This window comes from Hibiscus syriacus, unplaced genomic scaffold (assembly GCF_006381635.1).
Source record: "Hibiscus syriacus cultivar Baekdansim isolate YM2019G1 unplaced genomic scaffold, ASM638163v2 tig00110783_pilon, whole genome shotgun sequence".
In the NCBI taxonomy this organism is placed as follows: Eukaryota; Viridiplantae; Streptophyta; class Magnoliopsida; order Malvales; family Malvaceae; genus Hibiscus; species Hibiscus syriacus.
The window spans coordinates 1,059,251-1,203,429 of record NW_024062861.1 but is presented as its reverse complement, the minus strand read 5'-3'; the positions used below and the strand labels follow the sequence as shown (position 1 = coordinate 1,203,429).

Genomic DNA, 144,179 nt, shown 5'->3' with positions numbered 1-144,179 from the left:
AATAATTACATATAACGCGATGCTGGTACCGCGCCTTATATGTTTATAAATACTACATCTCTCCTCACATCTCCTGCATCTCTCCTCTCTTATAAATTAATACAACAATTCTGTCAACGAGTAATAATTCTGGCAATATTCTCATATTTGATTTAGAAGTTCGTGCGATTTTTTGTTATAAGGTAATTTTGTTATAATTTTTAATTATACTTATTGTTTATTATCATTATTTGAAAAAATAGTATACTAATTATTTTCAATTAATTTTTATGTTTGTAAAATTGAAAAGCGGAGCATACGTCGAAATAGTTTTGCGGTGCAGGTAATAATATAAAATTATATTATTTAAATTATTTACGTTGATGTGTAAAAAAAATTTTGTGTTATATTTTCGTTATATATAATTTATTTAATCAGGTTTGTTTAAGTTATTTTTTTGCAGATATAATATTGCCGCACTTTTAAACTCAAAGAAAGGCTCGACTTTCAGCTATTGTTTATTATGATGGTGAAATTCGAGAAGATGAAACCGACGTTATTTTCGTATCAAATGAGCGTTTTAAAATATCATTCAAGAGAAACATAGCTCTTGAGGAGCTGATAACGAAGATTTCGAGGAAGATTCATGTTGGAAGTAATAAAAGAATGTCGTCGTTGCAGTACAGATTTCCAACATCATTGTTGCCATTAACTTATAGCGTTCGAACTTTGGAACAATTTGGAACAATGATGATGTTCAAATGATGGTTGAAGCTCAAAGTAATTATTCAGACGCCGCTATTGAGATGTATGCACATTTTGTTCAAGTGCATGCTGTTCGGGGTCAATCTTTAAGCTCACACTATGGGCTGGCTGAACAAGTTGATCAAGTTGACAGCCCGACTACAGTAATGTGTAATGATTTTAATGCCATAATGGGGAGACATTCATCCGCAACTCCTTACGATATGTACCGAGGTGGGTCTACGAACAATTGTATGGCAACACCGCGTCCAGTTCAAGGGGAAGGCATTCATCTACAAATTTCTTTGACCATATGGAGATGCCATCGACGCAACCATCTGTGCAGTTTCCATTTGACACGATGGCTTCAAGCTCCAGGGGAGGCATTCGACTGCGAGCTTTTTCGATCTCAATGTCGATATGCCTTCCAGTTCAAGGGGAAGGCGTGCAAGTAGTAGGTTCTTCGACCTAAATGTGGAGAGCATGGAGGAACTATCATCTCCACCAGAAGAACCGCTTCGTGAGCCTGGTGCAGATGGTGCTGAGACTGGACTATTCATTCACCCATAATCACCGTAATTCAACTCCGATGATGATGAAGTTCCAGGAAATGTGGCACAAATGACCCTCCTGCACACATGTATGAAGCTGATTATGGTGCAATGTACGGGCCAGAATTTGCGGATATGCCTCATCTCGGTGACTATGGATATTACTCATCAATAAATAATGGTGATTATCTTTAGGCATGGAGTTTTCAAGCAAATAAGAAGCGATGATGGCTATCAAAAATTACAATATCCGTAATTCTGTTCAGTCCAGAGTAACCGATCGACGATCGAAAAATATGTATGCTACTGTGCCCGACGCGAAAACAGATTCAATTGGATGGTTCGCGTATCGAAAATGAAGAGGAAAAACAACATATGGGAACTAACAGTATACAACGGTCCTCACACATGTTGTGCTTGAGGGGTCAATAAGATCATCCTAACTTGGACTTTGAAGTGATATGCCAAGCCATCATGCCTATGGTAAAATCAAGCTCTCATATAGTTGTTGCAGTGTTGATTTTAGCTATACAATCGCAGTATGGGTACACTGTCTCCTATAAAAAAGCTTGGTTGGCAAAACAAAATGCCATTGTCAAACTTCATGGCGAATGCAATGCATCTTACAACGAACTTCCAGGTTGGTTTAGGCTGGTGCGGACGTTGAATCCTGGGATAATTGTGGACTTCGAAACCTCCTATGCATACCATAATGATCAAGTTCTTCGCGATTGATGCAAATTCTATCGGGTTTTTTAGAGTTACCCACAGTGGGTTAATACTGCCAAATACTGCAAGCCTGTGGTCCAGATCGACGGGACTTTCTTGTATGAAAATACAAGCAAGTTTTATTATTGGCAGTTGTCCAAGATGGCAATCGCAACATTCTTCCAGTTGCTTTTGCTCTTGTCGAAGGAGAATATATAGATTATTGGGCTTTTTTCCTCCGAAATTTACGTGCACATGTTATCACGAGGGAAAAAATTTGTGTCATTTCAGATCGCGGAGCTGGGATCAAAGCAGCAATGGAGTCTTTGGGTCCAATGTGGCAACCACCCTTTGTCCAACATAGGTATTGTCTCCGACACATTTCTGCGAACTATCATGGAAGGTACAAGAAGAATGAAGAGCGTCAATTAATTGTGCGCATGGGTAAGTGAAAGCAAGTTAGTAAGTTATACATTTTTTGATCATTTTAATTTTGCAAAGAAAGCAAGTTAGTAAGTTATACATTTTTTGATCAGGTTACGAACTACTTCCTCGAACATTTGAATCAATGCTTCAAGATTTGCGGGCGAAGAACGAGGAAGGATACGATTACATCAGCCTCATCGATAAAGAAATGTAGACGAACGCATATGATGTGGATATCGATATGGACACATGACGACCAACTTGGCTGAGGCAATCAATTCAACCTTAAAGGGTGCACGTCACTTACCTATAGCGGCTTTGGTAAAAACTATATATTTTCGTTTGGGGGCACTTTTTGCGAAGCTCGGGGGACAAGCTCAAACCTGGATGCAAGGTGGTCATGTCTATCACCCTAGATTAGTTGCAGATCTACAAAAAAAATTGTTGCATCAAATGGAATGTCTGTAACAAGCTTCTCTAGAAAGCATGAAATGTTTCGTGTCACAGAGTTATCGCGACCTCTTCAAGGGATTGAAGCTGTGTCGTTAAGAGTAAATCTAAGGGACAGAACGTGTGACTGTGGGTTTTTTCAAGCTCTGAAGTATCCATGTTCTCATGTGATAGCAGCTTGCTCGCATATACGTCAAGACTATAACCATTTTGTGGATCCCGTATACCTACTATCTGAAGTTTTTAAGGTATAGGAATTTGAGTTTCCCCCCATAGGTAATGACAAAGAACCCTGATGAGGTTCAAGATTGGCTTCCGATTGTACCAAATCTGAGTTTATTGAGGGAGCGTGGTCGTCCAAAATCCAATCGAATTCATTGCGATATGGATATTCGAGAAAGATCTAGACAAGACAGAAGATGTGGCCATTGTAGAAACCCATGACACACTAGAAAAACATGTCCACTTCTGTTGTCATCAAGTAACAATTGATGAGGAAATGATGTTTTTGTTTATCAAATAATAATTCTTGTATTTTAATTTGCATTTACTTCAAGTTAATGTCATTCGATAATCGCTAATGAAGATTAAAAAAATAACACAATCATTAAATTTTATCAAACTAATAACAATTTGGTATTTAAATACAACAAACTTACAATAGAATTAAATGGTAAATGATAACCAAATTACAATACCCGATATTAAATGGTAATAAACAAAATTAACTGAAATATATTAAAAAAAGTCCAACAAATTTAACAAAATAAAGTAAGTATTAAATGAGAAATAATAAAAAATTACAATTAAAAAATAAAATAAATACAAATATAATAAAAAATATATATTGATGCCTGCGTCGAGAATGTGTTCCGCAGGGCGGTGGCTGTCGGTCTTGAGGAAGATTTCTTCGTATCACTGGTTCTGACTCCTCGCTGTCATCATCGTCGTCGTCGTCGTCGTCGTCACCATCGTCATCATCGTCGTCGTCGTCCTAAGCAGGTACATTAGGTTGATGAGGAGCTGATGACGATGAAGCACCTCCATAGAATAAGGACCTAGAGGTGTATGATTGACTATCCCACCGGCCTGCGAAAACTGGGAAAACCCAGACATCGCTGAGTGTGAAAATTGTACAGGAGGTGTCTGTGCTGCGGCCATGGGTGATGAGGTTGAAACCGTCAAATATCTAGCATATGAACCCTAAGTCGGATCTACAAATATAGACCCATAATAGCCTCCAGGATGGGTCATCTGTGACGGTGGCGGGGTCATAAAACCAGGTGAAAGCGGCGGCGACGACATCTGGTAATTGAAAGGTGACGGCGGCATCTGGTAATGGAAAGGCGATGGCGGCATCATATATGGCTGCGGTGGTTGCTGGGAAGGTCCTGCTGGTGCAGCTGAGGATGAACCTGTCAACACACCTTTTCGTCCTACTAGGATTCAAACTCCTAAAAATAGGATAGAATTTTGCTAGGATTCAAACTCCTAAAAGTAGGATAGAGTTCTACTATGATTTAAACTCCTAAAGATATGATCCACAAGCACTATAAATAGCCATTGTAACTCACTATTGTAACACACGATTTACAGACAAAATACAGAGGAAAACACGGAAAATACAAAGGCAAAGCTATTGTAAACGATTCGAAAAGGAAATAAAAGGTAGCATTTTTTTTGATTCGTTCATTTCTCGCATGTGCACGTTATTTTTTTGAGATTTGGTTCGAATAACCCAAAACGTGGGTTGCGCCGATAACCAAAAATGGGTGGGGTTTCGAAGTTTCAAACCTAGATCTACCCCAAGGCGTGTTCATTTTTTTATCCCCCTAATGTAATATCAACGTTAATTGTCTTTCAAATTTGGCCTCAATCTTTATTTTTCTTTATATTAGTCCTTTTATTTATTGTATAGATATTTTTATTTATTTATTATTTACAATAATGTCATTATATAAATATATATACGTATGTTTTTTTAAATGATTTTCAATTGATTTTTTTACACTATATATTATTATTATATATACATATATTTTTTATTTATTTATATTCATTTGGTTATTTTTTAATACTATATTTATTATATATATATATATATACACTTTTTTTTAAAAATATTTTACTTATAAGCGTATTATTATATATATATATATATATTGTAATTATCTTTATTTAGTTTTTTTACTTTATCATTATACGTATATATGTATGTTTTTAATAGTTTATTTATAAGCCAATTATCATTATATGTATACTTTTATATTTGGTTTATATATTTATTTATTTTTGTTTTGGGTTTTTTTTATTTATATTATATTATATTTTCATATTACTATTATTATTGTTATGATTATTATTTTTCTATTTTACTCATATATATATATATATATTAATATTTTATTTATTTATTTATTTATTTTTCCTTTTATTTTTTTTACTTATTTTTATTCTTCATTTTTTCCCTCTAACACATCTTATGACTTTTTAAGGGTATTTTCGTCAATTAATTAGAGGTAAGTAATTCATGATCAAATTTTACCTTTTAATTTAAAATTACAATTTTCTTAATTAAGACAACTGGAAATTACGTAGTACCGAAAAGGCGGTTCAAGGGTGCTAATCTTTCCTTGACCGTAACCGACTCCCGAGCCTGATATATTTCTAGTAAGACGCAGATCAGGTAAGAAATAGGGTATCCGATCAACCCATTTATTTTTAAATAAATGATCGGTGGCGACTCTCAATCCACATTTTTCAAGTCGAAGCCCAATCCCGGGGCCCAACCGAAATACGGTTACGACAGCTTGGCGACTCCACTGGGGACACATATAAAGTGAGTCAGGCTAAGGTAATTTCCAATTGTCTTTTTAACGAAAATGGTAAGTTTGAATTTTAAGGTAACTTCTCGATCCTCATTACTTACTTTTGGTATATTTTCGAGTAAATAGTTGTACTAACTATTTTCTAATGATTTCAGCTTTTCAAACTTTTTTCATCTAAAGGCTCTATACCCGAGCTCCGAACCCGTTCTAAGTGGGGGTGAAAGCGACGCATTTGTGTGAATTTATTCACCGCATATGCCTAGCAAGTAGCCTTCGGGATTCATATACCTTATGTCTTCGTGTGAATTTATTCTCCGCATAGACATAAGGGAATGTGTCCTCTCGAGTTTAACTTAGTCCGCACAAGCCTGTGATGGTTTAGGACTAAGGGTTTGGTAAGACCAAGGGGGCACCGACAAGGAGAACTCGGGTACCATTTTTAGAACCTAAACTGGGAGACTTTGAAAATTAGAGCCTACCCCAAAACCACATTTCAAAACCTATGATATTTTTACCCTAACTATGTTATTTTTTTTATCTTTTTACTTTTCTTTCTTTCGTCATTTGTTGTTTATTTATTTTCCTATTTTACTAACCTTTTCTACCTTTGTGTTTGTTTTTTAGCATTTGCATCATAACAAGAGTCATTGATCCCTAAAAATGTGTTCGTTACACAAAATAATCTGAATTAATGGATAAAAGTGTTGTAATACAAGAGATTAAAAACCCTGAGGTACGATTATGGTCTGAAAAGACTCATAAGGAAAAGGGAGACAGTCTTCAAGGAAGCTATGTGTCAGAACTGGTTAGCTACGCCTCTATTAGGCTAAAACAGAACGACGTGCAAGAGCTTCGGCACATCTGGGGCAGTTAGAAGATTGATCAGAAACAGAAGTTCAGCCAACGGTATGGTGACATTGCATTATTGCTTCATATCAAGACTGATGAGCCCTTGATCAGAGCCTTGGTTCAGTTCTGGAACCCGGGATACAATTGCTTCACTTTTAATCATGAGGACATGGTGCCCACCATTGAAGAGTACACTACACTGTTCCAATGTGAAAATATCAGACAGAAGCGAGCTTATATTAAACACATCAAAAGTCAGCCTTTCAAGAGTGCACTAGCCAAGGTTGCCGGGGTTGACGAAAGATGGGTAACAGACCTAGCTCGATGTAAAGGCAGTGGGGAAGGAATTGCCTGGCTTCATATCAAGCAACTGATGAAGGACCATTCCAATGAGTGGAAGGCAATAGACCTGTTTGCACTGGGTTTGTATGGTCTGATTATATTCCCAAAGACTTTGGGATACATTGATGCTGCTGTGGTAGAGCTATTTGAGCAACTTCCGAAGTGAGTAAACCCAGCACCTGCAATCTTAGCCGAAACCTTTCGATCTCTCAGCCATTGCAGAAGAGCTGGTGGAGGAAGATTCATTGGGTGTGTTCAGCTCCTTCAATTCTGGATTCACAGCCACTTCTGGAAGACTAATGGGGTTACCTACCGCCGATTTAGCACTACGTATTCACCTTTGAGAGAGTTCATCACCATGAAATGGCATGAAGGCGCTTCAAAAGAGAAGTGGATGAAAGTCTTCACTCATCTCCAAGATCGAGATATTGCTTGGAGAACCCCCTGGTTGTTCCTTAGTGACGTTATTTTCCGATGTGGGGACTCTGACACTATGACCTTACTTGGACTTTGGGGTGCAGTTGGGTATGCTCCATTGTTAGCACTTAGACAGTACGGGGCACGTCAGTTTGTCCCAGCAACATGCGAACTAGCCAGATCAGAGTTTGAGTATCACGGTGACAACTATAAGAAGATGATCAAGGAAGCAGTCGATTCATGGAAGAAAGTATTCCAGATGGATGTTGTAGCTTCCAGAAACATGCTTACTCCGGACTATATGGAGTGGCGAAGATTGAGAAAAATGACAATGTTCGGTGCCAGATTGTGAAGACACCCGGACCATAGAGGAACATATCAGACCCGTCTTTTCTGAACTTGAGATAGCCAAGACAGAGTTTAAAGCTGTGAATAACGAGCTGAAGTAGAGGACAAAGGAGCTTGAAGCTGAGCTCTATCAGTGGAAGCTAGATGCCGACTCTCAGAAAGATCGAGCAGACAAACTTGAAAAAGAACATAAAAAAGTCTGTTTTGAGATCGAAGACTTGAGAAATTGATATCAAGATAAAGTAAAGGATAACTCCAAGTTGAAAGTGGCTTCTGATTACTGGAAAGACGAAGCTCACAGCTTGAAAAGAAAGTTCGAGGGACCTGATGAGAGAGCCTGAAGTAACAGATGAAGACTGCCCAGAGACGCTTAGCAGACAGTCAGCATCAAAACCAATGTTTAAGAATCTGGATGACTGATCTGGAGAAACAACATGAGAGAGATGGAAAAACAATAGCTGAGTTAGAAGCTATTGTAGATGGTTCAAGAAGCAAGCGAGCGAGCTTCAGATAGTGCCCTTTGACGGAGTTTTTGTTAACTTCCTAAAAAGGCTACTTTTAAAGCCTTTTTCACTTAAGTTATTGTTTGTTTAAAAGCTCATTTTAGGATCATGTAGTTGCATATAGTTGCATTTGTGGTGGTTGTGCTATTTTATTTCTTAATGGTGTTGTTTGAGGGAAAGGTGCAGTTTGTCTATGGTGTGCAGGGAATAGCAAGAAAAAGGATCTTTGGGAAGTAATGCCGCGGCATCACACGTTGCTAAAGCATATTGAAATGCCTTGGCATTTCCGGCGCAGAAAAAGACAAAAAAGATATTTCTGCATCAGGACAGTTGGCACTGGACAGCTGTCTCTGCACGTGAGGGACTGTTGTAACCGCCTGCCAGAGCTGCCAAAGGACCACTGTCACTTGGAGGATAAGGTTCATGCACAACATGTGATTCTAGGGGTATGAGGGGTATTTTGCACCTAACAAACTCATCATTACCCCCTAGATATTTTTTATTATATATGACACCTCATGGGAGAGAGAGATACACGGACAGAGAGCACACGCATAGAGCAGAAAAATCACATTTTTATTTTCTCTTTTCATTTCTTCTTCCTTGGGATATTCCTCCATTGATAAAGCTCAAAGGAGTGGCAAGCTAGGCGCCGAAAGGAGCTAGCGAGCTAGGTGGTTCGTGGTGGCCGAGAGGAGACCTCTGGTGGCACGTCGAAGGCTTCTTCTCACTTCCCTTTTTGCTGCTATTTTTATATTATTTTGTGGGTTATTGGAACGAATATTTTCATGACTTTGTGTTTGGATATTTCGAACCCCACCATGAACTAACTTATTTGGTGGTGGTTGATTTAATGGTTGTTTAAACTTTATTTTTAATGGTATATTTAAGTTTATTTTGGTTCTTTATTTGCTTTGCTTATGAATGCTTCACTATCTAAGCTTGTAAGAGGCATGGAAATGTCCATCTCTTAGATGAAGGTTAGGTATTCGGAAGAATCCTAAACTAAAAATACTTGTAAGTATTCAGAAGAAACGCAAGATAAGATCCTCATAAGCAATGGGTTATGGTATTTTCAAGGGGCTTTGAACCGGCCTAGGAATATTATAACTTAATCCCTTAGATCTCGGAAGAGACTAGGTTAGGATTTCAACGACTAAAAAGGGTGTCTTTATCAATAGGGTAGGCTGTCCAACATCGTTGAGTGAGAGCAGATGCCTTGGCATCCTATTCTGTTAGGTTCTTTTGAACACCTTAGGAAAGCCCTATCGAGTAAGTAAAGACAAGATAGCTTAAATATACTTGAGAAATAAGTTTAGCAACCTTAGACCAATCCTTACCATTCATTTCATTGGAAGCTTGTCACGTGAGGATTATTTTCTTATTATTTTATTTATCTTTTTATTTACTGTTTTTACCATTTTTCATTACCTTGACATTTCACCATACTCAATATTAAACATCCATCATTGCCATTTGCATTTCCATTTGCTACACTATCACACCATCAATCCGCATCCACTAGCATACACATATCCATTGCCGTGACATTTGTATATATCAAGACTAACTATACTTAGATAATTTAGTGCGTTGCTTTGGTTAGACTTTCATAATTTCACCAAATCCCTGTGGAGACGATACTCACTCATCATTATATTACTTGAGCGATTGTGTATACTTGCACATTATTTGCGTATATTTTATAGTACTCACAACACGCGAACAAGTTTTTGGCGCCGTTGCCGGGGATTGGCAGCCTGAAGTTATTTAGTTTTGCCAGAGCATTTTATTTTGTTTTGCATTTTTATTTTTTGTATAGTTTACTTGATATTTTTGTTTTATTTTTTAGGTTTATTTAGTGTATGCCTAGAAGAAATTTTGAAGAGCCTTTGGAACCAATAGAACCTGAGATTGAAAGACTCTTTAGAAGAAGAAGACGTGCTCAAGGAAATATGTATCAGATTGGAAACCAAGGCATTGGTCAAGATGACGGAAATCAGAATGCCGCGGCATTAAACAATGTTGAACCTGCTATCAGGCCTCGTGTTATTCGAGATCATTTAAATCCGATGCTGGATGATCTGAATCCTGGGATTGTGGCACCCAAAATTCAAGCTGCACATTTCGAGCTGAAACCAGTCATGTTCAACATGTTGAATTCCATTGGGCAGTTTGGGGGTATGCCAACTGAAGATGCTTGGCAGCACATCCGCAATTTTTTGGAAGTTTGTGATTCTTTCCGCCGAGAAGGAGTGCATGAGGATTTTTTTGAAATTAAAGATTTTTCCGTATTCATTGCGTGACCGAGCAAGAGCTTGGTTGAGTGGTGTACCAGCCGGTTCGATGGAATCATGGGACGATCTTTGCAAAAGTTTCTTATTGAGGTACAACCCACCAAAAATGAATACGCAGCTAAGGAATGAAATATCATCTTTTCGCCAGGGCGACGACGAATCCATGTATGAGTGTTGGGATCGTTACAAGAGTTTGCTTCGAAAGTATTCAAATCATGGTTTTCATGATTGGACTCAAGTAGTCATGTTCTATAATGGAGTCAATGCACCCACGAGGATGTTACTGGATGCCTCGGCAAATGGGACATTGCTGGACAAATCACCTACGAAGGCGTTTGCTATCTTAGACAGAATTGCTAACAATGATTATCAATTTCCTTCCTCAAGACTTGGGAGTGGGAGGAGAGCACCTAGAGCATTCGAGTTAGAAGCCAAAGATTCGGTGTCCGCTCAACTCTCCGCTATTACTAATATGTTGAAGAACTTACAATGTTCCACTGATGTGAAGGAAGTGAAAACAACTAATCTGGCATGTCTGTTATGCCAAGGCAATCATCACGAGAGCGAATGCCCAACCAACCATGAGTCCATCAACTTTGTTGGTAATTACAATCGAGGCAACAACAATCCTTACTCAAACACTTATAATACTGGATGGCGTCAGCATCCCAATTTCTCATGGGGAAATCAAGGAGCCCACAATGCTAATCAACCTACTAGGCAGCAGAATCACAATGAGCCTCAAAGTTACCAAAATGCTATGCCATGGCATAATGCTAACAAAGGAGCTTCATCTTCAGTGAGCATAAGTTCCTTAGAAGCTACAATTCAAGAATTCATATCTATTACGAAGAAAATGATGCAAGACCATTCTACTTCAATTAAGAATCAAGGAGCTTTACTTCATAGTCAAGGCGCCTTACTTCAAAGCCATAGCTCGTCTCTGAGAGCTTTGGAATGTCAAGTTGGTCAGATTGCTACGGCATTGCAAGAGCGTCAACAAGGACGTTTTCCAAGTGATACTGAAGTCACTAAAGGGCCTGGAAAAGAGCACTGGAATGTGTTAACTCTTAGGAGTGGAACACAAATCAATCGACAAGTCAAGGATAGTGGGCCACAGCATGATGATTCTAATCCCACTACTGAAGCTGAATTACAAGATGATAGAGTTTCTGAGAAGGACAAGGAGGAGGATTCTGTCAAGGTACCAGATTCTGATGCCAAGGCAAAAGAAAATTCTATTCCTACAGCTAAGGAAGCTAGACCTCCCCCACCATTCTCGCAAAGATTGAAGAAGAACAATGATGAAGTTAAGTTCAAGAAGTTAGTAGACATTCTTGATCAGCTCCATATCAATATACCTCTCTTGGAAGCTGTTGAACAGATGACGATATATGCCAAATTTCTGAAGGACATCTGTACCAAGAAGAGGAAAGTAGAGACTATTGCCACGGCAACAGAATTTTGTTCTTTATTGAGTAAGTTGCCGCCAAAGAGAAATGATCCGGGCAGCTTCATTATTCCTTGTTCAATTGGAGCTAATTTCGTTGGAAAGGCTTTATGTGATCTTGGTTCAAGTGTCAACTTAATGACTAAATCGATATTCGTGAAGCTTGGCATAGGAGATGCAAGACCCACCTCAGTTATTTTACAACTTGCCGACAAATCCCATGTTAAACCTGAAGGGAGAGTCAGGATGTCATAGTAAGGGTGGACAAGTTTGTGTTTCCAGTCGACTTCTTAATTCTGGACTGTGAAGTTGATGCCAAGGCACCAATCATTCTGGGAAGACCTTTCTTAGCCACTGGACGTATCTTGATAGACTGTGAAAAAGGTGAACTCACCATGAGAGTGGTTGATCAGTGTGTGACTGTCAATGTTTTTAGAACGCTCAAATATGTTGATGACACTGAAGAATGCAAAGGCATTTCTGAATTGAACTCAGTGATTGAAGAAGAGACTGAACATCTTTGCCAGAACAACTTCATTCAGCTAGCAGAAAATGAATATTGGGTGGATAATGAAAGCTTAGTGGAGTCCGACGACTTTCCAATTTTGGAGGAGCAATCTAGCTTAGTACAAGTTAGATCAGGTATGAATTTTGAACCTCTGAATTTTGATGAATTCATTTCTCCTAAGCCTTCATTATTGCATGCACCCAATCTAGAGCTTAAGACTTTGCCAAGGCATCTTAAATATGTTTACTTAGGTAGCGATGAGACTTTACCGGTGATTATTTCCGCTAACCTTACTGCTAACCAAGAGCAAAGTTTGTTAAGTGTTTTGATGCAGCATAAGAAAGCAATTGGTTGGACTATGGTCAATTTGAAAGGCATTAGTCCCACGATATGCATGCACAAGATTCTGCTAGAAGATTACCACGGCAATTCAATTGAACCACAAAGAAGACTCAACCCTGTTATGAAGCAAGTGGTGATGGAAAAAATTCTGAAATGGCTTGATGCTGGAGTGATCTACCCTATCTCCAATAGCTCATGGGTGAGCCCTGTCCAATGTGTTCCGAAGAAAAGAGGCACGACGGTGGTTACGAATGAGGATAATGAGCTATTACCCACTCGCACTGTAACCGGATGGAGGATATGTATGGACTATAGAAAACTCAACAAAGCTACGAAGAAGAACCACTTTCCTCTACCTTTCATCGACCAAATGTTGGATCGATTGGCCGGCAAAGCATTCTATTGCTTTTTGGATGGGTACTCGGGGTACAATCAAATTGCCATCGCACCAGAGGACCAGGAGAAGACTACATTTACTTGTCCCTATGGCACTTTTGCCTTTAGGAGGATGCCTTTTGGACTCTGTAATGCCCCGTAACGTTTCACGCTGTATGCAAGCTATATTTTCAGATATGGTTGAGGATTTTCTGGAGATCTTCATGGACGACTTTTCTATTTGTGGGGACGACTTTGAACGATGCCTCGGAAATTTAGCAAAAGTTCTCAAGAGATGCGAGGAGGCTGAGTTGGTCTTAAACTGGGAAAAATGTCACTTCATGGTGACTGAAGGCATTGTATTAGGCCACAAAATTTCACACAAGGGTATTGAGGTGGACAAGGCAAAGATTGAAGTGATTGAAAAATTGCCACCACCAACTTCGGTCAAGCAAATAAGAAGTTTTCTTGGACATGCTGGATTCTATAGAAGGTTTATCAAAGACTTCTCCAAGATTTCTAAACCCTTGTGCACATTGCTTCAACAAAACCAACCCTTTGTGTTTGACGAATTATGCCTCGGCGCGTTTACTGAGCTAAAGCGACAACTGATCTCGGCACCCATTGCAGTCCCTCCCGACTGGACATCACCATTTGAGCTGATGTGTGATGCAAGCGATTATGCCGTAGGAGCTGTTTTGGGGCAACGCCGAGGTAAAATCTTTCATGTTATTTATTACTCTAGCCGCACTTTAAATGAAGCACAATTGAACTACACCACCACTGAGAAAGAATTACTTGCCGTAGTATTTGCTTTTGATAAATTTAGACCTTACCTAATAGGCACTAAAGTTATTGTTCACACTGATCATTCGGCTATAAAATACTTAATGAACAAAAAGGATGCCAAGCCTAGACTTATTAGGTGGATCTTACTTTTGCAAGAATTTAACTTAGAGGTGGTATATAGAAAAGGAACTGAAAATCAAGTTGATGATCACTTATCTAGGCTAGAGAACAATTCTGAATGCCATGACACTGTAGATATCCAAGAGGCATTTCCTGATGAGAAAATTTTATATGCCGCGGCAATCCCGTGGTACGCTGACCTTGTTAATTTTCTTGTTAGTGGAATTGTGCCTTTTGATTTGAATAGTCAGGCTAAAAAGAAGTTCAAGCACGATGCAAGGCACTATTTTTGGGATGAGCCATATCTGTTCAAACACTGTGCCGATCAGCTCATTAGACGATGTGTACCTAAAGAGGAGCAAAGTGATATTTTGTACCATTGTCATTCGGCCCCAAGTGGAGGCCATTTTGGTGGAGCAAGGACTGCTGCTAAGGTCATGCAATCAGGCTTTTACTGGCCAACTTTGTTTAGAGATGCCCAAGTATTTTACAAAGGATGTGATCGATGCCAACGGACTGAAAACATCTCCAGACAACATGAGATGCCGCTGCAAAATATTTTGGAGATAGAGCTGTTTGATGTGTGGGGCATCGACTTCATGGGACCATTCCCATCTTCTGAAGGAAAATTATATATATTGCTTGCTGTGGATTATGTGTCAAAGTGGGTGGAAGCAATAACAACATCAAGGAATGACTCCAAGACCGTACTCAAGTTTTTACACAAGTATATTTTCACTCGGTTTGGAGTACCTCGTGCTATCATCAGTGATGAAGAAACCCATTTTGATAACAAGTTGATTGCCAAGGCATTGCTGAGGTATGGAGTTCGACACAATATTGCCACGGAATATCATCCGCAGACAAATGGCCAAGCTGAGATATCTAATCGAGAGATCAAGCAGATTTTAGAGAAAGTGGTGAACCCAAAGCGAAAGGATTGGTCACCAAAGTTGGATGAAACACTTTGGGCGTACAGAACAACATTCAAAACTCCTTTGGGGATGTCACCCTTCAAGTTAGTGTATGGTAAATCTTGTCATCTCCCGGTTGAGCTTGAACATAAAGCTTATTGGGCTATCAAGCGATTGAATTTCGATGCTCAACTAGCTGGGGAGCAGAGATTATTAGAACTTAATGAAATGGAAGAGTTTAGAGCACAAGCATATGAGAATGCTCGGATATACAAGGAGAAAACCAAGAAGTGGCATGACCAAAAATTGATGCCACGACACTTTCATGTGGGGCACCAAGTCTTGCTTTACAACTCCAGACTTAAACTCTTTCCTGGGAAGCTAAACTCTCGATGGTCAGGGCCATTTGAGGTGCATTATGTCTATCCCCATGGAGTTGTTGACATCAAGAGAATAGACAATGGGAAGATCTTCAAGGTCAATGGCCAGCGTCTGAAAGCCTACAATGGAATTCCACCACCGCACAACAAGGACGTGTTACGGCTGCACGATACTGAAGCGTGCCCAGAGGAGAACCAAAATTCGATGCCTCGGCATGGAATTTGTGTCTGTGCATAAATAAAATTTAACATTCAAGTTTTTTTTCTTTAGTTTTATTTTATTTTATTTTGTAATTAATTTTTGATCTGATTTGTAGGGACCACATTACTGCAAACCGTACAAGGAGCGGTTACCAAAGGGAAGAAAGGACAAAGCATTAATTGGAGAGATATTCTTTTGATTTGTTTCTTTTTATTTAATTTAATTTCTGACATTTACTTTTCTCTTTGCACAGTTTTTGTCCCATCATCTTCATTGCTTTTTGGCAGTTTTTCCTTCCCCATACACGCACAACCCCCATCCACTAATTTATCTCTTAACCGTCCTATCACCCCCTTTTCCCTCCCAAATTTTTAACTTTTTTTTTTCTCTTTCTTTATTCATTTTTTTTCTCTTTCATGTTAACTTTTACTTTTTCTCTCTCTCTTACTCATCTTCTTCCCTTATTCTCTCCATAGCCGAAATACATCAAAGTTTTTAAAGCTTTCAAAAGCTTCTTCCTTTTTCATTTTTCTTACTTCAAAAACACTGAAAATGGTACGCTCAAGACCATCTCCAACCGACACGACCGCTTGGCAACAGTTTGAGAACGATGAGGCCAAAGCTCGGTTCCAAAACTTCAAGAACCGAAAACTCTTTTTTGAGTTGGGATTTATTTTTACCGAGGAAACCGATGGTGGTTTTGGACCCGAAGTTATGGACATCGTGACACCACTCAAGTGGCAGAAGTTTGCCCGTCATCCTGGTTCGGTGAACTCCTCATTAGTTAAGGAGTTCTATGCGAATATTTCTAAGCCCAATCAACACTCCATCTTCATTCGAGGTAAGCAAATCCGTTTTACATCCACTGCTATTAATCGTTATTTTCATTTGCAGGATGTTGTGGATAACCATGCCACGTTCGAAGAGGAAGCCGATAGCAACACATACGATGGGGTCTTGGAAGACCTTTGTTTCGAAAACACTGAGTGGAATGGTCGCCAGACGAGCTGATACTCGGTCAACCGGGAACGTCTTCAGCCGCGTGCCAAATTATGGAATCACTTCCTCAAGCATAAACTCATACCCACCTCCACAACACTACGGTATCACTTTCACGCTTATTGCTTTTACATTCTATAATGGTATCCCGTCCGATCGATGTGGGTCGTATCATTGTTCAGCAAGTTCATGACTGTTTGGGTAAAAAGGCAAGTGCTTTGGTGTTTCCTAATTTAATTACCGCTTTATGTCGTAAGAAAAAGGTTGAGGAAAATGCTTTTGATGAAATTTTACCTGGATTATCAGGCATCACTAGGGCTAGACTTCCACTATTTTTGGGACTTGAAAATCCCAAGTCTAAAGACCCTGTTCATGAGCAATCTGCAGGTACTACAGAATCGAATGCCGAGGCAAGGTTCCTTGCTCTCGAGGAAGCTGTGACGCAGACTCAAGCTCAACTGCATGCTTTACACGGTGACATCCGTAATTTCTTTGGATACGTGAAACATAGAGATGCTATGGTGGAATCGTTGTTTCAAGAAATTATTCCCCACGGTCAATGGAATTTCCCTGGTTTCCCAGCCAAATTTCTGTCGACATTCAATGCCGAGGCATCTCCAGAGCCTGAGCACGATGCACCTGATCCTCCTGCTGATGACCCTACTCCTGATATACACCGTTCCGAAACTCTTGAATATCCATCCACTATCCCTGTCGAAGAAACACCCAGCCCCGTCCCAACACCCAATCCTTCTCATGCACAACGTAGTGGTCGCCGCACCAAGACCACGGCTGGACGCATTGCGCACTATTACTCCACTTCTTCTGAGTCCAGCCCAGCACCTATCCGAAAGCGCACCCGACGAGGAGCTGCTAGCACCTCCAAGGCCCCACCACCACGTAAACATTGAGGTACCTCTCTTGCATCCATTTTCATTTAGTTGCATTTCATTGCATAACATATAGTTTCTAGTTAGTTTAGTTCTCTTTAAGTCATTGAGGACAATGCTTCCCTTAAGTTTGGGGGAGGTATTGTTCTTGGTAGGTCATATGCATGATAGCATTAGCATAGTATTATGCCATGGCATCAGTAAATGGTAGAACAGTTAGATGAAATGTTTTGAGGATACCCGATGATGATAATTTTGTTAGGCTAGAATCTGAATGTAAATGACTGTTGAGAATGATAGAACTCACTCTATGGCTTGATGCTTTGTGAAAAATATTTACACGATTTGTATGTTTTCTATACTTAGAAAATTTAGGAAATTTTTATGAAGGAACTTTAGTTAGTCTTGGCATTGAAATATAGTATGGTGTTTAAAAGAAAAATCAAAAACAAACTCCCTTAGAAATGAAACTGTGAATAAATGCTTAAGCATAGCTGTAGAGGGACACTCCTCTTTGCCGTGGCATTTCCTGGAACTTTCTTTAATAAATGGAAGCCTTGTGCATATGAGTGAATGAAAGAAGTCACGGGATGACTCTACTTAACTAGCTCGGGGATGGAAGGTATGCTCCCTTTCATCTAGAGTGTGGGAGACTAGGTGTGATGAGCTGACTCCCTTCGTAACAGTTTAAAAAAAATCAAAGAAAAGGGAGTAAAAATGTGCTTAATGATAAGTAAATGCCTTGACAAAAACTAGGGGACTTGATTAGAAATTGTCTAAATTCGCTAAGTATAGATTGGATACAATCACGCACACACACTACCACAAAGGATTTTGACCTAGGGAAAAGTACTTGAATTCTTGATAAGTCTAGCATGTTGAAGCCTATCGTTCTGAGGGTTGAAATTCAATTTTTTCCTACTGTCTTACTATCGAACTTTGCCATGACATTATGCTTATGTAACTGCTATCCATTGCTTGAGGACAAGCAATAGCTTAAGTTTGGGGGTGTGTTAACTTCCTAAAAAGGCTACTTTTAAAGCCTTTTTCACTTAAGTTATTGTTTGTTTAAAAGCTCATTTTAGTTATTTTAGGATCATGTAGTTGCATATAGTTGCATTTGTGGTGGTTTTGCTATTTTATTTCTTAATGGTGTTGTTTGAGGGAAAGGTGCAGTTTGTCTATGGTGTGCAGGGAATAGCAAGAAAAAGGATTCTTTGGGAAGTAATGCCGCGGCATCACACGTTGCTAAAGCAGATTGAAATGCCTTGGCATTTTCGGCGCAGAAAAAGACAAAAAAAATATATTTCTACATCAGGACAGCTGGCACTGGACAGCTGTCTCTGCACGTGAAGGACTGCTGTAACCGCCTGCCAGAGCTGCCAAAGGACCACTGCCACTTGGAGGATAAGGTTCATGCACAACATGTGATTCTAGGGGTATGAGGGGTATTTTGCACCCAACAAACTCATCATTACCCCTAGATATTTTTTATTATATATGACACCTCATGGGAGAGAGAGATACACGGACAGAGAGCACACGCATAGAGCAGAAAAATAACATTTTTATTTTCTCTTTTCCTTTCTTCTTCATTGGGATATTCCTCCATTGATAAAGCTCCAAGGAGTGGCAAGCTAGGCGCCGAAAGGAGCTAGCAAGCTAGGTGGTTTGTGGTGGCCGAGAGGAGACCTCCGGTGGCACGTCGAAGGCTTCTTCTCACTTCCCTTTTTGCTGCTATTTTTATATTATTTTGTGGGTTGTTGGAACGAATATTTTCATAACTTTGTGTTTGGATATTTCAAACCCCACCATGAACTAACTTATTTGGTGGTGGTTGATTTAATGGTTGTTTAAACTTTATTTTTAATGGTATATTTAAGTTTGTTTTGGTTATTTATTTGCTTTGCTTATGAATGCTTCACCATCTAGCCTTGTAAGAGGCATGGAAATGTCCATCTCTTAGATGAAGGTTAGGTATTCGGAAGAATCCTAAACTAAAAATACTTGTAAGTATTCGGAAGAAACGCAAGTTAAGATCCTCATAAGCAATGGGTTATGGTATTTTCAAGGGGCTTTGAACTGGCCTAGGAATATTATAACTTAATCCCTTAGATCTCGGAAGAGACTAGGTTAGGATTTCAACGACTAAAAAGGGTGTCTTTATCAATAGGGTAGGCTGTCCAACATCGTTGAGTGAGAGTAGATGCCTTGGCATCCTATTTTGTTAGGTTCTTTTGAACACCTTAGGAAAGCCCTGTCGAGTAAGTAAAGACAAGATAGCTTAAATATACTTGAGAAATAAGTTTAGCAACCTTAGACCAATCCTTACCATTCATTTCATTGGAAGCTTGTCACGTGAGGATTATTTTCTTCTTATTTTATTTATCTTTTTATTTACTGTTTTACCATTTTTCATTACATTGACATTTCACCATACTCAATATTAAACATCCATCATTGCCATTGCATTTCCATTTGCTACACTATCACACCATCAATCCGCATCCACTAGCATACACATATCCATTGCCGTGACATTTGTATATATCAAGACTAACTATACTTAGATAATTTAGTGCGTTGCTTTGGTTAGACTTTCATAATTTCACCAAATCCCTGTGGAGACGATACTCACTCATCATTATATTACTTGAGCGATTGTGTATACTTGCACATTATTTGCGTATATTTTATAGTACTCACAACACGCGAACAGTTTTACAATGGTGTTTTCGCGTTGGGAGCAAGCACAACAAAGGGTGAAGGCTAGAGACGCAATCATCCGAGATTTCTTGGATCAAGTACAGAAGGTAGCTCGTCATCTACATGGCCTGGAAAGGGAAGCTGGAATGGTTCGACAAGGCATACAATCAGTGACAGATGAAGACAGAAGACTTGTCAACCTATTAAAAGCTGTTCGGGGTCTAGAGGATTTAGTCCGAATGTACCTTTGATTATTTTTACGTCTCTTACAAGATAAAACATTTTTGTCTAAGTAAAGATTATTTATAATAATAGACACTTTTCTGGATCAATGCCTCGAACATTTCATGCATTCTTGCATTTTGCATCTTCATCTACATTTTTAAGCATTTTCACAAACATGAAATTAAGTCATGGAGGATTCGATGAAATGGTCTTAACCACATGACACCACATTGAAGCAAGATTTTAACAATTAAAGAAAAAGCTGAAATCAATACAGTGGGAACCTGATCAGCTGATTGTAGGACAAAGCCTGCCAGGATGATCTGAAAAAAGAGTCCACATATCCTAAGCACTACGATGTTGAAGTTGTTTGCAGTTGCCACATAAGAAGCCCCAAACATTCATCTAAAAATTGTAAGACGCTTGCCGAAAAAGGGGGCATGACATATATCATTTGCACTTAGAGGATTTCTTTGTTTGAACACGTCTTTGATCTTTCATGTTTGCTTAATCTTTTAAAGGATTGAATTTATGCTGCTTTCTAAAGTGGAGCAATTGAACAAATTTTAATCTTTAGTTCTTCGAATATTAAATGAATTAAGGATTCTTTTAATTCTTCAAGAATTACAGATTTTTGACATATGATAAGATTAGACCTTTCTTATCCTGTCTCAAACCCCAAAATAAAATACCTCGATTCTTTACCCAAAATAACTCATGTTCATTACCAAAAAGACCAAATTCTTGAACATTGCCTTTATCTTTTCGATACACCCATACCTTTCTTTGAGTCAATAAAATCACACCACTGTCTTTTTAGACTCAAAATTGACATTTTAATATCATTAAAACCCAAGGCATTGAGTTGTTCATCTGAACGTTATTCTAAAGAGCGTTATTCTAAAGACACAACTTGGGGCATCTCGCGGGAGCTTGAACATTGAGACATCTGGGGGAAAAGAAGAAGAATTCATCCGAAATAATTCTATCATGCATTAACTACATTGTTTTCATGTGAATAGAACTAATCCTGAAAATCTATCCCCCTGGGGATACCTCTTCTGTGAAGACTTACATGTATGAAATGAAGAATGGTTTTCTTTATTTATCCCTTCACAACAGGAGAAAATATATATCCCTTGTGTCCCCTTTTAAGCCTATAGTATTTTTTCTTCTGATTCAACCCTAACCAAGGACCACCCTCCACATTGGGGGGCAAGGTGGAAGAAATCTGGTCACATGAGTGAAGACATCGATCCAAAGGTGAACCAAATGGCAAGTGCGAAGATCCAATCAAGAACAAAAAAGAAAAGAAGCAAAAAAACAAAGAAAAAAGAAAAACAAAAGAAAAACAAGAAAGAACAAAAATCAAAAAGAAAAAGGGACAAAAAGCACATGCAAAGATTCCCTAAAGACAAATGGCACATCAAGCTTCAAACTGTGAGATTGATCAAGCACAATCATTCCCGAATCACTTCACTCGAAGATCATAGGGCATCAAGAGAAAGAGACATTTTGAGCAAGACAAGATTGAAGGCATCAGAATGAATTTATCCTTGGTTCAAAACCCTGTAACACTTGTTTAGACCTATTTATCCTTTTCTTTCATAACCATGAGCCCTGACCTACATTACATGCCTTAAAAGTCCCTTCTAATCATACATGGATTTCTAAACAGAAGAGACTATCTTCAGATTTATCCCTCCCATCAGGATTAATCTTTGTTTGCAAAAAATAATGTAATTAATGCATGGTATAGAAAAATAACAAAGGGGGTTCAAGACGTAAATCCTGAATAACATCTTGAAACCAAAGGAGGGTTTGAGTTGAAAACCTGAAAAGGCGGCTCGAATATAAAAATTGTGTAATTGAGGCGATCACACAAGTTCCTTGATACAGCATCGCACAATCCAAGTGTGACCACGAAGGTTGGGAGTCAGAGAACACTTCTAGTAGAGGAGCATGTAAGATATCCCATCAAACCTTTGAGCATCAAATGCCAAACCTTAGACCAAACATAATAACCTGAGACTTTTTTATCCTTTCCTTACTCAACCATTTCCCAAAGATAGCTTTGATCTTGGCACTTGTCAAATAGCTATAATTTATTGAAGTATTAACATTGTAATTAATTCTTTAATATCCAATGAACTCTAGTTTTATGATTTGTCTCAATTGTAAAACCGTGAAAGGGGCAATATTTTCAAAACTTTTGATATTTTCATAACTTTGAAAATAAAGGAAAAACATTTTTTTCCAAACAAGACAGTCTCTCTAGAATGGATCTTGGTAAAAGACATGTGACTCTTAGACACAAAAATCATGCTCAGAATCAATGCTGAAGCAAGAAATGAGGAACATTTGGGGCATCTTTGAAGATTCAACATCAAATATTAGGGTATTTTTGGATATTGGGGCATCTTTGGGGATTCAACATCCTAATGCGGATTATCAGACCTTTTTCAGGAGATAAAATATAACCAATTCATGTTACATGCATCTTATGCATACATTTTAGAGCATCATATCTATCATTTTTTTCCACATACATAATTTTTACAGCTTTTAGAGTCAAGTTTCGACTTCAAGACGAAGGATACTCGATTCAAAAGCACCTTTAAAGATTGATGTCGGTTGCTTAGCTCAGCAACAAGAATCTACACTTCAACCAACTCGACAGATGGAAAGATCGACATTCCTCTTCAGATTCAACATTTCGCATATAAATTTTGTCTCTCTTGAGACAGTCTCATTTAATTTATCTCACTTGAGATTGTTTTTTTAAACAGGCTTTATCTCACTTGAGACTGTTTTACTCGAAAGAAGATTTATTTCCCTCAAGATTATTTTTCTTAAAACAAGATTTTATCTCGCTTGAGATAGTTTCCCTTGAAACAAATTTTGTCTCCCTTGAGACAATTTATTTCTCTTGAAACAAATTTTGTCTCTCTTGAGACAGTCTTCCTTGAAACGAATTTTGTCTCCCTTGAGACAGTTTCTCTCGAAACAACACAATTTGCTCGAGAGTAGATTTCAACTTCATGACGGAGGATATCTAACTCGAAGCCAAACTTCACAATAAAGGGGTCTCAACGGTTTCAACTTCATGGTGAAGGGAATCGTGTCCACCCGCAACATACAATACTTGGATTTCAACTTCACGATGAGGGATATTCAAGTCAAGGCTCAACTTCACGACAAAGGGGCCATTCACGATTTCAACTCCACGACAGAGGATATCGTGCCACTTGAGACAACACAAGTTCAACTTCACAGCGAAGGGACGACTGGTTGTCAATAAACAATTTCCCAGTTCCATAACCAATTTCAACTTCACGGCGGAGGATATTGGACTCGAAGCAATACTACTTACTTGGATTTCAACTTCACGACGAAGGATATCCAATTACCAGGCTCAACACTTAAGACAACACAAGTTCAACTTCACAACGAAGGGACGGCTGGTTGTCAACAAACAATTTCCCAATTTCAGAGCCAATTTCAACTTCACAGCGAAGGATATTGGACTCGAGACAACACAAGTTCAACTTCACAACGAAGGGACGGCTGATTGTCAACAAACAATTTCCTAGTTCCAGAACCAATTTCAACTTCACGACGGAGGATATTGGACTCGGAACAATACAACTTACTTGGATTTCAACTTCACAACGAAGGATATCCAATTTCAGGCTCAACTTCACGACGAAGGGGCTACCCGCGGTTTTAATTTCACGACGAAGGGAATCGAGCATACAAGCAGCACCTATCTTTAGAGTGGATTTCAACTTCACGATGAAGGATATTCAACTCAAAGAATGAGTGACTATCAACAAACTTTCCAGTTTCAGAGTCAATTTCAACTTCACGACGAAGGATATTAGCCTCGAAACAAAGCAACCTACATTGGATTTCAATTTCACAACGAAGAATATCCAGTTCCCATACACAACTTCACAACGAGGGGTATCATACCCTAACAGATGGACCCAACTTCACGACGAAGGAGTCATCTGTAACACCACAACACCAAAGTCTTCAGGTCAAGTTCCACCTTCACAACGAAGTATCTTGAGCCAGAAGATGATTCAGAGGCCACTTGTCAAAAGCTTTGAGCTCATTTTCAACTTCACAACGAAGGATTTCGTGCTCAGAATTTTCCAATTTTGACTCAACCTCACAATGATGGAGTCATTTTGTGATTGACAAATCAGTTTCAATATCAGATTTCAACTCTACGATAAAGGATATTCGATATAGAAAAATTTGTGTCTTGTAATCTTTGCTCCATTTTTGTTACATGATAATGAGCAAAGAGGGGCAGCTGAAGACACCAGATTTTGTCCTGCCAACCGAGGAGTCTTCATGTAACCAACAAAGAAGAGTTGGATTAGGACTCAAATACTAGTCTAAAATAGAGTTAGATTAGGGCTCAAATACTAGTCTAAAATAGGGTTTTTTAGTACTATAAATAGGCATTGTAATTACCACACCAGAACACACGAGTTACACAAAAGGAACGCCAGAAAAATACGAGCAAAGAAAAAAGTGATTTCGAGGCTATTGTAAACGATTCGAAGTAATAAAGGTGAAAGTTTTTTACCTTTCGTTTGTTTCTCTTTACTATTCACTTGCATGTGTTGTTAATCGCATTTTCTTTGCTTACCCTAAAGACAAATGTTTTAGCCGATGACCCGGAGGGAGTTTTTCGAAACTTTGATTTCAGATCTACGCTCCCTAGAGGCTATTTTGCAAAAACAAATTACATTTTTGGAATGAGGGTGCGAAAATCTATTTAAAAATGAAAACTTTTTTTATTTTTGCCGGTTTTAATCTTCAATGTTCTTTGACATTTTCCCACTGACTTGGCTTTTATTTCAATTTAATCCCCTACTAATATCATATATGTTTACTTATATTTTCATTATTATTATCATTTATTTCATTTATACTTTATATATATATATATATATTTTACTTTGATTTTCATATTCTTTATAATTTCTTTATTTCTTTTTTATTACTATTATTATTATTTTTATTTAAATACTTATTATTACTATTATTTTTATACATTGTTTATAAGTTATTATATATATATATATATATATATATATATATATTCATATAACTAGTATTATTACTATTTATTTTTGCTATTAACGTATATATTTATATTTATATTTATATAATTATCATTATAATTTCTATTACTATTTTACTTTTAACTTACATTTTATTTTATGCGATTGTATTTTTTTCATTTATTTTCTATTTTCTTTGTATTTTTCCTCATTATTTTTATTGTTGTTTTATTATTATTAGATTCGTTACTTCATTCTTTTTCTTGTTTATTTTTTCTTTTACTTCTTTTATTTTCTTTTTTTATCTCATTTTGTTTATTCGTGTTATTTATGTGTTTTCTTTGTTTTATTTATTTACTTTCATTGTCTTTTTCCTCTAACGTGTTTCTCGCTTTTTTTTAAAATGGGATATTTTCAAATCGAATTAGGGTAAGTAATTTTGGATCGTAATTTTACCTTTTGAGTTAAACTTTCAATTTTCTTACTTAATGACAACTGGAAATTACGTAGTACCGAAAGGGTAGTTCAAGGGTGCTAACCCTTCCTTGACTGTAACCGACTCCCGAATCCGACATATCTCTGGTGAGACACAGATCAGATAAGAAATAAGGTATCTGATATACCCACTTTTCGTAAAGTAAATGATCGGTGGCGACTCCCAATTCATTTAATCCACGTCGAAGCCCAATTCCGGGGCCCAACCGAAAGACGGTTACGACAGAACCGGAAGCACATGCTCTCCGTCCACGAGTCGGGGGACGATGATGCTGTGTCAGTGAACGTCTCTGTCGATGTCGTGGAAAGGTCTGCCCTCGTGCATCATCGGGAAGTAGAAACGGTTTTCCGTTACTGTTGAACCACTCATAATAATCTTCAGCATTCATCAAGAAGTCAGTAAAAATGGGCTCTCTACGTGGAAGGCGCCGATGTCGATCATCCCACAACACGACCCACTCATGATGCCACACCAGCCAATCTGTATCTATCTTGCTGCGTCTATCTAAGCTATACAACTCGTCCATATTGCGAGGTGCTTCCGGAATTGGTTGAAAACAACCAAACTGCCGGAGCACGCGATCAGTGGAGTGCCACTCGACGGTCGCTTAACAGATCAAAGGGACCATCGCCATCCAAACATCTGATGGACCCCTCAACTCAGGTGGGATCACCGCCCTCACATCATCAGAAGAATATGGCACCCATTCAAACTAAAACAAATAATATATAATTTTTATCAAAATAATACTCTAATTATATAACTCTAATCTAAAATCGATTTTTAAACATTAAAATTCATACATGTGTGCCAGCCTTCTGATCGATTAGCACCCTAATTTTTTCTAAATCATCAGGTAGCTCCTGATGATTTTTCTTATCAGTACACCACCTATTCAAGGAAAAAAATTTGTTATACTTTGTATAAAATTATTAATATACAAAATCAGATTTATAATTACCTAAGAAGTAGTGGAAATATGAATGTGTTCTTCACAACGGGACATAAAAAGGGCAATCGATACCATGCCCAAGACTGCACCAGCAGGAGACATCCGCCGATAGCATTACGTCTGTAGTCAGTGGCTCCACACATCTCCCTGTACAACAAAGCCAAAACTGTCGAGCCCCAACTGAATGATCCGGCGAGACGAAAGTCGCTAAGATGTCGTAACCACATGCAGTGAACTAGGTTGCACGATTTGTCCGGCATCAGCAACTCTCCTATCACCTGCAGTATGCATGCTCGTGCATACATATTAACCTCATCCTCAGAGGCGTCTGCGCTCAACTCCCGAAAATTGGCATCTAACCAATTTAACGGTATCCTACCTCCGATAAAATTTTCCGGGACACGTCCTAGACTATCCCAACACAAAGTAGTCCAAGAACCGGAAGCTATCCCTGATATCACATTTTCATCCACTGGAAGCCCCATGTGCATAGAAACATCCTCAAGCGTGATCGTGCACTCTCCGCACGGAAGATGGAATGTGTGGGTCTCCGGCCTCCACCACTCTACTAAGGCAAAATCAGGTCTGACTCTATCATACAGTGACCCTGATATCTACCTATGTAACCGAATCCAGCCTCTACTAAATACGGCAAGACACGGCTGGGTATCACTAACTTAAGATTCCTAATAAAAGGATATAATACACGGTCCTTCTCCTAAAAATAAATAATTACAAAAATTAATTCTTAATCTAATAATCATACATTAAATAAATCAACTAATTATTATTAATAATTTAAATTAAATTAAAACGTTAAAATGTTACCGTATCAGCAAAGTGTCGAGATATTTAATTCTTAATCTAATAATCATGCATTAAATAAATCAACTAATTATTACTAATAATTTAAATTAAATTAAAACGTTAAAATGTTACCGTATCAGCAAAATGTCGAGATATTTAATTCTTAATCTAATAATCATGCATTAAATAAATCAATTAAATATTACTAATAATTTAAATTAAATTAAAGCGTTAAAATGTTACCGTATCAGCAAAGTGTAGAGATATATGGTTTCCATCCGAGCGAAGTAGACTGCCTTCCATTATATATCTGCAAAAGAATTATATTAGTAAAATATTAAATAAAGTAAATACATAATAGTAAAAATATTATAAAATATACCTTAAAAAGAGAGAGTATTTGAGAGAAATTTAGAGAATTTGAGAGAATTTGGTGTGATAAAAGTGATTGAGGATGGGGTATTTATAGGGAGGATTGGGATGTGAGGGGCTGGGTATTTAGGGGTATAGCGCCCCCCCTGCACCGCGCTATACCCCACTTGTCAGATACGCAGGTATAGCGCGGATCAGGGGGCGCGCTATACCTACGTGGCACAAAATAACTGTATGTCGGGGGCAGGGGGAGCGCTATACCCACGTGGTGCCAAATCAGCGTATAACGCGGTTCAGAGGGCGCGCTTTACTGCTACGGGTGTTAGATCGGAAAATATAATCTGGCCGGTGTTAGATCGGTAAATATACCGATCACCGGTGATTTATTGGGAAAATTGCCTTTTTGACACATCACATATATTTTTTTGAAACTTTTCTTTTTAGAAAAAAATTAAAATTATTATTATTTAAAACCCCTATTTAAAAAAAATCAAAAAACCCTAAATTTATGAAATCCCTAATTCTAATCCCCTTTACTCCCACCGTCGACTATCTCTGACCACCAATTCGTCGCTGCCCACCTACTGATCGATCATCACCCTTGTCGTAATCAAAATCCCTACAATTTCAATTTTCTAAACTCAATTCTCTAAAATCTTATATATCTAATCCTTAAACCCTAATTAATAATTTTTATCCATCAAAGAACCTTTAGATATAAACAACATCCACATTACCTCCACTGTAATACCCTTTACTCGACCACGATGGATTACTTGAGAATTTTAAGTTCACATTAGATTATAAAGAAAAATCAGACAAAGCATACCCTAAACATGTGTACTAAGCAAAAACGATTTAAATTAAACAACCATAATGCATATTACAGTAGTAGAAAAAATTAACAAATATCATATTTCAAGTAAACAACAACCATACTTCGAAAATTTATCGAATTAGCCAAAAGGGTGATTAAATTCATTAAAGGTTTCATTAAGGATCTTGATGTTATTCAACCAGGTGGAGGAGACTTTTCAATCTTTGGTAGTGCACTGCGGTGGGTGCAGAGGCATCTCAACGTGTTCCTTACACAAGTAAAAGTGAGACATCTTTGTCAAAATAGTTTAAAGGCATCTTGACGTCAAAGTAGAGGCTTTCAAATCTATCAGACAGTTTCAGGAAGTCAGTTCATATGTCTAAGGTGAATGTAAAATGTATCAACGCTACTAGGCCAAGTGAAAGAGGCTTCTCAGTATGTGGTAGTGCATTGCGTAGGTGTGGAGGCATCTCAACACATTTCTTATACTGAAGGTAAAATTGAGGCATCTTTTCCAAAATAAGGTAAAGACATCTTGATGCCAAAGCGGAGGTTCTCAAATCTTTTAGAAATTTTAGGATGTGATTCTTTCTATCCAGGGATAGCGTGATGTATTTCAATTCTAATTGGCCAAGTAGAAGAGGCTTCTCAGTCTGCAGTAATGAACTATAGTGGGTTCAGAGCCATCTTGACAAATACCATACACTAGATATAAGACTAAGTCATCTTTTCTGAAATAAGGTAATGGCATATCAACCCTTTGGGCTATTTTGTGGCCATAAGTTAGGGGTAAAGGCAACTCAACACCATACGGAAGTAACTCAGAGTAACCAAGTATGAAGGCAACTTAACATTTTCCTAATTAGTGAGTTAATGCTTCTCTCACGGTCAGATGTGTATTGTTTCTTCTTGTGAGTGGAGGCATGTTAATGCTCTTGAAAATGCTATAGCAATCACTCAAGAATACTGATAACTCCGTAAAATGGCTACTTTTAAGGCCTTTTTCACATAAGTTATTGTTTGTTTAAGGGTTCATTTAGGTCATTTTACATGCATGTAGTTGTATCATCTACTCTAGTGATGTAGCATCTACACCTTTTTCAGTAGAAAAATCCAGAAATTAGCCCAAGTAAACCAAACTTTTAACAATGCAAAAATATAAGAAAATAAGACTAAACTAGGTATAAATTGCTAAAATTATAACTCTTTTGGATAGTTATAACATCTCAACACTTAAAGCGAAGGTAGCCCGATGCTCTTTTAACCGTAGATTAGAGGCATGTCCACTATGACAACATAATGGGGGCATCTTCATTATGACAACACAACAGAGGATGATAAAACATACTAGGAGATTAGGAACTTACACAGAGATATCAAAATGTTTGTATGTATTGTGAGAAATGAGGCATAGACCAGAAGATGAACAAAAGGTAACTCTGTTTACTAAATGTGAAAGAATGAATTACAAAGTGTTTGAATCTTTAACCCATTACAAACAGTACTTATATAGCACCACTAAACCAAGTTTAACAACTTGATCTAACAAACTAACCAAACTTTAACAAACTCAGTTAATTTAACTAAACCAATACCAACTAATTACATTCTATTATATTATATTTCTGTTGAGTTAATCGATTGACGAATATGGCCAAGAGGGGGTGAATTGGCAATTAAAATTTTGGTGGAAGCTTTTGCAGAAAATTGAAAGAAATTTGCACAACGATTTAGAGTGGTTCGACTTTCTCAACCAAAGTCTACGTCCACTACCTTAGCTATCCACACTAAGGATTTTCCAAAAATTCACTAATTTGTCTTTCTTTTAAGGACAAAGAGTAACCTTACAAACCCTCAAGAATTATACCCCAAATTCTTGAGAACACTCTCTCCCAAAGAGAACAATACAAATTTGCAAACTTACAAGGAAATCCTCACAAGGTAGATTGTTTGCTCAATTCTAGAACAAAGAAAAGAACACTCAATAATGAATACAATTGAGCACAATAAGTGTTCTTGAAAGCAAAATGAATATTGAATGAAAGATAGGCTTGAATTGCTCAAACTTGAGGTTTGATGCTTTCGCTTTGATTCTCTTTTGATTCTAGTTGCTTGATGTTTCTTATTTTTTATCAATGGCTTCTAAGCTTATTTAAATACACCTTGAATCACTTCTGAATGTTGGGGATCATTAATGAAGTTATTGTAGCCATTTAAGTGTGAAAACAATTAATATTTCTGCTTGGAGCGTGGGGGAAATCGGTACCCCTCATGGGGAATCGGTTCCCTAAGTGTAAAATTCAAATATTTCGACCGTTGAACAGTGGGGGAATCGGTACCCCTGGGGGGGAATCGGTTCCCTCCGAGCATACTAGAATTATCGGAGCCAAACCATTCAGGGGGAATCGGTAGGGGGGAATCGGTTCCCTCTGAGCAATCTGGAATTTTTGGCTTAAAAATTGTTTAAAATATTTTGTAAAATCGTTTTGAAATTATTTTAAGATTAAAACTTAATTTTACACTTGAGTAAGGATTTAAAATGAACTTTGAAATACTTTGAGTAATATTTTGATATTCGATTTAATATATCGAATATGCTTAGAAAAATCATTTTCAAAATTAAAATTCTTTTAATTTAATTTGTTATATCGAAACAACAAAATGTTTTCAACAATTTCTAACATTCTCAGTGTTGTTTGTAATGGATTAAAGATTCAAGCACTTTGTAATTCATTCTTTCACATTTAGTAAACAGAGTTACCTTCTGTTCATCTTCTGGTCTCTGTCTCCTTTCTCACATGGTATCATTCGCCAAAAAGATCCTAATTTTGGTTCATTTTCCTTCCGCTGAAGCTGTTATGGCTTGATGATTTGTTTCGTCATTGTTCATTCAATTAGTTTGTCTTCTGTTTGGAGCTTGTTTGTTTGTTGCTTCTCTCAAAGGCACTTCAATATCTATAGATGAAGATCAAGCAGGTGACTCATAAACCAAATCGTAAATGTTCAACCTATTCTCATTTTCGTTACTCGATTAATTATGGTACTATCTTTGTTTTTTGATCGTGTGCATCAGTTCTTCGATCTATGTTTTTGTTGTAAGAGTTTCCTGTTGAACCGGAAGAAAATATACTCGTTCTGACTCGTTGTTAGAAGAGCAGAAGAGTGGTTGTTGGGAATTCTTTATATCCAAAGTGTGTTTCGTTAATTTGTTCTTAGTCTTTGAAACTCTATAAGTTCTTGAAGGTTTTTGGCTGAGATTGCTTCTGTTTGGAGGGTGATTGTTTAAAGAGAGTATGGTTCTGGGGTGTTTTTTCAAGTTTGTACTCATATCTGTTTGTCATATTGCCTAAGAGGATATGGTTTTCTTTGGTGTTAACAAAGAATCCAGTTGCTCGTCGTGTTACTGTTGCAAGTTCTGTAATTTCAGTTAATTGGAATCAATTTGTTTTTATCATTGATGGTTTGGAGAGGAATTGTTAAATAACACATCTTACGTTTTTGGGTTGATCTTTAGTATTGCTTTGGATATTATAGTTACTTCAATGTTTGGCATCTACTGATAGTTTTGGTTGTTCTTGGCACTAGTTTTGTTGGTTGATCTTCATGTTTCTGGAAAATTCTATGGAATTATAGTTCACTCATTGTTAGTGGCTTATTTCTGGAAGCTGTGATATGAGTGGGTTGTAAACTGGTGTTAAATGCTGGAAATGAATACTATGACATTGCATTGCTCGATCAATTGTTGATAATTTGTATTCTTCGTTATATGCTGCTTCTTCTCCAAGGTAGTTGGAACTTGAAGCTTAACAACCAAGTGTCCATAGTAGAAAATATTTAGGGAGAGTCAAGAGTTTAAAAGCCTTGTTCTCCTTAACCAGACAAAATAGGGTGTTTTTTTCCCAAGAGAGGCTTCAGATTACACTCGGGAGTTCGCAGCTTAACCGCCTTGCTTCCAAGAAAAAGATTGTCCGAATAAGTGAAGAAGAATGACATTAAAGATGGAGAACAAGAGAGAAAAAACTCTTGAAGAAAAGAAAACTGAAGAAAGCTTCTTTCAATAGAAAAAAAAAATTGTTCAATGTACATGTTTTCTAGCTCACAGTTATAACTTACTAGGCTTGCAACATTGTTCGATCAACTCTCAAATCACAAGGTGAATTTCAAGAAGGGTAAAGAAGCAAGGTTAATAAAGGAAAATTAAGAAGAAGATAATATTTTCTTACATTTTTTTCTCAAGAAGAAGCAGGAAGAATGTTAGAAATATATATATATATATAATGTAATTAGTTGATATTGGTTTAGTCAAATTAACTGAGTTCGTTAAAGGTTGGTTAGTTTGTTAGATCAAGTTGTTAAACTTGGTTTAGTGGTGCTATATAAGTATTGTTTGTAATGGGTTAAAGATTCAAGCACTTTGTAATTCATTCTTTCACATTTAGTAAACAGAGTTACCTTCTGTTCATCTTCTGGTCTATGTCTCCTTTCACACATGTATTAGTTGTTCAATTTTTACATGTTATTCCTAAAGGAGGTTTATTGAGTACCTGAGCTAGGAGTCTCGCGAAACGTGTTCTTATCATAACCGAGTTAGTCCATAACCTTTTTTACCTATTTGCAGACGATGCTCGTGAGCTACTGGGGGCGTTGCAGTAGTTGCACGTTCTTTTACATGTCGTTCTTGAAGATGACATCATCCAAGGTGTGACTCCTTGTATCTCAATGGATGCTTCTTTGCGCATGCTACTCAGCCTTTTATCCTTTCTATGGTTATGGGTGAGGCGTTAGCATCTAGTGCTCCTTGATCGGTGCACCTTTTTGCAGCTCAAACCTTTCATTCTTATTCTTGGACCCCAAATCAAGGAGAAACATATGAGATCCAAGTAAAAAAGTCAACGGAAAGTCAACCTTAGGGAAAGGGAATGTCAGCATGGTTTGTATTGTTCCCTTTCAACTTTCTTCTCCCATTCATAGTAATCTCTGGCATGTTTCAATGGACTGGCCAAAGATGAGGATGGTTTTTTTGGGGAGAGGGAGAGTGAGGATAATTGTTTTGATTTTTGGGTGAGATCTTGATATATTCTGTTAATCATGAGGTTTCTCCATGCTCATTGCACCAATTGTTGATGAGAAGAACTTTATCTCGTCAGTTATTGGTGGTTCACCACTTTTAGTTTGGTCAAGAGCTACGGTCGACAAGTGAACGACTGTCGGTATGTGCTTTTTTATGAAAGGGGATTGATCATAATGGAGAAGATGAAAATGGGGTGTAGATTGTGGAAGGTTCAATCCCTATTCCCGTTGGGGGTATTTATGGTGACCTTTAGTGCATTTATTAGTCGTAGGGTCATCATGACTAGTTGTACACTAACGAGCTAGATAGATATGGTTGTCAGACCTTGAATTATGTTTTGGTAAGTCATGTGAACCTATTAAAGGTCTTTTTTTATGTAATGTAGTTGATTAGGAAGCCCGTGTCCAAAGGATATAGGCTTGTTGGAGGCTCTAGTGGGCTGAGGGGCATGATTGGAGACATTGGTTGACGGTGTGTTCAATTTCAACAAGTTTGGTCTGATAGAGGCTTGGAAATTTTCAAAGGCCATCCTCAAAGGTATAACAATATAGAATTATAAAATTTCAAGACTATTAAATTAGATTATCAATATAAAATATAAAAATATACCTAAACTATAAATTATATAAATTATATGAGAATTTAAAATTTCTAAGCATACGAATACCTATTCGGGCCATCTTTGGTTTTATGAGATATAATTTAATAGCAATGCTAGTTTTTTTCATCGAGACAAGATTTCAAAGTTTTTCTCTTATTCTCAAACAAACCAGGACATATCCATAAGTTAAAAAATGAAGAATCTAAGCCCCACTGGCACTCACAAGTTGTTTAGGTGCTACGAACGACTTTTCAATCAAGTAAAAATAGAATATATGTGTATCTTATCCACACATGTACGTCCAAAAACATGGAAACTTTTGTTTCACTGTTCAGTCCATGTCTGCATAAAGCAAAAATCCCAATGGTCGTTGCGGTATTCTTACTAAACCGTCGCTTACCCTATCGCGCAAAAAGCAGAGATTTATATTGCATGATTTAAAGAAGATGAATATATATACATACATCCAGGCTCGTCTTCTTTGAAGATACATATTCGCTTATCCAAATATGAAAAAGCGATGAAACGGGAAAAGCAAAACCAAAAGAATAAAGCTGTGTATAAGCTTTTCCTGTACTATCAGTGGTAGGCGAGTAGTTAATTGTCCATTTCATGTAAAAATGAGAATATGATGATGAAGCCATTCACCATGGCGATCATTGAGTGATGCAACAGTACCCTACTCACCTCAACCAGGATGCGGCCGTGTGGTGCCTCAACCAGGATTCAAAACTCTCTAAAAGGTAATAACATGAGCAAATCAGAGGGAAGGAATATTTTCTACTTGCTGGGATCCACCAGCTTTTTCCCATTTGGTGCTGATTCCCCCTAATAATTATAGATATTTTGCAAAGGAGCCAAAATAAATTAATATCTGTTCGTATAACGTGTGAAATTAGTTCTTTATATAATTATCTCAGAAAGCATAATAAGAGGTAATAATTATATAGCCTCCCTAGTATTGTGCTGCGATAGTACGCATCATTTGTTCTATTGATCTGAAATCAAATAGCAATAATAAGAGGTAATAAGATGGAGTCCAACTGGAAGCGCCGAGGTTTCATCAAGTCCAAGCTGGCACCGTTCTACCGAGCAGCCAAACCAGCAGTACCAGCGATGCAGTACACCAAGAGTGTGAAGCCGAACCAGGATTCCGCTACCACAGCTTCATTCAGCTTTCGAGTTCACCAGGACTACAAAGTCTCGCAACCGAAGCAGGTTTCATTTTTCATACCTTCTGATAAGAAGCAAGAAAATTTAGGCCAGATTGACACCTTCTTCGGCTTTGCTGGTGATGAAGCTGTTGATATTAAAGCTGCAACTTACATCTCTTCGGTTCAAGAACGTTTCAAGCTTGAACGAAACGACTCTGAACTAGTTAAGCTTCAAGAGACTCATTAGACAGCAGTGGAGAAGCATTGATAATTACTCTCTTAATTAGTAGTAGTGATCAATGGATGAATGCTAATGTGAGTTGTGAGTCATAGTCAGAATTAGTTGTTTATTAATTAGTAATTGTGATCAATGGATGAATGTCAATGTGAGTTGTGAGTCATAGTCAGAGTTAATTGTTTATTAATTAGTAACAGTGATCAATGGATGAATGTTAATGTTAATGTGAGTTGTGAGCCATAGTCAGAGTTAGTTGTTTATTAATGGGTTTGTTGTAATTTTGTGGAGAGAAGTAGATTCTAATATAAATAACTGAGCTGTAGCCTTAGTTGACTTTAGATTTCATACTCAATAAACTTTTCTCTCTTCCTCATTTTGTTTCTCTATATGTTTCTTCTCACAACCGACGCTCAACCGCTGTATTTCGGCGGTGACTGGGACACAGTTGGCAGCGGCTGAAGTCCTCTCTATTAGGGTTAGGGTTTCTCCTAAATTTGTTTAGGTTGTGGGCTGATTGGCTAATGGGCTTGTATTTGTATTAGACTTAAGTTGTATATATTTAATAATGAATTTAATCATTGATAGTGCTTATTTAAAATCGGTTTGTAAATATAATAATAATAATAAAACGGGTAGGATAAAAAAAATAGTGGTTACACTCACTGCTACTTTTGATAATAAAGGTTTGTTCAATTCAATTTCCACACAGATTGATTGTTTAAAGAACGTAATATTAATATAAGGTTAAACAATAGTACAACCGGAAATCTAAAAATAACCTTAACAAAATCGGTTTAGCGTAACTGAAAATGTTGACTTATACCTAATGTATTAATTACAATAGTGTAATCGGTAAACTTATATAATTAGTAAGTATCGATATTTTTCTAAGAGTATAGATATTTTTCAATTTTAAAAAAATGAAAAATGAGAAGGCTGCAAAGTATTAATATTTTTCCACAAATATCGATACTTTTAAATTTTTAAAAAAAACATGGAAAATGAGAAGGATGCAAAGTTTAAAAAAATCACAAATATCAATACTTTCGAATTAAAAAAAGAGAAAATAACCTCAGTGACCGAAAATGCCTTATAATATACGATTTTAACCAACTTTTTTTGGATTTGCCAAAATGACCAACAAATTCGCAATGCAAACTCTAATTTCGCAACCCAGTTTCCAATTTCGCAATGCGAATATGTAAATCGCATTGCGATTTTCCAAATTCGCAACACGAATATGTAAATCGCAACACATAAGTCAAATTCGCAAAGCGATAGTCAAATCCGCAACACAAAAGTTAAATTCGCAACACAAAAGTCAAATTCGCAAAGCGATTGTCAAATTCGCAACACGATAGTCAAATTCGCAACACGATAGTCAAATTCGCAACGCGATAGTCAAATTCGCAACACAAAAGTCAAATTCGCAACTGAATTTCAAATCGCAACTAGATTTTCGAATTCGCAACACGAATTTAATTTCGCAACAGGTTTTAGATTCGCAACACAAATGTTTTGGGTATATAACAACGCAGCAGCAACAACTCATAATCTAAATCCCTAAATCGCAACTCATTCCATCTTCATCTATCACTCTCTCCGGCGACATTCGTTCCTATATCCAACGACATCCTTCCCCATCTCTAATATATTTTTTACATAATTTTATTTCTATATAGTTTTTCAATGTTTTCTCTCCCAAATTATCAACTATCAACTTAATAAAGGTATGTTTTTCTCTAAGTTAGTGATGATATCTAGTTTATAGCTCGTTTGTTTAGTAAATTAATTTACAATTTGTAGAATGAAATCATCTAATGTTGATCATGTTTGGATAGATTTGTGTTTTGGAGGGTCATAGGAGAATGTTCATGGTGTTTTATAATATGTGCCTTTACCCATGAATCTTCAACTAAAACTGTCATTAAAAAAGTTAACTTATGAAACTCTAATGTTACGTGTTGCAAAGAAATTGAATTTAGAGCCTCTAAGTGGATTTAGGCTATCTTATCAGAGAAAAGGTAAAGTTTATTTGTTAACCGACAATGAAGATGTTGAACGATTCATTGCTTACATTAGTGTTTCGCAAGAAGATGATGTTACATTGTTGTTGAACCTAGAAGTAGTGAAGTTGGGTCAGTAGTGGGTAGTAATCAACTAAGTTCTTCAACCCCAGTTTATGGTGCTCATAATGTACAACGTTGTTATCAACCTCAAAATTTAATGGTTCCACCACAATTTCATCACCAAGAAAATTTTGTTTCACCACATTTCCAATATCAAACACAATATCAAAACCCACAACCTTTTCCTAATCCAAATCTCAATCAACTTTCAGCACCAAATTCTGGTTTTCGTATTGACCAGTTAGACGATTATGAGTCAACAGAAAAAATTATGAGTACTAGTCAGTATTCGAAATTTAATCTTGGTCAATACTCGGACTTTGATCTTGGTCAATACCCGGACTTTGATCTTGGTCAATACTCGGATTTTGATGATGTGATGGAAGAAGAAACAGACCCTGCATGTAATGAATTTGATATTAGTCAATACCCGAATTTTGATGATAAAACAGCCGCTGCCGAGGAAGATGTTATTGATGATAACGAGGAGGAAGTTACGACTGTGAATGAACATGTTGAACATCTATTCTGTAATTCATATAACCCTAAAGAAGAAGAAGAAGAAGTCCCCGAAGAAAAGAAAAAGAAGAAAATGTCACGGGAGTATAATTGGAATATGCCAGAATTACTTCAGATACCGGAATAAGAGTTGGTAAAGATAGCAGTTGATTGTTACACAAAAGTTATTCATATCAAGAAAGATGATTGTTTTGATACAAAGGAAGACTTGAAGATAGCTTTGTATACGAAATGTGTGGAAGATGGCTATCAACTAAAAGTTAACAAATCAAGCAAAGATCGTTTCGAAATAAAGTGTATGATTGACAAAAATTGTACGTGGCGTATGATTGCAAAGAGGATAAAAGATTGCGAAATGTTTCAAGTTAGGACTTTTATTGAAAAACATACATGTTCAAGAACCCAAGTTTTTCCTCACCATAGACAGGCAAACAAAAAGGTGTTGGGTGGTTTTCTGGCTGAGTTAATGTTTTTGAATGGAAGGGTATATCGGGGACATGAAATTATGATTGACATGAATGCTCGGTTCAAGATTAGTATCTCATGTTCTCAAGCTTGGAGAGCCAAATGTGATGCCTTGGAATTATTGAGAGGGTAAGCATCGTTTGCCCAACTGCCGGCTTATTATCACAATTTAAAGCTGAAAAATCATGGGTCGGTAACTCATATCAAAACATATAGAGATGGACGCTTTGAGTTGCTGTTTATCGCCATTGGTGCTGCAGTTAGTAAATAATTATAATTTTGTTGACTCATTTTTGTTAGTTGCATGCATTTCACATTTAAATGATTATATTTCTTGTGTATATGATTTTGTAGATTCGTTCGTTTATTACTTGCATGCGCCCAGTTATTATAGTTGACGGAGCACATTTGAAAGGTCGATACCTTGGAGTAAACTTATTAGCAGTAGCCATGGATGCTAACAATGGGATACTGCCAATAACTTACGAGGTTGGCAAATCTGAAACATCTTATTCATGGACATGGTTTATGGGGCATCTTAGGGATTACATAGGTCCTATTAGTAATCTGACAATCATATCCGATAGGGCAAACTCAATTGACAACGTTGCTAGAAGGTGTTTCCCAGATGCTTTTCATGGACTTTGTGGTGTTTATTTGTACAGAAATCTAAAATCAAGGTCTGTTGGTATAAAAAATCACAAATGGACATACTGGAAGGCTGTAAAAGCTTATAGGGAAGTGGATTTTAATAAGCATATAAATTGTTTAAGACGTGTTTTGCCTCAATTTGCTCAAACACTAGAAGATGACGGGTTTGAAAGATGGTCAAGAGTATATCAACTTGGAGCAAGATATGGTTTCATGACGTCTAATAGTGTAGAATCAATCAACGCTCTAAGTTGTCATTCCGGAAATTACCCATTACTATGTTAAAGGAGTTTTTTCGAGCCTCTATTCAACAGTGGTACTACAAGAAAATAAACCATGCAGGTATTATTTCTTTAAATTCGTAACTTATCATATATTTTACTAAGTATTATTTATTTAAATTTACAGGAACATTGGAACGTCGTGTTACACCATGGACTGAAAAAAAGATAACGAAACGTGTTGTGAAGTCAACGTCATGGAGAGTTAAACCATGTTCAAACACTTTGTTTGAAGTATTAGATAATAACTTAAATGGGCTTGTCGATCTAAATGCAAAGACGTGTAGTTGTTAGAAATGACAAACATCTGGTTATCCGTGTGCCCATGTTATAAAAGTTGCTCTTCATCTAAACCAAGATGATTCAAGCGCATACGCTATGGATTGCTACACTACAGAAGTATATCGACAGAATTATGTCGAGATTGTCTACCCATGTCCACATCCATCTAAGTGAGACATAACAGATGACTTACAAACAGTTTTTCCACCAGTCATAGACAGCAGGCTACCTGGCCGACCAAAAAATCACGATCGTATACCGTCTAAGGGTGAAGAGAAGAGGATATCGACATGTAGTCGGTGCAAGGAAAGTGGTCATACAAGGTTGACATGTGGATCACCAGTGCCATCACAATCATCTTTTCCTCTACCAAAAATGGATCCTCATCAAAATCCAAAGCTCATATGGTGCCAAGCAAAAGGAAATCAAAATCCCAATCAAAATCAAAATCCCAATCACAACCGGCTTCTCCTTTTGGGACTTATTAACTTAGGTGATTTTTAAATGCAAACGCTGTATTATGTGTATTTTATGTGTAAATGCATACATTTTCAGTTAGACATTCAGTAGTAACTTGAGTTTGAACATTGTTATGATTTGTTCAGTTGTTATCATGTTGGGATTTTCTCTTGTGTTTGATTGCTTGGATAGTTGTTCTCTTGCTTCTTCAAGTGTCCTTAGCTTGTATTTATAGCTTGGAATATGTTTGAAACTTGATGTTGTATGTTGCGATCAACGTGAAAGTCAAATTCGCAATGCGAAATAAGCATTGCGATAGTCAAATTCGCAACGCGAAATCACAAACTGAAAATCGCAATGCAAATTTGACTTTCGCGTTGTGAATTGACTTTCGCGTTGCGAATTGTACCTTCAACAGGTCTTTTTTGCCTTCAACATAATGCAGATTGAATTTAAAACAACAAATCAACTTTTACAAATCAATTAAACAAGCAAAAAAATAATTCTTATTTACACATCAAATTAAACAAATCAACTTTTACAAATCAATTAAACAAGCAAAAAATAATTCTTATTTCCTCATCAATTAAACAAATCAACTTTCAATGTAAAATTCAATTAAACAAGCAAAAAAAATGTACCCCAAACTGTTATTTATGCACAAATACATCAATTTCACGCAGCTCACGTCAGGAATAACCTGCAGAAACCAAACATTTGCTCAAACAACACTTTCTACACATCTAAAACCAACAAACAACAAATTATTGAATTCTAGGTACTTAACCAAACATTTTCAAACCAACAAAGAGTATATATGTTAACAACACTTGCTCAAACTTACCAATTATTTATGCAAACTTTCAGCACGCGGATGCAGGTAGGCAACATCTCGCATATATCGCTCGAGCCATAAAATGCCGAAACCATAAATCTACTGTACCTCTATCTCTATCTGTGGGAGGTAGAAGGTGTTTACTTCATGTAGTCAAAGCTCCAAGCACATGCATGCAAGAGGACCATAATCCCTCTGGCTCCTCCGTTTGTTGTGGCGCGTTATCGTCTTCGATCAATGTAACTTTGAACTTTTTTGGCTTCTTGTTTCCAGAATTAGTCCAATAATCAATCGTGTCCAAGTATTTCGCCAAATGAGCGCTCCATCCCTTACAAATAATATCTATCAAATCAGACAATGGTATATAATTCAACATGCTGTCATATACCATTATCTTCAGGGATGGGAGCTGAAGCTCGACGAGAAGCCAATGACGACTTTCCAAAATAGGGATACACACATGCAATCATAAATAATTGCGCACATCAAATAAAATTTATGAAAACCTTTAAAATATTCAAATATAAATACTAACCTTATCGACCTCCCACCACGCAGGATAAAGTTTAGCTTTTCCATTACCCAACGTATATGAAGCATCTCTCGGATCCTTCAAGTGAGCTACGTGAAAAGACGTCGGCATAATAGTCCATAGAGTATTTCTTATTTTCCTCAATTTTCTTATTATTAGAAGACGTCACACCCATGCATCAATATGTTGTTTTATAAAAAAAATACATATATTAGTGAATTTATTAATAATTAAAAAATTAATCAAAATGCAATATAAGAAGAATATAAGACTTACCACCCCTTCGAGATAGCCATTATCTTCAACCCCTAATAAAATACCCCACCAAGACTGATCAAGAAACAAATGAATAACATTGTCAAGTTCGCATAGGTTAGAATAACACCCATTGCTCCGCTCATGTAGATAAAAATCAACTGTAGTCTTAGCCCAAATGGTATTATCCGTAATTGTGTCCGGTAGTGTTTCCCTCTCCTGCTGAGGAATGGTACTGGCTTGTAACACATACGAAAGCCAACTCGTATCCATCATATCAGGCACGGGAGGGGGTTTATCAATATGTCGACATATGACGCCATGTGAATCGGGCTCTTGAACGACATGAGAGACCTCTTGAATGATGACAGGGGCCTCTTGAACGGTGGGAGGGGCTTCTTCGATGATGAGAGGGGCCTCTTAAACGATAGGAGGCGCCTCTTGAATGATGATAGGTGTATCGGGCTTCTTCTTATGGAGTCTTAGCATTAGTAGGGTGAACGGAGATATAATGGCACGTGTACGACGTCTGATGCGTGAACCCCGTCGTGCAAAAAAAAAAACCCGACTTAAAGCATCTACCTTATCGGGCCGCTGAAAATAAATTAATACATAAATCAGTAAATAAATAAATAAATAATGCCGAAAAAAGGTTGTTTGCATTTTTAGTATAGTATTAAACAAATTTACCTCATTGCGTAGAGTATGAACCTCATTCTACAACGATGAAACAATCTCGCGTAGAGTGACAACCTCATCACGTAAAGTAGATACCTCACCACGTAGCGCACCATTGTCATCGTGTAAAAAATCCACCTCACCACGTAAAGACCGAACCTCATCATGCCATGCACCATTATTTTCACGTAAAGTACCAACCTCATGGCGCAAAGCACCGACCTCATCACGTAACTCCCCTAACTCATCCCGTGGAGCTGGAGAATAGGGAGATAAATGTCGTGGCCTCTTTGCCGGTCGCCTATCATGAGGTGATGGTGGAGAAGAGGCTCGATGATGTGATGGAATAGGTGATTGTGGAGGTGGAGAAGAGGCTCGATTAGGTGATGGCTCCGGGTGTCGAGCTGTAGAATCGGCCCGATCAGGTGATGACTCTCGAAGTGGGGGGTGCTCATCATCCGTCCCATCAAAAAACCGCTTACTAGCTTGCCACCAATCAGTGGCAAGCTCAGCCTCTGTAATGGATAGTTGGCCTCCTAACAATATAAAAGCTCAAACAAAGTTAAACTTGTACTAGTAATAACTTGTTTCTATATGGTATTATTTGTGTGTTAACTTACATCATTCATCATCGTATGTGGGAGTAACTCTTCCCAATCCAACATGCGGATCCTCTTCCAGGTAATAGCCCTAGGAATATCATTTGATCTTTTTATCGCATATGTCTGCATGCTGGGGAAAGCCTCAAATATCCAAATCTACAAACAATATAATACACAAACATTAGTAATTGTTAAATAATTAATTATAATTTTGGAAACATTATATAGAAATTCTTACCTTAAAGGCCCAAGTAAAGCCTATCAAAAGTGTATTTAGAACTATCACCCCGCAAACTTTTTCGGTCCTCAAAAGCATACGACAACTTCTTCCAGGTAGCTTTCCATAGATATGAACCCCACGGAAACAGGTTCCATACATTTAGGTCCTCAGAGATAGGTTGTCTGCCCTCTTTTCCTAAAAAGTCGACATGCAAAAGTAATAAATGGCATACTCGGAAAACATCAAGGTCATCCATCCTAGTAAAACAATCTTTAACAAATAATCTCTTCAAGTCGTTGATGTGTAAACTCAGCTTCGACTTTGCCAGCTCAGGAAAAACCCGAGATAACCATGATGGGCGGGAGATATGACTAGTGTACCGGGTTACTTCATCGTGTCCGATGCGTAGACCAGTGATTAAGCAAAACTCCTCCCGCCCAAAACAAGTATACGTTGGTGCCGGAGGAAAATGAAACCATATCTCTTCATCACCACGTTATATCCTCTCGGGTAGATCGTTAGTCATGGTCTGAAGAAACAAATGTGTCAACATAGTATCTCCACCCATATGTTGTACTTTCAGCCATGGCCCGAAGCAAGTATTCTCAAACAATTTTCTTTGTAGAGGTGTAAACGTCGACGCAATTTTAGTGGCTAGGCTTAATTTATTCCTTAAGGTCAATGCAGCCGAAAAAAAATTCTACAAAAACAATAAACATACCAAGTTAGATAAACCAAAAACTAAAAATTATACACTATAAACAAACATGATATTAAACAGTGAAAACAAAGCCAAATATGTTTCAAACTACCATGGTATTCACATGCTGTCATTATTTCATCATAGTTCACAAAATGCATCAAATAACATTCCAGAAGTAAGCACTTATATAAACATTTAAAAGGACAACATATAGGTTTAGTGCAGATTCAAGGATAATATAAAGAGTAGTATTTTATTCTTGAAACTTAAATTAGCAACACTGTGAAGTTAGTATTTGCCTTTGTTTTATCTTTTTGTTGAAGTAATGCAATTCATTCAAGTTTCAATTTGCAGAATAAGAGTAGTTTCTGAAACTTAAATTCCCAACGCGAAAATGAAAATCGCAACGCGAAAATGAAAATCGCAACGCAAAACTAAAATCGCGTTGCGATTTTCATTTTCGCGTTGCGATTTTGGTGTTGCGATTTTCATTTTCGTATTACAAATTTAAGTTTCAAAAAATATTCTTCTGCAAATTGAAACTTGAATGAATTGAATTTCTTCAACAAAAAGACAAAACAAGGACAAATACTAACTTCACAGGGTTAAAGACTAAACATTTTAGCAGTATTGGCAGCAACTGAATGAATTTACTAAGCAATCTCAGTGAAATGGTTAATTTTTATATATATTGAAATTACCAGTAAATTTATCATCAATATAAGAAAAATTTAATAATAATACAAAAATTTCAAAATAAAAATAAGAGATTAAAAAACTAACCCTCGGTGGTTGATTTTCCATTTCTGACCGTGAATGGTTGTGAGGGTTGCTCTGAGAGATGGAGATAGACGGATTTCGCCGGAGATGGGGACGGATGTCGCCGTAGAGAGTGAGAGATGGAGATGGGACTGAGTTGTGATTTAGGGTTTTAAGTTATGATTTGCGATAATATTGTTTACATTTGTGTTGTGAAATTAATATTGTGTTTCGCGTTGCGAATTTTCCTATCGCGTTGCGAATTTTATTTTTGTGTTGCGAATTTGACTTTTGTGTTTCGAATTTGCTAATTTTATTTTTGTGTTGCGAATTTGACTTTTGTGTTTCGAATTTGGCTATCGCGTTGCGAATTTGACTTATGTGTTGCGGATTTAACTTTTGTGTTGCGAATTTGACTTTTGTGTTGCGATTTACAAATTCGCGTTGCGATTTACAGATTCGCGTTGCGAATTTGGAAAATCGCAATGCGATTTACATATTCGTGTTGCGAAATTGGAAACTGGGTTGCGAAATTGGAGTTCCCGTTGCGAAATTGAGATCGCGTTGCGAATTTGTTGGTCATTTTGGCAAATCCAAAAAAAATGGTTAAAATCGTATATTATAAGGCATTTTCGGTCACCGAGGTTATTTTCTCTTTAAAAAACATAGAAAATGAGAAGGTTGCAAAATATCAATTTTTTTAAAAATAAATATTGATATTACTATTTGATGGTCGATACTTTAACATTTGATGAATAGTAAAATATCGATACTTTTTCTATTACGTTCGATACTTTAATATTTGAGAAAGTTTATGGAAATTAAAATATCGATACTTGTTTATTTCACACACAAAATCAAGTTAAGATCAAAAGTTATTTATTTGAATTTTTTCATTAAAATATCATTGTAAAAATATCGATAATGTAATAATAATTACGACTTAACTAGTTAAAATGAAATAGGCGCAACCTATTACGTTTAAACTAGTTACTAGTTTGTTTAAAGGTATATAAAAATGTAAACAGTAAAATATTTCAACTTATCAGTTAAAATAAAATACACGCAACATATTACGTTAAACTAGCTACCGTTTTGTTTAAAGGTATAATAATAATGTAAACGGTAAAATATTTACAACTTAACCAGTTAAAATATAATAGGTGCAACATATTACGTTAAACTAACTATCGGTTTGTTTAAGGTTATATTAATACTATAAACGGTTTTACAACTTACCATTTGAAATATTTTTTTTTAAATTTAAAAGTATTGATACATGTAGGTTGATGTTGAGGGGGAGTTCATCAACTTTTTAAAAAATCTCAATACATCAAATATCAATTATATATATTATAACATTCATCAACTTTTTCAAATGCTAAAATCTCGATAATGGTCATCAAAAATCTAAAATTCTAAAGTATCGATACCGGATATTAATAATTTTCTTGAATATGTATCGATACATATACACTAAGTATCGGTATTAATAATTTCCATACATCTACACTAAGTATCGAAATTGAGTATAAGAGTTTTGGTACTTTTAATCTCATTTCGCCTCTTTTTTTTATCGGTTACCTTAATTAAAACAATAACGGTTAGTTACAAGGAAGTAGGAGAAACCAAAGTATTGATATTTTCTGTAAGTATCGATATTTTTACATAGATATTTTAATGGAAATTTTCAAATAAGTAACTTTCGATCTTAACATTTCAATTTTTTCCAAATTAACAAGTTTCTAAAATGCTAAAATATCGAACATCATAGAAACAGTATTAATATTTGCTAAAGTATCGACCATCATATCATAGTAGTATATATATTTATTTTAAAAACAATTTCCATCCAAAGATACAATTACATATTTCGCTACCGATTTCATTAAACACAACTTTAACATTCCATATCGCAACATATTTATTTATTCACAATAACATTATTTGTTGCAACCTAATACGTTAATATTTATTTATAACAAAATAAGTATTTAACTTATTTTGTTGTCGTGAGATTTATAATGTTCTATTAGCTTAAACTTTGGTAATATTTTAAGTGCAACCTAATATGTTGATAATATTCATAACAAAATAAGTAATTAACTTATTTTGTTATCATGAGACTTCTAAGGCCCCATCATCTTAAACTCTCATAATATATTAGGTGTAACCTAATATGTTAAAAATATTAATAACAAAATAATAATTAACTTATTTTCTTACCGTTTATAATATTTTAGGCATAACATGTTATATTATTACGGTTGATAATGTTTCTACTAATTAACCTAAATTATTAAAGTCAATATTTTTTTGGCCTATTTTACATACAACGATAACATTTCTGGTTATTACCATTATTATTAACATAAATAACATTTCAGTTGAAAACATATAACATTTTCGGTATTGCTTTTAACCGATCACCTATTTAACCGGTAATGCTGTTTTTAGTCATATTTTAACTGCCTCACAACACAACCTCCCTTACAAATCTATCTCTTGTTGTTTATGCAATATGATAGTCTACCTTTACAATATCTATCAAAATCCTTTCATTGATATACTCTATTGGAAGACCACGTATATGGATTCATACCACTGGAAGATAAGGTTGTATTTGCTGTAGAGAAATTCGAGCACCACTTTTGCACAGTGATATAGTGATCCATGGCTTTCCAAGGACCCTCCATTAGGACCTTTAATCTATCTTTCATGCTTCAGAAATCTTAAAAAAAAACTCAAAAATTCAAAACCTCTAATTTTAATCCCTGTGCCTACGCAAACAGTCACCGTTTACCGATATTTTCATTTGTCGAACCTCCACCAAAATCTCCACCTGACGACAAGATGAACTCGACAACTCAGAAACCAAAAACCCGACGAATAACCAACGAACAATCGACGAACCCAATGAATCAAACGACTGCAAATCGTGACACCATGCAACCCCGAAGGTAAGCGCAATGACAATGACAAGGACAACGACGACCAACAAGGGAGATGACAAGGGTAGTGTCGGCAACGATAGCCGTGGCCGGCAAAGGAGATGATAAGTTTAAGATAAGAAATTTTTAGGGATCTAAAGCTTTTTTGTGATTTTAGAGAAATTAGGTTTTTATATAATAATATTTTTTAAGGTTTTTTTTAAATTTTTTCCAAAATTACATGAATGTCACATATGTCACTTAATGAATTTTTTTTAACGTCTGTTACGGTCGATACACTTAAAATGGTAACGTTTGTAACGTTAGACACCTATATTGACCGAAAAAAGTTTAGGCACCTAAATGTAAAAAAAATGGCATAAATTGGTTACTTTTTTAACTTCTACTTCTATGCGTTTCTATCATTGGAATCTATGAAGGCCCAGAATTAGAGTAGCGGAGTAGTGTTGCCTTAGTTTAGGTGGTAACCCATTTGACTTTGTTCCTTCTAGTAGCATGCTATCGCTGACTACTGTGTATTCATTCACTTCATGTTTCCTCTTAGGGATGGCAGTATGACCCGAACCCGACGGGGAAACTCGAAATCCGGTCAAGTTCGGGTCGGGTCGGGTTGAATGATATCGGGTCGGGGTCGGGTTCGGGTTCAGGGATTTTTTCGGGTTAGGTTCGGGGCAAGGTATCCCCGCCCCGATTATATATATATATATATATATATATAATATTTTATATTTTTATATTAATTATATATATAATATTTTATATTTTTTTATATTAATTATATATAAAATATTTTCGGGTTCGGGTTTGGGTATAATATTTCGGGTCGGGTTCGGGGACGGGGCAAAAAAAAATCCCCGACAGGGCGCCCCGATAAAAAACCCGTCAGGGATCGGGTCGGGGTCGGGGACGGGGATTCATTTCGGGTCCGGGGACGGGGCGAGCAAAACCTGCCCCGAACCCGACCTGTTGCTATTCATATTTCCTCTTTTTAAATTTAGCCGAGACTTACATTTCTGTCTATATGCAGAGATTATTACGCAGGGATTACTTCCCATTACAGACGCGTATATAAAGATTGTTCAACTATGTATTTATTTATTTATTTATTTATACATGCATTGTATTTTATCTTTATTTTTGCCGGAGGTCTTCCACGGAAGCTGCTCTCAACCTGGCGTTGGGGGCAGCCTACTACACTACCTCTCCCTTACTCCATTACATATGGGAATATGGTTTTGTTGTTGTTGTTGTTGTACATTATTAGACATGAAAGACAAAACTAGGGAAATAATATAGGCGAGATTTTTTTATTTTGAAAATTGGGTTGGTTAAGAATTATTTTGGCATTTAAGTCATTTGCTACGGTATACATGGAACTCCATAAAATATTTAAAAATTGAAACTCGTCATAGGGGCATGACGAGTTCCACGAACACTGTAGCAAATGTCATAGATCGCAAAATAATTTCCAGATCACCCTATTGGGATAAATAATTTGCCTGCTTGGATTATTGGGATGATTTTACCAACATGAACTATAAAAGTAAATAAAAATTCAAATCTAATTAGGTGTAGGTAGGAATGTAAATGAGATTAGCCATATCGCGAGCTATTTGAGATCGATTCGGTCAACTCTTGAATCGGATGGACTTGACTCGAGATCGAACTCAACTCGAACTCTTAACGAACAAAAGCGAACTATTTAATATCCGACTCGAAAAACTCGCGAGTAACTCAAAAAAATAATATATATTAAATTTTTAATTTTTTAAATTAAATTATTAATAATATTAACATTTATGTGTTGTTATTTTTTTAAAAATAATATAACGCTTTCATGTACTTAAGGTTCATGTTCGAGCTCAAGTTAGAGCTTCAATCGAGTTAAGTCTGAGAATATTTCTAGTTCAAGTTTTTTTTAGCTTGAGTCAAGCTTCGATTTTTCATTTCGATTTTAGCTTGAAAATTTTTAACTCGCGAGTTTTCAAATTGTGTCTAGCTTTAATTTTTATTTCAAATTTAAGTCGAACTTGATAATTTTAAACTCATAAATTTTGAATTAAATCAAATTTAATTTTATATTTTTTAAGTCGAATCGAACTTAACAATGTTCAAACTCGACTTGATTCGTTCCAGGTGTAGGAAAAAAATCCAACCGTGGGTATGTGCCGGTGCAAGATCTTTGAGTCATAAAGATATTTGTGTAGGGAACACGCATTTTTTAACCCATATTTATTATAGTAACAAAAAAATGGAGCAAAGGCTTACAAAAGAAACCATATCAACGTCTGAGAATCATGAATCGTACAAAGAGCAACATGATCATCGCCGTACCATAGACCCCGAAATAGAACCTACAACATAGAAGATCCAGTTTTCAACCATATATACACCCATGTATCTTCTCCCCCCATGTATCAAACAACGGGGCCTTGTTCGTAGGTGGAACTAAGATACCATATTATATAAACCAGCATCTTCGGGTTTTCTTTTTTGTGTGTGCAGAAATTTTCAAGGGTTTGCAGAGACATGGCGAGAGGGAAGGTTGAGCTGAAGAAAATCGAAGACAAAAAGCGAAGACAGGTGACGTTTTCGAAGAGGAAAATGGGTTAATCAAGAAAGCTGGAGACCTTGCTGTTCTTGGGTGTTGATGTGGCTCTCATTATGTTTTCCTCTACAGGATTGCTTCACCAGTTTTGCACTGCTCAAAGGTTAATTCTCTTCGCTTTTCAATATCTTTGGATGAGATTTTGTTTGTTGTCAGTGAAAGACAAAAGGTTCGTTGGAGTCTATATTTCCATTTTTGCCAATTCTTGAGAAACCCAATTTTTTCTACTTTTAGTTAACCCAAAAGTAAAAGTCTCTTGCTAGGGATTTAAATAGCGGTTCTAATCTTATTTTTAATTATGTTATGTTTATCGTGATTAAGGATATAACGAATATTATTAAGGTAATCAGAGTTATCGTGATCACACAATAACAATATCGAACGACACTGTTATTGCTATATCACAGACACTATTACAAACGATGATTGCTATTTAAATTCCTGATTATTAATTACAGGCTTTAGATGCTATCCATCCATAATCATAACAGTCGGTTCCTCATCAAAATTTAGCTTTATTGATTTTTCTGATTTAAATGAATTGCGCAGCCTTAATATACGACTAAAAAAATGTGTTATCGGTATTGTTATTATTTAAATAACAAAATCGGTAAAAATTTACTAGAAACATTATTATTTTTACCGGTTTTGTTATTATTGGGCATTTTACTGGTTTTGTTAACAAAACCGGCAAAACGTTACCCGTTTTGTTATTTTTTCTACCGGTTTTATTATTATTAGGCATTTTACCGGAAATGTTAAAAAAACATTGATGTTTTAGGTAGAAATAATAATGTTTTAGGTAATTTTTTACTGATTTTATTATTTAAATAATAACAAAACCGGTAACACTTTTTTTTAATTGTATATTAAGGATGTCACACTGTACAACTTTCAAAAATTTCAGCTTTAGTGACTTTCCATTATCATAAATTAAATAATTATATTATCTCATCATAAGTCATAATCACTAAAAAAAGAGGTTCATCAAATATTATCATACTTTACAAGTTTGACAGTAACATGAAAGACATTTAAATTATATTAATGAATCGTCCAATGTCAAATTTCAGTCTCTACTTTGCGGAATAAATAATCATACCTTAAATATTCATTTAAAACTAAATAATGTTTAAGTCTTTATTAACATGTGTTAATTGAATATTAATTCAATTAGTATTGCTATTATTATAATATTTAAGAAAATATGGGTTTAAGTGCACATAAACATATATAACTATCTCCTGCCACATTATGAAAATAAGAAAGAATAGAAAAGAATTCGTCATAATAATTTAATTTACAAATATGACTGTTTATATACAGTTTTCACTCTAAGTAAACAATTAACTAATTTCTATCTCTCATGTGCCACTGAACTTACCCCACCTGTTACCTACGGCTTCAAAGAAACTCTCTTGCCAACATTACATAGGCACACCCTTTAGAAATATAGAACGCATCATGTATGGGATACCATCCTCTAAAACTAATGGATAATTAGAGAATAAGATTTTATTGGCTAGGTCACGTTTAGGTCTTCTTTGGAATTTGACATGATAATAACATACTCGTAATCGCAGCCCCTCTTAGCAGGAGTGTTCATGGTTTGTTAATTGTACCGTTTAGCCTAAACGTTCAGCTAATAATTATAATAATTATTAAATTTTGCTAGTCGTAACCTAATAATTAAGAAACGGTTAACTTCTAATAGTTAATTGTTATTAACAGCTTGGTTACATGTTAATATGTAGTTAATCTATTAAATTTTTTTTTTCAAACGCAACACAACATAAAAATTTCAAATTTTACAAAATTTATGATGATAGAAACATATGTATTTCTGAAAATCTTATTTATTTGTAGATGCATTTTATTTTTATAAATATATATATATATATATATATATATTACAAGGTATATTCGAGGGTTTTTTTGTAGTTTAAAATCATACGTACGTATTTATATTTTACATTTTAAAATTAAGTGTTTTTTATCTATGTTTAATTTAATATGCTCCAATATAAGATAAACATGGTAACTAAAAAAATATGGAGGAATCATTTTAATTTTAATTTTATTTCCAATTCAATTCTTTTAAAATATATAATTAATTAATTACAATTTATTAATGGTTAGCTGATGGTTAGCCATTTATAAAAATTCATAACCGTAATTGTATCACCCTTAGACCGATGCGAGTGACCCGATCTGATCAGAGGTGTCACGTTAGGGCCACCAGAGGGACCCACAGTAAAAGTCCAAAAAAAATTAAAATTTTTGTCAAAACGAGTAAAATCATAAAACAATTTATATTTAAAATACAAGTGCATAAAATCATTCATATATTACAAACAGAATTAAAATCATACAAGTTTTAGACTCGGTATAAAAATCAAATGTGACCTATATGCCCCCTAATTACACTTGTACCGTACTCTTCAACCCAAGCCAGAGGAACTCCCATTACAAATGTCGATAGGTGCACTGGATCAATTCTTTTAACCTGAAATTGTTAGTAAAAGAGTGAGCTTTGGGAAGATAAGTAATACATAACTACCAAGTGATGTTGAAGGACATGCAGATAAATAAGAAAGCATAAATTTTCCTTATTGATTCAAACGTCTACAGGTTTTCGTGAGGAGCTGAGGTTCTACTGAAATTTCTTCCAATAAAATACAGGAAGCATACAGTTCAGAGGAAAAGTTCAGAGGATCAGGTTCAAGAGATCAGAATAGGATGTCTAGTGTGTTCCCACGAAACCAGAATAAATAAAATATAAATAGTAATATTTTATTTTAGTAAAACAAATTTTTAAAACCATTATAATATCCTCTACCTGAATACTCCATACGTAGTCCCCCAAAACTGTATCAATAAGGGCTTACCCTAAGCACAAAGCAAATGAGCCACCCTAAGGGAGTACCTTGGGGCCTATGGGCCTACCCAAGGGTCACCTTAGGTTCGTAAAGAATTACCAGCTTGATCAGAGCTGAACCTCCGTACTCCAGACTCCTACCCATATAATATCCAGTAGAAATCAGATTTAACAGTACCCTATAATATCAAAATCGTATCTAGTAGAATATTGAAAAAAATGACTACGTAGTTAATTTAAATCACATGAATTCCCTCCACCCATACACCATATGCAGTTCCCCAGAACTGCATCCATAAGGACTTACCTAGGCCCAATGGACCTAGGAGCCAACCTAAGGGAATGCCTTGGATCCGTAAGAAATTACCAACTTGAGTGAAAACAGTATCTCAATAAAACAATTCACACAGTAAGTAGTGAATTCAATGGTCCATAAATCGGAAAAATCATATCTTTCAGTGAAAACAAGTAATCATATAACACATATCAGATAGCCATGGTACATAAACAGTCAACCCGTATATCAGTAAATTAATAAATCAATAATTCCAATAAATCACATTTCAAAATAGATAAAATAATCATATAGCAGTAGGGAACACACAAGAAGATTTAGTTATTTTCGGAGGTATTTGATCGTTATCAAGAAAGGAAACGTAGAATTTATGTAGATTAATCAGATTTCAAGTACGTTGTCCCTATATATAAAGGGTTCGATTACTAACGGATCTAATCATACATTTACGAATTGATACTTTAGTACCATTTAGGATTCAAGTGCATCAGGAAGGTATTCAGGAACCTTGCATCAGAATAATTTAAAATTCATATATAACTAGAGTAATTCCATTATTCTGGCAATCAGGGGCATTTTGGTGGTTTGGCGATAATTTATAATATTTAAGATTATATCGAATCATCAAACTTGAGTCAAGTTGCACTAATTAGATTCCAACACTGTGATATTTGCCAATCATTTGGGTCAAGATACTTCACAGATATTCCCTCCCCAGACTGATTGCACTAGTTGAACAAACTTCCTTTATAATCAACATCGAATAGATCTTCACAAGATGGATAAATATTTCAGTGGTGTTTACTTTATTTATTATTTGTAACAATATCCAGAAAGACCAACGTACTTGGGTCGTGATTCACCTTAAATAGCAATACAACACTTAAGTTTATGAGTGTTTGTAAAATTTACCAAGGACATCCACTTATTTTAAGCCGTTAGGTTAACAGGCCACTTCAACAATCAAGGTTGCTTCTGTCATCTTAGAGTTCAAGGTATTCTGGTTTTTTTAGGGTTTAGGATATTTTGGTCATTTGAACATTGGAGGTTATTTTAGTTTTTTCACAAATCGAGGATATTTTGGTAATTCTGATCAATCCAAACATATGTACTTTTCTGGTAATTTGGTCTTTTAGGGTTATTTTTTACTTTTAGGGGCAATCTTGGTCTTTTGCAGTGCAAGGGTATTTTTGTAATTTTACTCTATAGAGTTATTTTTGTCAATTTGATTTTAAAATAATACTTAATAATTTAACGATAATTTATCCTATTCAAGATTTATATTGATTTTCTCAATACTTTGTGTGAAATAAGGTTGAACAGATCTCAACACCGCAGTACTCACTAATCATTCGGACAAATATCCTTCAAAATATTCACTTCTCAATACTGATTACACTTGTTTGAATTAGTCACCATCATACCACCATTAGAACGAATCTTGAGAAGACGAACATGTATCCCAATGATATTATTTATTTCTATATTGCAATTGTATCCAGAGAGACCAATGAGCTTGGGTCGTGGTCCAAGACTTTTAGAGGCAGTTCAATGCTTAGGCTTAAGGTATTTTTAGGTTTATCCAAGGTCATTCACTTATTCCAAGTCGTTTCCACTATCAGAGGTAAATCATGTCATATTTGTATCCGAATGGCATTTTCGACATTTTAATCGAAGCAGTATAGGTTTAGAATAGTTAATATTTATTTATGCAGTATAGGTAGTAAAATATTACCTCGATTTATGAAGCACATCGATCGATCATTTGAACTCCATTCGATTGCCCTCAAACTTTAAGTCCATGACCCATAAAGTCTCATATACATAACAAACGGATTTACGCCAGAAATAAAACTTAATCGAAAAATCTAATTGACTCCAAAGATAAATCACTGAAAAATGGCTTACCGAGTTTGAATTTGGCAAAACGGACTTCGGATTCAGACTCAGAACGTCGAAAAACATAAAATATGACTTTTTGGAAAATTTGACTTTTTGGTCAAAGCCAAAGTCAACGGTCAGTCAAAGTCAACGAGTTAACTCAGCTCGACTCGGTTCGATCTAACTGGATAGGTTTGATCTGACTCAGGCCGGTTCAATCTGACTCGGTTAGATCCGAGTTGACTCAGACCGATCTATAAAAGGTTTCATGACCGGTGAACCATTCCCACAAGCACAGGCAGAGCGTGGTAGCGCGTGAGGTGACGAAAACGGAGGTTGATGATAGTCGATCACTCTCGAAGCATCCTCACAATGAAACAATTTCAAAACAAATCAATATCAGGCCAAGATCACAACGAAACTACCAGAAAAACACTCGAATATTTACCCCAACGGTGGATGAATAAAAACGATGACGGTAGGGAGCAACACTGGTTAGGTTTTACTTAGAATCACGTGAGGATGATGATGGTGAGGGCAGTATGGAGAACGGGTCGTCTGTTCGACCAGAAGAACTCAAAAATCGAACGACGGTTTTGTTTCCCGACGAGGCCTCGTAGTCCCTCCACGACGAACGACTAGGCTTCACTGCAATAGGATCACCGAGTTTTGATCATGACGGTCAGGACTCCCTATGGTGGTGGTCATGCTACTCACCGACGAGCGGTGGTAGAGATGAGTGATAATGACTCGAACGGTTTTTCTCACAATCCATTACAAACGGTGATCGATCTGGGTGGTTCGTAGATCGGGGTTAGGTCGTGGGTTGACGTCGGAGCTGCTGGTGGCAGCGATACACACCACCGCTGGTCGAAGGAGGTTGGGTGGAGAGGCGACGGTGGGGGTTGTCTAATTGGGAGAAAAAAATGGGTTTTGTGTTTTGGGATCACAAGTTCAAAAATGGGTTAACACCCAGTTATTAAAACTGAAATAATTTTTTTATTATTTCAACTCACCAACAGTAGCCTAGCCCGATATTTAGGTGCATGGCTGGCTATGTAGGAGGTCATGTTGTTCACTGACGAGCGGTGGTAGAGATGAGCGATGATCACTCTAAATGTAACCCCCTCAGACCGATGCAGGTAGCCCGATCCGATCTAGAGTGTCACATTAGGGTCACCGGAGCAATCCACCGTAAAAATAACGGAAATTTTAAAACTTGTCTTAAAACATGTCAAATCATAAAATGATTTATTATTATTCAGAAATAAAACAGGTTTTTCAAACTCAGATATAAAACAAAATACAATTACATGCCCCCTAATCACATGTATCATACTCTGCAAGCAACGCCAGAAGAACTCCCTTACTGATGTTGATAGCTATATTGGTACAATTCTTTTAACCTACAATGGTGAGTAATAGAGTGAGTTTCGGAAAGCTCAGTAATACAGAACTACCAGATAATGCTACATGACATACAGATAAACGGAAAGCCATATAATTCCTTATTGAATCAGACGTATACCCGTTGCGGAATAATCTGGGTTCCATCAGTAGTTCATCAAGTTGAAGCCAAGAAGATCACAGTTCATAGGAAACATTCAAAGTATGACATTTTTAGGAGATCGAATAGGATGTCTAGTGTGTTCCAATCAAAACCAGTGAAAAGCTATAAATCTTTTAAAACCATAGTTGAACCCCCAACCAAACTCCATTATACAGTTCCCCAGAACTGCATCCATAGGGCTTGCCCTCAGCATACAGCAAAAAGGGGAGCCAACCTAAGGATATACCTTGGATCTACCCAAGGACATCCTTAGATCCGTAGGGTTACCTTAAGCACACAGCTAAGGGAACCAACCTAAGGATATACCTTGGGGCCTACCCAAGATATCCTTAGATCCGTAGGGTTACCTTATGCACACAACAAAAGGAACCAACCTAAGGATATACCTTGGGACCTACCCAAGATATCCTTAGGTCCGTAGGGTTACCTTATGCACACAGCAAAGGGAACCAACCTAAGGATATACCTTGGGACCTATCCAAGATATCCTTAGGTCCGTAATGACTTACAGCCGAATCAGGGCAGTGCCTCCATACTCCAGATTCTTATCCATATAAAAATCCAGTAGAAATCAGTTTTATCCATAAATCGTAATATCTGGATTGTGATCCAGTAATATGTCATATCCGTGATTATGAAATAAATCGTATATCAAATTTCCACCTGTACACCATAAGTAGTCAAATGATTAACCCAAAGGAGTACTTTGGGCCTGAAAGCCTACCCAAAGATCCCCTTAGGTCCGTAAGAAATTTCCAGCTTGATCAGAGTTGTACCTTCAGTCTACCCATATAATATCCCAGTAAAATAGTTTGAGTATAACCAGTGAAACATAATACCATAATTCATAAACCAGTAGTTTCTGTGATTCCATGAATCAGAAACAATTTATATTTTCAATAAAACCATAATCATAAATCCCTTACCACTTTGCCATGGTTAATAAACCAGTAAATCAATACTTGTACTAAACTCATTTCAAAACATATAAAATTGTCATGTAATTCATTTGGAACACACTAGAGTATCCACGTATATTTTTCAGAGGCATTTATCGTTATCAATAAGGACAACATGAAACTCAAGCAATTTGATCGGATTCCAAGAACATGGTTCTATTGAGGTGAATTAATTACTAACCGATCTAGCTAGACATTTAAGGTTGATACTTTAGAATCCCATTATATTTTCGGGTGCATCAGGAAAGTGTTCCAGAATGCCCAGAGTGATTTAAGCTAATAAAGGAGAAATGAAGCTTCAAGACATTTACAATCCATGTTAATCGAACAATTCGAACTGAACAATCTCCCTGAACTAATGCATGTTGACTCGTCAATTTACTGCCTTTTCAGAGTATTTACTCTTTAATACCAAAAATTCTTGTCCATAAATCATCTTCATAATCATCGCTGAATGGATCTTCCAATAGTCTTTATTTCATTTCCATATTTCAACGATATCAGGAAATACATACGTACTTGATTCATGTTTTATGACCCATAAGGATAATTCATCATTTAAGTTCAACAGTGTTCCCAAACTCATCCAATCACCTATTTAATCCTCAGTCATTGAGGTTACTCATTTCGTTTATCAGTCAAGTCTATCCCAATTACTTCAGAGCTTTCCAGATAATCCATACATTTCTGAATTTCATATACATATTGTACTTCCGTTTAATTTAATTTGGTCTTTGTGGTTAATTTGTCTAACAAATATCCATTTCTTATTATCGAATGCAACCTAGAGTTCAGTTGAGCTGAGTACTTTCAAAATTATCATCGAACCACACTTGAGAAGACGAACACGCATTCAAGTAACATCTATACATTTCAGGTACTGACATATACACTAGCATTGATTGCTCGGCTTAATATGTGATCCATAATTTTTAAGAGCAGTACCACATCCATGTTTATTTGGATTCCTTAATTAATCCAACACTTCTACTAATTTTAGGTCATAAGGGTATTTTGGTCATTCTGGTGCTCAGTTTTATTCCATTCTTTTCAGAGCTCGAGGATATCCAATTATTCCTGAGCTTGGTAATATTCTTGAGCCTTTTTCATTACAGGGGTATTATGGTCATTTTACATATCTAGTGTATTTCAATCATTTTCTTCCATTCTGTCTTATTATTTAATTTCAACTTATCATTTATTCCAGACCTTTCAAATAATTCTGACAAAAGAGCACCCTCGATAATTTATTCTTAACTCGGAGATTTTCAGGTCAATTGTCTTCTCAGAAGTTACCAACAGGTTATCAGAAATTTTATGTACAAAGACAGGATCTTAACAATTAAATCTGTAATTCATTGAGTTAAGTACAAATCCTCAATGTACTTTCTCATTCAGGGTCAACTCGAGCTATTTTTACCTTTCAAGGGTATTTTCGTAATTTCTTAATCAGATGATTTCGGTATTAACTCTTAACGAGCATACTTATAATTTAGAGATCCTATGGTTAGTTGTTTCCTCGAACATTCTCTGATCTTGAAATGATTCTTTAACAGACTTCTAGTATCTTACATAAACCCTCTTAAGGTTAAAAATCGGTTATCCATAATTTCAAAGTAAAACTAACATTTCTTATGCACATCAATATATTTATCAGATCAATGTCTTTTCAGATTTATTAATCCACTTCTAGAGACAATTCTTGTCCTTTTTCAATATAAGGGTAATTTCGTAATTTTACCCTATCGGAGTATTCTCATAATTTCCCATCCAAGTACCTTTAACATTTAACCTTTGATGATATAAAATATAATTTGCAAATCCATGGTTGATTTCTTTATCACTAATCACAAACTTGTAATTTAATTCTAACAATCTTTCAATCTCTTATATTAGTCATTCGATCCATATTCATTTACCGAATTTCTACCACATTCATATCGAGTGTATAAATTAATCAACTCCACAAAAGTGACCAACATTATCTTATTCATGCAATTACCAATATCAACATGTTCCATAAAGCATAAAGAGGTAGTAAAGTATTACCTCGATTTTTGTGCAATATTAATCGACCATATAAATTCCATTCGAACGCCCTTGATTTTGAAATCATCTTCCAATAATTCCTCAGATACATATCAACATAAATTATATAAAAAAACAGAGCTTAATTGTGATAAACGGATCGAATCGGGTGATAAATCAGTGAAAAACAGCTTACCGAGTTCGAATTTGACGAAACGGACTTAGGATTCGGATTCAGAACGTCGAAAGCATAAAATATGACTTTTCGAAAATTTGGAATTTTCGGTCAAAATCAAAGTCAAAAGGTTTGACTGGCAATTTTGAGGCCTTCGGGTCCAAATTTTGAAAAACAAACTACGGAATCGGATTTGGAACGTCGAAAAACATTAGGATATGTATACTTGGTCAAAGTCAAAGGTCGTTTAATGCCCGGTCAAAGCCGATCAAAGTTCTGGTCAACTGTGGTCAACGCCGGTCAACGGTCAACAGTCGACCATTTTACACAGATATCACCCTAACATAAATTAATTACCAAATTAGCCATATTCTACAAATATTTACTAATCTAACACTTGAATTTTACACAAATAGCACCCAAACAGAAATTAATTACAAAATTAACACCCAGGCGATGCCCACTCTCGGCGGTGGCGTGTGCGGCGCGTGAACAGTAAGCCGGTGTCGATAAATTCCCGGAAAATTCCTAAAAATTATTTTAAGCGATTTTGAGGCACTTACAAAGCTCGGTTCATAATTTTGAACGACGGAGAGCTCGTTTCCGAAACGTCAGAAACTTTCACGGTCTCACCCCTACACGTGCCAGCGACGACGGAGAAACGGAGAACACCGGTGGACTCGGAACGATGCAAGGAACACGATGGTACGGGAGGTGTCGTAAACGGATGATCGGATCGTCGTGAACCGACGAAAAACCAATTGAAATCGAGTTATTACCGACGATACTTCCTACTAAAATTAACGACAAACGACGATGATTTACGACGAAAGATTTGAGGGGTTTTGTTCCTCGGTCGACAACGAACACGCTAGTGGTTTCGGTTCGTCGATAGGAGGTCAAACGGCGAGTAGATCGGAGTTGAAAAGAGAGTTGTTGGAGAGGGAAAAACTGAAAATTTTCTGCTGAGCTGCGCACGGGGTGAGTTTTATAATTCATCATATAAAAAATGGTTAAATTATGGGTTTAGTCACTGAACTTCCTGCACTTCTTAAAATGGTATGCCAACTTTATAATTTTACAATTTAATCCCCAATTTCTTCCAAAAATACTAATTAAATTCACCACTTTATAATTTCTTAAATATAGCCCCTAAATTAGGGTGTTACACGAACTGTTTTTCTCACAATCCATGCCAAACAGTGACCGATTTGGGTGGTTAATCGGTCAGGGTTGGGTCACGGGTTGTCGTCGGAGCTGCTGGTGGCGGTGATACACACCATCGCCGATCGGAGGAGGCTGAGTGGAGAGGCGACGATGGGGGTTGTTTAATTGGGAAGAAAAAAAATGGGTTTTAGGATCAGACGGGCACTGGGGGTTAAAAAATGGGTTAGCACCCAGTTATTAAAACTAAAATAATTTTTTTATTATTTCAACTCACCAACGGTTCAATTCTTTTTTTATTAAAACTAAAACATAACTCAAACAAGCATGTTAAACAACAATAACACAAAAAAAATCAAAACAACGTAATAACATGTTAAGCATCTAGAAATCAAAAGGATAACCAAATTCAAAGACAATACAACCAGGTTCTCAAAAAAAAACAAGCAAACACATAAAATATATTAAAACCCATAAAAATACATACAACAAAATCAAACAAAATAAGACTACATAAACTTTCATATCCAGCAAACCAAACATTGCAAAACAAAGTTCTCAAAAACAAAACTCTTACTAACATCAATGTTAAACAACATTGAGAGAAGCAATCAATCAAAATCTTCACAAAACTTTAAACATCTCCAATCTTCACACCAATTTTCGTAAGAGATTCGGCTATCACATTACTATGTCGAGGAGGAGAAAAAACAAATTGCACTTGATCCATGATCCATGATCTTAGTTTCAAATTTAAAACCCATGAAAGAGAAATCTTTGAGTCTGATTAGACCGCTAGATTAGTCATACCAAATCATCTTGATTTAATGAAGTCTTCTAAAGCCATTTTGATTATCGTCAGTTTTGTATGTTGAAGCCTAGTAATAACAATTGGCATTAAAAATAACATCTATACCTCACCTAAATTAGTATGTAGAATGACACATTCTACAACATCTATTTTCGCAGCCCTATCCATATTGTATTTGATACAATTAGAAATATGAGGATTTAATTAAAAGACTCATCTCTATCAACGATCTTTATGAGGTAAACACTAATCATGACTCCTTTACTAATTGCTTTCCTGTAAGAGTTTTGTGATCTAAATTTCATTTGATTAAATCTAAAAAGTTTACGGTGCAACTAGCTTGGTGAATAAACAAAATTAAGAGGAAATTGGGGATCTATGGTGGAAGCAGGGGTCATTGGTTGTAACCCATCACTAATTTTGTGATTGTTTCAACTATCATTATCTTTATATAGTGTAACAAATTAGTATCAAAGTGTATTTGATTTTGATTTGATCACGATAATGATATTTGTGAAGTATGAAAATTTTTTATTGGATCGCAACAAAAAATTTCTATTATGGTAGTGAAGACACGAGTGATTCTTACAAAAATGAATTTGAATGATGCTCTACTAAGGTGATAACATGTTATTGTCTTGGACACTCTAGGAGAAACAATGTAGGGATAAAAATAATATATCTCATATTATACATATATTGGATCAATTTTTACAGGACGTATTGAAGGAGAAGAGTGATATTGTGTAATGATTAAAGCTAGAGAAATTATTCATGAAGAAAACCCTAATTACTAAGTTGCATATGAAGTAGTAACCTTATTATCATCATTTGGAAAAATGTGAATTTTTAGAAGATCACTTAACTATTTTTAAACAAATTGTCTCAAATTTGGAGACTATTAAGGTTAAGTATGATCAAAAGGATTTAAGATTAATTATGTTTTGTTCATTGTTCTTTTTTTATTCTACCTTTAGAGATATTATCTTGTATAGTCATAATACTCTCAATATTGGTAAGGTATATGATTTTATCTACTCGTATGATAAGATGAAGCATATTGTGTTGGATTCGACTCTTAGGTATAAGGTCTTGTTATTTATGGAAGGACTAAAAAAATACTTGGTAGTGATACCAAGACTATGTAAAAATCTAGGAACACGGGGAAAATCGATTATTATTACAAGAAAAAAGCACATTGAGGTTGACTGTTACATACTGTAGAACATAAATCAAAGGGATGCTACAAATAACAATGAAAAAAAACTAGAGAAATCCAAGAAGTTGACATGGTGGAAATTAAGATGACAATGAACTTCTAGTTGCTTTTGGTGAAGGGTCTATAGCAAGCAAGGAGTAAATTTTTGTATCTAGTAGTAGTTTTCATGAACCTTAATTAGAAATGGTTTGTAACATTTAAAGTTATGTCTACAAGTGTTATTTGTTGGAAAATAATGTCTCTGGTAAGGCTACAAGTATTGACACAATCAAAATTAAAATGTTCAATGAGGTTGTTTGAAGACTTAGTAATATAGGGTATGTTCTTGATTTGAGAAGAAATATGATTTAGCTTAGCACTTTGGAGTTCAAAAGGTATAGATACTATAGTAAAGGTGGAGTTATAAATTTTGTGAGGGTTCTTTCATTTTGATGAAAAGACAGATAAAAATTATCATATTTTATGTTATACAAGGTTTAGTAGTTTTAGGCGATACAATCAACATTTTCTCCTCTGTGTCAAACAAAAATGTTACTCATGAAAGTGTCTTGACTAAATCAAGAAAAAGAAGATTTCATGTTGAACAAACAACCATGAATATAACAGTTCTAGAAACAAAAATAGTTTAATTTCATGGGCATAATAAATTTGAGAAATATAATAAAGTTCATTTTGTCACAAGGACTAATAACGTCAAGATAGAATTTGTACTTCACGTCATGTTTGAGATTTTTTTTGTTTTGAATTCCTTGTACTTTTAGAATTCTTGTCAAAGTATAGATTGTTAGAATTATTTGATCTAAATTCTATTTGATCCAGCTTAAAAAGTTCTCAGTGCAAATTGCTTGGTAAAGAAATAAAACTGAGGAAAATTTGGGGATTTTTCGTGGAAGTTAATGTCCTTAAGTTGTAGCCTATTGTTAATCTTGTGAGGAAGTAGGTTTGGCTTTGTTCGCTTCACCAGATTGGAGGACGCGAGGAAGGCTATCATTTGCGCTGATAGATCTAGGATTCATGGTAATAAAGTTAGAGTGTTCATGGCGAGATTTCAATCTCGTGAAGTTTTCTGGAGAAAGAAGTTATCGGGTTCAAATCCAGCTGAGGAAAAGAACAGAGTGATGGAAGATTTGCCTTCTGAGGCCCCCATTGTTGGTGTTGTCGACGAGGATAAGTTACTTACTCTTAAAGATTGCCTGGTAGGTAGGTGTAGAAAATTTATGAAAGTGAAAGAGTTGGCTGCTATTATGCACAAAGAAGGAATATTAGGTTCGAAAATTATGAGGTTAAGTGGGATTAGCTATTTTAATTATATTTGAAGATGAAGAGAGTAGGGATTATACTCTATATAATTAGTCTGGAGCGTTGAACATCTGCTTTAACAAAGTGGAAGTGTGGTCGGAGAATTTTCAGTGCAGTAGTCGCCGAGCATGGTTATCGTGCAGAGGTATTCCACCGTTTGTGTGGAGTCATTCCACATTCAGAAACATCGCAGGTAAATGGGGAGAACTTATCTCCATTGAGATGGGGAGAACTTATCTCCATTGAGGAAGGGACCTTAAATCCCGGCTCGTTTGATAGGGCTTTGTTTCAGATCATTACGAAATGCCAAGATCGAGTGGAAGATTCTTTCGATTTGATAGTCGGGGATAGGAGTTTTACTGTATTTGTTTCTGAGTTTGAACCTTGTTTCAATCCAGAGTCGGTTTGGGAAGATTCGTCTGTGATGAATTTGGCGTGTGCCTCTCCGTCTTCCACGTTGGGGGAGATCATGGATGTCTCGCCAATAATGACTCCCGAGATGGAAGTATGTGCTGGTATGACTTCTCAAGTATCCACAGAAATGGAGGTTGGGCTGGTAGAGGTTCGTGCTCTCCTTGATGGTTTGATTGCTGGGAGATGGAACGTCGATTTCAGTTGCGAAGAAAGCAGGTGTAAGTTCTCGCGACGAAGAGTTATGGACTTATGGTTCCCAGACAAGTCGTAATGGGGTAGATGCGCAGGCCTTTCTTGGTCAGAGGAATGGCGTTTCCAATGCTTTGGACGTATTTACAAGGTCGAAAGTGGGCTATGAGGTGGATTATTATGCTATTTTTAAAAGCATTTTGCATGAAGTGCTGCCTACTGTCGGGTATTTGAACATGGGCACTAACGAATTCATGGGGCGTCTCATTTCCCAAGCATTATTTTATGGGATTCATGCGCATGTTACTTTTCAGCAGACAAGTGGTGATGTTATCGCATTGGAGGAATCTAGTAGTACGCATATGGGCTCCTTGGTGGATTTACGAGATGTGTTGGAAGGCAAGGGGAATCTTGTGCCGTTTGTGCCTATAGATGGGCACTCGAATAAGGACATTGAAGATTGCATTGGGCGCTCGGGTTATGACGGAAATGTTGTTTTTCGTCTGCCCAAGGATAATGTGTTGTCCAATAGAATTAAAAGGAAGCAACAGAAATTTGGTTCTCTATTGGATATTTAGGACAACGTTCTTTTGAAAGCTGAGAGATATAGAAGAGATCGAGCATTGAAGAGATTCAATGTGCTGAAATCTGATCTAAATTCCTCCGAATTATCTGGAAGATCGCTATCTGATTCGGATTTAAAGAGAAGGTGGACTGCTTTTGTTTGTTAAGGAGGATTCTCTGCCTGATTCTGTCGGGCATTTTCACGGTTCTTGTCCTTTCTTCTACATTGGAACAGTTTCAGCAAATGTGGTTCTCCATGTCTCAGGGCTAGTCTCCGTTCATGATCTGGTTGCGGCTATTGTTGTGTTTGATGTGTTGTATTTCCTGATATGGTTTTGGGATTGTTATAGGGTGGGTGTATGGTTTGTGTGATGATTCAGCTTTGTGTGTGTGTTGATCCTTACCACCTCAAGGCATACTCTTTTTCCTCAATTTAAGATTAGGGAGGTTTTTTAATGAGGTCCTCGAGGTGATTTACTTTGTAATTGTTCTCAATACAAAGTACCCTTTTTCAAAAACTAAAAGTAGAAAACTTAGTTTGAATATGTTTCTCGAATCACAAGTTTCTTTTATAATTAAACAATTATTCCTATAAGTAGATATTATGTATTAGAGTTAGATGTTGGTTAATTATGCCTTGAAAGTTGTGCATAGTCATAATCTTCTTATATACTTGTTATTTTTCAACATTAGTGATTTTTTCCTCTTTTCGTGATTTTTTTTCTATTAAAGTTTTTCAAGTAAAATTTTGATATCCTCTTTTATTTTGATATCTTCTCGTAGTTATATATATATATATATTATATATATATATTAATATGGTATAAGTATAAAGTAGTATATGTTCAAAAATAACTTTCAACCATTTGATATTAAACACTCCAACCCTTGGCATTCGTGGTGCTCTAACTCGGAACCTCCAACATCCAGAAAATACGATCCTCAACATCCAGAACAAGCACAAACTCCTCAACAGTCGAATTCAATTGTTTCAAGATCCTGGTTTCCCTTTCCATCAAAGGCCTAAAAAAAATGTGCTCCATATAACATTTTTGAACCTTTGGATCATCACCAACGCATCAAAAACTCTCCATAATGCATTCTTCTCTGTGGTGAATTCCCACACCAAAAGTCTGATCGTCCGTTACCAATCGATCACTTGAAGGAATCACAATTCACAACCCATCCAATTTGAAACTACAAACTACAATCGGATATAAAATTATTCTACTAAGAACTCATAACAAGTTGACATTTCACATTAAATAACTACAAACTCTCCTCACAATGTAATTATTCGATGGTTGAATTTCTCTGTCAGCTTGAGGAAAATTCTCGACCGCTATGTACTTCATGTAGAGGGAGAAGCTGCTATTTGCAACATTGCCAATGAAGCAAAGGTTTGTCAAGATTTTTAATTTCTGCACTTTCCAAAGTTGCACAATAATTAATTATTGAAATTTGACCAAAAGTAGTGGCATATCATAAAAGATCTTGCTAACATGTATCCTAACAACACTTTAAGATTATCATCTTTCATATGTTAATATAACTCTTTATTAATTAACCTTTCTATTTCCATGTATTGTCTTTTGTTTGGCTTTCTGCATAATCAACAGAAGACTCATGATGAGTTGGTGGATATTCGGGAAGGTGGTAGCCTACTGGAAATGGTTGAAAGGTAAATCACTTTGGGTACATTTATGCTCGTTTTGACATTTGTGTATCACATTGGGAATGAATCATTTGTTTGGAATTTTAATCCTATTTTGTAGGAAACTAGAAGGTCAATTCATTGAATTCCTAAATATAACACAGCTCATACAACTCGAGAATCACTTGTATTCCTTATTAAGAGAAACCGGAAATCGGAAGGTTATTGGTTCTCAGTTCTTCTCTTTTCCCCCCGTTTGTTTCCCTTTATAATGATGGCTATATATAGTATAAATTTTTTTTTGAAGATAATCTTTCACCTTGATGATATGGATTAAGAATGGTATATGCATTGCAGACACGGGTAGTGATGGACAATGTCGCAGCAATGAAAGAGAAGGTATAATTTTTCTTTAATTTTCATTCCATTTTGCAGGTGCTATGGTTATCTAACTATAGTGGAATAGACAACTACAATGATAATAATATATATTGTGGTTGAAACACTATAAATACAAGATGGTTTCTCAACCGAGGTTCGAACTGGAAAAAAAAACTGCCAAAAAATGATTACCTGACATTGTATTTGTGGCTTTGTGCTCCAAAAACACCCCCAAAATGCTGAAACAGTCCAAATATTCCCACTATTATTAGTAGCATATTGTGAAGAGCGATTGCATTAGTTAGTAGCAACTAGCAAATAAGGTCCCTTACATGGAAGTATTTCCCCAAAGAAATGATGCCCTTGTATTTCTGGGTTTTCAGCTGCAATATCAGCATCTTCCTCTTGGTTGTTAGAAAACCATGTTGCTACCTTTTCTCCTCTATTATATAGGAACCCATATAGGTGTTGGAAATAAAACACTCACACAAACAACTTTTATTGAAACTCAAACAAATATTACAAGAGTACTCTTACTCAAAAACAAGAACTACAACTCACTCTTATAAGACTTTGCTTCTTCACTCACTTAGAAGCTCTTAATTTTTCTTGATGCTTAAAACTAAAATGGGAAGAAGTATTTATACTACTCAAGAACAATCCTACACCACACAAATAAACTAATTTAAACCATTACAAATTCAACAAATATCTAACTCTCACCTAACTAAATTGATGTAAGCAATGACATCATTAATTAAATGATGTAAGCAATGACATCTTTAATTAAATGATGTAAGTAATGACATCAATTTAGTTTGGGTTTGGGTTTAGGCTCCCATAATGGATCAAGTTTATGATCCAACACCCTCCCTTAAACTTGATCTCGTGACCCCTAGTAGGTTCCTTAATCTTAAGAAGTCTTCGCTGGTCAGTGGCTTGGTAAAAATATCAGCAACTTGATCTTGTGACTTCACGTATTCAACTTCCACATCTTTTCTTGCAACACACTCCCTTATATAGTGGTAGCGAATATCAATGTGCTTGCTTCGATCATGGAATACTGGATTCTTCGCTAAGGCAATGGCTGACTTGTTGTCGACACAAACCTTGGTAGGCTCTTCTTGTATCAAACCAATCTCCTTAAATAGATTTCTAAGCCAAATTGCATGACAAACACATGAGGTAGCAGCAATATGTTCCGCTTCACAAGTGGACAATGTGACAATCGGTTATTTCTTTGACATCCATGTGAATGCAATATCTCCCATGAAAAATACGAATCCAGTAGTGCTCCTTCGATTATCTATGTCTCCACCCCAATCACTGTCGCTATATCCAACAAGCTTGTAATCATTAGAAACTGAATAGAACAATCCAAAGTCAATTGTACCTTTCAGATAGCGAAGAATTCTCTTTGCGGCTTTAAAATGGGTGGTTGTTGGGGATTCCATGTAGTGACTAACCAATCCAACTGCGTGAAGAATATCGGGTCTCGTGCAAGTTAGATAGCGTATACTTCCTACCAAACTTTTGAAGAATGTTGGATCTACACTTTCGCCTTCTTCATGTTTGGTCATCTTGATCCCGTATTCTGCTGGTGTGCTTATTGGCTTACAGTTCTCCATCTTGAACTTCTTCAGTATCTCCTTTGCATAGCTTTCCTGTGAAATGAAAATTCCATCATTTTGTTGCTTAACTTCAATGCCAAGGTAGTACGCCATGAGCCCCATGTCTGTCATCTCGAATTCTTTCATCATCACATCCTTGAATTCATTAAACATGCTTGGGTTGCTTTCAGTGAAGATCAAATCGTCCACGTAGAGGCACACGATCAAAATATCTTCATCTTTGATCTTGATATATAGAGCATGCTCGTAGGGACATTTGTTGAAGCCATTCTCTTGGAAGTACTTGTCGATTCGGCTATTCCATGCCCTTGGTGCTTATTTTAGCCCGTAAAGAGCCTTCTTCAACTTCAACACCTTGTCTTCATGCCCTTTGACTTCATAGCCTGATGGTTGCTGAATGTAAAGTTCCTCTTCAAGAACTCCATTTAGGAAGTTGGACTTTACATCCATCTGTTGTATCTTCCACTTGTTTTGAGCTGCCAAAGAAATGATTAGTCTGATAGTCTCCAATCGAGCAACAGGAGAAAATACCTCATCATAGTCAATTTCAGCCTTTTGACTATAGCCTTTAGCAACTAGCCTCGCCTTGTGCCTTTCAATCTCTCCTTTGGCGTTTTGCTTTGTTTTGTATACCCATTTGACACCTATCGCCTTATGTCCCTTGGGAAGTGAGGTAAGTTCCCATGTGTCATTCTTCTCGATGGCCTTGATTTCTTCGTTCATCGCATATCTCCATTTCTTTTCTTGTACCGCTTCTTGAAAGCTCACTGGTTCACAATCGGTAAACAAACAAAATAATGTAAGATTATCTTGTCGTTCAGTTACCTCATAGAGATCTCTAAGGCTTCTTGTGCGTTGCATAACTCTTTCACTTTGACTCCCACTTGACGATGATGAAGGTGATGAGTCTCCTTGAGTGGTTGATGTTGGTGAAGTGGGTGGAGTTGCAAGCTCTTGTTGAGATTCATCTAGTTTTCCCTCATTGTCTGCTCATCTTCTTCAAACTGAGGAAAGAAATTGAAGTCATCTGTATGAGAGTTAAAATCTCATTCTCCTTCTTCGTTGAAGACAACATCTCGACTAATCACAAACTTCTTATTGTCTGGATTGTACAACTTGTAGCCCTTCGAATTAGCATCATAGCCGATGAAGATAAAACTCTCGCTTTTATCATCAAGCTTTGTTCTTCTCTCGTCTGGTACGTGAACATGGGCTATACTTCCAAAGGTTCTCAAGTGAGAAATTCCAGGCTTTCTTCCACTCCATGCTTCTTGCGGTGTCTTTCCCCATACACTTCTTGTTGGAGATCGGTTTGTCAAGTAGATTGCACACGCTACTGCCTCCGCCCAAAATTCCTTGGGTAGTTTCTTGCTTTTGAGCATGCTTCGTGCCATGTCGAGGATTGTTCTGTTCTTTCTTTCTGCCACACCATTTGCTGGGGGGATCTAGGAACTGTCATTGGTCGACGAATTCCATTTGCTTCACAGAACTCTTGAAACTCCCTGGAAGTAAATTCTCCACCTCGATCGGATCTCATGGCTTTGATCTTTCTACCGCTTTCTCTCTCCACTGTTGCTTTGAACTTCTTGAAGACTTCAAAAACTTCTGATTTCTGTTTCAAGAAATATACCCAGGTTTTTCTTGAAAAATCATCAATGAAGAGAAGAAAATAGTTATTGTTACCGAGAGAGCTTGGCTTGATCGTCCACACACATCGGTATGGATGAGCTCAAGTGGCTTCTTAGCTCTTGTCTCTGACTCCTTTGGAAAGCTTTTCCTGAATTGTTTCCCGACTAGACACCCTTCACAGAGCTGGTCAGGATGGTTGATGTGAGGTAGTCCTTTCACCATCTCCTTCTTAGATATAGCTCTAGACCTCCAAAATTGAGATGCCCAAATCGAAGATGCCAAAGCCATGATGCATCTTTGTAGCAAGCTTTCAGGCACTTTGCAACATCATTTTGTATGTTGATCAAGAACATTCTATTCTTTGACATCGGCACTTTAGCAATGAAGTTATTCTTATCATCTTTTATAGAAAGATTATAATTATTCATATGAATATCATAACCTTTCTCTACCAGTTGCCCTAAACTTAAAATGTTACTTTTCATATTGGGCACATAGTAGACATTTGAAATAAATTGATGTCTCCTATCTTTCAAACGGATAAGAATGTTACCTCTCCCTTTCACTGCTATTGTGGAATCATCTCCAAACGAAACATTTCCGCTTACTGACTCGTCTAGCTCCACAAACATGTCTTTCCTTCCACACATGTGATTGCTTGCACCACTGTCAAGATACCAGGAATTTGCTTGGCCACCATCAGTTTCCTTTCGTGCTAGAAGAAGAGTTTCTTTGCCATCTGTCTTTTCCTCCACGTAATTGGCCTTCTCCTCAATTTTGTTGTTGGGAGCTCTACATTCTGAAGCATAATGCCCAAATTTTTGACAATTATAACATCGAATTTGAGATTTGTCATACTTTGAGTTTGGATTAATTCTTCCACGGCCTCGTGTTGAGCTTTCTCCTTTCTCATAGTTGTTGTTGGAATTGTTATTATTGTAATTCCAGCCTCGTCCACGACCTCGACTTCCACCTCGTCCATGGCCTCTACCTCTGCCTTGGCCACGTTGGTTTCTATCATTGCGTTGGCTCTCATGCATATCCTTGAGTTGCAGCTTGAGGAGTTGCTCAGTAAACTCATGCTTCTTTTTATGCTTCTCTTCGTATGCTTGCAATGATCCTTGGAGCTGCTCGATCTTTATTTCTTCCAAGTCTTTAGTTTCTTCAATCGTCACGACGATGTGTTCAAATTTGGGATCCAACGAACAAAAGTATCTTCTATATTATCCTCACATCTTCTAACTTTTCACCATTTCTTTTTAATTGATTAGAAACAGCTTTGAGAAATAATCTGAAATAGACTCAGATGCTTTCATGTGTAAGGATTCGAATTCACCTCTTAATGTTTGGAGACGAACCTTCTTCACTTGCTCGGATCCTTTGTAAGAGGTTTGCAGCTTCTCCCATGCTTCCTTGCTAGAGCTTGCACTTGAAATCTTTTCAAAACCATCATCATCTAATGCTTGGTAGATGAGGTAGAGAGCCTTCTTGTCTCTCTTTCTTGAATCCTTCAAAGTTGTCTTTTGATCTGGTGTAAGAGTAACAAAAACATCATCATCCATAAATCTCGTTATAGCCTTTCTCTATGATATCCCACACATCTTGTGATCCAAGAAGTGCCTTCATTTTGATACTCCAATTGTCGTAGTTGTTGTTGTTAAGTGTCGGAACTTGGAATGGTGCCATACCATTTGCCATATCTCTCAATATAATGAGATTTTGTAAAATCCGATTGCACGAATGAATCCGGAACGCCGAAAAAACCTTGTGAGGGACTTGGACAACTCGGTCAAGGGCTCCAACTCGGCTAACTCGGCTCAACTCGGTGAGTCAACTCGATTTTCTGGCAGCAGTCTTCCGGCGTTGCGTGGCGGTGCGTCAGAACTCAGATTGAGAAAATTCTGGCGGCGTCGGATTCCTCTCGTCGAGACCTTCGATCTTTCCAACTCGCTCTGATGTCACTTTGTTGGAAATAAAACACTCACACAAACAACTTTTATTGAAACTCAAACAAATATTACAAGAGTACTCTTACTCAAAAACAAGAACTACAACTCACTCTTATAAGACTTTGCTCCTTCACTCACTTAGAAGCTCTTAATTTTTCTTGATGCTTAAAACTAAAATGGGAAGATGTATTTATACTACTCAAGAATAATCCTACACCACACAAATAAACTAATTTAAACCATTACAAATTCAACAAATATCTAACTTTCACCTAACTAAATTGATGTAAGCAATGATATCATTAATTAAATGATGTAAGCAATGACATCTTTAATTAAATGATGTAAGTAATGACATCAATTTAGTTTGGGTTTGGGTTTAGGCTCCCATAATGGATCAAGTTTATGATCCAACAATAGGGAGTCTGCATTTTGGAATTAAATATAGCTTGGGGGAAAGATGGACAGTTTGTGAAGATTCTTAATCTAGGTTTTCTGTTGTGCTTTTAACAGGAGAAACAAGTTAGGCAAGAAAACGATGCGATGGAAAAGAAGGTAACTAAGCAATAACAAAGGGAGTACTGAGATTTGACAAAGACTAATATCTCTATCAATCTGTCATTTTGACAATACTGTTTCAATGAAGTTGGTGCTGTTTTTGTTAAAACTCCAGATTGCAGCGAGAATGGACGCAGAAGATGGAGAAAGAGTGAACCAGGGTTCTCATTATAATAGTCCTCAAGCCTCTCTCTGGAATGGCTTGCTTCATTTGTTCTAGCTGTGGAATTATTAAAATAAGCATCTTTTACCGACAGTTGTCTTTTTAGTGTTTGAGGGTCTGTTTGGCGTTACTGATGTTTGGTCGTTCTTTGGTTTGGTCGTCATTTTCCGCTTTGTTGGTGTCGTTCCACTTGCATGTTTGACTGAGCTTTGGAGATCGTCACAAATGATGTTTGGTTCATCCTTCTTTGGTTTTGGCTTCATGAAATCCTCAATTGGTTTTTGCAGATTTCATGAAGCTAAAACACAGTTTCTTCATATCAGAAGCCAGGAAATTTGGATTGCAAATCTTTTCTGGTTTATGCGCCTGTGTTGACATTTTACTGTAATTTTCCTGACATTTTCTGAGGGCAGTTCTATTGGGTTTTGAACCCAAAGTGTTGTCATTTTTTTAGAGGATCCATAGTGTTGTCATTTAATTGGTCAAAGTTGGTCCCTTTTACTACTTGATCAGTGAGCATAATTTTAAATGATCAAAGGAAGAAGAAACTATGTAAAATATGTATGATCAAAAGAGTAAATCAGCATACATCTTTGATATTTTATCTGGAAACCTACCCTGAAGAGACGTGAATGTCAATAGCTATGACAAAGATGGTGACTAAGCCAAAGAATATTATGGTGTGAACGAAAATGGAGATGGGGCTAGTCTCAAAGTTGGCAAATCCCACTGCTCTTTTGTTTCCGGGAAGCTGACACAGCAAGCCTGGCGTACACAGCAAGAACAGCACAACCGCCACCACAACTGGCCCCCAATCACCGGACATTTCCTCTCTTTCCTTTTCTTTTGGGGATGGGTTGAGATATGCACCAACGTTTTATATCCAAATTTTTGCACAACAGACAGGTGGAGTGAGACAGAGAAGCAGAAGACCAACAGAAGGTTCATAACCGGAATAGGGACCTTGGGTTCCACGCCGTTTTGATTTGACTACCTAATTTGGCATCATATCATTCTTCGCTCTGTTTTGAAAATCGGATCGGACCAATCGGTTTAACCTGGAATCGTTGTTTAATTCGGTTCAATCTAAATCGGTTGAATCGATATTAGTAAACCGGTCAGAACCGTTGAACCGTTTGAACCGGACCGACTAAAAATTAAAAAAAAATCGGAAAAAATCGAGAAAACCCGGGATTTTTGTTCTTTTTTAAAAAAAATTAAACCAAACAACGTCGTTTGTTAAACGAGCCAAGTCGAACTTGAGTATTGTTGAGCTCGACTTGAACTTGAAAACTTTAAAAGTAAGTTCAACTCAACTCAAATTCACAAGTTAAAAATTATCAAGTTCAACCCAAACTCGAAATATAATATTGAAACTTGAACTCAAAAGACTTGAACTCAAAAAAAAATTAGAAGCTCGATTGAAGCCTAAAATTCGAGCTTGATTAAAGTGAAAGAATAGTTCACTCAATGCTCACCAAAAGGCTCTATGATTTTGAATGTCAAATTACCTCTATTATTTATAGAAGTTAGTTGTGATGTGCTTCTATGTTTCTTAGCAATGTGAGATTGTTTTGTTCTCATATTTTTATTCTTTAGACTTTTGGGATGCTCTTCTATGTTTCTTAGCCATATGAGATTGTTAAAAAAAATTAAACCAAACAATATCATTTTGTTATGATTTTTTTAACCCCAAATTTATTTTTTAATTATAGTTATATAATTATATTTATTATTTAATATGTTTTACTTTAAATATTATGTTGTAGTTAATTTGAATCATTTTGTTTCACTTGATTTTATGGTTTTTAACTTATATATGTTATGACTTGCTTTGAATATGATTTGTGATATAAAAAAATTATTTTTTATTAAATATTTTTTAGTATTTTTATTAATTTTTTAAATAATTATGACGTCGTCCGGTTCTTTCGACCGGTCGGACTGGTTCGACCGGTTGAACCAGTGAACCGGTAGCATGACCGGTTCGCTAACTGATCAGGTTCTAAAAACCATGATTCTTCGGCCGGCTGCTACTAGAGAAAAACTTAAAATTATATATTTTTTAAAAAATAAAAAAATTTCGAAAATCTTAAAAACCTCTCCCAAATATTGAAAACTCTAAATCTAATCCATATACTCACGCTCGCTGTCACCTTTGTCGTTGGTCGATACTTCAATCAACTATGATGCCTCCACCAACAATCAGTCACCATAACAACAGTCGACAAACCCTAAATCACAACAAACCTAAATCATGACTCTACAACGACCATCACTACTCCACAGTAAGGATGATGCTATTAGACTACGAAGATGACAAAGGCGATGACAAAGGCGGCACCAACGATCGTGATCGTGATCGTGAAGGAAAGGAGGTAAGGTTAGGGGTTTAAAATTTTGAAGGATTTAAGATCTTTTTGTAATTTTTGAGAAATTAGAGTTTTTTAAAATATAATGATGTTTTTAAAATTTTTAAATATAAAATTTTCAAAATTATTATAATGTAACACATGTTACTTAACGAAACTTTTTGACTGCCTCTACAGTCAATGCACCTAAAGTGACAAACGTTAATTAGACACCTAAATTGACTGAAAAAAGTTTATACACCTCTTTGAAAAAATCAATACAACTTCAACACTTATTTTTAGATTAAGCCAATTCATTTTAAAACAATCTACGTGTCTGTCAAACGCTCAAAAATGACTTTGAAAATTTCCATCAAACAAATTAATCTATTCAGCATTATAAAAGTACATGGACTAAATATGAAATTTTAACATAATATAAGAACCAAAGCAATAATTTAACCTTCAGTAGACGAAAAATACGCGAAGAGTAGGTCAACAAATGGAAAGAAGAGGTTTAACAAATACAAAAAAAACTCGGAACTCTGAACAACACCGTAAAAACATCTTCGCAACGAAATTTGGCCCAGTTTTCTTGGAATAACAACCGCTGGATTCGTGTTGATTATGTTAAAGATAACTTTCCGGCGATGGAAATGCACTGAGAGGTTGAGGATTCATATATCATCGGTAGCAGGAAGCCTTAAACCATTTAGTTCCGGGTTCATCATTCTGTCAACTCAACTGACTAATACATCAATTGAGAAAAGTGGAACTAAGACTTGGTTAGCCATAATCTGATTCAAGAAGATGACAGTGTGGACAAATAACACACACACACACACGAGACTGAACGATGTACAACAGTAAATCCAGTGTAAGCTTACCTTGGCCTAAATAAGGGAGACACCCTCCTTTGAACAATCTCTTGAATCTGCTCCGATGACAAAATAGATGCCTCGACATCAAAATTAGCATCTTCCATCTGATGGTGTAACTGAATGGAAACAAGCCACAAATGATCACCCATTTTTATTATCAGTAAATGCATACTCTTAATATTCCGGATGTCAAAGTCAAAAAACTGCTTTCCCGAATTCAGTTAATTTCACAAGCCATCCATGTGCCTGACAGTCCAAGTCTCACGGATTATATGCCAAGGAAAAAGAACACATGCACCTACCTTCTCAAGGATTGCAGATTGATCATCCAGGTGAAATTTGCGCATATACTTTAGCATCTGTAGTTGCTGCAAAATTGTTCACCTCGAAGACTTGAACAATACATATTCTCAAACTTTAACAAAATTTCGATTAGTTGCTACCTGTTCATGCAGTTTTTGTTGACTGTGAAGCTTTTCAGCAAATTCATCTGGTCCAAGCTCAGCTTCATCACAGGCCAACTCCTCACTGTTGTTTCACAGAATAAACGTTAGCGAGCCCAGATATCAAATCCTACACACCCGCAGCACATAATTTTGTGACAAAACAAAAATTGCCAGCTGTATAAATATTATAGAACAAATCATTTTTTTACCTTGCTTAACCTAAACCACAGTAATACCACACCAAGCTATATTAAAACATGTATGAATCAACCGTGTCTGAAATTTCTTATACATTGCAATGACTACAGGTCTCATGGATATCCCTGATAGAAAGGCGTGATTATGAGTGAGCAATGGCTGAAAGAATCAACAGAGTTCTTTGAGCATCTGAAGTAATGAACAAACATCTGAGTTTTTGTCTCCCTTGCAGATCCAAGAAGAATGATTTTGGATGCTTCAAACATTTACAGTAATTCATGCAATGTTTTCATTAGGAGCAATTTGAGCCAACAGTTGCACATGTGCACTCACAGACACAAACGCACAGAGAGAGAGAGAGAGAGAGAGAGGGAAGGAGGGAGATTACTCGGCAACAAATCTATAATGGCGAATCATCAAATCTTGATCGTTCTCGTAAGTTATATTCACTTTCCCCAGGCATGCAAGACCAAAACTTGGATCTGTATCAGAGAAAAGGAATCAAGTAAAACACTGTCAGAAGCTCCAATAAGAATAGATCAATCATTTTGCTAATTCCTGGATTTGCAACAAAATCACATTAGATTCTCAAATCAACATAGCGAGTTATTCCTTTGAAATATTAACAAACACAAGGTATATCACTTTACATACCCCCAAACCCAGTTTCTGTTACAAAGGAGATTTCTACCTTTGCTTGGTAGACTGTAAGAAAATTGGAAGGATACAAAATTAAATGGGTAGAAACGTGAAAAAAAAATTGAAACAAAAAATTATTTCCATTGGTGTGCTTAAAGTTTTGATAAATACATATTTTGAACTAACTCACATATCTTCCATATTTTCTCTCCTCTTTTCCTTCTAAATTGGAATGATTTAATTTTACATACGAGAATAGAAAATGGTCATCCTTCTCATTTTATTTCCCCTCACTTTTATTTCTAACCAAGCAAACTCGACGTTTATTTTCTTTCCATTTTTACATTCTCTGCTCATATCCTTCCATTTTTACTCCCACCCAAGCAAAAGAAAGGCCTTGATGAGAGTCTTAAAAGTAAATCAATCGTTGGGATAGGATCACAAAACATGGTCGAAGTCTCGAAGATGATGTGATGACCAATAGTTACATGAAGTTCGATTGTGCTTTTAAATCAATAAACCAATGGACATAACACAAAGGTAAATAAGAAGATGGATTACGTTTAACATTTGTAGGATGATATAAGATTAAACACAATTCCAATCAAGCTTCATGACATAGAAAGACAAACTTACCAACACCCATCTCCAAGAATATCTCTTCCTGAACTGCTGTGGTGACAGCAACCGGTTCCTGCAGAAAAAATAATAAATTTTCAAATGGGGGTTAACAAAACTTGAAAAACAAAGGCAAATTGAAAATGATAAAGGAAGCAGAGTACTCAAAAGCTAAAGTTATGAAGCCCTAAAAACACAAGGCTAAAAAGAAAGTAACCTGCTTGTCATTCACAGCTTCAACAATCCTCTCCTTAAAATCTGGCAAGACAAGGGAAATACCAGTATACTTAAGAGGAAAACAAAGGCAGATGGAATGAAATGAAAAAATGGAAAATACCAGGTTGGGAATGAGAAGAGAGAATCGATCGAATAGATACAACAACTGTTCCCTTGATAATGTCCCGGATTTCTGCAATTGGGTATCCGCCATTGATCAACAAAACTCTAGATTATGAAATATCAAATTTAGAAAATAATATTAAAGCCTTCTAAAAGAAAAGAGCAAGGAGAATCACCCATGTCCTTTTCTCATTGCTGAGCAATTACATTATTACCCTCTTAAATTAAGTTGCACTTGGAGATAGGGTAGGGGTGAGGGTGAGGGTTGGATCCACTCGAGTAAAAAAATTTAAGTTATTCGAGAAGATAAGTATTATTTTATAATTTGAAGTTGAATTGAATTCTTTTTATTCGATCGAGTTTATAAAATTTGAGTCGAGTCAAGTCAAATTTTTGAATTTATGTTTAAATTTAATTATAAATATTTATAATATTATTATATTATTTTATTATAATTTAAAAAAAATTATAACCATATACAACATATGTATATTTTTTCATTTTTTTCATATGTGATATACATATATTATATAGAATCAAGGGACTCGACTCAAACTAGAAAATCAATCATCTAATTACTAAAAACTTCAAGTTATTCGAGTTACTATTCGATTTATTCAAGTTGCATTTTACAACTCGACTTGAACTTGAAATTTTTTAGAGTCGAGTTTATGAAATTACACTCGAAGTCAATTTGAGTCGAAAAAATTGATTTTTCAAGTCGAGTTTTGCTCACCCCTAGACAGGGGTGTTCATTGTTAGGTTTTAACCGAATTAATCGACGGAATCAAAATTTATTTTGGTTACTTGATATTAATTTGGTTAACATATAAGAAATTTTTCAAATTTCGATTATCGATTATTCAATTTGAAACTGATTAAATAATTTAATTAACTGAAATTATTAAATATTTAATAATTTATAGATATTACATATATATATATATATATATATATATATCAAACCCTTTAAAATTTAAGATTTTACTATATTTTAATCACTCTATACGCATTGAACTTTCAATAATCAAATTTTAACCTAAATGAAAAAAAAATACATCTAATAAATTCAAATTAATCTAATTAAAAAAATTACAAAAGATTTCATTTAATTCTATTAATAGAACTCACCGATTGAACACCCCTGCTTGGAGATAAAGGGTGAGTATTCGATTCATGTTAACAAAAAAGTCGAGTTAGATGATTCAAATATTAGTCTATAATTTTTTTTATTTAAAATAACTCAAATATATGTGTTTATATTTTTTAAACGACTCTTTTATAATATTATATTGCTAATCGAATCAAATTCAAATTTACGATTATAATTATTATGGTATTAGTTCATTTTCATTTAAATAAATCTTTATAATTATATATTTAATGGAATTAATTTGAGTAATTTAAAATTTAATTCAAACCCTTTAAAGGTAATATAATTCGGTTATTATGTTATTTTTTCTATTTGAGAAGTAGAATTTATTGTTATTTTTGAAGGTCCTACGTTCAAGCTCCATGCATATAAAAATACGAGCATTTATTATTAAATGATTAAAATTTGTTATACAAATATTATCTTATATTTATGCTAATAGAATGATAAGCAACTCTTACGCCACCGTCAACCACAAAATAAGACCCGAAAGTGAAATTAGAGCTCAACTGTGAGGGAATTTTATTTAGAATGGAAGCTTCAAGTACAACTCTGAGTGGCCGCAGATAAGGCCTAAGCAACTAAATACAATCCATTTATTTTCACTTCCCAAATTATATTTGCACATCTTATGACATAAACATCTTTGAACAAATACAAGCAACAATTTTAAATCAATGACACTCGTGGATGAAGAAAAACAATAGCAGAGATGATGCACGGCAAAGACAACGACGGGAAGATGATGATTGATGAAACTTTTGAGTATAGTGGTTATTGTGTTTAATGAGGACGATAATTAAAAAAAATAGACAATGAGAACGTAGATGAAAGGAGATCTAAAATTGTCAAATAATCTAAGAAATTTATGATTTTAGGAGAAATAATCACTTTAATGTATCACGTTATTTTTATTTTTTTAAAATAAATTAAAGTGATTACAAAAGATAATAATATTTATTTTTACCACTCAAATCGTTTGATAAGTTCAATATATAACATCAACATAATTATTAGATATCATATTTAAAATTATTATTATAATTATTTAATTATCGAATATAAAATATAAATATCTATTTAATAGTATTGTCATAACTATGTGGCAATTGTCAACTCCATTTGACAGGCTTGGCAAACTTGGGTCTCATGGAGAACAGGCTAAGTGGACTCTATGAAGAAGACTCACAAATTAAACACCACAGGAAAAAAGAGCCCATAAAATGCTATTTGTCTCCGTATGTGGCGTGTTTATTAATCGAAACAAAGATTATCTTCATTGTTGATTTGGGTCCTCTCCAACTTGCATATCGACGGTGGATGATTGGCCTCTTTCCTTTGTAATGGTAGCCTCTTCATCACCGAAGCATTTTCTTTTTGGAAAGTAAACTAAAAGGCAGCACACAGTGTTTCTCCATATAGCCGGCTCAACTTGATAGCTTCAGATTTGTGTTATTGAGAGAATTGCAGAAGACTGAAAACATGCCAGGAATAAAGGGACCTTCTGATTATTCACAAGAACCGCCACGCCATCCTTGTCTTCAAATCAACTCCAAGGCAACTTCTTTTGCTGTTAAACTACTCGCTTTGCATCTGATTATTGAATTTCATTTGTTTTTATGCCGATTTTATTTAGAGAAAGGAGATTTGATATGTATTTATATTCACCTGTGCGAAAGAAAGCTGATTCGTTGTATATAAATTTCCAGCTTTTATTTAATTAATTGAAAAAAGGGTATCTGAATTGCTAATAAGATGTTTCTTTGCATATTGAATTGAATTGGGCATGGTCCATATGTGCCTGCTTTAACCCAAAATTATTTTCCTTTTTAAGTTTCCATTTGCAAAAACATTAGTTGTGGAATGTGTATTGATTGATAAAAGTTCTATGTGCATCTTGGTATTGGCATCATTGTTCCAGGAGCCTTTCAATGCCGAGCCGCCTCGTTCAGCTTTAGGTTCCTCTTATGTGACTCCAGTGGATTTGTTCTACAAGAGAAATCATGGACCAATCCCAGTAGTTGATGACATAGAGAGGTTGCAGATTCTGTCCTCTTATTCCATGATAACTTATATCAGAACATTTTAATGTTATTTAACTTGATGGGGATCCTTACTTTCTTACATATTTCGGAAACACAGATACTGTGTTGATATAACTGGTTTAATTCAAACTCCGAAGAAGCTGTGTATGAGAGATGTTAGGTGAGTGATAGCATTCCCAATTACAATCCAAGAAACAAACTATACGTTTTGGAAATTTCTGATAATTAATCTTTCATGAATCAAGTTTATTCACTAGTTTCTTCCCTGATTTTATTCTTCAACTTACTGTGTATCGAACAATTTATTGAGAATTATTTTTAATGAGTAACAGGATGCTACCAAAATACAACGTGACAGCCATTTTACAGGTAAGCTCTGTTCAATATATTTGGAATTGATTTATGCGGCACTGCAATCATTGCATTTGTTCAATGATCTGGCTATGATGTTTTATTCAGTGTGCAGGTAATAGGAGGACTGCCATGAGCAAAACCCGGAAAGTGAGAGGAGTTGGCTGGGATGTTTCTGCTATAGGGAATGGTTTTTTTTTTATCTCCAACTTTCAATTAGTTTTTTGAACTTATATATCACACGTGTGCTTAGTTCGAGACATGCATATAAGCATGTGCATTCTTCACATTGGTGTACAAGATTATGGATGAAGTCGAGTCTGTGTAGTTCTGTAAATCTAGTATGCATAACCACATCTCTAATTTTCATTATAGATGTGCTGTTATCTTTGACTTTATATAGTATTTTCGACCTTTCAGCTGTCTGGCGAGGTGCCAAATTGGCTGATGTACTTGCGCTCGTCGGGATACCAAAGTTGACAAGTAGCACCCAGTCTGGTGGAAAACACGTGGAATTTGTGAGCATTGATAAGTGTAAGGTAGTAAGTTGGCCCATTGAACTTCATTGTCAACTTTTCTTCTCTAAGATTACTTAATATTTTGCCTTTCGTGTTTTAAATAAATGTAGGAGGAGAATGGCGGCCCGTACAAGGCATCGATTCCACTTAGTCAAGCCACTAACCCTGAAGCAGATGTTTTACTTGCTTATGAGATGAATGGAGAGGTAAGGGGAACTTGTTCTCATCATATAATATTATTTTCTACAATATAATTTTGCTTGGACTTCGTGATCATCTACATTTCGATGCCTTGAGTTTATGCATCGATACTCATATGGTTAAATTGAACATTATTTCTCTCATAATGTCCCAATGGGTTTCGCTGACATGAAGGCTTTTTCATTTTCATACTAAAGCCTCTCAATAGGGATCATGGTTATCCGTTGAGAGTAATTGTGCCTGGCGTTATAGGTGCACGTTCTGTCAAGTGGCTCGATTCTATCAACATAATAGCAGAAGAATGCCAGGTTGAAGAAAGGTTTTATCTTTATGTTAGATTGATTTAACATTTTCCAGGTTGTTATTTGATTGAGTTCCATTTACTACCTCGTAGGGCTTCTTCATGCAAAAGGATTACAAGATGTTTCCACCATCTGTCGACTGGGATAATATCAATTGGTCTACCAGGCGGCCTCAAATGGATTTCCCGGTTCAGGTGTTACTAGATTTTGATTGAATTAGCCTAGTCTTATATGTAAATTGAATGTTAATAGCTTGAAGAAACGTTATTTAAAAGGAGAAGGGCCTATCTAGGTGTAAAAAATGTATTGGCGTTATATAATAAAGCAGTATAGTTTAGGGGCTTTTTTAAATATTGTAGGCAGAAAATTGTTTTACAAACTTGATCCGCTTGAATGTCCTGACTAATATTAGTTCCTTTGCTGGTTGGCAGTCTGTTATTTGTTCTTTGGAAGATGTGCAGTCAATTAAACCCGGGAAGGTTAGTTCTCTTTGCAATTATCGGTTTGTATAGGCATGAGTGTATGCAAACATGATTATATTCCTGACGTTATGAGATTTACTTGCCTTTATTCATTCATATTTCATTTGGCTGGCATGATTTTAGAATTATTCCTAGCTTTATAAATGGTATTTCGTGTTTATACTTGAGATAATTGTCCAATACGCCAGCACGAGAGTCTTTGAACCCCACAAGTGGATTTAAAAGGTTGGAGTATGAACCTGCCTATGGAGTTAAAAAGCTCCACGATGGTATATAGAGTAATCATACGTATTCTCAGTTTGTGAAAGACTGACTACTTCGTTCCGAATATATCTGCTGAGAAAAAGTTTTCCGTTGTTGTAAATTTGGGCCAATTGGCAGGGATGTAAAACTAGATCCTCATGTGCAAGTTTAGTCTCAATCAATGACCCCTTTCCTGTTATATTGAACATTGTTCTCCATGGTTCCGCTGCAAATTGAATGCTACTCAAACTTGATTGGATTTTATTCTATCAAATGTTATGCAGATTACAATTAGTGGATATGCAGCATCTGGAGGGGGCCGAGGAATCGAGAGAGTAGATGTGTCTATAGATGGTGGCAAGACCTGGTTAGAAGCCTCTAGATTTCAGAAAACCGGTATCCCTTACATATCAGATCATGAAAGCAGTGACAAATGGGCATGGGTGCTTTTTGAGATCACAGTCGACATCCCGTACAGTACTGAGATCATTGCCAAAGCGGTACGTTTCATTTTTATATCATGGTAGAATGCAAAGTGCACCGATTAATATCTGTTCATCTGTTATATTTCCAACTCATGGTTCTTGTAAAATGTATGTAATCAAAAGTGGCCATTGGCTGTCCATTGCATTGCTAACTGTTTTACCGATACAATTCATTTATTTTTATCGATTCGCAGGTGGATTCAGCTGCAAATGTCCAACCTGAAAACGTGAGAGATATTTGGAACCTAAGAGGTATTCTGAACACTTCATGGCACCGAGTTCAAGTTCGCATGGGCCACTCGAATATGTAACTCAGACGAACGAATAGGTAAATAACTGACACCTGCTTTAATAATGCTGTTTCAGCAGATTGTTATGTGATCTTGGAATGTTTAATCTTACATGATTTCACATTGTGGGTTAATATATGACATTATGGCAATCACTTGACGTCATTTTATCCTTATTGTTTTCCCACGTATTATTTGCTTAAAATGATGAAATTATGCTCTGGACGGTTCATGATGCCCTTGAGGTATGTTCTAATATGATCTATGTATTGAATCTCATATGTTTTCATGTTTATGGGAAGTTGAAGTTATGTATGAAAGAGCTATTACCCATTATGCATATATTTCCTTAGGGTAAACTACAAGTTTAGTACCTAAACTTTTATTTTCATTTCGTTTTGGTATCCAAACTTTATTTTTTTTTCAAAATCATACTTAATGTTTAGTTTATGTTTTATTTTGGTGTCCTACTAGTGATGTTGACGTGTCACCATTAGGTAATGTCACGTCATCATTAAAAATATATATATGCAATGTCAGCAGTTTTATTAATTTTTTAATGGATCTAAACTAAATATTAAATATGATTTTGAAAAAGTGTAAAATTTGGTTATTAAAATATAACAATAGTAATAATTTAGGTATTATACGTGTAATTTACCAATTTTCTTATTGGTTCATTGATATGATATGATTGTCGTATTGGCTATCTAGACGTGTTACAATGTCATTTGTAGTCATACGGATTTGATTGAAATGTCTTATCGACTATATTGTTATTCACCACTTTCATCATTATAGAAATTTAATTAAGTCCAAACGATATTATTAATAAAACAATAGTTATTATTTTTTTATATTTTAAATTTGACCATCATAAATATTAGTAGTATAAGTGTTTAAAGTCAAATACTTAAAATTTATTTTTAAATAGATATTATTTTATAGTTATCTTAAATTAATCAGGAAAAAAAAATTAATTCACTGCCAACGTACCTATACTGATGTATGCTTGTGCTTGCAGCGCTGAATGATATGTTAATGATAATGATCATAATGCTTTGAACATGAGGTGAGACCACTTGGTAAATAAAGAGAAGAAATAGTATTACACCATTAATTTTAAAATTTGAATCCAACAAATTAAATGTGATTTTTTTAATATGTATTATTTTAGTCGATATCGATGATTTTTTAAATTTAAGGATACTTGATTGATTTTTTTTTTTTTGAAATCTGATTTTTAAAACATGTTATTAAATATTATTATAAATTATTTTACATTAAAAATGCTGTGATGGTTTCTAACATCGAGTAATTATCTCAGAAATAATTTTAAATATCAAATCAAATTTTAAAGCAGTTTATTTTTATAAATACATGTGCTCACTTTATTATTAAAGTTGATTTATCGATGTATGTTCATTTATTATTATACCCCCTCCAAACGATGATGTTTCGGGAGGGGCAATTAGGGCCAAAACGATTGTGTTTTGGGAGACGACTCGCAAATCGACTCGACCTGCTAGAGGATCCACATCTTTTTGCTTATTTTAGGGTAATTATACTTCTGGTCCTTTTATTTTTATTTCTCAATTCAATTTGGTCCTTGATTGTGTAATTGAGATTTTATTCATGGCCTAAAAGTCTCAATTAGTTTAATTTAGTCCCTAAATTTAACAATTGAATATTAAATTAGTCAAGTTAGTCTTTGATTTTGGAAACCAGGTCCCTTTATTATTAAATAGATAGTAAACATGATATTTTTAGTTTACGTAAGAAATAAAGTTACTGAAGACTTGAAGGCTTATGTTTTAATGAAATTTGGGTCAAGAGGGAGATTGTTATGTATTAACCCAAATTCTGACTAGTAAGTAAATCAGTTTTTGATGTAACTCTAGTGGTTGAAATTTTCTTGGTTATTAAGTTTGTTTAATAAATAAATATTTATATTAGATAAAAAGTTTCACGGAATAATATTTCTTGGCGATCAAGTATTTGACTCTATAAATATATGGTATGTCTCAACCTTTAGAATTATAAGAGACAGACATAATCATTATGAGATATATGTTTGAGATACAAGTTTTGAAAGGATGCCACGAAGAATTTGGTAAAATATCATGTTTGTAGATAAAAAGGTATTTTATGTATTTGAACAGCATGTGTCATAGAAATAAGATTTGTTTTAGAGCTTAGGATTTAGTGTTTGATTTTATCATATGCTTTAACCCTTTTATAATCTCTACGTTTATACAATGAATTTTTCTCTCATTTGTGGAGATAAACAATTGAAGTCAAATAGTATTAAATATTATCTTTTATATATGTTTTTTTTTTTTGTGTTAATCTCACATCAAATATGTTTTCCATACAAATTCTTAACAAGAGAAGTAGCAGTGATAGAGGAGTTGAGGAAAAGAGAGTGCATAGGTGGTTGGGTAAGTTTTAAATGATTATTAAGTGGGGGAGAATTAGCTATTTGAAATTTCAGGCAAATCATTCAACCAATCAATATTTGACACGTGGCCTGGTTTTTTTATTTCCTTTATTTTTTTTAAAAAAACGGAAAATTCATAAATTAAAAAAAAAAAGTCATTTTTAAGTGAAGTGTGAACATGTGGAAGTTAGGCCTTATTTGACAAAAAGATGATCACATAACTTCCATTGTAACTTGTTTTGATTAGCTAATCAATATTTCTTAATCTTTGATTGATAGTATTGGCGTGCAACTTTTCCCAATGGATCATTAGATTAATAGAAACCACCCAATGAAATATTAATAATGCTAATTAACAAATATGATTCTCTATTCAACCCGTCATTCAATTGAAAAGGTTTTTGTTCTGTAATTAGTAGGCACCCTTAAAGAAATGGGAACAAAGCTTAGTTGATTGTGTTCAATATTGACACCTTCTTTGTCTCATTCATCAGGTTTCAGTTCATATTCTGATCAGAATTATTCTGCAAAATTCAGTCACCTTTTCTTGCGGGAGGTGTCGAGTCATGGTTGGCAGCTCCGAGATTAAACTACTCACTAGAAAACAATACAAGAAAAGAAAGGATTCACGATGTGTGGATGAGAGCATGCGTCTGTGTAGAAAGAAAATCACTTTAAAATAAAAATTACTGTTTGTCAATTGGATTCTTTTCTCAATCTAGTCGTTTGTTTAATACATAATCATTATCTTAGATCTAATATATATATATATACAACAATACCTAAATAGCTCATAAACCTCTTGAAACTCCCCCATTAATGCTGCAGAACAATCACTTGAGCTTTATGCTACCATATATGGAAATATTGATGTCTTTCCTTCCTCTTCTTACCTTGAAATTTGTGTTCATATCAATCTTTTTTCTCTTTGTGTCATCCAATATTACGTAAAGTCTGCAAAGCACCAAAACTGTCACCACATGGCCCTCCAACTTATCCCATTATCGGCTGCTTGATTTCCTTCCATAAAAACCGCCATCGTTTGTTAGATTGGTACACGGAGCTCCTCGCAGATTAAGCCACCAACACGATCGTGGTGAACCGGCTTGGTGCTCGAAGACCCATCGTAACTGTGAACTCGAAGAACGTCGAATACGTGCTCAAAACCAACTTCAAAAACTTCCCTAAAGGCAAACCTTTCACTGAAATCATAGGTGATTTTCTTGGCTACGGGATATTCAATGTGGATTGTGAGCTTTGGCGATGCAAAGGAAGTTAGTCAGCCATGTTTTCGGCTCCGGTTGTTCGAGAGAATTTATGGTTAGGATGTTGAAGGAGGAGGTGAAAATCAGTTGTTACCGTTGTTAGAGTCATTGGCTGATACATCAAAAGTGGTAGACCTGCAAGAGTTGCTAAAAAGACTTGCGTTCAATATGCTCTGCAAGGTCTCATTAGGGGTGGATCGATGTTGTTTGGATCCTTCTCAGCCAGATTCACCTCTCCACAAAGCTTTCGACACGGCGTCGGAGATATCCGCCTAGCGTAGCGCTGCTCCTTTGTTATTGGTCTGGAAGGTTAAGAAATGGGTGGGTGCTGGATCGGAGAAACGGCTCAAGGATGCAGAGGAGGAAGTTCGTGCATACGTTGAGGGAATCATTCGTGACAAGAAGAGAAAGATCGATGAAGACAGAGAGAATCATGGTGAAGAAAATCTCTTATCGAGGCTGCTAATCGCCGGAAACGACGAGGAAGCTATAAGAGATATGGCCATAAGCTTCATCATGGCAGATAGGGATACAACTTCAGCTGCAATGACATGGTTCTTCTGGTTGCTTTCCTGCGATTCAGTTATAGAGCAAGAACTCGTGAAAGAGATAAACACCATGGAGAAAAGCTTGTTAAATTATGAATCATTGAAGGCACTTAAATTGCTGAAAGCATGTCTTTGTGAATCAATGAGGCTTTTATCCACCAGTAGCCTGGGACTCAAAGCATGCCATGGTCGACGACTTATTGCCCGATGGCACTCCAGTCAGTGCCGGAGACAGGGTAACCTAAGCATTGTAACTGGTATGAGTTCAGACCGAGCCGATGGTTTATCGAACCGGCAAGCTACCATGGAAGATCACTAAAGAAGGTTTGTCCATACAAGTATCCGGTCTTCCAGGCAGATCCAAGAGTTCGTCTTGGGAAAGAGATGGCATTCATTCAGATGAACTACGTGGTGGCTTCCATACTAAGGCAGTTCGAAATCAAACCGTTTGTTTCTGAAAAACCGGTCTTTGTGCCCCTCTTGACGGCTCACATGGCCGGTGGACTGAAGGTCGTGATACAGAAAAGAGATGATTCAAGATAATATCAAAATTTAGTGAGAGTCGGTAAAAACTTGAAGGGCAATGTAAGTAAAGATGCTAATTTGCCCTTATGTCTCATCTGTATCATAGGAGGAAGCGGTTAGCTAAAACGATCACAAAATACAAATCTTCATCAAATATTAATCACAACCATTTGTGTATATCAAGACCATTGGTTCTAAAAGCATGAGCATAGGTAATTAACGTCAATATCTAGTCGGAATGCTAGCAGAAGAAAAGGAGTGGAAAATAGGGACGGCAGCTTAATCATACAGATTCCGACCCGATTAAATTTGATAGGGGTCTGATTTTTTTATTAAAAAAAATTGAGTTCAGGTCGGGTCGGGCTGAATTGTATATGGCAGTAAGGTCGAGTCGGTTTCAGGTGGAGGGTAAAAAATTGACTCAACCCAACCCAGCGATAATGGTATAATTTTTTCATATAAATTTATGAATAATTGCTATAATAATCCTCTCTATAGTTTTTTTTAACTTGGTCCTTATTTTACATCGTGTTAAGTCGGGTTCGAGTGGAGAAAATATTCTCTTATGGTCGGATCAGATCGGGTGGAAGATATATATATTTCAAGTCAGGTCGAGTTCATTTAGTGGTATATATATTTCAAGTCGGATCAAATTGACTAAAAATACAACCCAACCCAACCCATTGCCATCCCTAGTGGAATATCAATAAGCTCATTCTCTTCATACATTTCTTTATGAGTCCGTGCAACTGATAGGAAGTAAACATAGGTTTGCTTTCCCTCTTCATTAAGTCCCGGGACTCCCTTGGTTTAAGTATTTTGACCATAAATCCTATTTTAATTCCTTCATGCACAAAATTTGACCTGATTCATACCTAAAATTTAGAAATTTTATTTTTATAAATTAAAGTTAGAATTCATCGAATTCAGATGTTTTGATCATATCTATTATGTGCTTTAGGGGTTTGATTATAATACCAAAAATACACCAAACTAGATTTTTTTGACCTTTGATGGTTCGAGAGATCCACTGGCATGGTCATGTAATGTTACCAACATTTTTTTAAAAGCCAGAAGATTCCAATGAATAAGCAAGTAGAGCTTACGACTTACCCTAAATCCTCAATCCAATACTTGACTTTTGCTACTCTTCTTACTTTGGCACAAAGAAAGCTAAAGAAATAATATAACCAAGAATACAAACCATGCCAATAAATCTGTTAAAGAAAGAATGTAAACCAACGAAACAAACCTTGCTGACAAATGTAGGTCGTTTTCCAAGTGATTTGGATTTTAAGCGAGCCCTCGCCAAGGCCTTGACTTAATATCAACGGTAGTTATTCGGATTATATTGTTTAATTGTACTTGAAAAAGAAAGTAAGCCCCTCATCCATAGAGGTTAAAGAAAGCTGAGATGCTTCTTTCGTTTCTTTGTTGAAGTTTTAGAGTGATAAGCTTCCAAATTGATTGTTCCATTCGTCATACGTACCCAATTCGTTCAGAGAAACCGATGGCCTTACCTCTTGTAATGCATTCTCGAAATCCTACGTAAAAATATGATTTCGAATGGGTCAGCTCTGATGAAAAGTTTTACCTTGCAGATATGTGCTTTCTAGAGCCATTACCTGAAGTGTTACCGATCGCATATCCTCTTTCTTAAGCTTTGTAATTTCTATGCCTCGTCTTAGAGCCTCTCTAAGAGGTCCCATTGATGCATCTTTCACTAAGTTTTTCATATCCGATCCTGAGTAGCCTGTGAAGAAAAGAAACCAAACAACACAATCTCGAAGGATATCTAAGATAAAAACGAAGCATCTTAACAGCCAAGAGAAGACATAAGCTAACCTTCAGTTAACCTGCATATGGCATCAATATCCTCTTCTGAAAGTTTGAATAGTCCATCCTTCTCCAAGAGGTTACGTACAATCCAGGCTCTTGCTTCTTTGTTACCCGTTAAAGTGAGTCAGAATCAAATTCTTTGACATAAATGGGTAGAATTAAGATTAGAAAAGAACCGTAAGTTGCACCTGATGACGGAAGGGGAATGTAGAGTCTCTTGGTAAGTCTTCTCCTTGCTGCTTCATCTAGTTCTTGAGGTCTATTTGTTGCCCCTGAATTATACATATATGTAATGCAATTGCCCAACACGACTCACCAGTACGATCCAAAAATTGAAATGTAGAGTGAATCTTTGAATTTCACTTCATTCTTATGAGATGCAGTCATAATTATCGTACACTTATTCTTTTTCCTTTCATTTTTTATCTTTCTAATGTTTTACTTGCTTGTCCATTTAATAAAACCATCTCTGGTTGGCAACAAAATGTATATGAATTCGTTAGCAACAACAATACCTATAAGAAGAATCTGCTCACTGCCACTATCAAAGCCTTCCATTTCAATAAGAAATTGTGTCTTGAGTCTTCTACTTGATTCATGCTCACCTTCTGACTTGCGCTGTCACCATGAAAAGAGAACCTTTAAGGACACTTTACTGACTGGTTATAAAGATTATTGTGATGTAAAGCCTAGTAGACTGCATATTGCCTGTCTTATCATGATTGGTACATCTATAATAACATGGATGCAAAGCATATTCCCTAGTTCAAACAGAATTCAAGATAAAATAAAACCTAATAAATGATCTAAAGAAAAAGGGTCCTTTATTAATATAGTTTACATGTGAAAATCTGGCAAAAGCAAACAAATAAATAAATTCATAATCCAGTTTGGCCAAATCTCCAATTATCTCAGCATTACAGTATAGTAGTCAAAGGTAACCTGACACCAATTCAAGTTTGTCTTCAAGAGCCATAAGCTATGCCTTACCTGTGACAGAAGGGAATCTATTTCATCAACAAAAATAACAGCCGGCTGACGACAACTGGCCACTCCAAAAAGCGCTCTCACTAGCTTTTCACCCTCTCCAATCTACATTCACCGATTGCCATTTTACCCATTAAAGTTTATTCATATAATCTCCGGAAGAGAATAAAAGTAAAGAATAACCTCTGGAACAATGTTAGGAGAAACTTAAGAAATTTCAATTTAAGGTACCTAAACAAGTTTGACAAGCATTTCAAAAACACATGGATAATATCATTAAAGACAAACAGAAATCACAAACATACCCATTTGCTTGTCAATGAACTAGCAGATATGTAGAAAAAGGTGGCTTTTGCTTCACCAGCTATAGCTTTTCCAATCATTGTTTTGCCTGTACCCTGTAGTATAATAGGTGCCGACAGAGAAGTCATAAACCCATGATATTAACATTTACTTCATAGAGAATTAAAAGATACGTACTGGGGGACCAAAGAGAAGAAGACCTCTTCCAGGAGAGCGACAGCCTTTAAATATGTCGGGACGTAATAATGGCCATATGACCATCTCTGTCACACATTTTTTAGCATGCTCCAAGCCAGCTGCAACATTTTTTGGAAGAAAAAATAGTTTTTAGATAAGCATATAGATGAAACCTAGAAGTAAGTTTTATGTATCGTATAATACCGATATCTTCCCATCGAACATTTGGATCTCGATCCATGATTTCGTTGCTGACATGCTCAATAAGGCGAGGTTCCAAATTCCTTAATTTTTCCGGAAGTTCACCATCAGAACCACAAAGAAGTTCCAAACTGGATGCAAAACCATTAAAAACAAGTGAAGACACAAAAGCAGACATAAGACATCCCAATTATTCTATTCAATATAACACTTGAAAACAGATCTTTGTTATATGAGAAAAAAAGTAATTGATCAGTTTAAAATATGTTTAAGAACGCATTAAATGGTTGAATCTCCTTCCAGACCAGATATTGAAATTTTAATATTTAATCCATGATCATAGGTGCATTGACAATGTACAAGGATATAATTTAAATTGATTTTTCCTTTAAAAATTTACATCTCTCACCATGTCCTTGTTGAGTCATCTAATGCATCATCACTCCTTCCACCAATTCGTGATGTCACATTTCCAACACTGACACCATTAGATTTTATAGGGGGAACAAAATTACCACGAACTCCACGTCGTGAAACACCATAAGATTTTGTACCATAACCTCGAGAACTGAAATTGGTATCGTTCTGAGGGGAAACAGAAGCAGCACTTGGAGAAGCAGCCAGCCCTCGTTTTTGTCTCACATCCATTTCCTATAATGAATGGATTAATAATGGTATGAATGAAAATAATATAAGAACATGTAAAACGGATTTGACTTCTGAATGCTTCAGAGAAAGTATTGGAACAAATGACAGTTTACGTGCCAAAGCTCCAATGTTTCGTATTATACCAGTTTTGCTCGGGCTGTTACAAATGCATTCCCCAAAACATCAGCTTTAGCTTCTCCATTGCTTGATGGTGACCTTGCACTGTTGTTTCCAGGGCTACCAATTTCTCTGTATGCACGCTTTGTCCCAAAGCCTTTTCCATTTCCTCTTTCTTCCTCTTCAACTTTGGAAAAGTTTGAAACACTATGTCCCCTAGCGAAATTCTGATAAGAGTGTCCCTTTTCCACTATAAAACAATCTTTGTAACTATTGTTTTTGGAGTCCAAAGAACTTCTATATGAGCAATTATTTGCTCCTGTAATTTTGTTTCCATACAAAGATGTCAATTTCGCCTGTGTCATAGCTTTAGACGGCTTGCTAATGAACTTATCTTGTCCTCCCTGAGAGAGTCAGAGCTCGGGTTATTAAAAAATGTAATTTATAGTATTTGTTTCAGAAGGGAACTCCTAATGCATATGAATAGGACATCATGAATTTCCATCTAGAATAAGAATTGCAAGTAAATGATATACTAATCCATTTTCATACCAATTCAGTTATAGCTTTTCCCTTTGACTGCTGAAGCTGCGAACAGAAGTACTTTGATTGCTTGATTTTATCAACGTCAATACCTCTTTTCTTGCCAAAAGCACAACCAGGAGCTATTCCTGCTTGTGCAAATGCTCGGCTGAAAGCATGCAATTCTTAATACACTTAATCAACAACAAAGATCGAGATCTAAATGTTTGACAGCAACATTAAACACAAAAAAAGTGCTATAATAAACAAAGTGAAGCTTTATATCTATAACTACAAGTCTCATTGGAACTAAAATAGCACATCTAATAGCAAACATTATCCAAGAAAAAAGAAAAGTAGAATCCAGCTTACAGAATTGAATAAAAAACAGGTTTAGCAACCTAAAATTTAATTCATGATATAGATATATACCGATCAGATTCTTGAACGAGGGCACGGCGAGCGGTGACGAGCTTGGAATCAGCATCACTGCGAATAGGATGAATGAAGGCCTCATCAAGTTCAGAGTGAGAGTGAGAATCAAGAAAGCCGAGAAGACGAAGCGAGAGGAGCTGAGCCGGCGCGAATTCCCGCTTCTTGAGACAGAGCTCGGCGCCGAAGAGGAGCGATTGAAGCCGCTTTAAGTTCTGATCCACTTCTTTTCTCCAGCAAATTTTCTCTTTGGATTTCGATTCTTCCATCGCTTTTTCACCCTTATTTTCCGCTTTTTGGTAGCAATGACGAAGAAGACGGAGAATGGAATTAATTTGGGTTTTGATTTTATAATTTTTCCCGCTAGTTTCTACCTAGCTTTTAATTGCGAGAAAGATAAGAACCGATGGCTTTTGGGCATTAGTTATTAGTACGAGTAAACCGGTCGAATCAGTCGGCTAAGTCGATTTTTTTTATTTATTAATTAAAATTAGTTGACCTTTTTTCCCGTAATGGGGTAAGAGAATGTGGAGTAGTAGAATGTCTTTAACGTTAGGTTGAGAGCAACTTTCGTGTAAGACTTCTATCAATTATGAATTGTCTACCGTGAGACTCGGTCCTATTGATTTAACTAATTAAATCTAACAATAATTGAGTTTGGTTGATTTCCTAGTTTAAATTAATTTAATCAAATTAACGTAATATTAATTTGATTCTACTGGTTAAATTAATAAACTCGTCAAGTTATTTTGATAGTAAAAAAGTGTTATTATCTTTAAAGTTTTTATATTCGAATAGTTGTGTTTGTAGTAGGAGTGTGCAAAAAAAATAACCTAATATGATAATACAATTCGAAAATTTAGATATTCGATGCGTTTTTTTATTCTAGGATAATTTAGACCGAATATATATAAAAAAATCAGATAATCAAGTTGGATACTGATTGGGTAAATTCCAATTTTAGATTATCCAATAAAAAATAGGACTTTACAATTTAGATATCATTTAGCACAATAAATTAGTATCCCACTAATCCATTAAGATTGTAACATAATAAAAATTAAGATATTTAATTATTTATTATATTTGAATTATTAAATATATTTATAAAATATAGTAGAGGTATAGAAAATGTTACAGAAAATCACAAAATATAAAATCTAAATATATTTTTTGTCAAATTATATTTTATATGTGGATCTGTATATACATATATCCGATCTAAAAATTCGGATATTCAAAAAATATGATATCTGATTTTTTTTAATAAGATACAAGTCACAATTTTAGTAATTCGAAATTTAGGATATCTGAAAATGCACTGTGTTATCAATAACTTAAAAACATTTTGACTTGATCATGCTATTTTGTAATCATCTCATACTATTAAACAATAAAAATTGATTTAATTAATAAATCTAAATTTTATATATTTATGCAATTAAAATTGTATATTATACTCCTTCAATTATTAGATATTATAAATAACTAAAATTCACCAAAATTCAACAATTAAAATTATTTTAATTTTCAATAACCGATGAAATAATGATTTTGTCTCTTATTCTTTTTTTTCTTTTTTTTTTGGCATTTTAAACCTCAACGTTTAATTTTAAGTAAAAAAATGTCCTATTTTATAACGTTAACGTGTGTTAAGTAATAGTTTTCATCTATGAGAGTGTTTGGCCCCAAAGTAAGACAATGAGGGCTAGAAAATATGCACCATTTATAATGTGACATGCATGTATCTTTTCTGTCGTTTAAAAAAATAATCATTATAGAAGTTTCCAAAAACAACCCCATAAATACATGAATATCTTCGGACATAAATCTCAGTTCAAGTCACTTTATGGTATTCCCTCGATTAAGGGGATAACTTATTATACCTCCATAAATCACCTACGAAAACTGCCAGCTCTTTGTCAGTCGAGAACTCTGCATGGACTCCTCTCGCTTGGAGTTTCCAAAGAACTCATATCATATGGGCATAAGAGTGTCATAGCCTCTGAATCATCTATATTGCATAAACAATACCTCTAAAATGCTCATGTGATTTACCAAAAAACGAAATCCAAAAATTTGATAACCATATTTATTTAACCTACTAACCTACGAGTAGTCATAATAATTCTATTTCTAAATCCATTAGTCAAAGCCACCATAAATACTTCTCAACTACGATTTAGAGGGAAGTCTCTATTTCCTTCTTCTTCACTCTCATATTCTCCTTTTGTCTTCACCTCTTTCATAAAGAAACACTGACCAACGGTTGTTACCTTATTGGCTACGACTCTACACCCAAATTAGAAAGGGTAAACCGTCAACGACCGACAAAACAAACTTGTCCTTATTAAAAAAAAATCTAAATTAAGTATTAACATAGATTTATTATAAGGATAATAACTAACATGATTTATTCAATTCACAATATTAAAAATCAAATCTATGATTTTATTAAAAAAAACCTAAAACTTCATCCTATTAGATCAACTAATAATTGATATATTATTATATTTTAATAATTTATAGACTTTTTAATGATACGAAAAAAAATAAGTAATTAATATTAATATTTCAATACGGAAAAAGGTTAATATGACATTTCAAAATATATAATTATTGAATGCCGTGACTATAGGGTTTCACTCTTTTATGTCAATTACGTAGTTGTTATCATTCAATACATGTTTTATCAGCATTGACAAATTATTTCACATTTGATCTATGGTTTCTAAAATTGTCTAAAATCAACCACGCGAATTTGGTATTCATAATCGTTTAAGCCATTAACTATGGCTTTGTTCGATAATTCTTCGATCCGCAAAGTTCACGAATCGAGCATTTAAGGCAACAAGATAACAAAATAAAGGATATAGGACTCATCTCCGGACTTTTGTCCGGATGGTCCTACTCTGTAGCTTCTATGTGTTTCGGAATATTACACATTCAAGCAACCGGTCCATATGTACCTGGTTAATTGGAACTTGCCTACAATGGTGGATCAGTCATCAGTTCCAAAGTAACGGTCACCGAACTCACCCATCCCCGGTATAACACGGAACTCCTCATTTAGTGCAACGTCGATCTCTGAAGTGACGATTTTCAAGGATGGGAAGCGTTTGCAAACACAATGGATTCCTTCAGGCGCCTAACAGAAAGAAAATGGAGGACCAGGATCAATACGTATAAAGAGTAGCAAAGCAGTAGGTGCATCCAAATTCCGCAGCCAACATCGCTTAAAACTTACAGAGATGAGATTCAGGAATATGATGTGAGATTCCGGAACTCCTTTCCGTAGCAGCAGTTCAATGGCATGGCTCGCAGAATTCCCTGCGTATAGTATAAAGACACAAGGCATGAAAAATGGTAAAGAACATAGCTGCAAGAAGAGGAACAAACTTACCCGTACCGAGCACTGGATCCAGAAGGAGGACATGTCGTTCAGAAATGTCCTTGGGAAGCTTCTCGTATATAAGCTAAAAGTTTTCAAGAAAGCATATTAGTGCTTATATTGATTTTATATGAAGTACCTAAGAGCATAAAGATCCAAATAACACTTCTAACCTGTTTTCCATCATCTCCATCACGGTGAATCAGAATTTTTCCAATTTTTATTCCTTTGCAACAAGCGCGTAATGCGTTTTCCATGCTTTCACCACTGTAATAATAAAAGAAATAGAAAGCAACTGAGCCAAATATTCATCACAATTTACCAGATGCAACTGTACATCACCCAATACCACAGATACTGACTAAGCAAAGTCCGCTGACCAATTTGATACCTGATTGATAACTCACCTTCTAATAATGGAAACACCGCACAATTTTTTGCAAAAATCAACTCCAGTATATACTGATGCTGAAAACAAATAGCAGCAAGTTTCAAACGTAAGCAGAATATTAACTGTTTCAATGATAAAACATCTTAAGCTGAAGAAGAATTCATCATTTTCTTTTTGGGCATGTCCAATTGCAGATACTCAGAAAGGAGAACTGGAAGTTTTCACACCTGTAGGTGTTATCACTTGCTTTTCAGTGAAAGGCAAATGTCCAAGACCGTGTTCCGCCACCTAAATAAAATGCAACAAAATCAGTAATATTTGCATTTGGAGAACAGTTATGGAAAAATACCACACAGTTCATTGACAAGATGTATCTGAAGGTACCAGACGAATAAGCCGGTCTGAATAGAAGACAAAATCATGCTTAGAAATATCCCGGTCTCTAATCAGAGTATGCATTCCTCTAATCTGCACCACAGATTGAAAATTGTTGGGAATAACTTCAAAGTAGTGGCGTCATTTTCCCAATCACGACGTTCTAACTAAATAAGCGTGATAGCTTTCTCTCAACATTTTAGGGTACATGATATATGAAAGAGCTACACATGAATATAGACAAAGGGTCATATGCTTTCTAGTAACAAGCTATGCTGGTAAATTTATGTGCTACTCAGCATGATCAAACAATTTGTAAAAGAAATGGGACAGAGATAAAGAATGAGATATACCTGAAATGTTGACTGAATTACAAACATATTGGGATAAATTTTGCAGAGATCATGCTCACCAAGCTTAGTGCGGATATGTTGCACAATCAAATCAATTGCAACATGATTATCACCTCCTCGAGGGATGATGACATCAGCATACTTCTTTGATGGGAGAACAAAATCATCGAATGCAGGCTTGACAAACTTCGCATACTGCATAAATAACAGAATATTGCAATGCTATTAGCAAAATGTTGAAATACTTGAATATGAGGTACATTAATCAAAATGCTCTCCATTAGCATTTTAATGGGCGAATGAGAACGAGAACATATTCTGTTTCAAATCTGAGCCCTGTTATTCTTCCAGATATTCATTTCAAAGTTTGAATACAACCAATACACAGACGTACACCACGACATCAACAACCAGGCAAGTAAACTTAAACAAGCTGCATATCATGTAAAAATAACTTAAACCTTGTACAGGAATAATATCAAGTATTAAATTACAAAAAATAAAATAAAACTATGGTAGACATAGGCTTACTTGTTCAAGAACAGAGTTTACATCCCTACCCCTCTCAACTGTATCTCTCTAATTCTACGAGCAAGCCTCACATCAGCATCTATAACAAATTGTCAAATAAATCCAAGAACCGTAAGAACCCATAAGGAAGAAACATGGTCACAGGAAAAGGCAACAGATGCAGCATTGCACAAGCAATGAAACTAAAATGCAAACACATTTAACTGAGGCAATAGTGTTCTTAAGTAATTTTTTGGTGACAATCCTGGGGATTTAAGAACCCTAATTTAAAATTTCCCTGAATTGATTGGGTCGACTTTTGTGAGAACAAAAAGCAAAAAAAAACAAGAGCTAATAGTTCCTCTTCTATTGGCTGGCAGGTTAATGGCTACATACAATTTAAAAGAGTTTGTGGCCAACAATTACTCAATTAACACACAAGTTGACTCTGAGCTTAGTTTTATCCATGAGCTTCCGTTTCAGCTTGGAAGCAAAATGATTTTTCTTGATAAATACTTATTTTAATCTAGTTTCTATCAGTTCTTATATTCTATTACTGAAACTTACAGTTTAACAGTTTTCCTTTTTTGAGTTGTTGGCAACGGCTATAGGTTGTTTAACCTTGTGAGCCATGCATGATAATGTCTTGCATGAAGAAAACGAATCTAACAGGTTCAATAAGTAATACATATAGGCATATCTATAATGGTAATGTACTCGGTAAAGGAAGTCAAACCCGCATCAACAAAAATCTCATATTCATAAGGTTCCTGACACTGGTCATGGAAAACAAGAATTCCTTCCAAAATTATGACATCAGAAGCATTAACCTGAAAATAGATTAAAACGTGAAACAGATCAGATAAGTAGCCAAATTATTGAATTGTCACCAACATATTTGGATATTCCGAAATAGGATTAAGAACTTAATAACTAAAAGGAGAAAGAAAATAAATGCAAGAACAAGCAAGGACTGCATCTAAAATAGAAGAAAAAAAACACCCGAAACAACTGTTACAGTTCTTTAACTGAATGTAAGTATCTTTCTCAAGCATCATTAAACAAAGTTCAACAACATACGAATGGACGAGCGAACTACCTGTCGGAAGTTATCAGAAGATCGACGATGTTGCTTAAAATCATAAATCGGGACCTGAACAGATTGGCCACTTTTAAGCTTCTCAACACAATCCAGTAACTGCTCAGTATCAAAAGCATCTACACGAGCATTAAAAAAATAAAGCAGAATCAACAAAATACCATACAATATAACAAAAGAAATCAAAATCAGCAAACAACATCAAATTAATTTACCAGGATGATCAAAATTATACTCGTGCACGCGTTTTAGCTCTTCATTAGTTAAACCACGATAAAAGGAATCCTACATCCATAACATTAAAAAATGTCAACTAACAAATGAAATAAATTACAGTTCATATTATAAAATATCAACTCGAATTTGAACCTGATTGACAAGGACAACACGGTGATCGTGAAGTTGTTGGATGATCATGTCACAAACTGTAGTTTTACCAGAAGCTGTACCTCCCGAGACACCTGCTTAATCACTCGAGAAATAAATTAAGATCAAATTTTGGCATTTTTTAAAATAAATAAATAAAAGGCTTCTCTCCTGACTTAATTGGAAGAAGTGAAAGAAAAATTAGAGACATCTATTCAGATTTGAGAACTACATTGCTTAACTGACTCATAAAAGCATTAAAACTTTACTCGGCTTTTCAAACCGAAAAAAAGCGAATTTTCAGCTGCTCATCGGAAAATGATTCGTTTGTTTTCTTTAAAGAGAAGTGAAGTGGGGGAATACCGATGACAAATGGCTGATGGGGAGCGTTGGAATCCGAAAAAGCGGAGGATGCAGCGGCAGCGGTCGGAGAACGGAGGCCGGAGAAGTGAGGCCCCGATGCCTTCTCCATAACGTAGTCTATGGAAGTCGTCTCCTCCGGCATCGTCAAGACTATTGTTTTCAAAGAAATCGAAAAAGAAAAACAAAGAAAATTCAAATCAAAACTCAAAGTTGGAAAGTTAAAAACATTTTTATATAATTAGATCATCTAGAGGAATTTGATTGTATGTTGGTAGTCCTATTCTTTGGTTATGAGATCACCTTCTTTATTGGTTCATCTTTCTTTGTAAGTCTGTCAAGTTTAGTAGTTAATATTTGAGTTAATTGTATCATATATACTTAAATTATAACTTTTATTTTAAATTGATCTTAAAACTTTTGAATATTATAATTTTATCCACAGACTATGACTCTCCTTCTAAATGAGTCCTTAAAGTTTTAATCATTCTAATTTCATCCCTAAACTATGATCCTCTTTCTAAATTAATTCCCAAACTTTTGAATATTTCAATTTCATCCATAAATTCATCCGAATATTTGAGCTATTCACACTCTCGATTAGGTTTAATTAAGTATGTTAATTTAGTATAAAATGTCACAAATTCTTATTGAAATTAAATTGAATTGTATTAGAATTAGATTCGTTGAAGATTAATTGGTAAGTTTATTTAGGTCTGAATTCTTATTGAATAAAGATTATTGATGATCAAGTATTTGACTCTGTAAATAGATAACATGTCGTAACCTTTAGAATTATAGGAGAGAAATATTTATCTTTTATAATAAGTATTTTGTTAGAAATGTTTGTGAGAGCATATATAGATTTTATCAATCAGCTGGAAGAGTGTCTTTCGGATCATCTTGAGGGTCATTGTGTGTGATGAGTCTTAGCCTCCCTCACTAATAACAATTGATAAAAGGCTTAAAAAGTTTTTCTTTCTCTTCTTCTCTCCTTTCCTTTCAGTTTATTTTCTCTTTTCAGTTTGATAAGCAATTATGGTAATTGATGTTGGGCCTCTAGCTGGTGGTCCTTGGTGTCGTCCCCTCCAATTATTTTCGATCGATATGATCCTTTTGCTGCTGCTCCTTCTACTTTAATTATTGTACTTTTGTTATGCATCTTTAACAAATATCGTGATTTTCGACGACGGATTTAGATATCACAACAAGTTAACGACATGTTTTTTCAATTGACCCTTGTGACATATCCTCTGGTGTTTTGACTCTTTTAAAAAACTTCCATTGTTTATGAAGTTTTTTTCTATGACCAGGATCTCCACTTTTTAGATGAGAGAAGTCTTATTCACTGAAATTTTACTGGCATTAAATCTCTCAATCTTCTCAATAATTTTTTTAATTCATTGAACAATAGGTCGTTTTTTTTCCTTTTCTCCACCTTTTTACTTATTTTCCTTGTATTTTTTTTATGTTTTCTTAAATTCTTTCTAAATTGATGTTTATCCATGATCTTAACCTAGTTCTGTCCAATAAATTATTACAATTCTTTTATTTATTTTTTATATTTGAATAAATATATTTTTCATTTGACAAAAAAATCAATTCAAGATGATCATAATTCAATTAGACGCATATAATTTTAAGGCTAAGAGGTTGTTGTTTCATGGATCAGCACTTGAATTTTTTGAGTGAAGTTAGTAATATCACAATAAAGCCTGATTGGAGCTTAGAGAATATAAGAAAAAACAAATTAAATCATAACATCATAAACATTGATTTGGGCTTTAAGAATATAAAATAAGTCACGATTTTATTATTAAAATAAAGAATCAAACTTCTCCTCTCTCTTTTTCATGATAAAAGAATCAAACTTCTTGGGATGCATGATTTGATCGTATAAACTGTAATAGAAGGACAACAATTTTATATTGCATACGTCATTATCCATTAGTTTTCTTTTTCTTCTTCTTTTTTACTAAAATTATCCATTAGTTCCCTTTGGCTATCTTTAAAAAATTTACATTATTAATTTGGATAACTTATATTATATTTCTTTGGTGGGTGGCCTCTGATTTTTTTTTTTTACAATTTCACATTTTCAATCAATTTAATGAAAGAATACATAATAAATTATTTGATTAAGTTTTTTTTAAATACAATTAGAAGCACCTCAAAACTTAATTTTGAGAAATACAAAAGATTTTATATTGATTGTGAAACCTTGAAGAAGAAATAGTGAAGAAAATGAGGATGAAGATGGTGAATGGAAGAGCAAAAAGCTTTTTAAACTTTTACCCCATTTAAAACTCACATGTGAGCCAAAGCAAATTCCATAAAATCAACCCATATTTCAAAAATGGCCTAATTGTCATTTTAGTCCTTCCACATTTGATCTCCATTAAAAAAATCCTTTTTTACGGCAAATCGGGCCCAAATGAATTTGATTAGACACATGTTCGGTCAAACAATTCTCACCACTCACATTGGTCCACAAGTCTCTTGAGTCAATCCTCATGCGTTGACTTAGAAATTTGGTGCATTAATATTATAATATATTTTGGATCATCTTAAGAGTCATTGTGTGATGGGTCTTTGATCTCCTTCGATGATAACGATTAATGGAAAGCTTAAAAAAAATTCTTTTCCTTTCGGTTTGTTTTCCTTTTCTAGTTCTCTCTTTTTAGTTTGATAAGAGATGGTGGTGACTGATGTTGGAGCCATAGCGGATGGTCCTCGTTGATGTCCCCTCCTATTATTTTCGATCGACGAATGACCTTTTTGTTTCTACTCCTTCCACTTTTGTCATCTTTTTTAATCAATATCGTAATTTTTAACGACAGATCAAGATGCTCTAGTAAGTTGCGACCTGCTTTTTCGAATGGCCCTTGTGGCATATCCTCTTGTATTTTGACTTTTCTTGAAGATCCTCGTTGTTCACGAAGTTTTATTTGGATGAGCATGACCTCTGCCCCTCAGATGAGGAGAACTTCATCTCCTGACATAGAAACCCTCGACCTTTTCGGTGATGATTCTTTTTTGAATTCCATCGACAATAGTTTTTTTTCTTCCTTTTTCTCCACTTTTCACTTATTTTTCATGTATTCTTGTAGCTTTTATTTTCTTTCTGAATTGATGTTAACGTGTGACCTTAACATGATTCAATCTTGTAGAGTGTTGTAGTTTTTTTATGTATTTTTATTTGATAAAAAATCAATTTAAGCTCGTCACAATTAGTTCAAACAAATCAATTAAATTTTCTATTTACCTCAAATAATTTACAAGAACATAATATGTGGTCTTTATTTTTAATGTAATTTTAAGGCGAAGAGGTTGTTGTTTCGAGGATCGGCACTTGAATTTTGTGAGGGGAGTTAGTGATATCATAATAAAGCATTATTGGAGCTGAAAGAATATAAGGAGAAAAAAAAAACACCAACCTTTGTGACTTAGGTGGTAAAACAAATGTTGTTATTTTATGAGGTTTCGGTTCCGACATCGATAATATCACGGGTACGAGCGATCTGTGTCAAATGATATTATTATTAAAATAAGAAAATAATATAAGAAAAAACAAAATTAATACATAACCCGGTAAAGATTGATTTGGAATATAAAATAGATTATGCTATTATTATTAAAATAAAGAATCAAACTTATTGATTTGATTCATTTAAACTATAATACTTGGACAGCAATTTTATATAGTATATGTCATGATCCATTAGTTTCCTTTTGGCTGTATTTCATTAATATTATATTATTGGCTATATTATACTTCTTGGGTGGCTTTTAATCTTGTGTATATCACATTAGTTAGGTATTACTTTGGTAAAGCATTTTGAGTAAACTACACCGATCATCATTGAACTTTACATTATCTATGTCACTCACTATACTTTTAATTTTTCCAATTACTCATTGAACTTTTGCTTTGACACGTTGAGTTCGAATCTGGTGGTTGTTTTACTAGAAAATGTCCCAAAACCCATGAATCTCCACTAAAACATTTATATTTATTCACTTTCGATCTCTTATTCGTGGACTTCGGAGCATGTTTCGATAAAATGGAGGTCGGTTCGAACTCAGGTGGTTGAGGCGAACCGACCCATGAAATCTGGGACTGAACGACCACTATCTACGGCAGCCGACATTTCATTTCATCACTTTTGATCGGATTCAAACTCAGGGGATCAAGACGAAGCGGCTAATAAAATCTGTGACCGAACAACCACCATCTATGACTATCAACGGCGACGTCCAATGACGACAAACAGTGGACAACCACCATCTAGTTTGATTTTATATTTTAAATTATTTTTATATAAATAATAATAAATGTCACATCATATCAAAATAGTAATAAAATGATTCAGAGGGACTAAAACAAGAGCAATTCGAAAGTTTGGTGATTAAATCGAAAACATTGAAAGTACAGTGAATGAAATAAGAGAGAGTAAAGTTCAATGATGAATGATATAGTTTACCCAAACATTTTATAGTGTTTTACATTCTTGATCACTTTGAATAGTGTAGTTAATGCTATGGCTCAGCTCACACATGCACGTGTTGTCCGTCTGGATTGATTTGTGTTCGCATTAACATGTACCTTGGATACATATCGTGCATTGACTTTTTTGAAACCGTCCGTTTAAATTTCTCATATTGAAATAATAAATATTATTTTTATTTTTATTCCCTAATTATCTGAAATCTGAAGCCAATTTCGATTGTAATTTGTACCGAGATTTGGGATAATCAATTTGAATATTTTCTCGATTTCTTCTGGATATGCCCCCACTTGTCATTCATTCTTCATCACTCATGAAAAGCGTCTTCATCTCCTCTTCCTTTGTTAAGCAGCTCTCTTCTCTTAAACCTTTGTTACTTGATCGATGTTTGATAATTCTTCGATCCTTTTTCGACAATTTTCCAGCATTCAACATAAAAATAATTAGTTGAGTTTTAACACTCTCTTCTAGTGTATAAATCAGGGAATGCTCACTTAATAATTACATCGATTAAAACAAATTCACTTCTAAATAATAAACTACCACAATGCAATAACAATATCTTCTTATTTTAATTATTTTTTATTTACCATACTTATATCTTATTTGGTCAACTCTTTGATTAATTAGTACATCTCATCTCGGATAATATTTTTGTTAATCCTCTTCATCAAATTGTGCGAGTCTTGTTCATTAATCATCTTGTCCAATTTATTATAGTGCTATCTCAAGATTGCTGATATTACATAAAACGAGGCCTGAGTTGAGGGATCATTGCTGATATTTAAAGAACTGGAGGAGTTGATTGTACACAATATCCTTGGCATTTATACCCATTATGAAATCCGCATGTGCATAATCCTTGACGTACTGAACCGACAGCTTGTTCACATCATGGAACTTGAGATGATCCAGCAACAGCTCCACATCTTAAACTTCAGACAGAGCGTCTTGCCCTCCATAGCTAACGAATATCGGAAGGTCTCGAGGGATGTTCGAGATGTTGTAAACCGGCGGCCTGCCTTCTCCGTAATGCATCAGGTTATAGTCCGGCCTCCCGTAGTCGAATTTCTTGATGACCCCGTCTCGGACTGCTGCAAAATCACCAAACAGACTTAAACACGCATGGTTTTTGATTGCTTTATATCAAGAGTTGGGTTCGTTTCCTCAAGGACTTACTCTGAGCTAAGTGCACCATGTTTTTGGTTGCTGTTGACTGTGGCTCATTCTGTAAGAAAAGATCAACCGTGGAAGCGTTGAGGCAGCAATTTTTACCTTGAATTACAAGAAACAAAACTCGATTACAACTCGAACTATACATTCGAATGGTTGTAATTGTAGTCTATACAAGCAGTAAGATTGATGCGGTACCTGTAATTGCAGATACTAGATCGTAGCAGTCAACTCCTGGATAATCACACAAAGCTTTGAGAAAGACTGATGCCTCTTGTCTGTCAATATATATGTACAGCAAACATTAGATGATAGCATTTGTAACATGCCAAGTTCATCCTTAAACGTAACAATGGTTTTGCTCACCCTTTAGGGTTGAATTCTGCTATTCCAAACATTGTAGTGATCTGTTGGCAAAATCATTGAAATCGGTTAAGCTATATTAGTACCCTTTTTTAAGGATTAAGTGTTTTACACACATACCTCACCAACAAAGGCTCTTGCAGCAAGCACACCGAGTGCAGTCTTCATATGGCTTAAGTATGCGATTGGACTTAAAAAGGCTGCAGATTTCAGCTTATCTACCTGATGTCCCTCTGAGAATGATGCCAAACCTATAAGAGTTCCCTGTCAACAGCAATGAACATGATAACGCATTAACAACGTCCTTGGTACGAGCCGGATTAGTTCAATTCTTAGTTTCTTACCAGGGAATGGCCGATGTAATGAATCTTCTGGCCGGTGTGGTTGAACACAGATTCGAAAACAGCGGGTAGATCATAAGTCACCAGTTCATCCCATGACCAGTCCCAGAATTGCTGCCATTTTTGTTTCAGTTTTAACAATCTGTTAATCACACACATTATGCATCAAGAGACAAAACATGTGTGATAGGGAGGAAAAGAACCGGGTGGGCAGGGTCAAGGGAGACATGCTGCCTGCAGAATCCAGTGCCTCTGGTGTTAGCAATCCAGACATCAAAGCCATTATCAGCCAAAATCATGGGCAGGTTTTGTGCAGGTGAATTCAGGAGCCACGTCATCCCATCCTGAAACCAAAAGTATCAGTTGCATGAAATTAGGCCACTTAATGGTAGCCTGAAACGGTGCTTTATGTTGTGTAGTAGTATTTAGCCAATCTCTTGGGTCTCGTGAACCACAATAACATGCCACACTTGTAATCGATCGGCAATCGGTTCTATTTCTTAAACATAGGTCTGTAAACCAACCGAACAAACATGAACGGGGTATGTTCATGTTCGTTCGTTAAACTTTAACCGAACAAATGAAAGAACACGAACATAAACGAACGAAAAATTTCTTATTCGTGTTCGTTCGTTAATGAATGTAGCTTGTTCGTATTCATTCATTTAAATGATAAATGAACACAAATGAATGAACATAAACGAACGGATGTAAACGAACATAAACGAACACAATAAACGAACGAACATAAACGAACACAAATGAAAATAGATTTTTTTTCTTTCCTAACAATTTTAAGATTATATTATATTTAATTGTTTGAGCTTTTTATTTGTATTTAAAATTAATTGAATTTTAAAATATTTATAGGTATCATATTAAAATTTATTAGGCTTTAATATTTTAAATGGTTCTAGAGAGATTGGGCTAAACATAAATAAACGTACATAAACGAACATAAATGAACGAACATATTACCGAACGTAAATGAACGAACAAGCTCTCTGCTCATATTCGTTCATTTAATTAAACAGACACAAAATATTATTCATGTTCGTTCGTTTAATAAATAAACGAACATAAACGAACTTCTCGCCGAACGATTCACGAACAATTCGCTGAATGTTCGGTTCATTTACGGGGCTACTTAAACATGCTAATGGTTTGAATCATGTTCCTAAATGGTGAAGATGAACTTACCACAAGGACTCCATGCTGTATCAGTACTGGCTGCTGCTTCTTTCCACCGCCACTTCCACCTGCACGTCCCTCTGGGATTCTTTGCATGTTTAAGATATATCCATCTTCGGTTTTCACCTGGAAAAAAGAAAATCAATACACCCATTTTCCATTTGCCTCCACTCTCATTTAATTAGCATTAATTAACTGGATGCACTTACTTCATGCTCCTGACACTGGTAACCATGGGTAGTCACCGAGGTGGCACATATCCCATTGATTACTGGAGCGGCTGCACCATGATTCCGCCGAACGAACCACGACTCGAGCCATATGCTCCATCGGGTTCGACCACCAAGACCAGGAAACATAAGCCCAACACAACTAAACCTGCAGGGGAAGCCATAACTTGTATGCTGTGTATGAAAGATGTATATATATGGAGAAAAATATATATAGAAGAAAGAGAAGAAGATGATAAAACTTAAATGCAATGAGAAAAGGATTTAAGTTTGTTTCTTGCTTTGGCTTCAATCAATGATGATTACTGACAACAAAAAGGTATTGAACATTGCATAAGATAAGGGTAGCTTTCCACATTTGTATATATCTCCAGATTTATAGTGAGGACTAATGAAAACTACGTGGGGCTCAAAGATTGAGCGGTTTTTATTTATTATTTTATAAATATAATAATAATCTACTCTTTAATATCTATATTTATCAATTTGGTCTTTTTTTTTATTTATTATTTTAGCCTTTATTTTAAAAAATTAAATTTAACTATTAACATTTAAAGATTCAATTATTTTATAATAAAATATTAAGTAGGTGATTTCAATAAGTCTATCTTAATATAGACCACTTGAATTAGGGTTATGAAATCTTTAAGAGCTTTTACAAAGCTCAACCTTTCATTTATAAATTCGATGAACTCATCAAGTCTGTTTCACTAGGAATATCCAAAGACTCAAGCTATGAATTCGTTAAGAGTTGGAAACTCAACCTCACAAATTTATGTATTCACCAAGTCCGTCTCACTAAGACCATTTAAGTCATGGGTTATGGATTCATTAAGGGTGTAAAACTTAACCTCATAAATTGATGTATTCATCAAGTCCATCTCACTAGGACCACCCAAATCACGGGCTATGGATTCATTAAGAGTATAAACTCAACCTCTCAAGTGTACATGATATGCCATAGGGATAGGAAAGAGTGTATGGTATGAATTACTTATCTAATAGGCTTAAAACTTATCCTCTCGATGAACCAATAACCATTTTTTTACATAACCTTTAGTTAAGGGATCGACAATGTTCATTTTAGATTTCATGTACTCTAAAGAGAATAATTCATTCTTTATAACATGTCTCATATATTCTTGTCTTATCTAGATGTATCTCTTCTTACCATTGTTTTGATTATTAACAACGCAGATTGCATCTTACGAGTCATATAATAATGATACTGGAAGTGTAGGTATCCCTCGTAAAGAGATTTATGCAAGTTATTCCTAAGACACTCAGCCTGTTACTCACCTAAACCAAGAGCAATAAACTTCGATTTTATGGTGGAGCGAGCAATACACGTCTGCTTTATAGACTTCCAAGAAATAGCTACTTCACCTAAAGTAAACACACACACACACTAGTTAAACTTGTCGCATCATTGGCAGTTACCTAATTTATATCACACTGTCCTTCAAGGACTGCAGGATATCCAACGAGTTTAAGTTCTCAATTATTATACCTTTAGGGTATCTAAGTAAACGATTAAGAGTATTTCAATGCTACTACTAGTATTGTGAGTATATCTACTTGACCTACTAACAACATAGGTAATATCATATCGAGTATAATTCATTAATAATATTAGGTTTCCAATTATCTTTGCATATTCAGATTGTGAAATATAATTCTAATTATTCCTTTTAGTTGAATTTTAGGATCATAAGCGTACTTACAAGGATTACACCAGAACTGTTAAATTTTTTTCAAAACTTTAATATATATAATGAAACTAGTTTAACAAGTATCCTTTATATGATTTAATCATTTCCCCCCTTAAAATTACATTTATTTTTTCAAGACAATCATTTCAAACTTAGTGGGTAAGAAATCTTTAGTCTCTTTAATGAGTTTTAAATGTCTACTAAAAATTAATAAGTCATCTACATACATACTTATGATAACACAATCAAATTCAAATACTTTGGAATACATACATGCATCAACACCATTAACTATAAAACCATAATTGAGAATAATTTTATGAAATTTCACATACCATTATTTTGGAGCTTGTTTGATACCATATAAGGATTTTTTGAGTCCACAGACTTTATTTTTCTTTCTGGGTGCCACCAATCCTAGAGATAGCTCCATGTAAATCTCCTCATCCAGACCACTATTCAAAAAATTATCTTCACATTCATTTGATGTATCAATAAGCAATGAATTGAAACTAAAGCAAATAAATCACAAATGATAGAGATTTTAGTAATAGGAGAATATGTATAAAAATATTAATCCCAATCTTTTGAGTAAACTCTTTTACAACTAGTCTTGTCTTATACATTTGTATAGTTCCATCTAGTCTTAACTTCTTTCTAAAGACTCATTTGTTACTGATAGGTTTATAATTTTTAGATAAGTATACTGACTCCCAACTATGATTAGACGAAATGAATGGAGTCTAAATCATCAATATCAATTATGAAAGAAGTAAAGAAGTCAAGTTTGAAACTAGTTGTTACCTTTTGTCTTTTACTCCTATTAGGTTCATCATCATTTTGATTATCTCTAGAACTTTTCTTAGAAGAATAAGCATTATCATCTAATTTCATGTCATGATTAGTGTTTTTTTTATGAGGAAAATATTTTTAAAGAATATTTCATCTCTAGATTCACATATCGAATAATCATGCAAGAGCATAAATCTAAAAGCAATACTATTTAAAGCATAATCAATAAACACATCATCAATGGTTTTAGAGTTGATAGTGTTCTTTTTCTAAAAACATGCAACCCATAGGCACCACATACTTTTAGATGACTTAAATTAGGAGTACGACTTTTCCACAACTCATATGGGTACAAGCTAACATTTTATGAGGATTAGTCATATGTTCTAATCTTTTATTGGATTTAATTCTTTTTATTCTTTTATTAAGTTGGTTTTCTATTTCTTCTTTATACACTACATTTTTCATCTTTAGATATCAAGATATAAACTTCAGAAAATCTATAGTAATCATCAATAAAAGTGATAATATAGTATCTTTTTCCACCTTTACTTTCTATGTCTCTAAAGTAAGTTAAATCTCTATGCACTAACTCTAAAACTTTAGTTTTTCTAGTAGTGACAGATTTGAATATAGGTCTAGCATGTTTTACTTCAACACATATTTTCATTTTTATTAAAGTTGTTTTCGTCTAGAATAGGAAGCATGTTTATTTGTTTTAGCCTTTTTAAAGAGTGAAGGTTTACATGATCTAATCTAGCTTGCCACATATCATACATCTCAATGGTATAATCAAGAGTAGATTTCTTATTTATAACATTAGTTACAGTTTCAATTAAAAGAGCCCACATAAATACCCTTCCCTCAAAGAATCATCATATAAGCTTGTCATATTAAAATACTAACTCAATTTCTACCTTATTCAAGATTCCACCACTAATAAGATTTATACGTAGGGAAGGAACATACAAAACATCATGCATAACTAGAGTTTTTCCAGAACTAAGTTTGAGTAAGATCTTTCCTTTATAGAGTACTTCTCAACAATTGAAGTTTCCCATGTAGATTTGTTCACCTCATAATTTTTTATTAAAAATTAATGGTTTTCTGAATTGGACATTAACATGTTGATTGATTTATGATAAAATCATATTTTTAATAATGTATATTGGCACTGTTGTCGATTTCAAGTACTGGCTCGGCGATACAATATTTCAAGCATTGGATCGACAACATAATGTAAATGGAGAGTCGATCCATAAAATACAGTTCAATTGGTTATGGGATCAGATTTTATCATATCTCATTTATGAGGTTAACATTAAGCTTAGACGATCGTCAATTTTTTAACAGAAAATGACGAGTATGGAACATATGAATAGCCAAGTGAAAATTTTGTAACTTTTAATAATCGGGAGACTCAACAAAACAACATCTTATAGTCGGAGAACTATTTTATAACTTTTAATAGTAGAGAGACTCAACAAACTAACTTCTTATAGTCGATGGACCATTTATATATTTTTTAATGACCAAAGGGGTAACTTGAGAAACCTTTGTAAATGTTAAGGGCACTTTTGACTAAAAAACTTAAAGTATCAAGTTGAAAAAAAAAGGTGGGAAATGGCATTACATAATGCGATTGATATTTGTTTTTTTATAAAATGAGTAACTTGTGTAAATTTTAGAGCGAATTATTGGAAGGAAAAAAAAACTTAGGTACAAAGTTAAGAAAGCAAATAAGCGTTAGGGGTAAAAAGTATATGAAGCCTATCTTATATATAACTTCAACAAATAATTTATTTTTTAAAATTAATATGAATTACATTTGAATTATCATTCTATTGTAAAAAGTTCAATATTTTAATTGACATTTTATTCACAAAATAATAATATGATTGTTTTTCAAAAAAATTGAAAATTAAATTTAACTTGAAAATAAAAAGGGTCAAATTAATAAAAAAAAGTATGAATATTGAAAACTAACTTTATTATTATATTTATGGACGGACGCAAAAATATATATTAGAGGATGTAAATTTAAGAATTTATATTAAAAATATAAGAGATATGAAATTAAATAATTATGAAAAAAATTTAAAATCTAAAATAATTTAAATTTTTTAAAAGGTGTGATCGTAACGAAACACTCTCTCAACCCTTCTCCGATTATATTGCTCATATCGTCAATAAAATTGGTTAGGAAGAATACACAAACTGATTGCAGTTTCAGAGAGTACGCCGTGCTGAAGTAATGGACTCTGCTCTGCTCTGCTCTGCTCTGCTGGCAACTTATTTATAATTTTCCCTTTACGTAAATAAATACAACCAAAATGACGTGTTTGTCCTTTTCAAGAAATAAATAAATTAAAATTTATTTACTAAAGTTTATTCTATCTTATTTTATTCACTACATTTTCAAATTTTTCAATTTACTTAATGAAGTTTATACATTGAACATTTATTATCATTTTTAATTATTTAATTATTTTTTATGAAATAATTTTAAAAAAAATATTATTTAATATAAAAAATTTAAAATAAATAATAAAATAATATTTTTATTATTAAAATTTAAAAAATTAAAATAATCACCACTTTCGAAAGCAGTGGTCGTTTGATCTCAAATGGTATCGAGAGACTCGCTTTGACATGCTGAATCTGAATCTGGTGATTGTTCGATCGAAAAATATATCAAAACCCACAAATCTAGATTGGAATGTTTCGATTTCCTCACTTTCATTCTTTTATTTGTGGACTTCCGAATATGTTCCGACAAAATGAAGGTCGAATTCGGATTTAGGAGACCAAGATGAAGCGGTCAACGAAAATGACTAAATGATGACGAATAATGGACAAAAAATATTTAGGGTAAACTACATCTTTAGTATCCCAACTATTATTTTTGTTTCTTTTGATCACCCAATTATTTTTTGTTTCAAAATCATATCTAACGTTATGTTTGTATTACTCTTATCCCGTCAGAGAATTTTTACGACAAGAAAAAATATATTTTTGGAAGATTACAACCAAAGAAAATTTAAAGATTTCAACTTATCAATTAATTTAAGAACGCTTTCGCATCTAATATTTTATTTAATGATTTGACATGATATATTTGATTCTTAATTTTATGTCAATTAGATTTTGATTCTAACATGGGTACTTAATGTGTACTTTACTCAAATATTGATCCGTGCTCGATCCATTGAATCAAAATCATTGTTAATTAACAAGAAGTTTTACGTGGACTGTGATTCCTGCATCTGCATAGGCCCAGGAAATAGTTTTGGCCCAGTGACATCCACCATACGAGATTGATCTTAAGGGGTGCAAGTAATCTTAAGTTCCAAAAGAGGTATGTTTCCTTGCCTGTTTTCCCTTTGATTATTGTCTTTTTATTACAGTACACTGTTTATGAGCTGATTTCCTGTTGAAAATTATGTTTTCCACTTATGGTTGATTGAGATGGTAAAAATCGTAATAGGAGTTTCACATCAAACATTTACTTAGATGCTTTTTACATGCTTCACAATCCAGAAATAGCCTATATGTATGTATATCTCACCATGATCCAAAGACTTCACTAGTTGACAAAACTTCCAAGTTAGATCTCAAGCATATGATTCTTAGGAAGTCAGGATCCCGGCTTCATCGACCTAAGTGCCGGTAAATCGAAGAGTACTAGGACCCATCATTCACAGCTATTGCAGGGCTCATCTTCTTCTTCCTTTCATTAAAACTACTGCGTGAAACAAAGCTAGGAAGGCAACACTGCATGGACTTAAATGGCTTTTCCTTAAACATGGGGTTATCTCCATTAGCTGTCCTTCCACTACTGCAAAGAGAGTTAGCACAGACACATAAGGGGTTCCGTGGTTACTTGAGGTGTTTAGCTCATTTACATCTCCGTTTTCTCTAACGCTTTCTCGAAACAGTTCGAGGAGCTTCTTTTTCTTTCCTGTTGGGGATGTTTCAGAAACCAAAAATGGTGATCCATCCACGGTAGCCTTGTTAACTCGAGGAGTTCCCACAGAAAAGCTATGATGAACAGGGGTATTACCACGAGAGGGAGTAAATTCTGCACAGGAATGCACAACATTTGGATGAGACAACAATATAGACTCGGAAGAAAATGTGTACTTAACTCGAAAACGACTGGCAATGGAGGTAGCACAATCATATTACAGCAGTCAGTAGGAAACACCAGAGAAGAAATTGACAGATATGCGGATGATATATGCATGCTAGAAGAGCTAATTCAAACAGTCATAATAATCTTACCACCATTAACACTGAAGAAATCATCCTCACAATCTGAATCTAGATATGCCCGGGAATCAAAAAAGGTTTCTTCTTTACTACCTGTGGAATGAAAAAATCAATTCAGCTAAGGTATTTAGATAGCTGAAATACATTGACATGCTTATCATAGAGTACATATGGTACTGCATCAGCATCCAAGTCGTCAGTTTGATATTAAAGGACATACAAAATAAAAGGGTTCATTTCCGAAGAAAGTGCTAACACACAACATAACTCGATTCCGATTTTAACGGAACTATTTATGAACTCGCAAAGAATTGACCTAACATTCAGAATCATCAAAGAAGCAACCTTTTGCATTACTCCTGTTGAGGTTGACATGTATACGATTATGATGTACCTACATCGAGACATAAATTCTACATGTAGTAAGGACCACAACATAATCCACAAGTTATCTCCATTAATGTAAAATTATGACAGTTAAAAGACAACACACTCTTGAAACTGTTGGCAGCTTCCTACTATTTAAGAGTGGTCCATCCATCACCAAGGGGCCCATACCAAAGATGAATAGTTTTAAACATAGATACATACAGGAAAAAGATTGCTAATTGCTGACTTGTCTATATATTCAATCAGGCTGAAGTTAGGTTCTCAACTTCAAATTAAATACTGCCATATAAGGGAAAGATTAGCTTCATCTGGTTTCCCACTAGTTTTCACGATTAATGACATCGTTTTCGTGTAAACTAACAAATTCCCAATCGCCTAGCAATTCCAAAACAGCCAATGACTTTTCTTGCAAGACAAGGGGAAATAGCCAAAGGATAGCTACTTTTTTTTATCAATTGGAAGTAACCATCTAATTAAACAGTGTCATGTTAACAAAAAGTAAAAGCAATCCCACAGGCAATTGCAGTGATATTTGTGATGAAGCACAAGCCCTCAGTTTAGCAAATTGGTTGGGACATGAAACTCCTATGCTGTAATAAATCTCTCTATAAAGACTATGAATTTGACAAAAATATCACCATGTTCATCTCATAATTATGAATCAACAGAGCCAAATACTCATTTCAGATCCCACATAAAAAAAATCATCCAAAAACAGAACTCAATTGATTGTCTTTAACCTCATAACCAAACAAAGTAATTCCAACATGTTTGCTTATTTCACAAAAAAGAAAAACCAAAGACAAATAAAACGAAAAAGGAAGGAAATTTACCAAAATCTTTGAAAGAATAAGGAGATTGAGATTTGAGAGTTAAGTGACCATTGGCAGCTGGCTTCTCCTTAACAGGTGAAGGTGGGATGATGAGGTTATCTGTTTTAGACTCAAAAGAAAGTCCAAGCTTCATGGCTGATTCTTGAGGGCTCTTTTGCATTGAAACACATGAACCCATCTCTCTCTTCTATTTCTTTTCTCACTCTATAATATATTAAAATCTCTAGAGCCAAGGCATCAGCCAATCCAAAAGCAATCAAAACGGATGAAACTTTCTAAGCAACCCAGAAGGCAGAAGCAATAGGAAAAGGAAGAGAGATGGAACGGTCTCTGGCGTTATGTTAAAGGAGTTGAATAAAAGAAAGGCTGCTTTGAGTTATATGGAGAGAAGGAGAGAGAAGGATTGGGCTTGAATTGAAAGGGAAGTTAGCACTGCCATTACCAATTAGCAAGCAGCGCATGTTTGCAGTTTTATTTTCTTTAAATATTGCTTGTGTTTCCATTTCCCCCTTACAGTAGTGTCAAGTGGTCCCATTCTTAATTTTAGTTTTACCATTATAGTAACGAGAAAATAACAAAAATCTCATATAATATACGATTTTAATCAATTTTTTTCGGATTTGCCAAAATGACCAACAAAATCGCAATGCGATCGCTAATTCGCAACGCGATCTCTATTATCGCAAATCAGTTTCCAGATTCGCAACGCGATTATGACTATCGCAATGCGATTTTCCAATTTCGCGTTGCGATTTTCCCAATTCGCAATGCGAATAAATAAATCGCAATACGAATTTGGAAAATCGCAATGCGATACTGACTTTCGCAACGCGATTCTGACTTTCGCAACGCGATTCTGACTTTCGCAACGAGATTCTGACTATTGCAACGAGATAATACAGAATCGCAATGCGATTTTCAAAGTTCGCAACAGGTTTTAGTTTCGCAACATCCTTCTGAGTGGGACATACCAGATGACTTACAAACAGTTTTGCCACCAGTCATGGACAGAAGGCTACCTGGCCAACCAAAAAGTCACGATCGTATACCGTCTAAGGGTGAAGAGAAGAAGAGATCGATATGTAGTCGGTGCAAGGAAAGTGATCATACAAGGTTGACATGTGGTTCACCAGTGCCATCACAATCATCTTTTCCTCTACCAAAATATGGGTCCTCATCAAAATCCAAAGCTCATATGGTGTCAAGCAAAAGGTAATCAAAATCGCAATCATCTTCAAAATCCAATCACAACCGGCTTCACCTTTTGGGACTGTTAACTTAGGTGATTTTTAAATGCAAACGTTGTATTATGTGTATTTTATGTGTGCACTTTTAACATTTTCAGTTAGGCATGTATTAGTAACTTGAGTTTGAACATTGCTATGATCTGTTCAGTTGTTATCACTTATTAGACATTCATTTGACTATCGCAACGGGGAAATCAATGACTATCGCAACGCGAAAATGGCTATCGCAACGAGAAAATCGCAATGCGAAATGAAAATTGAATTGCGATTTTCTTGTTGCGATTTTCATTTCGCATTGCGATTTTCATTTCGCATTGCGATTCTCTCGTTGCGATAGTCAGTTTCGTGTTACGATAGTCTGTTTTGCCTTCAACATAATGCAGATTGAAAATCAACAAATCAACTATTACATTTCGATCAATTAAACAAGCACAAATAAGAATTATGTACACATCAATTAAACAAATCAACATTTACAAATCATTTTTTACAAATCAATTAAACAATCAAAAAATAATAATAATTCTTATTTCCTCATCAATTGTTGAATCAATGAATCAACTTTTGCACCCGTACATCCATTTCACGCAGCTCACTTAAGGATTAACCTGCAGAAACCAAACATTTGCTCAAACAATACTTCCTACACATCTAAAACCTACAAACAACAAATTATTGAATTCTAGGTTCTTAACCAAACATTTTCAAACCAAAAGGAGTATATATGTTAACAAAACTTGCATTTGACTTACCAATTAACAATGGATACTTTCATAACGCGGATGCAGGTAAAAAGCGTCTCGAATATATCGCTCTAGCCATATAATGCTGAAACCACAAGCCTACTGCAGCTCTATCTCTATCGGTGGGAGGTAGAAACTCTGTGCTTCCCGTCGTCAAACGCGCCAAGCACATGCATACGAGAGGACCACAATCCCCTCTGGCTCCCGGTGATTGTTGTGGCGCGGTCTCGTCTCTGACAACTGTGACATTGAACTTCTTTGGCTTCTTGTGTCCAGAATGAGTCCAATAATTAATCCCATCCAAGAATTTAGCCAAATGAGAGCTCCATCCCTTGATAATATCTCTCAAATCAGACAGTGATATGTAATTTATCATGCTGTCATATACTATTATCTTCAGGGATGGGAGCTGAAGTTGGACGAGAAGCCAATGACGACGTTCCAAAACAGGGATAAACACCTGCAATCATAAGTAATAATTCATTTATTTGCGCACTTATTTATGAACACCTTTAAAAATTTTTAAAAATAAACACTAACCTTATCGACCTCCCACCATGCAGGATAAAGTTTAGCTTGTCCATTGCCCAACAAAAATGATTCATCTCATTGATTCTTCAAGTGAACTGCGTGAAAAGCCGCCGGCATTATTGTATATCGCGAATTTTTTTATTTTTCCTAAGCTTCCTTATTATTAGAAGACGTGACACCTACGCATCGATATGCTATTTTACTAAAAAATACATATATTAGTGAATTACATTAATTTTTAAAAAAATTAATCAAAATCATATATAAGACAAATATAAGACTTACCTCCCCATCGAAATAGCCACCGTCTTCAACCCCTAATAACACACCCCACCAAGACCGATTAAGCAACAAATACATCTCATCGTTGAGTTTGCTTATATCAGTGTAACACCCTTGGCTCCGCTCATGTAGATAAAAATCAACTGCGGTCTTAGCCCAAAGGGTATTATCCATAATTGTTTCCGGTAGTTATCTCCTCTCCACTTCAGATACCGGAAGGGTACTAGCCGGTAACTCATACGAGAGCCAACTCTCATCCATCATGTCCGACAACGGTGGGGGTTTCTCAATAATTCGATATATTACCCCATGTGAATCGGGCTCTGGAATGGTGGGAGGGACCTCTTCAACGATGAAAATGGCCTCTTGAAAGGTGGGGGGGACTCTTGAGGGATGATAGGGGCCTCTTGAACGATTGGAGGGGACTCTTGAGGGATGACAGGTGAGCCGGACTTCTTCTTGCGGAGTCTTCGCACCATTGGGGTGAACGAAGACGTAATAGCACGTGCACGCCATCTGATGCGTGAACTCCGTCGTGCAAGGAAAACCCGACGTAAAGCATCCACCTTATCGGGCCGCTAAAAAAAATTAATACATAAATCAGTAAATAAACAGACATGATATTAAACAAAGACAAATATGTTTCAAACTTGCATTGTATTCACCCAAGTCATTATTCTATCATAGTTCACAAAATGCATCAGATAACATTCCAGAAGTAAGCACTTATATAAACATTTAAAATGACAACATATATAAACATTCCAGAAGAAGAATAGTTTACTTTCGCAACGCGAAAATGACTATCGCAACGCGGAAATGGCTATCGCAACGCGGAAATGGTATCACAATGCAAAATGAAAATCGCAACGACAAAATCGCAATGCGAAATGAAAATCGCAACGCGAAACACAAATCACATTGCGATTTTCATTTCGCGTTGCGATTTTGTCGTTGCGATTTTCATTTCGCATTGCGATAGCCATTTCCGCGTTGCGATAGTCATTTTCGTGTTGCGAAAGTAAACTATTATTCTTCTGCAAATTGAAACTTGAATGGATTGCATTACTTCAACCAAAAGACAAAAACAAAACCAAAAACAAAAACTAACAAAAACAGTTTAGCAGTATTGGCAGTAACCGAATGAATTTATTAAGCAATCTAAGTGAAATGGTTAATCTAAGTGAAATTACGAGTAAATTTATCATCAAGTTAAATATGAAAAATCTTAAACTTACCTCATTGCGTAGAGTATGAACCTCATTATGCAACGATGCTACCATCTCACGTAGAGCGACTATCTCACCGCGTAAAGTAGACACCTCAACACGCCATGCACCATCGTCTTTGCGTAAAGTACCGACCTCCTCACGTAAGGTATTGACCTCATCACGTAACTCCCCTAACTCATCCCGTGGAGGTGGAGAACAGAGAGATAAACGTCGTGGCATCTTTGTCGATCGCCTATCTTGCGGTGATGGTGGGAAGAGGCTCGATGATGTGACAAAATAGGTGATGGTTGTCGTTGTGGAGGTGTATAGTCTGGTCGATCAGGTGATGGCTCTGGGTGAGGTGATAGCTCTGGGTGAGGTGATGGCTCCCGAAGTGGAGGTTTCTCATCATCCGTGCCATCAAAAAAACGCTTACTAGCTTGCCACCAATCAGTGGCAAGCTCAGCTTCCGTGGGTATCAGCCTCTGTAATGGAGTGTTGGCCTCCTAACAATATAAAAGCTCAAACAAAGTTAAACGTGTACTAGTAATAACTTGTTTATAAACATATGGTAGTATTTATGTTAACTTATATTATTTATTGTCGTATACCGTAGTAAATCTTCCCATTGCAAGGTTCGTTTCCTCTTCCAGGAAATAGCCCTGGGAATATCATTTGAAGTTTTTATTGCATATGTCTTCATGGCGGGAAAGGCCTCAAATATCCAAATCTACAAACAATATAATAACAAACATTAGTAATTGTTAAATAATTACTTATAATTTTGAAAACATTATATAAAAATTCTTACCTTAAAGGCCCAAATAAAGCCTGTCAAAGTGTATTTGGAACCATCGCCATGCAAACTTTTTCGATCATCCAAGGCAGACGATAACTTATTCCATGTAGCTTTCCATAAATACGAGCCCCACGAAAACAGGTTCCACGCATTTAGGTCTTCTACCAATTTGATTAGATCATTCGGAATAGGTTGTCTGGCCTCTCTGCCTAAAAAGCCGGCATGCAAAAGTATTAGAAGGCATACTCGGACAACATCGACGTCATCCATCCGAGTAAAACCATATTTCTTATTCAATAATCTCGTCAGGTCTTCCACGTGTAGATTCGGCCTCTCCAGCTCAGGAAAAACCCGGGATAACCATGATGGGCGGGTAATGTGTCTAGTGTACCAACCTATATCATCGTGTCCGAAGCGTAGACCGATGATTAAGCAAAACTCCTCCCGCCCAAAACACGTATACGCCGGTGGAAAATTAAACCATATCTCTTCATCACGACGTTGTATAATATCTGGTAGATCCCTAGTCATGGTTTGAAGAAACAGGTGTGTCAACATCGCATCTCCACCGGGATGTTGTACTTTCAGCCATGGCCCGAAGCAAGTATCCTCAAACATTTTTCTTTGTGCAGGTGAAAGCTTCAACGCAATTGTTTTGGCCAGGCTGACTTTATTTCTTAAGGTCAATTGAGCCGAATAAAAGTTCTACAAAAACAATAAACATACTAAGTTAGATATACCAAAACTACACTGTGAAGATATACCAAAAACAATAATAAACATAAAGAGTAGTAGTTTATTCTTCAAACTTAAATTTGCAACACTGTGAATTTCTTATTTGTCTTTGTTTTTTGGTTGAAGTAATGCAATTCATTCAAGTTTCAATTTGCAGAAGAAGAATAGTTTCTGAAAATGAAAATCGCAACACGAAAATGACAATCGCAACGCGAATTTGACTATCGCAACGAGAGAATAAAATCGCGTTGCGATTTTGTCGTTGCGATTTTCATTTCGCGTTGCGATTCTCGGTTGATTTAATAAGCAATCTAAGTGAAATGGTTAATCTATTATTGAAATTACCAGTAAACTTATCATCAATTTCAATATGAAAAACCTAATAATAATGCAAAAATTTCAAAAAGAAAATAATTAAAAAAACTAACTCTCGGTGGTTGATTTTCCATTTCTGATTGTGAGGGTGGCTCTGAGAGATGGAGATAGACGGATTTTGCCGGAGATAGGGACGGATTTCGTCGGAGATGGGTGAGAGAGTAAGAGATGGAGATGGGACTAAGTTGTGATTTTAGGTTTTAGGTTATGAGTTGCGATTACGGGATATACTGTGGACGGTTCAGTGTTCCAATATATTAATATTCGTGTTTGGAATTTAAAAATAAAATACGCTTTGCGATACTAATGGCGCTTTGAAAATCGCATTGCGATTATGTATTATCTCGTTGCGAAAGTAAGTATCGCGTTGCGAAAGTAAGTATCGCGTTGCGATTTTGTATTATCGCGTTGCGATAGTCAGTATCGCATTGCGATTTTCCAAATTCGCATTACGATTTATTTATTCGCATTGCGAATTGGGAAAATCGCAACACGAAATTGAAAAATCGCATTGCGATAGTAATAATCGCGTTGCGAATCTGGAAATTGATTTGCGATAATGGAGATCGCGTTGCGAATTAGCGATCGCATTACGATTTTGTTGGTCATTTTGGCAAATCCAGAAAAAGTTGATTAAAATCGTATATTATATGAGATTTTTGGTCACTGAGGTTATTTTCTCTATAGTAACTCTGGACCCATTTTAAGATTTTGATTTGAGAAAATTTTAATAAATTAATGATTTGGTTGAAAAATAAGAGTCTAAATTAATTTCTTAATATAAGCACGCAATTTTATTAAAAATAAAAATATTTAACATTATAATAAATTTACAATTAGCATCTTAAATTAAATATATAATTTAGATATTTTCTTATATTATTGAAACCAATCAATTTAGATCATATAAGGACCATATATGTAAAATGTTAAAAATTAAACCAAAATAATCAAATGGAAAATAGATACGAACAAATCTTACTACATCGACAAATGAACCACAAAAGAGGATTAAACTATTGAAAGATCACTGAGAACCGTCAATCAAAGCCGATTGATGTGAGAAACTATCCACGAATACAAAGTCATGCATCAAAATCAGTATGAGATTCCATAGTAGGGAAGATCAACAATATTATAAATAAACACTATCTTCATTAATCGTGAAGTCATCAAATTCAACTCTAAGAAAAAATAAATGATTAAACGACTGAGAAAAGAAACGAAAAATATGTCACAAAGACAGAGAAAAAAACATCACAAAGATAAAATTATTCTTAATTAAAAAAATTGATGTCATCAATCAATATTAAAATTGATAACGCCCTGAATAAAAAAAATTGATATTATCTATAAAAAAACAACACAATCTCTTGAAAAAAAAAAAAGGTTGTGCTAACAAATAATTTACAATATCATTAAAAATTAATTAATATATTTTTTGGTAACGTCGGTTCCTTGTCAATACCTATATCTAGTAGTTAAACAAAACCTTATTATTTTATTTTATTGAATTTTGAGTTAATTAAATACCAAGCTTTGAACTTCAAAGCTAGTATACTACAGAGTATGATACCTAAAGTATATTATAAGAAAATATATGGACTGTTTATGTATTCAAATAATATGTCAATCATCGTTCTTTTCTCAACTTTTCTTTATCTAAAGTATGATTAATTCTCTCCAAAAAAAGAAAATGATAATTAATTGCAACAAATGTACATGTGATCTCATTCTATACATGTTTAGGAAACGGTAAAATATAAAAATAGCCATTAAAGTTGAATTATTGATTTTTAAAATAGTTAGTGTAATTTTATCATTATATTAAATTATAATTTTAAATTTTTGAAGGGACCCAAGAAGAATTATACAATTTTAAGAGGATCATAAAATGATAACAATATCATAAGAGTATTTTCTTTGGAATTATTAGTTGGATTTTTAGGTTTGAGTTTCGTATAAGTCTTTATTTGTAATAAAAATGATGTTATATTGGTATTAAATGGAAATTGAATGCAAAATAATAGCACATAAGTTTTTTAAAACTACTTTCTCTCTTCACCAGCAAGGGCCTAATTGCATAATATACACTAAATTTTGTTACACATAATATATGAATGAAAGAAAAATATTTAATATAAAATTAATATATATAAACATATATCCTCTTTAAAACAAATTATTTACAAATATAGAGAAAACGAGGGATGTTGGGTGCAGTCATACTTCTATAAATTTTAAATCTTCATATAATTTAAATAATTTTCTTATATTTTTTGTTAATAGTTTAATCTAATATCTTTACTTTTTAATATAACATTTTATACTTGTATCTTATATCATAAAATTTTATGTCCGTTATTATTCATGAATAATAATTGCTTGGAAAATGAAAAGGAGATATCTTAAGAAATGATGAAAGGAAAGCCAACATGTGAATGGTTCAGCTTTTAGAGTGGCCTACACATTCATAATTTCATAAAAAAAAAGTCATAACATAATTAATTTAGCCCTTTACACTATGCATCCCAAAGGAAAATGACAAAAGGTTGATCATTATGGATCATAAAGAATAACCATTTTGGTTTATGGACCCAAAAAGTTGAATGATTCAACTTAAGAATATATATATAATATATTGTAATGTTTAGTCACTAAACTTGACAATTTGATTCATTTTTGTCTTTGATTTTTTATTTAAATTATCTTGAAATTTAGTACATTTTTATGCTTTTGGTGACGTATTACTCTCAAATTGTATTCCGTCATCACTCAAATATATACATAAATTAAAATTTCAAAATGATATTATAGTAAATTTAAGAGTCAAGTTAAAAAAATTAAAAATTTAAGTTCAAGGATCAATTTTAAAATAATGTCAAATTTTGGGATTGTTGTGGATCAAAAGATGTTAAAATAGACAAACTTACCAAGTTTTAAAGACCAAAAATTATATTAACCCAAAAAACTAAAAAGAATAATAAAAAAGGAAAGCTAATATAACTAATGTAAAATACAAAGTATAATTCTGTCTAATAAAAGTTGAAAACAAATAAAAAATTAAATAAATATTAATTACAAATAAAAAATTCTATGTAACGTATGTGTCAGGTATCAGGTTGACCGACAATCAATTTCTAGTGGAACGTGTTGTTATGTCTCGCGATGACTTTTTGTGGATTTGAGTATTTAAGCATGTTGAATGCTCTTGCATGATTTATTCTCTATATGACATTTTGGTTGTCAAGCTTGTGTTTTTATGGTGCTAGAGAACCCAAGATAACTCCCTTAAGATTAAGAGTCGAATTGAGGTTATACTAGTGTTTGAAAGGATTTTTGAGTGATTTGCGAACCTAGAAATAGTCAATTTTAGGCCTAGGTATGAGATGAATTGCTGAAGAATATGAACATTTTGCACATAAAATATCGATATTGTTCATAAGAGTATTGATATTTATGTGGTATTGATACCAATGATTGAGTATTGATATAAAAATTTTTAAAACATTTTGGCATTGAAACTGGCCGATATTATAGTGAGTATTGATACCTCAACTTGTTATTGATATTACCTGTCTTGGAAAGTCAAGTTTGACTTCATTAAGAATCGTAAGAGCGATGATTGACCTGTAACGGTAAGATCCAACTTATGAAGGGTTGAAATGATCAAATATGATTAAAGAACCCCTTAAGAATGCTTGACCAAAATACCCATGATGGATAAGACGCTTCAAATGTACCTTAATTGGATCCATAACTAACGATTATTCGTTGCGAAAGAATACGTGCAAGCGAGATGACGTTCGACGTGAGGAATATGATAAAAAGATGCATACCATGAGAACGATGATAATTAATGACGTTTTTGCATAAATTAAGAGACTCCTTGCAATTGCAATTGCCCGTTAAAGAAAACGATGGGCAATCTAGAGAAAGCAATGCCAAAACAGGTGCTTAATTCAATTTAACAATAAATCAACTGATGTTAGGATAATTATATTATTGGAAAATTTTAAATTGTATATAATTTAAATATATTTTTAATAATTTAATTTTTTTGGATAATTCCATTTCATTACCCAAGAAAGTAGAAGCTTGCTACAATTTACAGCCTGCAATAAACATCAGATAACATAACCAGCAAACAACTTAAGCTAGACTACTAACACAATAGAAGAAACAGTATAACTGAAACTCCCAACTTAATTAATACCCCAACTAACACAAAGAGTTGCATTTCTTGGGTCGAATCTGCTGATAGTGTTTCCCTCCATCCGGATCCGAACAGCTTCTTTGATATCCTGCAATAACGCATCCATTGGCCGAGCTCTACCCCCATAAACTTTGTTGTTTCTTTCCTTCCAAATGCCATAAACATGACCTGCCCATGCAAGCCAAAACACTCTTACAATGAGAGACTTACCCGTAAGGCAATGGGTCGCCCAAGCCAGCTCACATCCTAGCTACTAACCCCCCGATACACACCACATAAAGCAATAATAGCTCCCCATAAGTCTTTTGCAAAATTACAACCAAAGAACAAATGGTCTCTTCACTCTGCCTCAATACCACACAAAAGTATCGTTCTCAATATTTAAACCCATTCTTAGAAGCCTAACTGAGTAGGGAGTCGGTTAAGAATAACCATCCATGTAGCATCCAAAAATTTGGGTTAGTGACTAAAATGAGAATTTTGGAATTTGAGGATCAATTTAAGGAAATTGATAAGTTTAAGAATTTAAATAGGACTATTTCAGTATTGGATTAAATCATAATTATGGAATAAGTAAAGGGCATTATGGTAATTAGTTTAAAAAGATATTTTCTTTCCCTTATTAAGAATTAAACACATGGGATGTGAAGAGTGATCTAGAACTCTTCTTTTCCTTCTTCATTTCTTCTTCCCGTGGGTTCAAGCTCAAACCTCAAAGGTGAGTTTTAATTTTTATGATTAATTCTTGAATGTTTAAGTTGGGTTTTATTCCATGAGTGTTATATAAGCTTAAGGAAAGCTTATATAAGCTTAAAACACCAAAAGGAGAGAATTAGAAAGGAAATTTGATTAAGGGTTGAGAAATGAATTCTTGATATAAAGAGGTTTTTGAAGTTTTAAAGATGGATTTGACTTGTCAATGGGTTAATTAAGAAGTTAAAGGTGATAGAATTGAATTTAGAACACATGGAAAATTTAATGAAATTCTTTGATTCAAGAATTATGGTGGATTATGGGAGATGGTAAAGTTTTATAGTGTTATAAGAAGGTTGATACATGGATAGATAAGTTTTAAGGTATAAGGAGGGGTTAATAAGTAGAATTTGAGGTCAAAGTAAGAATTTTCGGGCTCAAAATGTAATTTCTGGGTTGTATGCATCAATGCATCTTCAATGTGCATCAATGCACTCTTAAATAAATAAACATCGAGTACAGTTGGTACATCGATGCATGAGGAGTGCATCGATGCATCCCCTTAAAATGGAAACATCAAATGTAAATTATATATCGATGCATGGTAGTGCATCGATGCACATGTTAAAGAATGCATCGATGCACTGAAGAATGCACCGATGCACTTTAATGGGAAATGAAATAAATCGTTATTCAGTCTATGAAATGATAGATTAAAGTATATTAATTGGATACTGATAGTATCAATACATGATTATGTAGACATCGATCGAAAGCAAAGTTCGGATAGGTCGATAGAGTAAGATACGCAACAGAAATAAGAGTTTAAGAGGGTTCATTGAGACCATGTGAGTACATGATAGTAAGTGTACGTTATGTTAAGGAATTAAGACTTGAGATGAGTCCAATTCCGATATTATATGATATAAGTATTAAAGCATAAACATGTAGTGATATGGTGTTAGATGTATGGTATATGAGTAAATGTATATGTTTAATTGTTGAATGCATTTTTATGTGTGAACTATGTAAATGCTTGTATTATGATAATAGGTCATGTGATCATGAAATATATGATAAAATATATATGAAAATAATATGACTCATATGTGTTTATTAGAATGCTATATGATATGTTAGTATAATAAGATAGATTAGATATTGATAATAAGACATAAGATTATATGCATATGTAATATATGTTAAAAGATAAGAAATAATATGTTATATGCATATGAGAAAAAGATATTTGTGATGTGACCATGTGTGAAAAGGATGAATAATGTGAATTTCATGGAAAATGCTACGTGAAAGTAAACTACGTGACTATGTGATCATATGAAATGTGATAAAGAGCTATGTGAAAGAACTATGTGATATGAATATGTGAATGTATAATGAGGTAAAAGATAATGCCCATGTCATGTGTTATGAGAGCTATAGGTATAGTTGGCATGCCAAGAGTCGAGGGTCTACGCGGTCATTCGGGACATAGTGGTCCTTCGGGACAAATTCTACGCGCTCCTAGTGGGATTTATACGAGTTGTGGTGAAACATAGTGCACAACCTCTATGTACTCACGTACCTTAAGTTCTCAATAGTGTGCATGGGCTTTGAAAAGAAACCATAATTTAATATAACGATATATATAAGTGACAAGTTAGGATTATATGATAATAAGGGTAACAAGTGTATATGGGTAATAGTGATATGAGATGTGATATGGTTATGTATGATATGATCATAGTAATTATCCATGTATTGTTGTGTTTGAATTATATTATATGTTTATGTTCAATATATGCTCATTTGATGGAATTGAATCAATGATAAGGAAATAAGTAAGGATAAACCGGTAAGTGATGTGTTTAATAGGTATATAAGTATAATATGTGTTATATGGGATGTTCATGCATTTGTTAGTTTACTTTATGTATTTACATGTCTCACTAAGTCTATGACTTAGCGTGTAAATATTTTACACGTAGGTGTGGATAAGTCAGAAGATCAAGTTTCAGATCCGTAGAGCAGCATACCTCTGTGCAAAGTTCAGATCAGAAATATTTTGTAAAGTATGTATTGTCATATAATTTAGTATGTTGGAATATAACTAAGTCATGATATATATATGTACGCTCTGATGGAGTCTGTTAAGGTTTTAAATATGTTTATGTAAAAGAATTACTTTATAGAATAAAAGTTTTAAATTTTCTATGGTTTTTATAAAAGTATATACTTTGACTGGTCAATGTGACACCTCGACTTGTATCCGAGTCGGGTACGGGTTGAGGGTGTTACAATCCACACTATGATATTGTGTTTAGGAATACGTCCAGGGAACCAGACTAGATACTGCCAAGAGACCTTAGGAGCACTAATGTGCATGTCTTCCCGAATGCTTCTTACACTCATGCTATGTATCGGACCAACAAAGAGGTGAAAGACATTAGGCCTGATTTTCAAAATGTACTTGAAGCACCAACTTACATTTGTGGGAATACTCATCTGCCAGAAATCAACATTCCCAATCACATAGGCACGTATCCAGGCCACCCAAAGAGAGCCCTCATTAGCCAATAAATTCATGATTATGTGTACAATGCAGGCTTTATTCCATTCGCCTATAGCTTGAACGCCCAGACCTCCTTCAGATTTCATTAAATAGATTTTTTTCCAGCTGACACGAGCACCTTTTGCAAGTAAGTCAGACCCCTTCCAAAAGAATCTGGAACATATCTGCTCGATGGTATTAATAATCTCTTTAGGCAGAATGAGCTGCCTGCACCAGAAACTTGCTATGCTGAATAAAACAGCTCAGATCAGTTGAAGTCTCCCAGCAAAGCTAAGATGTTTGTTGGCCCACAAACTCAACTTGACCCTGATCTTATCAATTAAATTGTTACAGTCCTTCACAGTTAGTTTCCTGGTTACTAGTGAGACTCCTAATATCATACTGGAAGGTTACCCAGTTTGAAACCTGTTATCTCCTTAATGGCAACACATTGCTCAACAGAAATCCCAGCATAGTACATTTCACATTTACTAGCATTTAGTTTTAAACCAGACATGGAGTAGAAAGTGTCTAAAACAACTTGTACACCAATTACAGAGTCCAAAGAACCTTTGCAGAATATAAGTAAATCATCTGCGAAGCAAAGGTGAGTGAGCCTAACCTTTTTGCACTTAGGATGGAAGTTAAACACTCCCTTCATGGAAGCCATATTTAGAAGGCTAGATAAAATGTTCATAGCCAAAACAAAAAATTAAAATTTTAAAAATTTTAAGAGCTTTGATGTGAATTTATTTCTTCGATGCCACATTAAAAATATTTTAAAACTTAATATATTAATGATTTTTAACCTAATATTTGTGAAGGCGATTTTAATTTTCAACTTCTTTAGAGCTTCAAATCAAACTCATATCTTCCATAAAGATAAAGAGAAACTTGGTGATTGGTTAGAAAGGTTTTGAAACCTAGAACATATCAAGTGGATTCAAGCTCATTTTTAGTGTTCTAAGAGTATTTATCAACTCCTTTTAAATCCATTTTCATATGACTAATCCATTCTTTATTTGTTTGATTGATGCAAGAGCTTAAAGAATCCCCTAGAACTAGAGAGAGGGATGCTTAGTGAAAGTTGATCAAAGAGCTTCATTTCAAGATTCTAACTTCAAGGTAGTATATTGTTAATCCTTTTTGTTGTTATGTCTCCATTAAATGCGATGGCTTTTTGTGGATTTGAATATTTAAGCATGTTGGATGTTATTGCATGATTTATTTCTTAGATGACATGTTGGTTGTCAAGCTTGTGTTTTTATGGTGCTAGACAAGATAACTCCCTTAAGATTAAGAGTCGAATTGAGGCTATACTAGAGTGCTGAAAAGGATTTTTTGAGTGATTTTCGAGCCTAGAAATAGACATTTTTAGGCTTGGGTATCAATACTAGATGAACAATATCAATAATGGACGAACTAGTGAAGAATCTGAGCATTTTGCACATAAAGTATCGATATTGTTCATAAGAGTATCGATATTTATGTGGTATCGATACCAAGAGTTAAGTATTGATACAAAAAAAATTCGAAACATTTTGGTATCGAAACTGTCCAAGAGTATCGATACTATAGGGTGAGTATTGATATCTCAGCTTGTTATTGATACTACATGTCTTGAAAGTCAAATTTGACTTCGTTAAGGTTCGTAAGAGCGATGATTGACCCGGAACGATAAGATCCAACTTATGAAGGGTTGAAATGATCAAATATGATTAAAGAACACCTTAAGAGTGGTGCTTGACTAAAACACCCATGATGGATAAGACGATTCAAATGTACCTTAATTGGATCCATAACTAACGATTATTCGTTGCGAAAGAATACGTGCAAGCGAGATGACGTTCGACGTGAGGAATATGATAAAAGAGATGCATACCATGAGAACGATGATAATTAATGACGTTTTTGCATAAGTTAAGAGATTGCTTGCAATTGCCCGTTAAAGAAAACGATGGGCAATCCAGAGAAAGCAATGCCAAAATAGATGCTTAACTTAGTTATTTAACAATAAACCAACTGATGTTAGGGATAATTATATTCTTGGAATTTTTTTAAATTTGTATATAATTTAAATATATTTTTAATAATTTAATTTTTAATTTTTTAAATTTTAATATATATATTTTTAAAAGTTTGTACTACAACCTTCTACTCCTATAAATTTAGGGGATGCTTATTGAGCGAGACGATCACGAGTTGGGCAGTGCTCGACTCATGCTCATTGTAAAATTTTGTTGCTCGACTTGACTCGTTGGTCGTTAAGCTCGTTAAAATTTTGCTCGACTCATGCTCGTTAAAAAAATTTGTTGCTCAACTCATTTCTCGTTAAACTCGTTGCACGTTAAGCTCATCGAAATTTTTACTTTATCTTCTTAACTATAAGTAAAATCTACTAATATTGTATAGAGCTTAATATAAACATAAATTAATAAATTTAACAAAAAAATATCAAAAAGAGTGTATGAAGAAATTTTAAAGTCTAAACTCCAAAGTAACAATCCACAAATACATTAAAATAATAAAAATGTTTGATTTTTAGGTGTAGAAAAATATCAATTAATAATTTTTTATTTTTTTATTATTTATTAGAAAATTAATAGATTAGTAATTTATCATATTGTTATCATCTATTAGTAAATTAGTAATTCTTTAATGAAATATTTTTTACGATAACTATTAAAAGATTATAATAAAAAATTAACAAGCTGCTCGCAAACTTATCGAGTCGAGTTAAACTTTACTTGACTCAATTCGTTAAGGTCTTGAGTCAAACTCGTGTTCAAGTCGAATTCGACCTACTCACGAGCTTCTCAACTCATTAAACACCCCTACCTACTATTGATGTTATTGTTTAACCTTCCAATTCAAAGATATACAAATTCATTTAATGTCTAAATAAATAGAAACAATAAACCACAAGGAATGAAGCATTTCAAGCAATCACAACACTCATTTCTCGGACTCGATGAATGTTAAGTATCGATGTATATAATCGTTAAAGGATAAATTATACTTTTCATCCCTCAACTTTGTATGTATTTCTGTTTTTGTCACTCAACTTTAAAAATTTTCAGTTTGATCATTCAAATTTTGAATTACTCATGTTTTGGTTACTCTGTTGTTAAAAAATTAACAAGTTACGATAGACCATATTTTTTTCTTTTTGAAAAGACTTATAAACTTTCTTCAATTTTTTTAAAACTCCTAAAATCTTCCCAAAACCTTTTTTTATTTCTTTTGATTTTTCAATGTCAGATCATCTTCCTCTAAACCCCAACAATGAGGAAGTGGAGAAAAATGAGTTATATACTATATTATCTTATTATTTTTAATTTAATATTCAAGTAATTAAAATAAGAATAATTAAAAAATTAAATGATTAGATTTCTTTTTTCAAAATTAAATAATAAAAAAATACGTATAAAATTAAGTGAGGAAAAGCATAACTACCTACTAGTCAAAAGCTATTCCTACTTTTTCAATGTTATATGACTTTTGAATTATCAAATACATTAGATTAATTAACATCACAAATACAGCATTATACATATTTAATAAATATGAAAAATGATAAAATAAAAATTAAGCCAATAAGTTTAATACAACTCTGTATTTATATAGTTTTTTATAAATTCTAGATTTAATTTTATCTAAAGGGAGAGGAAAAGAAAGTATTACTAAAAGGTCTAAAATTCTTGACTTTTTATGAAAAAATAAAGATAAACAACTTGATTAACCAAATAAAAATATTTGCTCATTAATTGTATAATCTAACATTTATAATAATTGGTTTTAATTGTATATTATATTGGATGAAAGTTGCAATTTTAAAATATATGTTTTTAATTATTTATATTTGGTTTATAATTATATGAACAATGATGAAGTGAGTTTAGACATTTATAAACATCTTATTCGTTTATATTCAACTCACTGTAATGTGTTGCATGGTAAAGCAGCCAAGGTTGGCTATAAATAAATCCAAAGAAAAAGCCACACTTGCCCCTACCCTGTCCAATCCAAGTCATTGTCGGGCGGTTTGTTTTATCCATAAAATCAACTATCATATTTTTTTTAATTATTAATAACACATATACTTTTTAGTGTATTTGACTACTATTTGTTCGAATTTAAAATCAAAAAAAAAAATCACTTAATGGGTTCACTATAATATCTTATTAAGAACCAAAATTTTAAATTAAAATATTAATCGATCATTAATAATAACTCATAATTTAATCTTTGTTTTAAAAAATAATTCATCTCAATCAGTATAATTGAAAATTAATGTTATTTTCAATATTATTATAATATTTCTAAATTTATATATTTAAATAAGAAAAATGAAACTCGGTCGACTTTAGTATTTTTAAAGATATTATAAAAAATTGCATGAAACAAGTTATTTTAATATTTAAATTGATGATTATTATTCTTTCGAAATCTTGAGTTTGAGTATTAGAGACTGTAATGTTATTTGAACTTTCATTATCGATGGGTAAAAAAAAAAAGGAAAAACAAACACGTACTGTCGGCAACCTATATCAAGACGTACATGAATTCTATTTGATTGCTTGCCACAGCGTGAGACCAAACATGATAGCAGCATAAAGTAGAGCAACGAGAGCCCAAGGCTTTGTGAAATAGTTGTGCACTAAGGCTGCTCGCCATCGAGGCCACCACCTTCTGCAATGACCATCCAGTTGATCACTCAGTTCTGAATAATAGAATTCCTTGACCTAAGTGTCATTGTAAAGATTATTGAAGAACTTGGTTGAATCTTCCAGCCCAACCAGTTATCGAATATGTCATGCTTGCATAGTATCTCCATGTCATCGTTGGTGTTGATAAGGTCATCGAGGAACATGGCGTAGCAAGTGAATATAGGCGGACAATGCAGCAAACACTGCTCGTATACGATCAGGTTCCGGAAGATTGTCTCAGTTGTCTCTTGGATAAGCAACGGCGGGATTTCGACACATCCGTCTTTAAACTTTATGTCCAAGACGCTATCTGCTTTGCCTTTCTTGAAATCTATGCCAGCTTATTTGGGCCTTGTTGCGGAACGAATCGGCTGCCATCCGGGTTTAGGTTTGTTTCTGATTTCTTGGGATGGTAACACCAATGATAATCTTAACAAATCAAGAATATGCTTGATATCTTTTTTTTTTCTCTGAAACAGCTTGTTTCAGGTGAATCAGAAGTGAAAGTGTTAGCAAAGAACGAAAGGGCAAGTTCAACCAAGAACTTGGTTTCACGAGGGAGCCTGGTTTTTTCAAACAAGATTTCAAGCACTAACCAGGGGATTTGATTCTCAAGCAAAATCAAGTCATGATGCAGATAGTGCAGCATACATGACATGGAGAAAATCGGGTCATCGGGTTCCTTCACTTCTTCCGCACCTCTACGAAGCAGCTCAATCACAAAGACGCCATCGAGCAGCATTGTTTTAACGAATTCATCACCCAATTCCGCTGCAAAATTATGGCCTGCATAGCAAGCACTGGCCTGTTTCTCAATCAACTTAACAGCATTAACAAAATCAGATAAAACTTTCTCTTCTTCATTCTCCTTGGATTCTTCGGAACGAGCCTTAATCACCCTGCAAAGGAGACCTTTCAAGTACTTTTTTATTTTCTCAACGGCAACCAAGTGTTCTTTGCCACGGTGCATTGGCCCAATGGAGAAACAATTGGGGAGGAATGAGCTTTCATTGTGCCTGAAGAGTATGCTGGGGATGTTGAAGATGCAGCAGCTGTGGGGCATGGATAAACAATCATCCCTCAGTTCAACATTCAGAAAAGATACCAATGAAGATTGAACATTGATCACAACGTGTTCATTTGATCTTCCACTTTGTGCTGCCATCTTGTAGCCTGCAAAGAGAGGTTAAGGAATTGTAAAATAAAAGGCAAAGAGGTCTAAAGTTGAAACAACCAAGTTATAGTTTCAAACAGATGGCAGAATGAGTGAGTGCGTTGGGAAAGAATCTACAATAGTTAACACAAGATGGGTTCCTTGGGGAATAAGCAATGCCTTGCTTCATCTACGGTATATTGGTAAGGAATAAGGATTTTTTTTCCGATTAATTTGAGGTAAGTACAAAGTAGTATCTGTTCAAAAAGATAACTCTCAACCATTTGACATTAACGCTCAAACCCCTGACATGATATACTCTCACCCGGGACCTCAAGGAATAACAATAATTTTTTACCACCAACATATAATATACATATATAGCTAGAGTTTGCTTGTGGGATGATGCTTATTTCATAACTCTTTTGTACAATTTCGATTATAATGAAATTTTCTCTTTCGTCAATCTTTTTTTAATCTAAAATTGTGTGTTCGTTTTATTTCTTTCTTTTAACTTGTGATTTTTATTATTATCTTATTAGATTTCGTGACATTTTTCTTTTTAATTTCACTTCAACATAAAGAAAATGCTTATGTGACATTGAGAATAAAACAATATATAATAATAAAAAGTTAAAATAGAACCTGAATTCCTTCGGAGATAAGAAATCCCTTGCATCATAGTCTAATAAAAATGAGTCATAAACATCATATTTTCATCTTTGTTCTAAATTCTTTACAAACTACTCTCCACAATTCAAGAGAAAGAATGAGTCATACGTACATCTATTTATTGATTACATTACATATATAGTTTCAAGTACACGAAGTCGACAAAAATAAACGATTAAGCTTTTATATTTATATATAGGGTAAATTATAAATTTAATAACTGAACTTTATTTTGTCTCTATTTCACTTAACGTACTTTAAAAGTTTTAAATTTAATAATTGAACTTTATACATTGGATTTTTTTATTACTCTTTCGTTAATTTATAACGGTTATGACTTTTTATCAAATCTATGTCAGAAAAAAATTGAAAAAATAAATAAAAGATAAATTTGTCAAATCCCCATAGTGACCTTTTGTTACCCTAGATGAAAGTGGTCGTTGGCTGTTAGAAGGGAAACTGAGCGAGAGATGAGTTTTAGAGATAGAGACCAAATAGGCACAGCATCGCATCCCTCCTCTCTTCGCCACCACGTATCAACGTATCTGACCATTGACAGATCTATAAATATTTTCTAGGTGGACACACAGATACTAATTATTGAAATTTTTCGTACAGTGAACACAAATAAAATTTTAGGGTGGGTACCAATAGTAAAATGGATAATTAATATAAAATAGTTTTTTATATATAATTTTGAGGAGGAATTTTGATTGTGTTAACTCGATGCTGTGGTTAGATCAATTCAATTTTTATCTTTATCAATCACGGACATTAGTAGTGTTGCGGATGGCAACTCATTTTTAATGTTATAATTTTGTTTATTGTTTTTTGATACTCGGATATTTTGCATGTTTATTTTGGCCACCAAGACATTATTCTTGTTTTTTCAAGAAAATAAAAAAAGGGTAAAACACACAAGCATTACTATTAAAGGCAGTGAAGCTGGAGACTGCTTGCAACCTTATCATATGGGATCGCTTTCATGGCTATGGTTTCCATCAAATAAGCAATTCTCGTGCAGTAGGCACACTCCATGGCTGTAGTTTCAATGATGATGACCGCTAAGGTGAAGGGGGTTAATGATTGGCGGTGGATTTTTCTTAATATGAATATTGAAGCTTGGGTTTAAAGAATTCTTGGGGTTTTTATTGATATTAATATTTGTTGGATTTCTGTTGTTTTGGTCTTCTCTTTCTCTTTTTTTCTTTTCGGTTGATTTCTTATAATAAAATTGATGGGTTTGGTGTTTAGGTGATAATTTACTTGTGTTGCAGAGATAGTGTTTGAAGGAGGAGGAGAAAAGAAATAAAGAAAATATATGGCAACTAAAAGGTTGAAAAGTCAAACAAATAATGAAAAGTAATTTAAAATGCTATGTCATCTAACTGTTAGAGAGAAAACGACTTAATTGACAAAAAAAAAGTTTATGTATAAAGTTCAACGAATAAATTAAAAATTTTAAAATATAGTGAGTGAAATAAGAGAAAAAGTAAAGTTCAGAGAGTAAATTTATAATTTACCCTTATAATATATGTATATATATATATGGATGGGTTGAAGGTGCATGCGGACGATCATCCCCTTAATTTTTTTTAATTCTTATGTATTTTAGAATTAATTGCATCGTATGTCTCCAAACTATGATTTTATTCTAAATTGATCTTTAATTTTTTAAATTTTAATTTCATCCTCAAACTATCATACTCATTCTAAATTAGTCTTTAAACTTTTGAATATTCAAAATTCTTCCTCAAAATATAACCTCATTCTAAATTAATCTCCAAACTTTTAAATATTCAATTTCATCCCCGAGTTCATCCATTATGTAATTAATTTTAACCATAGTTTAACCTAAACTTTATTTTTTTCAAACAAATAATAATATAGTTTGTCCTAACAATTTTATTAATATGAATGTGAATAGTATATACATATAATTTTGGATGAAATTGAAATGTTGAAAAAGTATAGGGACCAATTTGGAATGTAGGATATAGTTTGGGGATGAAACTAAAATATTCAAAAGCTTGAGGATAAATTTAGAATGATAGTCATAGTTTAGGATGTAAATAGAATATTTAGAGGTTTAGAGTCCAATTTAAAATGACGATCATAGTTTGAGGATGAATGATGCAATTAACTCATATATATATATATATATATATATAGCAGAACTATAGATCTGTCTCATCTTTAAGGGTATAACCAAGAGCAACAACATATTGAAGAAGAGCTTCCAACTCCTCACTTATGAACCTATCTCCATTTTCATTGGCGCTGAAGAGCTCGAAACGCTGCAACACGAGATTCAAGCTCATTGAATGCTTTCTTCAGCTCTGCCTTGCTGGATGGCCATCTTTGCCGAAGTCGAATCGCCTGAATAAGGCTTTCACTTTTTCCTTCGAGAAGGGTGCACGGCTTCCTGGTTGGGTTTCCACCTTTGATCCATTGTATATCACCCATGGTCATAGGAAATTTAGAGTATAATAGGATAATAATAACAGCACACAATAAAAATTTCAAACATGTGACCAGACATTATCGATCAAGATTGGGATTTAGACAATTGTATAGATGTTTGAGTCTTACATTCAGTACTTGAAAGTTGTTGAAACTTATCTTCTTTCATTGTAAAGGTTTTGATCTCAGCTAGTAAATGTTGTGAATTTCAGGTCCACAACCGTGACTCCAGTTGCGAATTTGATCCGAGTTTACTGCTCCCAATGCTCGAGCTCCAATGTAGAACATAATTAATATTAGTAAGTTCCATTAATGGAAATCAAACCAGTGTAGAGAGTTAAGACAGGAAGACAACATCAAAACCAGCAAAAAACAAAAATCAGCTGCAAGAAACCAGAAATTACAATAGACCGAAAGAAACCAACTGAATGTACTGAACGTCTAATCACTAGATGATCCCCCGTCGTCCTGATCCTCATGCTTTTTGTGATTGGTCACTCCCACTTTGACCATCATTTAGTACAGGATCTGATTGACAGAGAACTAAGGCAACACCTATAGTTTAAGAGAATAAAAAAATTGGTAAACAAAATCGATATAACAAATTTTCAATCCAAAACACATGGTAGTGTTGGGATAGTAGGTCATCAAGAACATCGAAAGCAAAAGGAGAGGGAATGCACCAAAATTTTTGCAAAAAAATCGAATAACGATCTAATTCAAACCCTAGACCTACTAAGTCATCTTTTAACAGTGACTGCATGAACCAACTTGACTAAAAAGGGGTTCTAAAATATCGATATTTTATTCATCCAAGACTAGAAAACAAGATTGACAAGCATCATCAATTACTTCCCAATTATCAATAGCATACCTTCAGGCGTGCATCTCCGGCCAAAACTATGCAAACCGACATAATTTGCTTTTACTGCTCCACTATTATACACCAAGAGAGTTGGAAGATTACGATCTGGGTAGTTAGGAATGCAATCAGTGGATATTATCTTGACAAACTTTGTAGCAGGGTATTTAACTGCCAATTCTTCCAAACACCGCAGAAGCAGCCCACACTCTGGAAATCTAATAAGAGATACCAATAAAGCAAAGATTACTCAATATTTTCAACGAGCACAAGCATCCAAACACTAAAAAGGAAAAATGCTATGATTTAATTAGATTAGTATTACAAAAATGAAAATTTATATAGTTCACTTCGAATGTTAAGGAGGAAACACTAAATATTGTACTAAGCAAATAAAATCCAATTAACAAGCTTAAAAAAGAATCATTATGAACAAAAGATTAGAAAAAGTGCTCAATGCAAACAAATTTGTCACAATTTAGATGACTAATAATTGTATAAGAAGCAAACAATATTTCAAATGTAAAATACCCTTCTTTGTAGAGAAGGACAACCACCCACACATCCTGAGGAGCTTGTGAAACCTCTCATACGAAATCGGATACTGAAATCTGAATCACTGATCCATACTTTGAAACCTTAGCTGCTTCCCTTATCTCAGCTAGCCTCTTCTTTCTATCAAAACAACAATATTTTTTCCAATAAAATGCAGAAACATAGATATATATACCAATGAAAATTTATGTTACTCAAACTTAAGAGTGAGCCGGATTAGCAAATAAGTCCAACACTGATATGTTTAAATTTTTCATGTGTTTGAAAGATCCGGATCAAATGAAAACCCAATGACAAGGCAAATATTCCAACTTTTTTAAATCATGAATTTGATACAAAATGAAGAACAAATAATAATTAGCTTAAAGTTTATCACAAATACTTTTATTCATTTTAAAACTTTCCTTTCTTCTACAAATTTCTCCAATTAAACCAAACCCATATTTTAATTCAATAAAAAAGCATCTGTGCACCTCATAATTAAAAAAAATGCTTCAAACCTCAAATTTAAATCCAAAAATATCCAATTAATTGAAGAAAAACTAAATAAAACCTGTATTCTTCAAGGAAACGATCATCTTCGAGATCTTCAAGTTCTTCTTCAGTCTTTTGATCGATCCAAGACTTATCCTTGGGGGCAGAATCCGAGTTGGGTGCGGGTTCAAAAGGAGGCTTGAAAGCAGGTGGCTTTTGGGGTAAATTGCCAAGCTTTCTTTGGATATCATCCCATTGAGTGGAAGCTCCTTCTACATCTTTGTAAACGAAATGGTAATCCACCATTATTTAGAGCTCTGTCTTCTTCCTCTGATCCTTCCGCCCTCTGCTTCAAATTCTAAACAAAACCAAAATAAGAAGGTGATATGAGTATGAAGTACTGATTCTAGCCCCTACGGTTCGTATCAGTCAAGATTCTGCCACACTCACCCCATGAAGAAGTAGCAGCCAAGAAAATACCGCATTCAACCAAAACAAAGAAATTTAAAACACTAAACAGCCATAAATTACCATATGAAAGTATTTAAACAAAGAAGCTATTCTTAAAGCTGAACAAGATAAGATTTTATGATCAAGAAATTATTAAAAATAAGAATTCAACTTCGGATGCCTTTATATTTCTCGGTATTCAGCAGCAATATGAAGTTTGCCTCTTGATTCTTAGAGAACCATGTTTCCTGCTTGTTCCTAGCTTTTTCTATGCTAATACAAAGAGGGAATTTGTATTTTTCCAGTTAAAATATATCCGTACAGCTATCAGTTTTGTGAAAATAGAAAATATTGTTCACTGTGCAATGCCATATGTCCATATAACCTCAGAAATTTACCCAATATGAAAGAATCAAAAATAGCAAAATTCCTCATTTCTTAGCAAATCGCCACCATCTTCTACAGATCCTATCTCCAATCAATATTAGTTTCAAACCCAAACTTCCACTCTTACTCTAAGACTTGAGACAAGAAAAACACCATTTACATAACAGATCTTGAAAAAAAAATGAAATCTTATTTTCTAAAAGAAAAAGAAACTAATCTACGAGAAAGCATACATGTGGAGGAGTCGTAGAGCGGAGGTGATCCGGTGAGAGGAACGGAATCGAGAAAGTATCGGGTAAAAGGAGTAAATTATTTTCAGGAAAATAAAAAAAAAAGTTTAATATAAAAAAATTATCCAATTATACCTAAATTATTTTTCAGTCAATCTAATAGTATAATATTATAAACACTCGGCTGTAACAAACGTTGAATTTTTTTTTGTTAAGTATCAATTCAGGTTATGAATTTTTTAAAAATAATTTCTTTTAAAAATAATATAATTCGATAAATTCAATTATCATCTCAACAATAAAAATGACAACATCCGACAAGAAGATGATAAGAGCGTAGTGGCATCTATGATTGTGGTCGAGAAGCGAGA

General features: G+C 34.8%; 6 protein-coding genes and 5 pseudogenes across 6 annotated transcripts; 4 read left to right on the top strand and 7 right to left on the bottom strand.

The window, feature by feature from the left end:
* The first annotated feature begins 35,574 nt into the window (after positions 1–35,574).
* Positions 35,575–35,943, top strand: LOC120140311. Its single transcript, XM_039155302.1, has one exon. The coding sequence runs from the start codon at positions 35,575–35,577 to the stop codon at positions 35,941–35,943; it is 369 nt and encodes a 122-aa protein (XP_039011233.1).
* A 14,752-nt stretch (positions 35,944–50,695) lies between these two features.
* LOC120140310 (MADS-box protein FLOWERING LOCUS C-like) lies at positions 50,696–74,331 on the top strand. The gene is made up of 7 exons (XM_039155301.1): positions 50,696–50,966; positions 67,631–67,709; positions 67,932–67,990; positions 68,085–68,184; positions 68,321–68,362; positions 74,067–74,108; positions 74,227–74,331. The coding sequence occupies exons 1-7, from the start codon at positions 50,920–50,922 to the stop codon at positions 74,329–74,331; spliced, it is 474 nt and encodes a 157-aa protein (XP_039011232.1). The 5' UTR covers positions 50,696–50,919.
* A 2,818-nt stretch (positions 74,332–77,149) lies between these two features.
* Positions 77,150–79,948, bottom strand: LOC120140183. Its single transcript, XM_039155198.1, has 8 exons — positions 79,749–79,948; positions 79,625–79,670; positions 79,426–79,483; positions 78,539–78,632; positions 77,950–78,034; positions 77,809–77,874; positions 77,507–77,622; positions 77,150–77,367 (listed from the first exon to the last, which is right to left on the bottom strand). Exons 1-7 carry the CDS (start codon positions 79,835–79,837, stop codon positions 77,509–77,511), a joined length of 552 nt encoding a protein of 183 aa, XP_039011129.1. The 5' UTR covers positions 79,838–79,948; the 3' UTR covers positions 77,150–77,367; positions 77,507–77,508.
* Positions 79,949–82,202: 2,254 nt separating this feature from the next.
* Positions 82,203–85,968, top strand: LOC120140226 (sulfite oxidase-like). The gene is made up of 12 exons (XM_039155237.1): positions 82,203–82,456; positions 82,821–82,936; positions 83,042–83,104; positions 83,277–83,313; positions 83,404–83,485; positions 83,716–83,834; positions 83,924–84,019; positions 84,212–84,322; positions 84,409–84,510; positions 84,748–84,795; positions 85,326–85,541; positions 85,721–85,968. Exons 1-12 carry the CDS (start codon positions 82,382–82,384, stop codon positions 85,835–85,837), a joined length of 1,182 nt encoding a protein of 393 aa, XP_039011168.1. The 5' UTR covers positions 82,203–82,381; the 3' UTR covers positions 85,838–85,968.
* Positions 85,969–89,070: 3,102 nt separating this feature from the next.
* On the top strand, positions 89,071–90,821 carry LOC120140369 (annotated as a pseudogene).
* A 970-nt stretch (positions 90,822–91,791) lies between these two features.
* On the bottom strand, positions 91,792–96,154 carry LOC120140368 (ATPase family AAA domain-containing protein FIGL1-like). The gene is made up of 13 exons (XM_039155356.1): positions 95,821–96,154; positions 95,419–95,557; positions 94,893–95,270; positions 94,511–94,752; positions 94,105–94,232; positions 93,901–94,019; positions 93,726–93,818; positions 93,424–93,525; positions 92,949–93,051; positions 92,622–92,705; positions 92,440–92,535; positions 92,220–92,347; positions 91,792–92,138 (listed from the first exon to the last, which is right to left on the bottom strand). Exons 1-13 carry the CDS (start codon positions 96,087–96,089, stop codon positions 92,037–92,039), a joined length of 1,983 nt encoding a protein of 660 aa, XP_039011287.1. The 5' UTR covers positions 96,090–96,154; the 3' UTR covers positions 91,792–92,036.
* Positions 96,155–98,557: 2,403 nt separating this feature from the next.
* LOC120140370 lies at positions 98,558–102,864 on the bottom strand (annotated as a pseudogene).
* Positions 102,865–107,987: 5,123 nt separating this feature from the next.
* On the bottom strand, positions 107,988–110,361 carry LOC120140215 (triacylglycerol lipase 2-like). The gene is made up of 8 exons (XM_039155228.1): positions 110,251–110,361; positions 109,254–109,394; positions 109,054–109,164; positions 108,830–108,973; positions 108,713–108,753; positions 108,545–108,624; positions 108,353–108,448; positions 107,988–108,267 (listed from the first exon to the last, which is right to left on the bottom strand). The coding sequence occupies exons 1-8, from the start codon at positions 110,335–110,337 to the stop codon at positions 108,104–108,106; spliced, it is 864 nt and encodes a 287-aa protein (XP_039011159.1). The 5' UTR covers positions 110,338–110,361; the 3' UTR covers positions 107,988–108,103.
* Positions 110,362–116,465: 6,104 nt separating this feature from the next.
* Positions 116,466–118,879, bottom strand: LOC120140207 (annotated as a pseudogene).
* Positions 118,880–136,421: 17,542 nt separating this feature from the next.
* On the bottom strand, positions 136,422–137,735 carry LOC120140309 (annotated as a pseudogene).
* A 3,428-nt stretch (positions 137,736–141,163) lies between these two features.
* Positions 141,164–143,887, bottom strand: LOC120140247 (annotated as a pseudogene).
* Between the last annotated feature and the right edge of the window lie 292 nt (positions 143,888–144,179).

Excerpts from the sequence above, each read along its gene's own strand:
- LOC120140183 (XM_039155198.1), bottom strand. The coding sequence starts at position 79,837 with ATGGCGGATACCCAATTGCAGAAATCCGGGACATTATCAAGGGAACAG. Across the intron at positions 79,484-79,624 it reads AAGCTGTGAATGACAAGCAG|GAACCGGTTGCTGTCACCAC; the intron begins GTTACTTTCTTT and ends TTTTTTCTGCAG. Across the intron at positions 78,035-78,538 it reads CATTATAGATTTGTTGCCGA|TGAGGAGTTGGCCTGTGATG; the intron begins GTAATCTCCCTC and ends GTGAAACAACAG.
- LOC120140226 (XM_039155237.1), top strand. The coding sequence starts at position 82,382 with ATGCCAGGAATAAAGGGACCTTCTGATTATTCACAAGAACCGCCACGC. Across the intron at positions 82,937-83,041 it reads GTAGTTGATGACATAGAGAG|ATACTGTGTTGATATAACTG; the intron begins GTTGCAGATTCT and ends TCGGAAACACAG. Across the intron at positions 83,105-83,276 it reads CTGTGTATGAGAGATGTTAG|GATGCTACCAAAATACAACG; the intron begins GTGAGTGATAGC and ends AATGAGTAACAG.
- LOC120140368 (XM_039155356.1), bottom strand. The coding sequence starts at position 96,089 with ATGGAAGAATCGAAATCCAAAGAGAAAATTTGCTGGAGAAAAGAAGTG. Across the intron at positions 94,020-94,104 it reads TGTTCGATGGGAAGATATCG|CTGGCTTGGAGCATGCTAAA; the intron begins GTATTATACGAT and ends AAAATGTTGCAG. Across the intron at positions 92,139-92,219 it reads TGCGATCGGTAACACTTCAG|GATTTCGAGAATGCATTACA; the intron begins GTAATGGCTCTA and ends ATTTTTACGTAG.
- LOC120140215 (XM_039155228.1), bottom strand. The coding sequence starts at position 110,337 with ATGCAAAGAATCCCAGAGGGACGTGCAGGTGGAAGTGGCGGTGGAAAG. Across the intron at positions 108,449-108,544 it reads TCTAGTATCTGCAATTACAG|GTAAAAATTGCTGCCTCAAC; the intron begins GTACCGCATCAA and ends TTGTAATTCAAG. Across the intron at positions 108,268-108,352 it reads CATGGTGCACTTAGCTCAGA|CAGTCCGAGACGGGGTCATC; the intron begins GTAAGTCCTTGA and ends GTGATTTTGCAG.
- LOC120140310 (XM_039155301.1), top strand. The coding sequence starts at position 50,920 with ATGTTTTCCTCTACAGGATTGCTTCACCAGTTTTGCACTGCTCAAAG. Across the intron at positions 67,710-67,931 it reads ACATTGCCAATGAAGCAAAG|ACTCATGATGAGTTGGTGGA; the intron begins GTTTGTCAAGAT and ends AATCAACAGAAG. Across the intron at positions 68,363-74,066 it reads TCGCAGCAATGAAAGAGAAG|GAGAAACAAGTTAGGCAAGA; the intron begins GTATAATTTTTC and ends TGCTTTTAACAG.
- LOC120140311 (XM_039155302.1), top strand. The coding sequence starts at position 35,575 with ATGGAGTCCAACTGGAAGCGCCGAGGTTTCATCAAGTCCAAGCTGGCA.